Raw genomic sequence first — 144,179 nt, 5'->3', positions numbered from 1 at the left:
GAATAACTAATCTAGGGGGAAGCCCTAGATTCTAATGGAATCCAGGTGATTCTGACTAATGTGGTCAGTAGACTAAACTTGAGGAACACTGAACTAAAGTGTTATGAGCTGAATTATGCCCCTTTCAAAACTCATATGTTAAAAGTCTTACTTAACCCTCAATACCTCAAACCCTGAGTATTTGGAAATAGCCATGATAGATTTCCTTAAGATGTGATCACACTGGATTACTCTAGGCCGCTAATCCAAGATGACTGGCATTCTTATATAAAGGGAAATTCTGGACACAGGCACACAGGGAGAATCCCATGTAAAGATTGGAACTAGCAAAAGTCAAGAGAAAAAACAAGTCTTCTCCAGGGCCTACAAAGAGTGCAAGATATCTTGATCTTCTACTTCTACCCTCCAGAGTGTCAGACAATCATTTTTTTGTTGTTTAAGCTACTCAATTTGTGGTACTTTGTTAAAGTAGTGCTACTATACTAACAGGTAAAGAATAAAACACAGGTCAGTTTAGAACTGGGACAACATTAGAAGCAAAATTGGAAAGCAAAATGAAATGATGGCAGATTGGCACCAACCCCTACTTTATCTTTCTCAGTGCCTGACATTAAATAGGGACCCAATATATCTTGTCCAAATTAAATATTAAGAGCAAAATCTTACAATTTGTTACTTTATAAGATTGAAATTGCCCACCACTGCACTTTCAAGTTTTCATCTGGATTATATAACAATTTGATAGATTTACAGCTGGAGTTATGAAAATGAATGGAATGCATGAGTTATGCCATTATTCATAGAGAATATGTAGATATGAAATTCCATACCAGGCAAAAACATTGACTGATCACACTGTAGCTTTAAGAAAAGCGTTGACTGTTTCAGGTCACAAAGACACTATTTAGAGCACAGCAAGTAGGACTATGTTCACCCACAGTCACGTGCCAGTCTGAAGTGGACAGTTTCTACCCTTTCCCTGGAAGGATGAAGTCCATGGTATTAAAAGAACTTAAGAGATAATGTGCTCTAATAGTTTCATGAAATATTTGCTGTTATTAACAGAAGACAAAAACAAAAGTCCAGTGGCAAATGTCACTTCTTTGAGAGACAATTTTTCCCTTAGGAAAGATAAAAGGATGATATTGATATCTTAGCTCCTGTTCCTACCACAATTGAATTTAACAAAAAAGGGGAAACAAGTCCCCTTGCCTCAAGATTTTAGGATAAAAATGTGTAAAGTTTGTATTGTAGATGAAGGTCCTCTAAACTTAACTTTCCTTCTCTATAAGCATAAAGTAGTCAATGACAAAGAATGGTAGGAAGCATGGAAAAAAAGCCTTTTAGAAATGTCTACAAACTCAGCTGAGTGATTAAATACAAACAAGGTTAGGCCCAGACAACCTAAGTGCCCTTTCCAAATCAGGATAAGCTAACAGGACATTAACGTAACCTGGAAGCCTGGTGCCAGCTTGGGAACGCATTGACCTCACTAACTCCCTCTCCTCAAACGTAGGAAACGTTCCAGCATGCCCCTGAGTCACATGAAGTTGCTGTAAGCCAGCACACACCACGTTGCACCTGACAGGTGTGCCTCCCAGGACTGGGGGCTGGGTGGGTAATGAAGTCAAAGGCCCTAGAAGGCTGCGTAGGGACTACCAATTCTCAAAGCCGTTTTCTTTTTTGAAAGAGGGCAAGGTCGCTAAGAACTGAGAGGAACACTGCATTCACATAAAATCTGGGGAGAAACAGTCTAAGTTAACAGGTTTCCGTGAACACTGATAGACGAAGCCTTTTCTGACCTCTCCTTTGCGTTTTTGAATTCTGGAACCCTCTCTCTCCTCTCCAATCTCCCAAGCCTCCCCCACATAAGCTAAGGTGGTCGCCGACCAAGGACTCAAGGTCCACAGGGTCAGCCACCCCGGTCTGGGGCGGCTGCCAGGCTGCCAGTCGACGCCCAGTACCTAATCTCCCACATCTGATCTCGCCAGCCCTAAGCCGCCTAGGGAGGCGGCTGGAGGGAACCAGTTCCTGAACGGTGTGAACGGGGAGGGTGCGGGGCGAGGGGAGGCGGGACAACCGCCTCACGGTGAGGAGCCCCGGGCCGCGCGGAGCCGGGCGCCCGGGATCACCTTGCGCTGACCTAGTTGAGCCGGGCGGAGAGGAACCGAGGGACGCGGGAGGGAAGTGGGCGGGGCGGGGCCGCGGGCGGGGCGAGGCGGGGCGGGGCCGCGGCCGCGCGCGTCTCTTTCCTGCGCTCGCCTGTGATTCGCCGACGCAGCCGAGTCGGAAGCGTCCGGGAGGCGTGGGCGGCGGCGGCGACGGCGCACGTGGTGACGTGCAGGGGGTGCGGCGGCGCGGGAGGCGGCGGCGGCAGTGTGTCCCGGGTGCGCGTGGAGGTCGGTTGTTGGCTCGCTCGCGCGCGCGGAGCTGCGGGGTTCGCTCTCTCGGCTGCTGCTCCGGCGCGGCTGCGCAACGAGGAGTCACCGCGAACTCGGCGGCGCTCGCCTTCCCCGCAGCCTCCGCGAGTGACCGCTCGGGTCGCCACCCCCTCCGCGGCCTCGAGACGCTTTCAGTTGGGCCGGTCCCCGCCCGCTTCCTCCTGCTCCCCGTCGAAGCTCCGGAGATGAGTTTTTCCGTCTCTTCAGAGATGAACCAGGTAGGACACGCCGGTCTCGCGGGCCGCGAAGGGGGATGAGGCAGCGGCCGGACTCCGAGGCGAGGGGGCGGCGCGGAGCGGGTCGGGACACGGCGCGGAGTCCCGGCCCGGAATAGGGCGCCCCGGCGACACCGCTCGCGGGAGATCGGGGCCGCCGCCGCTTTGGGGGAGTCCGAGCCGCCGCCGCTTTGGGAGGGCCGGAAGCGGGCCCTGCGTTCCCGCGCTGCCATGGTTGCCAGGTCGCGTTGGCAGCCGAGCGCGGTTGCCGGCTCCCTCCTCTCCCTGGCGGCGGGGACGCGGGGGGTGAGGAACGGGAAGTTTGCTGGAGAAGACCCCGGGGGCCCGGGGTGCGGAGGCCCCGCGGGAAGGAGGTGCGGGCGTCGGTTCCCGCTGTCAGGGGCCGCGCCCGGAGTGCAGCCCGCCCAGGGTCGGGACTGGACTCTGACTACCCGCTTTTGACTACCCAGAGCTGGCGCTGCGGGCTGGGCGCCGGTCTCCGGCCTCGCCGCGCCCGGGCCGGCGTGGGCGCACCGTGTCCCTCAGCCCTGGGGGCCCCGGGTCCTTTGTTCCTGCTCCACGTTGCGCGCTCTTCTTGCCAAGCGCGGGGAGTGGAGGCGGGAGGAGGGCGCGGCGGTCCTGCTGTGACGGCGCTGAGTGACTGCGGGCCCGGCCAATCCCGAGCGGGAGATGTGCGGGCGCCTCGACCCTCGCGGGCTGCGGTAGGGCGCCGGCGGGGCGGCGGTGGAGGGAGCCCGGGGGGAGGGGTTGGGGGAGAGGGCTGGGGGCTGCCCTGACGCTGTCTCTGGGGCGCAGGCAACTTTCTTGTTCACAAAAGAAATGGCTAGACCATTGCCCTTTTCCAGCCCTGCGCAAGCAAAGGGCCTCTGATGATAAACCTTTAGTGGTAGGGCGACGTTAGGCATTATTAGATGAGGGTTGAATGGAAGGAAACTTGAACCCCCAAGTCCTTTAGGTTTAGATTGAATGTGTATTTTTCCAATACGTGGTAGACAGACCCATTGTTTGAGACAGCTGACATTTCAAAAGATAGCAGATGTCTAAAGGGCGCGTTTGGTTTTCAGTGATGGGGGATTAGAACACCCTAGCTTCAAACTGTTCTTTGAGGATTTGTGTGTGATAATCGTCCGGTAGTAATAAATGGCGTGCTACTAAACGTCTTGTAGTAAATGACAATTCGGAAAACCTACCTCTACTTTAAACAGTTGAACAAGTACACCATAATTCATTTTAATAATCCTAGCGCCCGCTTGATTTAAGGATAACTAAATGCTGATGAATAGCTTTTGGCATAATCCTGTTAAAACTTCTGTCTTGAAAATGCTGGAGGAGCAGTAGTAATAGTATATCTGGAAATGAGGCAAACACTGACTTTTTAGAATTGGATAGAGAATAGTATCATTTAATGCCAGCTGGCGGGCTACTGCTTATCAGATGTCTATAATTTGGTAGGTGGAAATAAAACCACTGACCAGAGAGAGACCGGGAAAGGATTTCCTCTGGATTTCCTCTGAATTTTCCTAATAGATGAAGTCTCTATAGTTAATTAATAGATATTAATTTCTTGATTTATCTTAATTTGTAGTTGTTTTTGTAAATTTTGCCCCCAAAATACAGGAGTTCAGGTTTTGGTTTTAGTTTTAGTGTCTTTTGGGCTACATTGGAGTGGGATTTTGTTTTTCCTGCATGTGGTTTTTGCAAATAAGTGTTTTTTAATAGAAAATGTTTTCTCGTTCTGGGATTGTCTCAATCATTGATATTAAGGTAAAATACCCCTAAAAGTCATTTCGTTGACCTGTCAGCAGTATGTGTATCAAATCTTAAAAGGAGTTCTTAAAGTTTGGTCTCCGACTAGGTTGTGCCAGGGTGTAAGTAAAGTAATTATGAAGGGGTGATTTTAGATTTTTGTTAAAAAAAAAAAAACAAAACAACACGAAAAATCATGCTCACTTTATTTGTAAACTTAAATTGCCACCTTGAAAATGATTCCTAAACCAGTATGTTAATCAGTGTCCTTACACTTTTGCTATCAACCTGGATGCCCAACTGGTATCTCAACATTATAATGTCCCAAAGCAAATTCCTTTTATCCTTCCCTAACTTTCAACATGCAACAAAACTGTTGCAGAAAACTGTGTTTTCTTAGCATTCTAATTTGATGTTGATTTTCACATAGCTAAGTGAAAATATCCTTACTGCCTTAGTTAGGATAGGCATAGGTATATAGTTGTTTAATTTACTTTCTTACATGTTTTACCCATTATCCCAAATAATTATGCTACAATGTCTTGATTCTGCTTGCTAAAATCCTTACTGTTTTATATCATTGTTTAAACCTTAGCATTGTTCTCTCATTATTTCCTTTCCCATTATTAAGTATATGCATCCTGCAAACTACAACCTGTTGAAATAAATAGCTGCAGTTTCTGGAATATGTGTTCTATCTTTTTCCTCCTTTTGTTTGATTAATTAAACCTTGTTTCCCTGGTTGTCTTTCTGGTTGATCTCTGCTTAGTGTTGAAGACAGGAGTGGCCTTAACTTTTGTGTTATGAGCATCCCATTCCAGATTGTTTCTGTCATATATTTGGTGCCATAAATGTTTGTGGAATTACAGAACAATGAGATTAAAAGTTTAGAGCAAGTGAGTGAGTTTGAGTTTTGATATAGATAGATTGTAGTGGTAGTTTTGCAGGTGAAGCCGGGAATCTTAACTTCTGGTTCTAAAAAGATTCATTGTTTTACTTTATATTATTATAAGGTCTACTTCAAAATGGATTTAATATTTTGGAGTTAACTACCCTCAGAAGATTACCTTGATGTTTAAATATTACCTATAATTTGCCTTGAGGTTTTAAGCATACTTTAAAATTTTGATAAGGTTTTTATCTTGCTCTTTCTGAAGTCCCCAGAGGAGAATTTGGGAAGCGGTCATGTTGTGCCTACCTTTTTTGCAATTCTTTGATAATACCTGTTGAATTGCATGTTAGTTAAACTAATCTTTTTGGGTCCTGTGGTAACCTAAAATCTTCTGGGTGTTGCTAAAGAAGTTAAATTTCTCAGGAATCTTGTCTCCCTCTTCTTGCACTGGCCATATTAAGAAGCTGTGACACTCATTTACCAGAGCATATTGTTTTTCACCCAAGTTTTAATTTTAAAAATTGACCAATGTATATTTTGAATAATATTCAAAAAATTTTACTCACTGGACTAAAACTGTGGAATGTTGGGGATTTTGTTCTTTTCAGAGAAAAAAGTTCTCCCCACTTTTTTACTCAGTTGTTGAGCTTCAGCTTAATAGATCAAACAGATCTATGCCTTTTTGGAATAGTTCAAAGGATTTGCCCAACCTTTCTTTAGTGGAAGTGAATGAACTTTTCAAAGACATGGTTTTGCAAGCAGGAGTTTATAAAATCTCTTAAGTTGAGGGTGGGTGAGAATAAGGAATAGTAGTATATTAGATAAAATAAATTTGCTGCATTACCTCACATGTCACCTGGCCTTTGACTAGCTTTTAAAATCAAGTCAGAATATAGTCATCAGTAGACATTAGGAGATGAAGTTCATATTATTAAAACCCTAATGTAGTAAATGTAGAACTCAACTTTATTACAAAATGAATGTTATTGTACAAATTGGTATGCCAAGAGTTACTCTAGAAATTCTCCGATAATTTCTCTCAGAGAAATGAATTGATTTTAACCAATTTTTCCCCTCACAATAAGGGTAGAAATTTCAGTTTGTCAAATGTAAGTAAGATGCTATTTTCATTCTTGGTTAGATGAAGACTAATTTTTAAATAAGTACTGAATAAAACTGATCACAGTTTAAAATAGTTCTAAATACCATACAGTGTTTTTAGTTTTTCAGAGGTCACTCTAATCGTATCAAAATAATTTGAGGATTCCCCTCTCCACCCCTTAACCTTGCTTTAAGAGGTACTGATAAATCTGAAGTGAGGAGTTAACCAATTGTGTCAGTGAATTGGTCACCACAGTATATACCACAGTATATATAAATACAAAGTTGTTTAATTTGAGCTAGGTTTTGGCTGAACATCTTTATAGGTTTCTTTAGGGTGGTGTGTTTTTTTGTCTCTTTCTCGGAAAACATCTGTTAAAACTGATTTTTTAAAAGCTGAATTGACTAATCTAGATGAAAGTACATAAAGCAGAGGAAATCGGTGTTACATAATGGTAAAATATAATTTTATTTCAGGGGTAGCCATGGACAGCAGTACTAGCCTAGTCAGAATGCTCTGGTTTCTTTGAAACAAGTCCTAAATTGTGGAAACCAATGAGGGACTATGGGATACAGCTTTCACAACATGTGCAGGTGTTGAACTTGACACAGTAGGTTTCTTGAATTAGAACAGGACTTGCGGATTCTGGGCTGAGTGGATTATTATCCTTGACAATTGTTAGCTTTAGAATTGTGGGTTTGATAGGTAAAACCAAGTGATGTTAAGATGTCCATTTTTAAAAGTATGCATTATCTTTTAAATAATTTCCTATTTAATTTTGGTTTCCTGAATTAGACAGTGGTGTAATAGCAATACAGATGATAAAAAAATACCTTCTGAGGTGATGACAAAAAATACCATCTGAGTGAATTGAGTGGGGGAAAGAGTAGGTAGGAGAGCTACCTTGAACCATAATTATTTATTGCATGGGTATTTTTATTACTGTGTATGAGAAAAGTGACTCTACAAAGCATAGGCATCAATATTTTGCCTTTTGTTGATTTAGTTCATTTCAACAAATTACTCGTCTTTGTATTTCAAGCTTCTTGGTTAGTGGTATTGGTAGGGAAGACATGGAATGGATTCAAAAAGGGAATAAGACAGAGGCTTTGACTTTAGGGTACTTTGAATAAAGGAAGATAAAGCAGGTACACAGAAACACAGCCCAGAACACACCAGCTGGAAGTTCATACATAACTTGTAGAGGGGGTTCAGTATGTGGAGATGACAGGGGAAACTACTTCTCAATTGGGGGGATTTGGTAGGGACGCTGAAGGTAAAATTCGTCTGGCAGAGATTAGGTTAAGGGTATTCCAAGAAGAGAGAACAACTTGAACAGAGGGACGGAACTGGGAAGTGCTGAGCACTTTTGGGAACAGTTTATCTGGTTTAACTGTAACACTGTATATATTTCTGGGCATAATGCCCAAAGTAACCCAAAGGTTGCTGGCTGGTGAAAACAGATCATATGTTTGCATATTTGTTGCAGTCTGATAGTAAGGACTTATAGGTAACCAGTGTTTATACTTGTTCTCTAATGTTGGTTAGTGTATCTCACTTAAAGGATGACAGTTGTTAGCTACAGTCCGTGGGAGGATTTTATTGGGGGGGGGGAATCATCTGAATAGTTGCAGGTTAAATGAAAAATGGTCATGTGTAATTGCATTTGTGTTAGTATTTTCTCTATTTTTACTAAAGATCAGGGCTTTGCTTGATCTGGTTGATTATTCTGGATATCTAATAAAATTTGTCATTTTTACAGATTATGGTGCATGATTATCACAGAAGAAATTCATGTCTATAGCTTTTAAGGACTTGATTACATCATTTTCAAGCCTGATAGTTTTGGAATCACCATTAGAGCTTAAGACACCTCTGCCTTCACTTCAGCCACCTTTCTTCATACCTCAACGAAGTGCTGATTTTTAACACTCCTTTGTCTTTGGATTATTTAAGACGTCCCAGAGATATATTTCTTAACCAGTAAAGTAAGTAAATATTCAGTGCCCGGTGCAACATTAAGAAACATTGTTTTTTCTAAAGTCTATGCTGATGAGTACAGTGACATCCTTTCATAATTTTTTAAAAGGCAGAGAGTCAGTAGTCATTTGTAGGGGAAAAAAAACATTTTCCCAATTTTCTCCTTTCCATAAACTATTTGAGTTTAAATAAGTCATTTCAGGCTGAAATTTATTACTGCTTTTAATGATACATTTTGTATAGCTTTTAGTTCACAAGTAAAGGTGAAATAAAAATTATAGGAAAATAAGTTTCCTGTAATTTTATGAGATAAATTATTCAGAATATATGCAACTCACAAAACAATTTAATCCACCTTAGGTATTGATTTTTCTTGCTTATGGGTAAAGGAATGACAGTCATCCAACTTCTATGATCACATTGTTCTAGGCTTTTAGGTTGTTACTTGTATGGGTTTGGGCAGGGCTGACAGGTGTGTAGACCCGGCCAGACTTTTGAGTTACTGCTACTGTATGAATCCTTACAAAGACTTAAGGTCAAAGAAAGACTTTGTACATTTGGAACCAGTGTTGTTTCCGTAGTGTTCTTATGTGGTGGTAGGTTGGAATTTGAAAATAAAGATACTCTATTACTCTTTAAGGTATTATCACCATTCACAAGTAAAATAACTCATTTTCTTTCTTTCTGACCGTTAGCTAAATTTGTAAGGAAAAATGATTCCCAACGGATATTTAATGTTTGAAGATGAAAATTTCATTGAATCTTCTGTTGCCAAATTAAATGCTCTGAGGAAAAGTGGCCAGTTTTGCGATGTTCGGCTTCAGGTATTTAAACTTCAGTTGGAAATTTACAGAATCGGTATTTTATTACTAAAACCCATAAGTTCTTGGATTTGCTTATTTTTTTTTCATAGATTTAATAAAATTTTTTTGAAAAATGATTTACCTATAAATGTAAAATAAAGGGCCTGATGTAGTAATTAGCTAGAGAAATACATAGTCATAGTCCACAATATTTCTAATTTTAATTATTCATCATTTCAGGTCTGTGGCCATGAGATGTTAGCACACAGAGCAGTCCTGGCTTGCTGTAGTCCCTATTTATTTGAAATCTTTAATAGTGATAGCGATCCCCATGGAGTTTCTCATGTTAAGTTCGATGATCTCAACCCAGAAGCTGTTGAAGTCTTGTTGAATTATGCCTACACTGCTCAGTAAGTGCTTTGAAGTTAATCGTATAACCAGGGAATGTTACCGGGGAATTCTAAGTCTCTAAATTTTTTAAAATTAAGTATGTGTTTAAGACCTTGGTATCATAAATGATAAATAACTTTTTTTTAATAGGTTGAAAGCTGATAAGGAATTGGTAAAAGATGTTTACTCTGCAGCAAAAAAACTGAAGATGGATCGAGTAAAACAGGTAAAGTACCAGTTGTAGTCTATAAGGAATGCTGTTAGTGGGAAGTCTTTCTTTATTTCAGAATGTATAACCTACCATAGGACATTGCTAAGTCTCAAAAATTTGAAAATAGCCCTTTTCCCCTAGAGAAGTGAATATTAACTGTTTAACTGTAGTTTTGTAGCAAAATCATACTTCTGGTAACTTGGATTAGTCTTTCTTTTCCACTGGTCTTCGCTGGCAGGGTGGTTGTCCTGATAGCATGAACTAAAATATTCCTGTTTTCTCAAGAGTCAGTTATATAACTTATATTATCAATTCTTTCATTCTGTACTTTTGGTTCCTCTTGGTACCACCACTGAGAAGTGCTTAATAAGCAAAGCATTTAATCTTCTAATGCCAGGGTCAGTAAATTTCAAGCCTCAGGCAGCTGCCTGTTTATATAAAGTTTTCTTAAGGAACACAGATTTCATTTCCATTTGATTAATAGCTGCTTTCCAACTATAGTGACAGTTGGCTGGTGACACCAATGGTAGGGCTCACAAGCCTGAAATCCTATCTGGCCTTCTATGAAAATGTTTGCTGGCATCTCCTCTACCTAATCCTTGGATGGCTTATAGCACATATCTCTCAAGTTAGCTTCTCCCTAATGTAGTTGCTATTTTTCAGAAATTATTTCGTAATTATCTTCTTTTCAAATGCTCTAGCCAAAATAAATTGTTTGCTGTTATCTTTCCTGCTTCCCCTCTGCTTTCAACATCATTCTTTCTCTAATAGAGATCTATTCTGACATTGTCTTTACGAACCTTTATCTAATTTTTCTAGTTGAAAATACTTGTCTGAACACATCACATGCACTATCAAAGCATTTCAGTTTATTGCATCTTTCCTGAAATAGCTTACGCATTTGTATGGCATCTTTAGGTGGTTTTCGTTTGCATACATATGTTATTCCCACTGTAAAACTTGTTCTACTAAGCAGTGGTTTTTTGATTTGTTATTTTATTTTCTCACAGTACTTTCCCATTTTGCATCAAGTTTTTGTTAAATAAAATTTATGTAAATTCTGGCACTTGTGTATTTCTTTTCCAAGGTTTGTGGCGATTATTTACTATCTAGAATGGATGTTACCAGCTGCATCTCTTACCGGAATTTTGCAAGTTGTATGGGAGACTTCCGTTTGTTGAATAAGGTTGATGCTTATATTCAGGAGCATTTGTTACAAATTTCAGAAGAGGAAGAGTTTCTTAAGCTTCCACGGCTAAAGGTAAGGAGTAAAATCTAAACGAAATAGTTACTACTTAGTTCCAGGCATGGAATCTTTGTCCGTATTTCAAGAGACTGAGTAATGGTAATGAAAAGTAGTACTGGAATGCAGTGAAACTGTTTTTTGTAGAAGTGTGAGTGATCTGCCCAGGAGTTATATGTTCTTTGTTTTATGGCTACTGGTTCCCTTACAAATAAAAATAAGTGCATAGACTGCAATTGGACATCTGACAGCTTTATTGAAAAGTTGAGAATTAAGTGAAAATTAGAGACTCAACACTGACCCCCGTGTCACTGTTTTTCTGCAACTAGTTGGAGGTCCTGCTTGAAGATAATGTCTGCTTGCCCAGCAATGGCAAAGTGTACACAAAGGTAATCGACTGGGTGCAGCGGAGCATCTGGGAGAATGGAGGCAGTCTGGAGGAGCTGATGGAAGAGGTGAGTTCTAAAGTAAATGGGATTCAACAATTCTTAAAAATTATTTTGCTGTAACATGAAGGATTCCCTTTCACTTTTATTTTATAACCATGACCCTAAAGAATTTAAATTTTGCTATAGGTACCCCTAAGCTGAGAAACAGGGGGGGTGTCCAGGTGAGCTGAATGAACTGTTCAGTTTGGTCTTCTGCTTTTCTTTTTTTTTTCTTTTTTTTAATTTCCTTGCTTATTATGTGCTGTTAACTTTCTTTAAAGTAGCATGTAATTTGCTTTAGAAATGGGAGGTGGTACTGAAATTTTCTGTAGATTCTTAATTTTTCTTCACAGGTTTTTGCTTTAAATGTGACAAGTAGGTAAAAGCTTCTAATGGTTGTTCCTCCCCATTGATTTATCTCCCCATAGGTTTATTAACAAAACTAGGATACCCAAGACTGAAGAAACAAGAAGAAACCTCAAGTGTATTGACACGTAAAGAAGCAGCAGTCCTGCCCCAGTTCTCCTAAGAAAAATCCGCTGTGGGCAGAGAACGATGATGATTTAATGGTGTTTACTCCTTTACAGGATTCTTATCTTTAAAGCTTTGTGTTTTTCAATGGTGTTGTTCATACATATAGTCACTTGGGCTACTTTTTAAAACTACACAAGAGAAAATCAATGGAGAAATAGTGGGACCCAAACGTGCAGATGCAGCGGTTAGAATGACCTTGAGTTCATCACTCCACTTACGCCGTTTATATTCACTAACAGTTGGCCACATTGATTAGGCCTTTAAAAATATTGTTACCATGTTTTGGAAAGGCTAACAGTTGATCTTTAAGTTTTCTGTAGTTTCCCACTTGAAAATCAGATGCATTTGGCCATGTACTGCATCTGGTAAGGGAGGTCTCACTACAGTGTGTTTGCATTTTTGCGTTTGTTTCTTATCTGCTTATCTTGACATTGCATACAGGATAGAAATATGTTTATGCAAATCAGATTCCTTCACTGGTGTAAACCTTGTTCAGTATTTTATTGTAAATATGTATATTCTCTCAGAGCCTATCTATTGTACTAGTGCCTTTTTTCTTAATGCTATTATAATTGAAACGATGAAAAAAATGAAGATCTCTTTCAAGCCTTTCAAGCCAAGGACTGACTCTTCAGCCAGTATTAGAAGATTTTGTATTTTATTTTTGTTTTTTAAATTTTTACAACCATGACATGTATTTTTCTTTACTTCGGGATCCTGCCAGAGTAAGAGGTTCAAGAAGCTCAAGCAGCACACTGGAGGTTACCTTGAGGCGTTTGTGTGATCTGCATAATAGTGGAGTAGCCATGGAGACAGTAGCCACATGGGTGTTCTGTTGCTGTTTTTCAGGTTCAAACCTTGTACTACTCAGCTGATCACAAGCTGCTTGATGGGAACCTACTAGATGGACAGGCTGAGGTGTTTGGCAGTGATGATGACCACATTCAGTTTGTGCAGGTACACATTGCACATCTGAGGTAACCTCAGGTTAAAATTTGATTAGAGCATTTTATAGTATATTGAAATTTTCCTTTAATAAAGGAAAGTAGAAGAATATTGGTATAACTGGACATAAACATTTTGGGGAGGAAACAAACATTACTCAACAAATTAGGAAACACTTGTTTAGATTTTTTTCCCTCAGTAAAATAAGATTTACAAGTAATATGCAAAAGGGTGAATAAACTGAAGCAATGTGGAAACTATTTGTTAATTTGGTTAGATTAGAAAAAATTGTTTGCAACAGGAATGACTGTTAGACCCAATTTTTAAATATCTCAAGTATAAATGTTTTTAGTTCATGGACAAATAACAGAGAAACATGAACACACCATGAGTATCACAGTGAACCCACCAGTTTCAATACTACCTGGGTCAAGAAGATCAGATTTTTAGTATCTGAGCAGCTTTCTTGCCTCTTTATCAGTCACTGCCCTCCACAGTCCCAAATAAAACCATTTTCCTAATTTCTGAAATAATAGATTAATTTGCCTGTTTTGGAAATTTATATAAAAGTTCATATGGTATATTCTTTTTTGTTTGGCCATAGCTCAATGTAACATTTGTGAGAGATAAAATCACATGAACTGACCCAGATTAATGTGTTTTTGCCTCTAATAATTAGGTGGTAGATAGTGACTTGGTAGTAAAGAGTACAGTGAAGTTATCAGGTGGTCTGTGAATATATTTTCACAAAAAGTCTTTGGGTTTGAATAGTTGATGTTTGCTCACGTTTGTTTATTTTGGATGATTCTACAAAAGGCATAAAGGGGAGGGCATAGTGGAGACAAGAGGAGAGAAACTAGGGAAATTTCCCACGGGAAGCAACACTGGAGCAGTCTGAGGATTTAGGAGTTTGCATAGCAGATGAAGCAAAGGATATCTGCACAGGGATGATAACTCTTGGAATTGCAGGCCACTGAAAAGTAGGCACATAAACACCTGTTTGGAACTTACATTTTATCCTGCAAGTAGTAAGGAATTTTAAAATAATTTTAGAGGGCCTCTCCTGGTGGCGCAGTGGTTGAGCGCTGGGCTACGAGGCTGCCCACAGCCTCTGCAGCGCCGGTTCATTCCCCGGCTGCCGGCAAGGGTTCCACAAAAAAAAAATAATAATTTTAGATGAGGGAGTAGAGTTATATGAGTAGAGGTGTTTCATAACTTTTAACAGTAGTGGAAATTGGAGCACTAATGAAACAATAGGGGAATTGGTTAAATATGGCATTCGCACACAGCAAAGATGTTCATTAATCATAGTTTAGACAAATGTTTAACAATCAGATGGCGCTCTGGGATTCCAGCTGATTCGAGCTTTTATACTTAACAAAGTGATAACGAAATGATTAAACCCTTATATTTAATAACCAGGGACAGAAAATTAAAGCTGTGAGACCATTTGCAGACTATTAAAAGCTGTAGATAAGTGGGGGAAATAATGAGGGCTTGATTCAGGGCAAGCAGGAGAAAAGGTAAAGTTAACATTTATAGTTACAAAAGTTGTGAATGTTTAACTTAGGGAAAAGGAAGAATTTGAGCATGTGCAGGCCTCTTGACATGGTAGGACTAGGTGCTGGTGTCAGGAGTAGAGATAATGAAGTACGAAGGATGAGGGGACCCACTAGGTTTCAGGGATAGGAAAAGAAATGGAGAAGAAGCCATTAGAATGGTAGGAGGACAGCTAAGAGTCACATAGCATTGTAAAAACCAGCTAACAGAAGAAAATTGGAAGAACTAAATTGTCAGCGTGTCAAATCATTGTCTGGGAGAACATGTCGAAAAGGATAGAAATAGCCCTTTGGAATTAGTTTTAGGAAATAACTAATATTTAAGAAGCCCTTACTTTGAAAAGTGATAGTAAAAAAACCTGCGGAACCAGAAGGAAAATGTGGTGGGAAGAGATGATATGAGAAAATTTGAAGCATTATACTTGATAATGTTCCAGAAGGAATATGAAAGTGTTAATCTGCATTTATACATAAAGCTTATTGGCTATATACTACTAGTAGTCTTTATTGTCATCATACTTCTCTCTTTCACACCTGTTTTCTCTCAGTCCATACATTAGAAGAGTTTTTCTTTACTGCAATAAAACCTTTTAATGTAAGCATCAATTTGTCTTACTTGGGATCCCTTCTTCCCACAGAATGGAATGGGGTTTTATGTACTTTGTAATTCCTAGTATCAGAGGGCATGGTCTGTCATAGTATAAAGACTTTTTATTTTCATCTTTCAGTTGTATTTCCTTAGCCAATGCAAATCTTGTGTTTCACTATTTTTATCTATAAAATGGGTAGGTGATATTGTCCTCACTGGAGTAAAAGAAATTTGAATCAGGTACCTAATTATCATTAGGTACATAATAAATGCCCAAATAGAATTTAATGATAATCATAAACATGATTCCTTCTCGCCCTTTTCTCAATAGCATGCATACACTATAACTACTACCTGAATGGCCCAGACCAAACTTTCAATAGTTCTGTCATGGCTTCCAAATTCTTTTTCTCTGTGGTTACATGGATTTTTGCTGCTACTAGAGGCAAATTTCCATCAGATCTCTTGGCACCATGTGGCTTTGGCCATGGAGACCAAAAGAAGTGAATAAACAGACACCAAGTGCTGAAAGTATATCTGTCCATTTGGCAGTTGCTCTCGAGGCAATCTTGACTCTTCCAGTTCCTTCCATGTGAGCTTTTTCCTTTGGATGTGTAAGAACTAAAGAAATTGGGACAAAACCACCAAAAGGAAACTCCTACACAATAGTGTAATTTTCTCACAGTCATTGAAAATTTGCAGCTTTATCCATTTCTTCTCCTTTTAACTTTCCAGTGTATGCTACTTTTGTGAATGTTTGGTTCTTTTAAGCATTATTTCATTTCTGGTTACTATTTCTTTTATATTTGTGTTTTGATGTAGTCCTGTTTTTCTAGAAAGCCAGCCTATATAATACCTATAAGGTAGTCCTAATGAAACACACTTAAAGTGTTTCTTGCAGTTGCCAAGTTTTTCTTTAAAATACTTTCAGGAACTGGATGGATCAGTTTGTTCATTGCTGGCACTGTATGAAGGATACTAGTACCTATGACTTAGGTTTGAATTTCATGAGAAAGGGGATTAAATGTATCCTCTCAGTTATTTCAGGACATTTTAAATTTTTATCTTTTGAAGATTCAGAACTTGATTTAAAGAGTATATGAGCTTATATGGATTATTGGGGGAGTGTCGCCCCCCCCCCCCACCTTTGGGGTACTCCAATACACGATCTACAATATGTACTTTTGTTTAAATTGAGCTTTTTCTAACCAGGATATTTGTATAGGTCTAGTTGTTTCATCATTAAGTGGAGATGGAAGTATGCCAGTAATTTCTATCAACTGGAAAGTGTTGTGTTAAAATTAGGTGTGCTATATATGTCATTCATGGATGAAGGACACTGAGTATTTTTCCTGTGTGTGAACTAGTTCAGGAACAAAGGTACACCAGCTATGGCCTTTGGCTAGGTTTCTGTAGCTACCTTTTGATTTTGCAGAAAAAGCCACCACGTGAGAATGGCCATAAGCAGTTAAGTAGCGGTTCCATTGGATGTATCTCTTCTCCAAATGCTACCACACAAAGCCCTAAGCATGAGTGGAAAATCGTTGCTTCGGAAAAAACTTCAAGTAAGTGTATTTTACTTGTCTGATTGTCTTCACTTATTTAAGAAAGAATGTTTAGTGGAACCATTTAATACTTTAAATTGACTACTTGAGGAAAAAGGCTAAAATTTGGAAAAAAGCAGATAGTTCCAATTTGCAATCTGGATAAAGTGGAGTCCAGTTCAGGATCACACAATAACCAAAAGTTACATTAATTTGCATCTTAAACATAGAACTCTTTTGCTTACAGATAACACTTACTTGTGCCTGGCTGTGCTGGATGGTATATTCTGTGTAATTTTCCTTCATGGGCGAAACAGCCCACAGAGCTCACCGACAAGTACTCCAAAACTAATTAAAAGTTTAAGCTTTGAGATGCAGCCAGATGACCTAATAGAAAAGCCCATGTCTCCTATGCAGTATGCACGATCTGGTCTGGGGACAGCAGAGATGAATGGCAAACTCATTGCTGCAGGTAAGAACTAACAGATGAGTGTTTTCGTACTGGAAATCTTCAGGTGGCTAGGCCAGTTGCTTGTAACATGCAAACTTTGGAAGAGGAGGGGCTTGATGTCTTCTCCTTTGAAACTCTAACCATATTCTAAGATAGCAGGATAACGAGTAAATACATTTTTATTACCTAAACTTCAAATCAGTGACTACTTCTAATTTAAAAAAAAATATAAAGTGGTTTATAGTTCTCTCCTAATTAATTTTTGAGCCAAAGCAAGTAGTTTACTCGTACTGGTAATGTTATTTAGCTATTATAAGTTCTTAGTTGAATTACCAACTAAGGGGGCCTTCATAAGTTTGTGGGTGAAAATATTTTTTCTCATGCATCTTAAGTCTGCATAAACATAATGCCTGGTGATTCTTTTCCAGGTGGCTATAACAGAGAAGAATGTCTTCGAACAGTTGAATGTTACGATCCGCATACAGATCACTGGTCCTTTCTTGCTCCCATGAGAACACCAAGAGCCCGATTTCAAATGGCTGTACTCATGGTGAGTGCATTGTGTTGCCAGAAGGAGCAACCCATATTGAACTTTTTCTCATTACTTCAGAATGGCAGACATTCTAATCTCTCGCCTTTGGCATAGGGCCAGCTCTATGTGGTAGGTGGGTCGAATGGCCACTCAGATGACCTGAGTTGTGGAGAAATGTATGATCCAAACATAGATGACTGGATTCCTGTTCCAGAACTGAGAACTAACCGTTGCAATGCAGGTAGTAATACTTTCCTTCTGAGATAACTAGTATGTAAATGTGATAACTGTCATATAATCTTACTTAATTCTTATCATAGGAGTGTGTGCTCTGAATGGAAAATTGTACATTGTTGGTGGCTCTGATCCATATGGTCAGAAAGGATTGAAAAATTGTGACGTATTTGATCCTGTAACAAAGTCATGGACAAGCTGTGCTCCTCTTAACATACGTAAGTTGATATTATCTCTCTCAAAGTTGCTGTTTTTGTTTTTCTTCTTTTTTTTTTTTTTAAAGATTTATTTATACATAGGAGAGCTGGAGTACAGGCCAGAGGCACGTTGTGGGGGGTGAGAGGATTCACCAGAGACAGAGTGGGGAACAGAACAGGCAGATTGACTAAAGTACACTTCTGAGGCGAGCAGTGGGCGAGTCAGGAGAGTTCTGCTGCTGGAGAGTTCTGCTGTGCCTTGTGAGTTGCTCCCTGGCTGACTGAGAATGGATAGCTTCATAGGTTGCGTCTTAACCCTTGCACCACCAGGGAGACCCCAAAGTTGCTGTTTTTCAAGATCTTTACACCAGTAGTATGTGATGTCCACATTTAGTTATGGGAGAGACAGTACCAATTTTGCTTTGACTTGATTTTACAGGTAGACACCAGTCTGCAGTCTGTGAACTTGGTGGTTATCTGTACATAATCGGGGGTGCAGAGTCATGGAATTGTCTGAACACAGTAGAACGTTACAATCCTGAAAATAACACCTGGACTTTAATTGCTCCCATGAATGTGGCAAGGCGAGGAGCTGGGGTAGCTGTTCTTGATGGTGAGTGTTGGGATTTGGTGAGTGAGGACTAGGTTCTGGCAATGATTTGCTCTAGAACTCTTAAGAATTCGGAAAATGGGGATCAGTGGTTTGTCTTTTAGAAATGTCTTTCATAATAAGACTCAGTACTTGCTATCTAACTTAAATATATTAATTCACTAGTGTTTTGGTAGATGTTCATTTTCTCCCATAAACCACATCCACAAAGCATCCTCTTGGCAGTTGAGCTTGTTTCTTTAAATTGTAAGGAATTTAAAGAATTTGATTTGCAAAACAAAAACATGCAAATCATAGATCTAGTCTTTTCTAATGTTTATTCCATACTTAGAAAAAAAAATTTGACTGTTTAAACAAGTCTTTCCAGACAATTAAGTGTAGACACAACTTTTTCACATTCATTTTATTCATTTATGTATACTTATGTAATTATAGTAATGAATTTAGCGGTTTTTTTTTTGGGACAAAGCAGAATCTTGGTAAGTTATGGCTGAACTGGTGAAAGCTTAAGTGTATAGACGCTGCCAGCAAGTAGCATACTGACCAGCAGCCTTCAGCCTACTATTTAAAACACTGGAACCATTAACTGCATGAATATTCTAAAATAGTCGTAATTCTCAGTCTCTTTCCAAGAAGAAATATTTGTAACAATCATTTTCTGTTGTTGGAAAGTTCTAGAAAAGAGTTATTTGAAATCTGCTTTCCTATAACTTTTTGAATCTTAGTTCCCATGGAAGGAAATAATGGAAAATGTCCAGTGCACAGAACTGTTCTGTGCTACTTACTAGCTGTGTCTTTGTTGTCTACTTGGGGGAAATGGTAACTGCAGCAACCCTATCCTGTAACACAACTACCTTAGAATTGTTATGAGAAACACTTTAGATGCTGCCCCCCCCCCTTAAGTTGCCTAAGTTCCATGTGCAAAGGGTTTTTTTTATCACTTTTATTCCATTTTGTGTCTCCAGCTTCCAGAGAATGCCTGCCATGTTAGTAGACTCTTCACATTTTTTTTTTTTTGACAGAATGAACAGGCATCTCTACTAAGAATTACTTTCTTTAGCAAAGGGCAGATTTAGGGTTTTTTCTTGTACTTCAGCCTCCTTAGATTTACTTTGTCTATTTCTCTTTTAGGAAAACTGTTTGTAGGTGGTGGCTTTGATGGTTCTCATGCCATCAGCTGTGTGGAGATGTATGATCCATCTAGAAATGAATGGAAGATAATGGGAAACATGACTTCACCAAGGAGCAATGCTGGGATTACAACTGTAGGGAGCACCATTTATGCAGTGGGAGGATTTGATGGCAATGAATTTCTGAATACGGTGGAAGTCTATAACCTTGAGTCAAATGAGTGGAGTCCCTATACAAAAATTTTCCAGTTTTAGCAAATTCAAGACCCTTTGAAACTAACAGGCTTAGTGATGTAATTGTGTTTAGTAGAGGTACACTTGTGAATAAGGAGGGTGGGTGGGTATAGATGTTGCTAACTGCAACACAGAGCTTTTGCATATTGCATATTATTAAACAATGCTGTACATACTTTTTGTTTTATTTGAAAAGGAATGCAAAGATGATGAAAGTCTGTTTTGTGTATTTTTAGGAGTACTTTGTTACTTTACATTTTGGAAGTTGATATTGTAAAAGAATAAACCAAGAATTGATTGGACATGTCATTTCAAGAAGTTCCCTCTCCCCTACATTTGTTTTCCCAATTTGCACATTAATAAACGACACTTCCCTCAAATGTGTATTGTGGGGCAAAAAATGTTAGAACTAAAATATAGGCAGTTGGGTTTTTTAAGGGCCCTTTTTCAATAACTGGAACATTATAACAGATTTATTTAACTAGATGATAATGATTATTTTTGTTTCTATTAAAAGAAAGCTGACATGCCTACCAATATTTAATCTTATGACTGCCTTTTTATGACTTTTTATATTCTCAGTAAAGTCCTTTTTAACCTGGTAAAGTAAGATATGATAGATTCAAATGACTGAAGGAGTGATGGTCTTAAAAGTGTGCACTGAGGCGTTTTCCTTTATACACTCACCCACGTCGCATTTTTTAAAATTTCAGACTGCAATACCAATGTTACTTGAATGGATTTGCTGAACAGTAACAGCTTTGAATTTTTATTTAAAATCCTGATTTTAAATATTTTGATGGCATATTTTATATATCAAGGCACAATAGCAAAGAACAATGAAGTATTTCATTTTCTAAATCTGGTTTTTATCATTAACAAAATGATGGTAGCCTTTGTAAAAAAAAAAAAAACCTGCTTTCAACTGTATTTGGTTTATGAATACATCCTTTAGCAGAACTATGTTTCTGTTCAGTTTTTCTATTCTTATAACTATTGTTGAGAGTGAGGTAATACCTAATGTGTAGTGCTACACTTAAAACCTACGGTGCCAAAATTAATCCACCTTAATGCAGATGCAAACATACTAAAGGTACTTTACAAGAAGTCTTTGCACCATGGCATTGACATCCAATGCTGTATGTGTACCTATTTGTTACTGAAAGCTTGGGGAAAAATTTTTCAGTAATGATGAGCTTATGGGAAAAAATACTCACCTGGCTTCTTCCATCTGAAATAAGGGCTAATATAAGATCGTTCTTCTCACGTAAGACAAAAAAGCACACTGGAATCTTCATGAGCCAAGTGGGATAGGGTGACTATCCAGTAGCTGATTTGGGTCAGGAAGATTGTTTGAACTGTTCTGGTACTTCAACTCCTCCTTTCCTTAATTTAGTCATAAAGAACCACCACAAAATGAAATGGCTATGTAGTTCCTGACTATATTTACTGCCACTTTGGTTTTGGACTAAAACTTAGGCTGGTTAATTTGAATTTGCCTAATGGGACTTTTTTAAATGGATCTGTAATGTGTTCTGTTTAGCAAAAGAAAACAAAATTTCAGTTGGGGATTTAGTAAAATCCTTGAAATCAATCTTAGTTTCTACGTGACTTGCTTAATGCAAATAATGTGGTGGGACTACCTTGGTTCAAAGTTCTCCTTAATCACAATTGTTGCCAAACGGGTACTTTGGTAGCTGAATAAAGTATGTTTTTAAAGTGGATTTTGACAATAAAGTTTCCATAAAGGAAACAGACTACTCAATGACCACTTACGAACATTTAAAGGTACCAAAAACCTTTTTTTTTTTTTTAAACCACTATGGGTTTGGGAGTAGTTTCAAGTAATACTGGCAATAACCACTCGCAATCAATTGTACCAAGACTTAAAACAAAATACTTGTTAATGAAACAATTGGTTATGTTCAGGTGAGTATTTTCATTTGACTTAAAGATAGGGTTTTGGTTTCTTGTATGCTAGACATACTTTGCATTACTCGACACGTTGTAGAATTCCTTCCATATAATCATTCTGGGAGGGGGTGGCTCTAGATTTGGGAGTGTGATATAATGCTGAAATTCTTGCTTACTAATAACACTGTGGGTATGCACTATATAGAATCCCCAACTATATAATCTCTCCAGCCTCAGAATTCTTAATTTCTTAAAGTAGGCTAAGGAGCAAAAGCCCCTTAACAGGACATTCCTGCAGCTCCAGAGTTGCCTTCAGTAGAGTGCAAGTCACAGGTAATTCAGTCTATAATATCAGCCATTTATTTGTCTACTCTTTGTTTCAAAAAAGGATTTGAAGAGTGTTTAGTTGAGAGAGACATAAGATACAAGGTAACTGGGTGGAAAGATAAAAATACGGATACACCAATACAAGTCTTAAGGCAAACCACAAATTTAATCTTGTAAACAGGAGACCTGCTAATACATTAAATTGCCTGTAGGTAAAAAAGGAATTATTTTGAAGCACTGATTTCTTTTATAATAAAACCCAGAAGTTCTTCCAGAGTCATAAAATAAACTGAGCAGCAAAAGTTAAATTTATAAAGTGGAGAAGTACTCGTATATGTCATGGGTTCGTCAACCTACTAGCATAATGGCCAACAAAATATTCAAGCTTCACTATTAACAGTTACATGCTTTGTTAGGGACTGAAGAAAGGTAAGAAGCAAAATCTAAAGTATTAAGCTGAGTATAGAGTTGACAACCTGTGAAAATATATGACCTAAAAAGGGCATATCTGAAGATTAGACTACCCATTTCTCAGTAAGCAAAAGGTGCCATGCTATTTCAGCCTATAAAATAGGTGCAATATCAAACATGAATGAGAATTAAATTTTGAAATGATATATCCAGAAAAGAGTAGGGGTTGCTAAATTAAAAGCTGGCATCTACCACATAAAATTGTAACAATAATTCATAGGGCTACGTATCCATTAAGGCTACTCCCAAATCACAAGATGTATCTCTTGTACTTTGAAAGCCTCAGGCTTAAAACTACCCATTAAAGGCAGTTCTGTATATAGAACTCTCAAGACACAACAGGACAATTTTTAAATGGGCAAAAGATATGAACAATACGCTTCACCAAAAAAGAACAAATGGATTCCAATGAGAATATGAAAAGACATTCACAATCTTGAATCATTAGGAAAAGGACGTAAAATGATATCCACATTGATTAAACAAAGTAACACCGAGTCCTGGTTTAGAACACATTAAATTGCTGAAGGACAAAATTGTAAGGTCACTTTGGAAAACAGGCAGTTTCTTAGTTAAATTCCTGATGCAGGAATCCCATTCCCGGGCATTTATCCACTTACAATGGAATACCACTGAGGAATGAAAAAGAATGAGCTGATAGAACATGGCTGGATCTCAGAGCATCATGGTGAGAAGCCAGCCTCAAATGCCTCCATTTATGTTGCATTCTGGAAAAAGAAAACTACAGACTCTTCAATGGCTTCTTGAGGCGGAGATGGGAGTTGGCTAGAGGGGCATATGAATTTTGGGGAGCAATGGAACTCTCCTGATTGTGCAGGTGTAATGTGATTGATTGTTGGACAAAATTTACATATACACACACTCAAAAGCTCAAAGGAAAAGAAGGAGAGGCTAAGGACAGGTATATTTTCCATCACTTTTGGAAATCACATTAGGGAAACGTTTGATCCCACAAGGGCTGTGTACTGAACTGGTGTAGTTTAGCCCATAATCAATAGACAACATACAATAGAGCTCCAAAGACTGAGAAAAGATTAGGAGAGAATAGGATGTTAAAACTGGTTTGTACTTAGAAACATTGAGCAAGGTCATAGCTGAGATTTGGGTGTCTCACCTACCAGGTTCATAACTGTTAATTCTGCTCAAGCTCATGGAGTTTATTTTCGGTGGAGTTTTATTGGCAAAATTGCCAGAGCGCCACCGACTGGGTAGGGAACTAGGCCTATCAGTCCAAGTCCCAAGTCTCTGAATCAGAAAAGAGCTATGAGGGGCATCACGAAGACAGCATTTGATCATTCAGTAGTGAGATTCTCTCAAAGACGGAATTGGTAAATCAATCCAACTCCTCATAGAAGGCTACTGAAAAGGTCTCTGGTAGATGGTTGGGCTTGGGAAGGTGTCAGGAGTAGGACCAATATGATGCAGGCTCTAAAGGTTGCCCAAGACAATAAATAGCCTGGATCAACCTTAAAAGGAGTTCTGTTCCCCCTTAAGAGGATGGTCAAAAAATTCAGGAAATGGACCTTCAGGTTTGTCTTGTTTCCTATATTTCACGTGACAATTACCACAATAGGGAAGCTGACAACTAACTCATCTGTGAAGTTTTAATTTTCAGTCTCAATTGCTCACTGCAGGTCCAGCAAGAGGACCCAGTGGGGCACAAGAAACCCCAATTCTTTAGCCAGCTTTGCTTTTTGGCCAGTAGGCTGGGACATCTGGGGGCTGCTCCAAATCAGAGAATCCTCCCTGGTCCTCTAAAGAGGGAAATGACTATCTCTGGTTAAAAAAAAAAAGGGGGGGGGGCCACCCTTTTTAGTAGAAAATGCCTGCAGCTACCCCACTGTGGCACTTTGCTGTATTAATTTTCATGGATGCTTCTCAGGAACTTCCTCACAAGGGCAAGGCCAAGAGTAAATACACAGAGAGCCGTTCTCCTGGCATGACTTTCCTCACTATTCCCTTCTGGTGCGTGGCATGCTCCATGATGGCTTCTGCCCAAAATATACTAGCTATACATACTAAAGAATGGACATTTTGAAACCTTAAGTTCTTCTTCTAAGTATGTGGTAATTCTTCCATCAAAACAAATGAATGTTCTGCAAGGTGGGGCTTATGTTCCTTACATGATTTGAGATGCACCCATCCAGAGCGGGGAACAGGAAAGAAAAGAGTAGGGGGTAGCAGGAAAGGGAACCCTCAACACCTATAGGGAAGTATTATGAAAAATATGAAATCAATAAAGTTTAAGATCAAAAAAGTTTACAAGGAAAAGAGAAATAGAAAAAAAAACACATTTCATTAAATTTTAGAAAACATTTCAAAGGAAGGCTGAAGCAAAATTTTTATATGAATTTTAAAAGACTAGAAAGTAGGACACATCTTACGTAGCAATATAACAAAATGAAAAAAGGGTTGAAATAAAATAATGTACAAGGTAAAAGACAAACTAAAATAAAATTAAAAACTACATGTATAAGGTGAAATGTGTGGAAGAATGGAGGTAGCAGCAATGAAATTTCCTACAAGGTATAACATATATTAAAGATAAAAAGGAAAGAGGAAGTAATAAATTAGAGCAAAACCACCAATTGGATATACCAATTGGATATACCAATTGGAAGCAGTTGAGAAAGACTAGGGGAGCAGATGCTTTATTAGCTCCACAGGGAAGAAGGAAAAAAAAAAAAAGGACGTGGCGAGCAGAGATGCTCTGGAAGATTCTCCTACCCAGCTCACATCCCTGACACGGCACAAGCGGGGTGTTGTCTGCAGTGAGCAGCTTTAGTAAGTTCTCTCATGGAGAAGGTCACGTCTATAATTAAACTTGTACACAGTTCTGAAACAAATGGAAGTAAAATGAAAAGCAGTATCTTACTAAAAATAAGTTATTTATTGCTTTTTAAAAATAAATTAACATTTATAATAGACTACCAAGTTGGATTTTAGCTAATGTAGTAATAAAAGCATAATATACTCTGGTAAATAAAGATTCCAACTTACAGTATAACTAAAAAATGACTCAGTGGAACACTTGGACACTTAGCTTAGCTGGGGGCAAACATCAGTCACTGCCACCTAATCCACGCTGCTTCACATTTAAGGGAAAACTGCATAAGGGTCACCCTGCTCTTCCCATTAGAAATGCAAGAAGAGGGAGATCCCTGGGGAAGAAGCAAAGAGGCCGTGTAACAAGTTGGAGCTGAAGTCAAAATCAATTTCATTGCCTTGGGGGAAAGGAGGTGTTTTATGTTCATCTACATGGAAGACAGTATGCTCATAAATCAGCCCTGGGTAAGATTTCATTTACAGAATGTGGCGAGCATGGTCACATCCTAACTTGGGTTTGGAAGTATCTCTGGTGACAAAGCCATACCAGAGTGGAGAGCAATGCTAATCTTTATGCCCTAGGCCTTCCTCATATGCTACAGTGACTCCTGCCCTAAAATGACTAAAAAGCTGGCTCTCCTTGCCTCGGACATTCTGGCTCAATATCAGGAGTAGAGGTAGGGCGGTATCATCAACTCAAAATGAGTTAAGTCCACAGCTTATCATACAATGGATGCATCAGGCCTTTTAGAGCCTGTCAGCAATAGGCAATCACCTTTTTGTACCAATGAGACATTTCTTAAACAGTTCTTGGGTTTGGCTCCAAAGAGAGAAAGCTACTTTGTAGACCAGGGCAACTCCTTGGAAGTGACAACTCAACACTTAAGTACTATGGTTGAGCATGTCGTCACACCAGCCCCTGTTTTTGGCCTCCATGTACACAGACGCATTGCACTGCTGCATGGTGCATTCCATCTCCACCAGCTGCCGACATCCGATGATTAACTTCTCCCTAGGGGATAAAGAAGTGTGAAGTCACTACAAACCAGCTGATCAGATAAATGAAAAAAATCTTAATACAGCAGGTTTAACAGCATGATTTGAAAGACACTAAAGACACTAAAGATACTTGGGAAAATACCAACAGTTATGGTTTCCTGGCACAGACAAAACTACACGAGATGAGAACTTGGTTGCACAGAAGCGCAGATAGTCATATGAAGCTCTCGGCGCAAGTCCTAGAATTCAGGAATAAGGGCCAACCTGCTGCCAAGAAGCGAAGTTGGATTTTTTTTTTAATTTTAACATTTATCATTTTAAAATTTTTTTAGACAATATTTGCTTCCCCCACCCCCTCAGATTGAGTCCCCATAGAATTTCCTCCCCAAGGCACCTGTGCACCATCACCTCAGTCCCCTGTGCTCCTCCCTCCCTCCCTCAGTTTCCTCTCCCTCCTCCTCCCCGCAGGATGTCTCTGATTTATAATTGTCTGTTTTTGCTTTGTTGTGTTTTGTACTGTCATTGTTTTTTTTTTTTTTTTTTTACACTGATGTCTTACTGGGTTCCCCTATATTCCTGTTATAAGTGAAACCATCCGATATTTTTCTTTGTCCTTCTGGCTTATTTCACTGAGCATAATTCCTTCTAGCTCCATCTACGTTGCTGCAAATGGCATGAGTTTATCTTTTTTGATTGCCGAATACTATTCCATGGTGTATATATACCACATCTTCTTAATCCTGTCATCTCTGTTTGGTCTCTGGAGGATGTTCCCCAGAAAGAGACAGGCTGATATCAGGAAGTTCTAATCCAAGGGGTAAGCAAACACTATAGAATAGATCACATTTTTATCTTAACTGGTTTGACTTAAACGAGGACTATTAAGAGTATGCACCTCAGGGCCTCCCTGGTAGCACAGGGGTTAAAAACAGCGCTATCAAGCTATTGCCAGCCACTGCAGCACTAGTTGGATCCCCACATGGCACAGCAGACCTCTCCTGACTCACCTGCTGCTCTTGTCAGCAGTGTATTTCGGTCAGTTGGCTGTTCTGCTCCCCACTCTCTCTGGTGAATCTTCTCACCCCCCGCCCTCTGGCCTGGACTCTAGTTTTTGTTTTGTTTTTTTAAGATTTATTTATTTTTATACAAGAACCGGGGTACAGACCAAATGCGCGGGAGGTTGAGAGGATTCACCAGAGACAGAGCAGGGAACAGAACAGGTAGATGGACTGAAATACACTGCTGAGGGGAGCAGCGGCAAGACAGGAGAGGTCTGCTTCGCCATATAAACCCACATTGCAGAGGCTGCAGACAGCTTCACAGTGTGGCGCTCAACCAACTGCACCACCAGGGAGGCCCTGTACCCCAGTTCTGGTATGCATAAATAAATCTTTTTTTCAAAAAAAAAAAAGAGGATGCATTTCCTAGGAGTAACGGGTATCAGGGAGGGGACAGACATTGATAGCATTATAATTCTTAAAAAGAACTGCTGTGAAACGGCCCAGCAAAATGTGGGCAGTGTGAAGATATGGGGCCCACCTCCAGACACCCACAACAAAAATGATGTAAAACAAAGCCAGAACCCTGAGGGAAAAACTGGTTTTCAGTGTATACAAGAGGAGCATCAGCCAAAGTAAAAAGGGTAAGAAAAACTCTAGTTGAACTTTGTTGAAAGTAAAATCCAGGAAATACAACCCTGTGTACTGAGGAGGGGATGTGCTGTTGTGCCGAGCCCCCTACAGCTACTGACTTGGGTGCACACCAAATTGGGGCCCCTGAGATCTGGCACTGCACTGGGCAAGGCTCAAGAACCCAGGATGGAGGGTGCATTCTGGGAGAGCTACAGAGATGAAGGCACAGAGCAAGGAAGACTGGCTTGAAAATGAGGCTCTAACACAGTACCTCTAGCAGAGGGTCTCAAACTCTCAAATGCCTTGGAAGGATTCTAGAAATGGATTGCCAGGCTCTATCCTCAGAATTTCTGATTCAGAAGGTCTAGGGTAGGGCTTAGCACGTCTTCCAATTTCCCAGGTGATGCTGACACTTAGGCCCTGAAGCACAGTTCTAATATAATCTAGAAGATGCTAACATGGACCTGATTCCCAGAGTTGGGAGGCAATCAGTCCTAAAGGCACCTGCCACAAGAAATGAAAGCAGCTGCCGCTACAAGGGCCAAACTGGGGCACTTGTGATTTGGCCTTCAGGTACTTTATGAAGGTGATGTTGCAAACTAGTCTGCATGTCATATAGGGAAAAAATGACTTGAGAGACTTGCCAGAACATCCTCTCAAGAATACTGCTTGTGGGCCTCCCTGGGTGGCACAGCGGTTGAGCGCTGGGCTGCGAGGCCGCCCGCAGCCTCTGCAGCACCGGTTCAATCACCAGCTGCCGGCGAGGGTCCCACATGTCTCGCAGACCTCTCCAGCCACACCCGCTGCTCCCCTCAGCAGTGTATTTCAGTCAGTCTGCCTGTTCTGCTCCCCGCTCTGGCTCTGGTGAATTCTCTCACCCTCCTGCCGCTTCTGACTGTACCCAGTGCTTGTATAAATAAATAAATAAATCTTTAAAAAAAGAATAAAAAAAAAAGAATACTGCTCGTGACGTATTTCTCATACATATAAAAAATATCATGTAAGATATTTAGTATTCTGTCTGATAATTTGCCCTCCAGAGTAAATACTCAATTGCTCAGGATAAGCAGAGTTCACACTCCATTGGCAAGGGCAAAAGTTGTTATCAAAGAGTCTACAAATTACAGAAGACAGAAACACTAAATGAACTGTAGATACAAATATCATGCAAATTCCCTATCTTATAGGAATTCAACTTGGATCAAAATTACTTTCACGTAAAATCTTAATTCCTTGCTTTATCAGAAGCCACAAAATAGTTTTGTGCTTTTGAGCTATTTAATTATCTCCATACAGCAATCAATATGGTGTCAACTTTGTAATATGGAGACATCAACAGTCTCTCTCACAACACTTAAAAAGGTTTAAAAACAAAGATCGGAAAACTCAGACAACATAAGAAATTGTTTTTCTAACCTAGCCAAAGGTGGTCAGGTATATGCCAAGTTAAATCATTCTGTTTTCACCTCTAGGTAACAGGAAAACTCTACCACTTGATCTGTTGCACCTCGCCCTGTGTCTCGTATGAAACCTTGCCCTGTGTCTCGTACCACTTGATCTGTTGCACCTCGCCCTGTGTCTCGTAAAAATCAAAGAAATCTTTCGTTTTTGGAAATGTATTTGTACATTGTGAGCTGTGGAGTACCCTAGAGACTAACAATAGAAATATCATTCAGTCTAAATATGGCAAACAATTTAAAACTAACAACAGAATTAACAAATCTAAAAGTGGGGCCAGCCTGGTGACCCAGTAGTTAAGTCTCAGCGCTATTCCCTCTATGTCTGAGTGTGATCCCCAGGCAGGGAACTAACACACACATGGCACAGCAGACTTCTCCTGTGTCGCCCACTGCTCCCCTCAGCAGTGTACTTCAGTAGATCTTCCTGTTCTGCTCCCCACTCTGTCTCTAGCAAATCCTCTCATCCCCTGCACCTCTGGCCTACACCCCAGTTCTTCCATACAAAGGTAAATAAAAATTAAAAAAAAAAAATTTTAAAGTCAAAAAAAAATAAAAAATCTAAAGGCTATTAGCAGAAAGTCTGCCAAACAGCAATCATTTTTCAGTTTATTCAAGATATATAGATATTTGGTTTCTCTTCAAAACTCTTAAATCCCTCACATAGTGGGAAGAAAATGAAGAGGAAAACAGGTATAGCTAAGTTTAACTTTGAACATTCAACTTCAATGTTTCACACATTCCCTGCAAGAAACTCTCCCAACCATTCCAAAAGTAACTGAAGTCAAAATAATTTTAGAGATCTAACTAGAATCATAGACTCTGCCCTTTAAGTTTCTATGGTGAGTTTTCTACACCTTCAGAAACAAGGCTAAGATTGGAAGACATTAACATTTTTGACACAAATCTAATCTATACAAACCTTTAATTATGGATTATCTGTAAAGATCTATAAAGCATACAATTGTTAATTGATAATCAGAAGATGAGGATAAAAAATCATTTTCGCCCCCTGCTATATCAAATTACGCATGTCCATTGGCTTCACATCTTCTTGAAAAAGTTGTTTTAGTCTAATGAGTGAACTTTCAGAGCTGTGCTGCTCAGTAACATTTACATATGATTATAAATCCTCAAATCTTGGTATCAAATACTAGAGATTAATAGAAGCATCTTTATACTTAACTATGTTACTTCACTTACTCCTAAAATTTTATAGTCACAAGGACATAACTGCAAGTTGTAAATAACAAACTATGAATTAGTGATACCATGGCAAATTATATAACAGCAAATATACAGACAATTCTGCTCATTCTTAAAAGGGTACCAATGCCACTGATGAATTAAGGAACAAATGGAGTAAACACAAATTTTCAATTTGCTTACACACAATCTCAATCATGAGAAACACTAGCTAACGGAGAAAACTGCACCCAACTGGATCCAGTTACTCAGGAATACACCACACGTGTGCATGCATACACTCAGGCACACGCACACAGACACACACCAAACACCTATCAGCTACATGTTTTCTTTTTGTATGTTTTGAGCCATGTCCACCTGCATTTGACACAGTAATTTCACATCCAATTTCACATCCCTCCTCTATCACATCACATTAACCCAAACAGGCTCTAACCCTTCCACATGGCCACTTTCACAGCAAACTTAAGCTCTGCTTTCAAGATAAAGTGTCATATTTATTAGAGCAATGGTATTTCTTAATCATTTTTACAATTACAAAACTATGATATCATTCTGATTACATTCCTATCTCATTTTTTAATGGGGTCTTTATTGAGCTTCTGAGTAAAGTGCTTCAACACCTTTTCCCCCATGAGTCATTGGCCATTATTCTGCACAGTGCAATGGTGGTATTTAGGACTGCAGCTCTCATGATATAGTAGAACTGAATATAAACCAACTACTGTCCATGCATCAGCATGGATGAATTTGTTTTTTTTTTAGGAGGAAGGTGAGTACCGCGTACTTTATTGATGGTACATGACAAGGCAGCCCCTCCCCTCCTCTAGGAGGTCTGGGATGGCACAGTTGACAGATCAGGAATTTCTCAGTATGTTTGGATGGGTGGGGAAAGGACTCTCTAGCAGCTGAGGGTACCTCTTTTCCTCGTGTGCACTCTCTGAAGCTGGTGGTTCAGTGGGCTCTTAACTTCTTAGAGGCTATGAGGACCAGCACAACATGGATAAATTTCAATGCTGAGTTAGAAAATAATTTGAGGTTGGGCCTCCCCGGTGGCACAGGGTAAAGTCTCAGCACTGTCAAGCTATCATCAGCCACTGCAGTATGAGTTCAATCCCCAGCCAGGGAGGTGACCCACATGGCGCAGCAGACCTCTCCTGTCTCGTCCGCTGCTCCCCTCAGCAGTGTTTTTCAGTCAGTCTGCCTGTTCTATTCCCCACTCTGTCTCTGGTGAATCCTCTCAGCCCCACACTTCTGACCCGTACCCCAGATCTTGTATGCATAAATAAATCAATCTTTTAAAAAAAAAACGTAAAATAAAAAAAAAAAAGAATTTGAGGTAAAAGTGGGGACTGGAAGGGAACAATGAAAGGATTTTCCACATGGATTTGCTGGCTGGCGCCCAGGAATGGAGGACTTCGCCTGTTCCTTGTGTATACAAGAATCAGACTTATACTACTTTTTCATTTTTGTTATATATGAATGCTAGAAACCAAATGAATTTCATGCACACACACACACACCCCAAACACAGAACACACATATAGAACAGTGTGTTAACTTTTAAAAATCAGGAAAAACCAAAAACATTTTTATTGCTATATAGATATACAAAAAAAAAAAAAAAACAACACACCTTAAAAAGATGAGAATTATAAATACAAAAAATTCCCAGGGAAAACATGGAAGGAAGGATATGATACAAACAGTGATGCATAAAGGTCCATTTTGTCAGAATGGTAGGCACATGAGTATTTTTTATAGCAGTTTCTCTTAAAAACATAATCGGAGGACCATGGTGGGATGTGACTCCTTTAAAGGAGTGTGAAGTCAAAGAGGTGACACCATTTTTACAATGTGGATGCCTTTTGTATTCGAGTCTAAGAGGAGTGTACAGTAGCTTTCTAATGATTATCACAACCAACTCACTGCAAAAGCTGTTAAGACAATATAGCTGTCATCTATTAAGCCAGACATTGGGAATCTTGCAAAAATGTATAATATTTTTGTACGTCGGTAATATTTTTTTGTTTGGGATTATTTATTATATAAAATTATTTATTATTATTATTTATTATATAAAATTATTTTCATAATTATATTATCTTAATATATAATTAGTGAGTTATTATTTTTATATGTACACATTTTTAAATTTATCAATTTTAATTTCTAGCACAGAAAATATAGACACACATAAATAAAAGCTCTTTGGGGTCTCTAATAATTCTTTTTTTTAAAAGATTTATTTATTTATTTATACAAGCACTGGGTACAGTCAGAAGCGCGGGAGGGTGAGAGAATTCACCAGAGCCAGAGCGGGGAGCAGAGCAGGCAGAAGGACCGAAGTACACTGCTGAGGGGAGCACCGGGCAGCAGAAGAGGTCTGCGTGCCACGTGGGACCCTTTTCTGGTGGCCGGGGAGCAGCCGGGGATCGATCCGGCGCTGCAGAGGCTGCAGGCAGCTTCCCAACCCAGCACTCAACCGCTGCGCCACCGGGGAGGTCCCTCTAATAATTTTTAAAAATATACAGGCATCTAGAGGCCAAAAAATTTGAAAACTACTTTAAGCCTTATACCAGCTGCACGCGTGTGCACGAATGTGCACACACACACATACACACACACAGTTCTTTTCCATGTATGAAATATTTATCAATGAAGGTAAAAAAAAATCACAGGGTAATGAAGACATACTTTACTGTTACACCACACGGTGCTATATACAGTAAAAGCTTGTTACACGGGACACCTATAAGTGGATGTGACTTACCGATATTCAGTCTGTGAAACACAATCATAAAGTTCCTGGGCAGTAAATTTGACATTTTTATTTAACTGAAAAAAACAAAAATAGTTATTAAAAATGCATATTAAATCAAAAGAATGTTGAGAGCACAGAATGGCCCATATCCTGAGGGAGCAGAATCTCAAGTTTCTAGTTACTGCATGAAAAGGACTAAACCATAGCAGCAGAACTGCAGTGACCATAAGGCTAACTATGTGTCCACTAAAAATATTATTCATAAAATAGCGGAGCTGAGATGGGCCAGGGGTTAGGGGAAATCTCAATAAAACCAATAACCAGTTTGTAGATTAAATGGAAAGAAAAAAGTATACTCCATGAAGTATTAAATTCTACTAGTTGCTTTTATTAAGTCGTAGTTCAACTAGCCTATCCTATTAAAAGACTGGTAATGCACATATTCAATATTTATTTTCTAGGAAAAGTAAATACATTGTAAGTAAAAGTAAAATCACTCAATACTTAAAGATCTGGAGTAGATTTAGTTTAATGGGGGAGTAGATTTAGTTTAATGGGGGCAAACTACTTTAAGTGGAAACAGCCATAATTTGTTTATATCCTGAACACAAGCAATAATTCAAGCTGAAAGAAAAATTAAACATTGAACTCCAACATTTTAATACGATGGCTGAGAGTTCAGGAAGTTATTAATGAATAACCTTAATTTTCATTTAAATACTAAGATTATAAACTGTGTGGCAAGATCTATCGTCCACACACACACACACACACACACACACACACACACACACATATATTCAGGGAAGGATCTAGAAGTCTGTAGAGGAAAATTATTTTTATCAGATAATATAATAAAAAGCATAGGACTAAATTTGCAGAAGTTTTGAATTAGTGAAGGAAAACTAAATTAGACTATTATATATATATTTTAAAATGCATAAAGTATTAGCCATTATGTACTTTTTTGGTGGGGGAGAATCCTATCCTGATTTAATTTGAACTATTCTGAAGACTCATATCATGAAAATCATCAATGGAGTCTAGAGGGTATTGTGAATCTGCAAAACTTCCAACACTGCCTTTAATATTTTCAATCGAAATTCACTTTATTTGTATAGAAAATTTTCATTCACTGAAGGTGAAAAACATAGTTTTAAAATATAACATTTTCAATGTATATAATTCTAAATTCTTGCTTAAATTTAGGATTTCATATTTACATACATTTTATGTACAATATTATATATATAATACATTTAATGATACATGCTCAGCTATTGACCAGTCCAGTTCCTACATCTTTATATTTTCTGCCCATATTTTCACACAGCCTCAACATGCCAGTGTTGATATCCAAAACTGGACTTTGTAGAAAATTCTGATTAGAAAAATGATTTTAAAAATCTAAGAATCAGATCCACATATTTTTATAAATGGCAAGTTAGGCATTTTCTCCTACTGTGCTCAGCAACAGGAAGCACTAAACCCAAAAAAGACTATGCTTCAGCATTTTCCAGGATGTGTGATTTTTAACTTGTTTCCACAAATGTTTTTATTATTGGAATTAATGACTCAATTTGAAATCAGAAAGTATTATGAGTAATTAAACAAATCACCTAAAAGAGGAAATCCTTTTAACAATCCTGTAATATAGTTACACAATAGCAAGGCTGATTTTTAAAAAGTGCACATAAATGCCATTCTTTCCTTTAACATAGGCAACACTTATTAAGCACATACTCTGTGTCTGGTACTGTTAGGAACATTTTATATATTTATTTAGTCTTCAAGAATACCTATAATTTATCAACTGACGTTATTCCAATTGTACAGATGAAGAAACTGAGACAAAGAGAATTAAATAACTCTTGTAAAAGCTACAGTTAATCAGTGGCAGATACAACATTTGAACACAGGCACTTTGACCTCACACTGTTGTGTTCTTAGTCACTAGGTTTTGTTTCTTGTTTCTTGTTTTTTTTCTGCCAAACGTTAGTTTGTTTTATTGCATGACGTATGCATTAGAAATCAAAAACTGTCAGGCATCATGCAATCATCAATTAAGATAATTATTAACTGTACCCTTAAGACAGGTGGACATATAATCGAAAATTTAAAAGCTAATTCCAAAGAAGTCCATAAAAAACTTAACATGATGAGCATTTAAAGATGGCTGATTCTTGTAGTTTCAGGTTGTTAAAAAAGTACATCAGGTATAATTCTGGAAAGCAGCTTTTTATAATTGGCAATGGGGGTAATATCAAATTATAAACTACAAACAGGAATTATTTCTATGGAATTAGAAAGTTAACACTGTCATATTCAAACTTCTTTAAATTAATTTTCAAGTCTCATTCAAATTAGGTTGATGTAATATTAGTAATATAAATAAACACACCTTTCTGGGCTTTCCTGGTTACACAAGGGTTCTGAAGTCTCAGCACTATGAAACTATCAGCAGCCACTGCAGCATGAGTTCTATCCCCAGGCAGGGAGGTGACCCACATAGTGCAGCAGACCTCTCCTGCCTCGCTCGCTGCTCCCCTCAGCATTGAATTTTAGTAGATCTGCCTGCTCTGCTACCCAGTCTGTCTCTGGGGAACCCTCTCACCCACACACCTCTTTAGCCTATACCCCAGCTCTTGTATGCACAAATAAATAAAACTTTAAAAAAATAAAAATATACCCTTCTAACCAACAAAAATCTACTGAATTTAAGTATGCATGGTGAGTCATCAAATGTCTGAGTGGGCCTGAATATTGAGACCCAAAACTGACGTGTGTTGGTGTGAATGTATTGCACCAGTCTGCCAAGACTTCTCTGTCACTTTGTCTTTTGAGAACAGTACACATGGAAACTTCTACGGGTCAGGATTTTGCTCTTTCAGAGAGAAACTGTTGTCTGACCATATAAGTCAAACATCTCTAGTAGTCGCTCTACTGATGGCCGTAGGTCTGTAGATCTTATTCCCAGCAACCAGTATAGCCACTTTAGCAATGGTGAATCTGTCATGAGTGAATCAAGTTCTTTTTTTGATTCTAACAGCCTTTCATGGTCTGCACGAGCCACCAGACAGGCAATGTCACTGATGGCAGGAAGGTGGCTTTTCACACTTTGAGCTTGAGCATGTCCAACCAAGTCAAAAGTTAAGTCATTATGGCAATGGTTAAAGTATAGTGTAACATTGGGACATGTAGTCCAAATCTGTTTTACCAGTTCTCTTAAATAACTCAAAAAACTGCAGCACACTACTGAAACCACTGCAAATCCAGTCAAATATGGACATACCCCAATAACTATGGGGTCTGTGACTAGAGATAACATAATTCCTTACTGGCATCAGTCCTACAACCTTCTGAGATTGATCTGCAAAGTATGATGGCTAGGTTCTTAAGATGTGGCATACAAAACACTGAATGATGGGCTAACCAGGAATGAAAGTGAAGGAACACATTTACACAAGTTTTATCTCCATAAGAAATGTGAAACCTGGACATAAGCCACATTCCTTCGGCTGGAGCATTTCAAAAATGAAACATGTATGTGTACAACTGAAAAGAACTATACAGGAGCATAGGAAAACAACTTTAGGCAAACAAAAGTGAAGCCCAAAAGAATACTTTCTTGGATCAGCAATGAGGAGGAGCCTGTACACACAGGTTAATTTACAAAATATACAGGAGCTTCACCACAGCTCTAACTCCAGGATCTAAGCTGCTGCTATAGAGGAAACTAAATTACAGCTTTCCTTTTCAGTAATCAGTGGTTCTCAACCAGAGGTGGTCCTCCCTTCCTACAGGCCATGTGGATATGTAATTTGGGTGGAGTGGTGGGATATTTCAGTTGTCACAATGACTCCCTAGTTACTATTACTAGAAGCAGTAACAGGGCTATAACAGGGACATTACCAGAGGCAGGAATGTTAAATATCTGAGATACTCCACACAATAAAGAAATGACCTAGCCAATGGCACCCAGATGAGAAACAATTCTGTATTGGATAAAATGCTTATTTATAGGATTCAAATGTATGTTTTTGCTTAGTGAAAGAAAGAAAAAAACTGAATATTGTCATTGGCAAACTTTGAATTAAATAGCATTCCATTCCATCTTAGAAAGCTTCCTACCATATTTGTTTATATTAAAACTTGTTTATAGGGACATATGATACATATTTTAAAGTATTTCTCATACCTCATACTTGATAAGGAAGTTATAGAGGGTCTCAACATCTTGGTATTTACTGTTTGGGGCCAGAATCCTAAAAAAAAAAAAAAAAAAAACAAAAAAAAAGGGAAAATAAATGATTTAAAAAAAAAAAAAAAACAAAACCTTAAAACTTTCCTCCAAAATATACCCATACTGTGAGTTATAGTATAAAAGCTTATTAAAATGATTACAACCATTTTGGTTTTTACTTATCAATTAAAAATTATCAAACCATGAGCTTTAATTCAACAAAGAATAATTTGTAAAAACATTTTGCTTATTTATGTTTCTTATATTATCATTCATCAACAATCACAAAAAACCTATGTTAAATTATAGTTCACATTTTCAATTACAGTGATACAGAGTGTTCAAAAGTAAGATAGAAATGTGAAGTGCACTCACATCCTGTACCATTTAAGCTACAGATAAGATTGAAGATTTCCCCCCGAAATGTTCAGTTAGTCCAGACAATGATTAACTAACTACCAGACACAAGAAATCCTAACAAAAGATTTTGTGACTGAACTCAAATAACACTGTTTGAACTAGCAGCCTGCTTGTTTAATGGCCTAGTTGAAAAAGCATTAGAAAACACTACTGGAAATGACACACATTGGAAATGACACTGATTCATAAATACTGGAAAAAAACTACAAAATAACAAAAACAACAAATGGAAACAAGAAGGAAAGGGGAAGACATATTTCCCTTAGCAGTAAAGTATTCTCATTTTTTATACTAAGTACTTTTTAATACCTTTGGTATAAAGGATTTTTTTGAAAAAAGAAAAAGGAAAGCAATTCCATCATTATGGTATAATAGTTATGAGCAATGTCTGCCTGGGTCTGTCTAGCTGTGTAAACTTGGGTGTGTCAACTTCTTTTTCTTATCTGCTAAATGAAGATGACATTAATCCTTACAGCACAGGAGTACTTTGAAAATTAAATGAGTTACTATAAGCAAAATCTTTCTGACAGTGCTTGCTATGCAGAAAGCACTGTATGTGTACATATATGCAAAGTACAGAGTAACAATAACACTATTATCATCATCTATAGCTCAAGCCACAGAGCTAACTATGAGAAATCAATCCACATCAATTCTTAAATTCCAAGTGCCTTTAGTTACAAAACTAATGTTTGCCAATGTTTGATATTGTTAGACTTTAGTCATTAACATTTAGATATTTAAAGTAGCTGGCTTAATTTATTAGAATTGTGGGAGACCTTTTATAAAAAATAATTTTTCAGGGTATACTTTAATTTCTAAAGGTGTTATACTATCTTGGAAGAGACACATACATTGTATCTTTGAAATACATGAAATTCTGCACAAGAATGCTAATTTCATGGAAAATGTTTTCCCCCGACAAGTAAATTTAAAGTACATTCTGCTAACCACCCCCCTCACCCTGCCAAAAGATGGAGAATAATATACTAAGGAAATAATTTGATTAATAATTTGAGAACTAAAGAAAGCTATCTAAAATAAATTAACCAATTCTTCAGAAAGGCAATGAATAAAAAATAATATTCTAACTGTGACCTAGTGCAAACAAGCTATCAGCAATGTGGAATAATTTACACCTATTCCTTTGAATAGCTTCTGAAATAATTCAAACTGCTCATATAAGAGGGTAAGAAAATTAGATGAAACAAGATGTTTTATATTACAGTCTTATAAACTTCAACCTGATAATCACCAAAGAGTGACTTTCACTGGAGAACAAAATTAACTTTTTCTGTTCTGAAATACTTGGCAAAAAAATTGGTTTTAGCTAAACCAGTCACCTATAGCATCAAGTCATATTTAAAGTAATAAAGAAAGAAGTGATTAACATCTTCCAAGGTTTCCAATGGGGGGGGGGAGGGAAGCACTGAAAATTTAAGACTTCCAACCTGGTTTTACTGAGGTACTGTTAATTAATCCAGTAGATGAGGCAAATTAGTGGGTAGTAGTTGTATTTTCTTAGTAAGATGTATACTAAAGACATGCAGATCAGAACAAGAGATTTTTTTATCTCTCATTCGAGGAATATTTGAGATGTACTATAGGTCAAGCACTATTCCAGACCCTTGGATACATCAGCAGGCAAAAAGACAAAGATCCACTGCAGACCAAAGTATCACAGTTCCAAAGAGCAAATGAATGACAAAAATCTTGACCAAGCACAGGAAATAATGAAGAAAAATGAGTCCATTTGATAGTCTCTTCTTACCACTTTTCTTTTTCTTTTTTTTTTTAAAGAGGCATGTATTTTATTCATTCATTCGTTTGTTTATACAAGCACTGGGTACAGTCAGAAGCGCGGGAGGGTGAGAGAATTCACCAGAGCCAGAGCGGGGAGCAGAGCAGGCAGAAGGACAGAAGTACACTGCTGAGGGGAGCAGTGGGCGGCAGGAGAGGTCTGCGCGCTATGTGGGACCCTCCTCTGGTGGCCGGGGAGCAGCCGGGAGCAGCCGGGGAGCAGCCGGGGAGCAGCCGGGGAGCAGCCGGGGAGCAGCCGGGGAGCAGCCGGGGAGCAGCCGGGGATCAAACTGGCGCCGCAGAGGCCGCGGGCAGCTTTGCAACCCAGCGCTCAACCGCTGCGCCACCAGGGAGGCCCTCTTCTTACCACTTTTCAATTGCTACTTGTAAACAAACATGTTTACCAGTCCTTCCTGTGATGAAGCACAGGAATTTTAAGTTTCTAGGGAAAGTCATTTGCTCCAAATATGATACCTGATTGACTGGCACAAATATCACAGAATTATGATCTAATGAAGAAAGATTTATCAGCATCTCGGCATCATTCACAGATCAACTACTGCTATAACCAGAATAGAAAAGTTATTTTTTTAAAGAGCAAGATACATACATCATGGGATGTCATAAAATGTTATTTTTAATTAATGTTTTTTAGGAAAACTGAGCACCAAATACACTAGACAGTGTTAAAATACGCTGGATTTAGAGTTGAATTTAGATTTTACTATTTTCTAATAACCCTGAGTTTGTAAGAATGGAATTTGGCCTGGTATAGGAAAAAAAAAAAAAACTGCAAACTTTTACTAACTGGAAGTACAGCTTGTTGAAAATAATACACAAAAAATAAAATGCAGAAAAATGATTTATGGACTTTCATGCCTTAGTAATTGCTCCCACAAAAAATTCTTGAGAGGTCAGCCTTCTCCATAGCTTTCTCTCTTTTTTTCTTCCACCAGAATGAAGACAAAAGACTCTTAGAATGAAAGTACTAAAATTACCCTTCAATGGGAACTTTTTAAAAGAATAGAATAAAAGAATTAGCCTTTACAGGAAATAAAATACTTTTCAGAAAATGGCCATTCTTTACTATAAATCTATCTACATCTGTGCTTCCAAGAGAACTTCATAACGCTAAGTATTTATTAAATGCACACTATTTGCTCAGAGGTATATTATGCTAACAAATATGGAATATAAAAGAAAATTATAAGATACGTTTGCCTATATTCAAATGATCTCATGATCCTGAATTTTCACTCTAGAATTGTAGAATCAAATTGGGGAATAGAAGTCTGAAATAGGAGTTAATCTGTTGCTTAGGTTAGTTATAAAACCAAGTCTAATCTGAATGCACTTTTCTTTCTTTCCTTGCACATCAATGATACATGATGTCTTATTGAACACTTAAAGTCTGACATTGCTTTATAAATATAATCTCCAATCTTTTTCAACATTCTTAAGTTATGTGACCTTGAACAAGGTCCTTACTTTTCTGTATCCCCAAGTTCCTTAACTGTGAAATGAGAATAACCTTACCATCTAATGTTATTATACAAAGCAAATAAAATAATGTATTTAACATGTCTAATATAACACATCGCTCAAAGTCAATAAATATGAGCTATTGTAATCACCAGTTTTCAGATGTAGAAACCAAGGGTCCAGTTCTAAAAACCTGCCAAAGATTACAGAGTGGTGGTAGATGTTTCATCTCTTGCTACTGACCCCAGAGTCCATGCTTTTTCCAGTAATAAAAATAACCACCACCATCTTCATGCCATTATATATGAAATCAAATCAAATAAAGTTCTTTTAAAATAGTTTACAGAATTTTATATGTAAGGAAAAAAACTCTCCTTAATTTGCCTTTTATCAAATGCTTCTGGAGCAACCTATTTTCTGTATGTCTGAAAACAAAATCTTTGTACTTGTATCTTTCTCAAAGTGACAAAGGAAATCAGTAACAGAATACAGAATACAGTTTACTACTGTAATGAAACCTTTTGTTTCCTACTTACTTGAAGTCCTGGCTAAATCACATAAGCACTTCAGTTTTTTATTAGGAGCAATTAGAATTAACCTAAGCAATATGTTAATCTGAATTAAACTTCATCTAATTCAATATTAGAAATATTAATGCATCTCTTTAGGAAAAAAACCATGCCACCCAAATTTTTAAAAAGGAGGCACAACTTAATAAAATAATGACTAAAATATAAAAATCTAATGATGCATTAAAATTGACTAATTTTTAAGCTATGACTATAAAAATTTAAATGAAACTTTTCCTCTATTTAGAAAAAAAAAAAAGCAACAGACACAGGAAAAAAGAAAATAGCCTAGAATATTCAAATTTATTATCTAATTCTAGAAATTCAATGGAGAGAGCATGTTCTTCAATATTTATAAATCATAATTTACATCCCACAAAACTGAATAACTTATGTTCTCTGCTGGCAAAATGACAAACTTTTATATTAATACAACGTTTAAAAGTCTTTGGGAATATGAAATTAAGCAAAGTTTAAATGTAATCACATAGCTTATTCATTGAGCAAAAAGTCTTCAGATTCTTCCATGTCTCAGAATTTCCCTCTTTTTAAAGGCTGGGAAATATTCCACTCTGTGTATATACTATATTTTGCTTATCCATGTATTGATGGACACTGGATCGCTTCCACACTTTACCTATGTGAATAATACCATGAACATATGTATGTAAGTATCTCTGAGAAACTGTTTTCAATTCTTTTGTATATAAACTTAAGAGTAGTTCAAATCATAGAGACATAAAACAGCTGCCTGGGACTAGGAACAGGGAAAATGGGAAGTTACTGTATAACAGGATTAGAGTTTCAGTTAGACAGATAAAAAAGTTATAGAGATGGATGGTCAAGATGGTTACACAACACCCTGTATAGCAAGTCCTCAAATAGTGTCATTTCGTTATAATGTTGATGAAAAATAATCCATTCCCAGTCGAGGTCATCGTCTATGTGGTTTTGTACATTCTCCCAATGTCTCATGTCCCTGAGTATATCAAAGTTCCTAAGTAACAATCAAAATTATCTTAGGTCATAAGTACTATTCAAATACTTACTATTAACAACTAAGGCAGGAAAACAAAGTTTAAAGATGAAAACAACATTACTTGTAAAACCTTTTGTTGAGACCTCAGAGAGACCTGGAGAATCTTTCAGACAGTCAGAAGGACCTTTAAGGATATGTCTCACACATTCTATTAAACAACAGGACTTTTCAAAATCTTACGGGCACTTCGGACAGCAGCTTCATAGGGAACTCAAAGCAGAGAGGGGTATACTTTAATGAAATAAATGGTTGTGATTTTTTTTGTCCATGTAAGACTCGTAAAAAATAAACTTTTTTTTTAGAGACAACTGAACATGATTTAAATGAAGCGATCCTGGACTTTAAGCTAATGCAGAAAGAGATGAGATTTAGGGGTTTGGGAAGAGTATATCAGTACGTTTTGTTAGTGGAAGGGATATACAGTATGGCCAGAGAGCACACTGTGTCACACCGTGTTTTCCAAGGCAGTCACACAACAAAATCACCCCTACAACAAAATTCTTCCTACAATGTTACACTGACATTCCTCCTATAAATAGGTAGAGTCTACGTTCCTTCTCCATGAACAGGTAGGAGTTGGAGTCTAGGCAGGATGTCCAATGGGGAGGGGGAGTGGTTGAAGTCTGATTAGCCTCAAAAAATGTAGGATGGACCTACACACCAATAAACCTTTTTCCAGTCTAGATAAGGAAAAATTTTATCTAGGGCTGAACATCTGGCATACTGCAATGAGTTGAAATGATGAAAAGTCACTTAAGATCTGTTTACTACCGCAATAAAACCTTTTGTTTCAAGCATTAGCTTAATCAACAAAACAGCCTATAGATGTTATTTTTGTGTCAACTGAAGGATGACTGTTTCCAAAACCGTTTCTAAAACCTCAAAGGTTAGCCATCCAAGTACACAGTACTCCATTATTAAGACAGGCTCTCAAATGCAAACTCCAGTCTTCGAAGCAGCAGAATCATTCATGGATCTAAAAAGCTGTGACTGCAGAATTCCTTTTTCCAGGAGTCATGTAAGATCTTAGCAGTATATATTTTGCTCTTATATTTAAATGGAGTAAAAGACTAATAAGAAATTTCATTTTTTAGAGCTTAATAAAAGTACATGTAAACAACATACAAAAAAATCTCAAGCTGACTATAATTGTGTTGTAGAACAGCAGCTCTATAATGTGTTTCAAACCAAAGCCATACCAATGTAACAGAGGTTACTAGTCCTGAGCATTATTGAAGTACTTTCCTAAATCCAAGCAGAAGTCTCATTTTCCAAAATCATATCTGATGATTGGGCACAATGCTACGTAGAATATGGTCATGTCCAACTGTTCCAGTTAGCACTCATTTATTGCTGCATTTAAATACAGCCAAGCCAATGTGACAGCAAGGAAAAAGCAGGTTATCTATACATAAGAAATATCTTGTCATATAAAAGCATTCCCCCTCCCATTAAGGAAATGTGTTATTTGTAAGGTTTAGCAATTCCTTCTCCCAACCCCCACATGATTCAAATTATGACACTGAGAAAGCATTCATGATTTCAAATACTTTATCCAAAGCTCGAGGTCATGGAATTGACACAGATGCATGCTAAACCAAGTGATAAAATGACTATATATACTTAGGCATGATTCAGTTATATAATTTGGATTAAAAAATGTTTTAAATATTATTTCAACTTTATTCCGCAAAGATGAAACACATAACTATGATTATAGAATCTAGGCAGACTGTAATTTCCCACCCTGTGCCCTCCTCCGCTGCTAAACCAGGCAGCCATCATCCACTTCAAAGACACAAAAACATACTTAAAGTGCTTTGTTTTCAGCATTAGCTTTCAAGTTAAAGTTTCACACATTTACAGCATGCCTGAGTTAGATCACATTGACCTCTGCAGAGATGCCAGCTAAGTCCAGAACACAAGTAGACATCTGTGGTTTTTGATTAACATACAAATAGAGCTTTCCTTACTTTAGTTTTCAACTCGACTCATCATCTTTATATACTAAGAGAAAGGTTTTTGTGATCCTGAGAGTAATCAGATCAAGCTAAATAAAAGTTACCAAAGTATAAAATTAGACTAAACAGCATTGACCTGAAAAAAAAAAAAAAGCCTTAACATATGTTGTGTCTACTGTGGAGTATTGTCTCTGGTTCTCCAGTGTTAAGATAAGGAAACCATCAACAAAAGTGTTCAATTTAATCCTATAATAAAAGGAGAGATGAGATGGAGAGAGGTAATTCCTAAACCAAAAACAAATAAGCCAATTAAATTCCCTCTCTCAGGGCACAAGGGGTTAAGACACAACCTGTGAAGCTGTCCTCAGCCTCTGCAGCACGAGTTTGATCCCCCAACCGGCCAAAGAACAATCCACATGGCGCAGCAGACCTCTCCTGTCTCGTCCGCTCAGTCTGCCTGTTCTGTTCCCCACTCTGTCTCTGGTGAATCCTCTCACCCCCACACCTCTGGCCTGTGCCCCAGCTCTTGTATGCATAAATAAATAAATCTTAAAAAAAAAAAAAATTCCCTCTCTCACCCAAAAAGGAAGTGGACAGAGCATATGAACATAGTGATATTCCTAACCTTTTTTTAAACTTTTGCAAAGTTAGAAATTTTGCTCCAATTAATAACTATATGGACAACAGACAACAGTACCAATATTTTTCATCTGAACTAACCACAATGACGTTTAATCTTAATAGAGTTCACATTTTTAAACACTTCAAATTTAATGTATCAGCTTGAAGGAGAAAAAAAGACCAACACACAAATATGTCAAAAGCTTAAAAGGTATTTTCACAAACACCATCTGACTTATTCCTCTGAAAAAAGCATCATGTTTCTCATTTAATAAGGAAAGAAACTGTGGCTTAGACAGCACTTACACAACCATAGCTTAGACAACTGCAAAGTTGAGTGCATTTTTCAAAGTATTTAAAATCCCACCCACCCAGTCAAAAATAATTTAATTCAACTTACTTCAATTTAATAAGATTCTCTTAAAGGATTTTAAGACCACATGTACACCTGACAACACAGTGTAATTATTAACTTTGATTACATTTTGACTTAAATGCCTATTGTGTGAAGGACAAACAAATCATGTTGCAATTTTAGTAGTTTCCTGTTGGTTAGAGAATGTGGAAATGAACAAACTTTTTATTCACATTGCCCTCTACTGGTAGTTCAAGTTCTTGAACTAGCAAGGAGGTTAGATTTGCTCAAATATGTCCCTCAACGCCTGCATCCAAATCCTCTGGAAAGTTTGTTAAAAATATAACTTCCCTGTTGTATAAAATATCTACAGATATTGTGATTTTGGTTAAGTCTGAGATCACATTCCCCAACATATTCCCCAACAACTTAGTAGAACTTATTTGAGAATGACCAATTTGGTTAGCAATACTAACAGCTGACTTTGAAAGCACATTAACTTTGGGAATTGCTCTGGGAAGGTATTGTTTGTTTTACAGATAAAGACTGAGGCTCAAAGACAATTCGTCCCAGTTCACACGCTAAAAAGTGGCAGAGTGCTTAATATCTTCTGGAGTTATATGTCCTCACAGACAAAAATAAGAAAATTGGATCAGCCTTAAAATTCAAGTACTTATTTCTAGATTCAGCTTATGTGAGCAGAGTGTGCTAAACCTTCTCAACCCTGGTTCACATGAGAATCACGGGGGGAGTTTGTAAAGATGGGTATGTCCAGGACCCGCTCTCAGAAATTGAGATTTCATAGGTTTGGGATAAGGCCCAGGTCAGCGACTGTTCTCTAGTTAAAGCTCCCAGATGATGGTTATAATTGGCCACCAGAGCTGAGAACCACTTAAGTCAGTGATGCTCACCTTTACCGCTCACAGTTCACCTGGCGAGCACAGACTGCCGGCCCATAACGGCAGAATTTTGGATTCAGTGGGATTAATAATCTGCATTTTTAACAAGGTCTAAGTGGTGATGACGATGCTGGTTCTGTGACCATACTTTGAGAAGCACTGGCTCAGCATATTGGCTGGTGGTTCTCCTCCTTGCCTCTACATTATAATTTTCTGAGAAAGTTTCAAAATCCTGATATTAGGCATTCTTTCACACCAATTACATCAGAATCTCGGGGGCAGAGGACACTGATATCAGTAAGTTTAAAGCTCCTAAATTTAATTTAAAAAGGTTTCTCTATAGCAAAAACTTATATGAAGTCCATTAATATGCTAATGATATACAGTGATCTTCTAAAAGGGCGGTATAATATGCAGTACTGGACCAGAAATGCTCGTATCAGAGCTCATAATTAATGGTTCTGAATATGTGAGATACTAGCCTATTGAATAAAGTGGAAATTGCTTTGTGTAGTTTATATTTCCTTTCAACCTGAATCCAGCCTCATTTTGTGTCAAATACCCCCTGCCTATACTGTATATGTCCCTCTTAAGATATTAGTACCTTTATCATAGTTGTCTGCTTAACATGACCGTTTACACTCTTTCTAGAGCTCTTTGGAGTCAGGGGCTGCATCTTATTTACCTTTGATTTCCCAGAGCCTAGTATGATGCTCAGTGTTTGCTGAGTGACTGAATACAGATCGATATCCTTACTTTCTGTCAAAGGGGTATTGTCAAACATGGCTTTAAAGCAACCTAGAGTGCAACACTTTTTACATAGTTAAAATTCAGAATTGAGTATTTCTCCTTCTTAGAGCTATTCTTATTTAATAATGCCATAAATAAAAAATAAGGGGAGAGGGTTTGGACTTTTGCATTTAGAGATAACATTTAACTTGCCCTAGAATCAGTCACCTCTTCAATTCATTATAACTTAAGGGTGGCTTAACAGTTTGGTAATTTTTGGCTCTAGGAATCATTTAGCTGATGATGATCCAACAAGAGGTACAAAAGCTTTGTGCATTAACAATAAGGTTATTTCCAAAACCCTTAAAGAAAAAAAGGATAAAAAACTATACTGTTGTTTTGAAAATCCAAGTTCCGCAAACTTGGACATACTAACATCAAATCAATTTTGTTGTAGTGTTTTGATTGATAAAGAACAGTATTCTTCTATTATCAAGGTACTTGACTAGCAATTCTGGTTTAAAGACAAAAGAAGGTAAGATTAAGTTTAGAATTAGCCCCTTTCACATGCCACAAGAAGAAACATGTGACTTCATGCAATAAGCATGTTATACAGTACATTCTATAGCATTCTGGGGCATGTTTGTTCTGTGTTTTACAAATACTTAAAATAATCAAGTATGTGTAAGTCTCCAAGCATTAACACTATAGCTTCTTAAACTTTTATGTTTGCAGTGCTGGAAAACTGTATTGGAACAACTCAATGACATTAACAATATTAACATTACTTTGTTTTAAAAAGATAGTGACAGCTTAACATATTCAACAGTAATCCCTGAATGTCGACTATGTGTCAGGCAGACACTGTTCAAGGTAATACAGTGACACTATAAAGAAAATAAAGTTCCTCATAAAGCTTACAATCTGGTATACTGTCTTCTAAAAACTGGAAATATTTTGTGGACCAAAACTAGAAAAGGATTTTTTTTTTTGTAAGAGAGGGGGAAGAATTCAATCTAAGGGCCTCCCCTGGTGCGCAGCAGTTGAGCGCTGGGCTGCGAAGCTGCCCACAGCCTTTGCAGCACTGGTTCGATCCCTGGCCGCTGGCGAGGGTCCCACATGGCGTGCAGACCTCTCCTGCCGCCCGCTGCTCCCCTCAGCAGTGTACTTCTTCGTCAATCTGCCTGTTCTGTTCCCCACTCTGGCTCTGGTGAATTCTCTCACCCTTCCACGCTTCTGACTGTACCCAGTGCTTGTATAAATAAATAAATAAATCTTTAAAAAAAAAAAAAGAATTCAATCTAAAACCCATTAGTTTATAACACTTGCTGGAAGCCTCCCAGCAACTCTGAAAAACCTCGATAACCCCAGAAGAGAAAATAAATGAGACCTTAAAAATTAATTTGTGCTTACCTCTGAATTCCTTCAAGAATATCCTTCACAGCTGCCATTAGTTTTTGAAGATATATAAATGCTTCTTCAAATGAGGCTATTTTTGAAAAAGTAAGAGCTGAATTTGAGCCCAATCTTTGAAAGACATCCGTGCTAAACAGAGAAAAAGGAAAGATACACTCATAAATTACAATTTGTACTTATTGTAATTCAAGTATTTCCATTTCTGGTGGATAAAATAAAGCAGCAATTTTAATTCATACCTCATAAGCTAGAAATAAAGGACAGTGAGTTGTGAACATCAAGGTTGCCATTCACACAAAGGATCTACATAAAAAACTACACAGGTCTACTCTAAAATAACACTGCAAGTGGTGTGAATGATATTTCATTCTGAGAGACCATGAAGGAAGAGAAGTAATACTATCAATCTGCATTCAAATATAGGTATAGACAGTACTCCGTACATAAATATAAAGAATTAGACATCAGATTGTTTACTGAAAATGGAAGCTGTAATACTCACATACTTTATTAATTCTAATTTTAGAAATCTGCGTCAAATTAATAATTATTCACAATATAGAAATAATCAGTAGCCACCAAAATATTCAACAATATAAAAAGCATTAACTGTGAATTAAGTCACTTGATGAAATACCAAACAACTATTCAAATGATGCTTATGCCATCTATGAAATAAAAAATGGTATGCAAAATTTACTTACATAACATAAAACCAAGTATTTTTAGTCATCTTCTAAAATTCAAGTTCACCCAGAACTTCAGAATGAGACCTATTTGAAAAAGTGGTCTTTGGCTACTATAATTAACCCAGTTAAAATGAGGCCATACGTACTAGGTGGGCATCACCCTAAGTGAGGACAGAGGCAGAGATTGGAGCGACACATCTTGGGATTTGCTGGCAACTATTAGAAGCTTAGAGAGAGTACCAGAATAGACTCTCAGAATTTCCAAAAGGAAGCAAACTTGCAGACACCATTCAGATTTCCAGCCTCCAGAACTAGGAGTGAATAAATTTCCCTTATTTTAAAACACCTAATTTGTTGTAATTTGTTATGGCAATCTTAAGAAACTAAGGTATCTGCCCAAATACAAAGATGAATATAAATATGTTAACTATGTTAGTTTTGGTTATGTATGGTTAGCTTCAGAAAACAGCATTCAAGTGAATTCTCTCCCCTATTTTATAATACTTTCCAAAGCATTTTGTAATTGTGGTAAAATATATCGAACATGAAATTCACTATTTTAACCATCTTAAAATGTAGGATTTAGTCTATTTACAAGTTTGTGCAACTGTTACCACTATCTAGTTTCAGAACATTTTCATCCCTCCAAAAGGAAATCCTGCCTCCGTTAAGGAGTCACTCACCAATCCTTCATTACCTCAGTTTCTGGTAATCACTGATCTTTCAGTCTTTATAGATTTGCCTATTGTGGACATTCAAATAAATGGAATCATAACATGTAACCTTTGTGTCTAGATTCTCTGATTTAGTATGTTTTCAAAATTCATCCATACTGTAGCATTTTGATACTTCAGTCCTTCTTATAATTGAAAAATTCCAGTTTATGAATGGAATATTCCATTTTGTGAACTTTTTTTTGTGGTTATATATTTCATTTATACAGTTATCTGTTGATGGTCATTGGATTGCTTCTACTTACAGTATTGTAAATACTGTAATATTAACATAATATAACTGTATTACTAACTGTAATAATAACATTCATTTGCAAGTTTTTCTTTTAGCACATGTATATCTAAGAGTGGAATTGTTGAGTCACATAGTGATTACATGTTTAATGTTTAGCTTACTGAGGAACAATGACACTATTTTCCATTGTGGCATCTCAATTTTACATTCTTAGAAGGAATATATGAAAGTTCCAGTTTCTCCACATTGTCACCAACATCTGTGATTTTCTCTATTTTTTTTTTTTTATGACCATCAATAGTGAATATGAAGAGGCATCTGATTATGGTTTTGATCTTCATTTCCCTAATAACAAATGGCATGGAACAATTTTTCCTGTGCCTGTTGGCCACATGTAATCTTCTTTGGAGAGATGATTTTCCAAAGGACTATTCAAGTCCTTTGCTTATTTCTTTCTTTCTTTTAAATCAGGTTGACCTTTTGTTGCTAAGTTCTGAGTTGACAGTAGATTCTGGATACTAGACTACTGTAGATGCACGATTTGCCACAGCAGCTCAGATACCAGGCATACACATCCATGCCTCAGCAAGAGAAATCAGAAGTCATGCCCACCAGCACCAATGGTAATGGGGCACTACGAATAGAGCAAAGCCAAAGGCAAACAATAGAAACAAAGAAAAATACAGTGATCAAAAGGTCCTTTTGGGAAAAATACACCACAGAAAGTAAGTCAACCTCCAGAATCCAAAAATATGACCATAGAAGAATATCTCTGCCTGGCAAAAAGATGCTTGCAGGCAGAATGGGGTGTACTTCTCTGTTGAGCTGCTTTTAGTACAAACTTCCCAAAAATACTTTCCTTTGACCTTTAAGAAGAAAGACTTAGGGGACCTCCCTGGTGGCACAAGGGGTTAGTTAAGACACAACCTATGAAGCTATCAACAGCCACTGTAGCACAAGTTCGATCCCTGGCCAGGGAGCTGACCCACATGGTGCAGCAACCTCTCCTGACTACCTCGCTGCTCCCCTTGTTAGTGTATTTCAGTCAATCTACCGGTTCTGTTCCCCAGTCTGTCTCTGGTGAATCCTCTCACCCCCCCACACCTCTGCCTTGTACCCCAGTTCTTATATGCATAAATAAATAAATCTTTAAAAAAAATCTTTTTAAAAAAATATATTTATTTATACAAGAACCAGGCTACAGGCCAGATGCGCGGGATGGTGAGAGAATTTACCAGAGACAGAGTGGGGAACAGAACAGGCAGACTGACAAAATACACTGCTGGGGGAACAGTGGGAGAGACAGGAGAGATCTGCCGCGCCATGTGGGTACTCCACAGCTGGTTGGGATCCAACCTGCACTGCAGAGACTGTGGACAGCTTCACAGCGCGGCGCTCAACCGCCTGCGCCACCAGGGGAGGCCCTATAAATAAATAAATCTTTAAAACAAAAAAATGCTCAACAAAATCCTAGCCAACAGAATCCAACAATGCATCAAAAAGATAATACACCATGAACATGCAGGATTTATTCCAGGGACACAAGGATGGTTTAACATCTGAAAATCAATTAATGTAATCCAACATATCAACAAAAAGTAAAATAAAAACCATATGATCATGTCAATAGATGCTGAGAAAGCATTCAAAAAAGTTCAACATCTTTTTAGGATGAAGGCCCTTGAAATTCTTGGGATAGAAGGAAAACACCTTAACCTGATAAAAGCCATGTATGACAAACCTACAGCCAATATTATCCTCAACAGTGAAAAGCTGAAAGTCTTTCCCTTAAGATCTGGAACAAGGCAAGGATGTCCACTCTCACCACTTCTTTTCAATATAATACTTGAAGTCCTAGCAAGAGCAAAATAAGAGAAAGATACAAGTAATCCAAAAAGGGAAAGAAGAAGTAAAACTATCACTATTTGCAGATGATATAATAATATAGAGGATCCTAAAAACTCTACAGAAAAACTAATCAAACTTATGGGCCAGTTTTGTAAAGCAGTAGGATACAAAACCAACACATGAAAATCAGTAGTAGCCCTTCTATATGTAATCAATCAATCTGAAGAAGAAATTAAGAAAACCATCCCTTTTATAATTGAAAAAAAAATCAAATATGTGAGATCAAACCTAAGAAAAGAGGTGAAGGACCTATACAAAGAAAACTATAACACATTGTTCAAAGAAGAAGACACAAAGAAATGGAAGGATATCTCTTGCTCATGGAAAGAAAGAATTAACATTATCAAAAAGGCCATCCTACCAAAAGCAATTTACAGATTCAATGCTATTCCGATAAAAATTTCAATGACATTCTTCAATGAAATAGAATATTGACATTCATATGGAGCCACAAAAAAACCTCAAATAGCCAAAGTTCTCCTGACTAAAAAGGAGAATGGAGGTATCACACACCCTGATTTCAAACTATACTGCATAGTATACTGATAGTAATAATTAAAACAATCTATACTGATAGTAATAATTAAAACAATATGGTACTGGAACAAAAACAGAAATAAATGCACATAATTATAGACAACTAATCTTTGGCAAAGGAGCAAAGAATATGCAATGGAGCAAGGACAGTTTGTTCAATAAATGGTGCTGGGAAAACTATATTGATACATGCAAAAGAATGCAGCTAAACTACTATCTCACATCATGCACAAAAACCAACTAAAATGGATAAAAGAATTGAAAATAAGATCTAAAAGCACAAAATATATAGAAGAAAATATAAGCAAAATACTACACGCATACTTCTCAGTAACATCTTTAAAGACACATCTCCCAAAGCAGAGACCATGACGGATAAACATACAACTGGGATTACATCAACCTAAAAAGTTTCTGTACAGCAAAAGAGACACTAACCAAAACAAAGAGATACCCTACTGATTGGGAGAAAATTTCTGCACACAATACAACTTAAAAGGAACTGATCATAATGATCTACAAAGAGGTCACACTAAACAAACAAAATGAAGTAAACAATCCACTTAAAAAATGGGCAGAAGACACTGAAAAGATACTTCGCCAAAGAGGAAACGCAAATGGCTACGAGGTTATGAAAAAATGTTTAACATCACTTATAATCAGGGAAATGTAAATCAAAACCAAAATGAGATACCACCTTACACCAGTGAGAATGGCACACATTAAAAAAACAGGCAACAACAAATGATGGCAAGGATGTGGAGGAAAAGGAACTCTCCTACACTGCTGGGGGGAGAGCAAACTGGTCCAACCACTATGGAAAGCTGTGTGGAGGTTCCTTAAAATACTAAAAATGGAGCTACCACATAACCCAGCAATTCCACTCCTAGGAATCTATACAAAGGATACAAAAACATTAATTCAAAAGGATATCTGCATCTCTATGTTTATTGCAGCACTGTTTCCAATAGGTAAGATATGGAAACAACCCAAAAACATATGACTGGATCAAGAAGATGTGGTATACATACACCATCGAGTACTACTGAGCAATCAAAAAAGATAAACTCATGCCATTCACAACAACATGGATGGAGCTAGAAGGGAGAATGCTCAGTGAAATAAGCCAGAAGGAAATAGAAAAATATTGGATGGTTTCACTTAGAGGAGGAATATAGGGGAACCAAATAAGGGATCAGGATAAAAAAATAACAATTATAATAAATTTTAAAAAATGGCAGGCAACTATAAATCAGAGACATTCTGCAAGGGATGGGGAGGCAGAGGGATCAAAACAGAAGGGAAAAGCACAAGGGACTATGGTGATGGTTCACAGGTGAATGGGTGGTGGGAATTTTATTGGGAATACACCTAAAAGAAGAAAGCATACATTGTAGAAAAATAAACAATGATGTAAAATATATAAATACATACATACATAAATGCATAAATAAAATATTAAAAAAAGATTCACATCTGAATCAACAAGAGATATATATTTTAAACCATTATCTCTGCTTTATCTCAGCCAAAGTAAATCAGAATTGCTGGGGATAGAGCCTAAGCATAAATATTTGTAGAATACTCCAGTAATTCTGATGTGCTCCCCCATGTAAGCATCATTGTTTCTTAGGCAGCAATTTCACAAAGGTCTTCAATAAGAAAATCTAATATGTTAAACTCACAACCCAAACATTAACTATTCAATGAATGATAGTAATAATGAGAAACCCTAAAATTAAAAAATTCTGGGAAACTGAGTACCTGTTCTGATATATTGTATTCCAAACATTCTCTAGGATAGACCAGATTTCTTGATGCCTCTTGGGCTGCGGGAGATGAGAAGCTGAGAAAATGGTGATTTCTTGGTTATTAGACTTCATTGAAGAAGTATCTTCCTGCTTTTTACCAGCTATATTTCCTGAAGGATTTTGCTTAAGTTTTGCCTTGACCTGGTGAGATAAAAAATTACATAAAATGCAACCAGTAGAAGTGAGAGAAACAAAGTCAATTGCACTTACAAACATTCTACCTCTCTGGGAAGTGCTGACTATTCTTGATTATGTACGGAATAGTCCCAGAAAAAAAGTTAGAGCTAGAAAAAATATTTTTCTTTTCTATTTATATCAAACATTTCCAATCTGTTTACTATAATGACCTTTCTTAGCTGACATGTTACTGTCCATTAAGACTACTATTTGAACACTTCTACACATATGGTTTTGAACTATGCAGGAGTTACCTAACATACAATGATAAATTGGTACAGGTGAGTCTCCCAGCACTTTAGATTTCAGTAAAAAGAAAAAAATATGCAAAGGTTTGCCAAGAAAAAAAGATCAGGATAGAATTTAAATTTTATGCTGTGGGCACCATGACACAACAAAGGTATCTAACTTATGTGCTGACATGCTTAAAGACAAACTGTACAGAAGACTGGTTAGAAAACTACTGACATAATCCAGGAGAGGAATCCTCAGAACTTGAATTAGGTTATTAAAGGCAGCTGAATAAAAACAAAAATTAAAATGAACGCAAGAAATATTTTAAAAGACTTGACCAAAGACTAGATCCAGAGAGTGAGGGAGACCCCAAGATTTTTTTAACCTAGATGTCTCTGAAAATAATATAGTACAAACAACAGAAATTTAGGGTACTCATAAAATCTAGAAAAATGTGTTTTAAGTATCCTTCCTGTTTTTGCCAGTTTATATTGATTATAAACATAATAAATACACAAGGATAGAAAGACATTCTATTCTGAGAAAGCTTTTAAAGCATCATATGCATTTGAAATGAAGACTAGAATTTACCTTAATACCTCTTTTCCTCAACTATGTAAATGGAATTCTTTATCAAATATTTATATAGTACTTACCATGTGCTAAGGACTAAGTGCTTTACAACTATTATTTAAAATTTTATTTTTTTTATTTTATAAAACCAAAAATTAAAAATAAAAACTCAAAAGGTTAAATAACTAGAGGAAAAAAACACTAGTCAGGATGGAGATCCTGAGGGTCATACATCTAAAATTTATTAACAAAACTGATTTTAATTATGCTACAGTCTTGGCAGGGAGGGATAAGTTTTATATTTTTGGTGACTGGAAGGCTTGTAAAAGGAAAACATAAATTATAGTTTTCCTATCCCTACCACATTTATATGAAAATCTGGAAAATGATAATTCTAGTTATCTTTCCAATTTGATTTCTCAAAAGCCTTTTTGGAAGCAAAGGAAAAATGATTCTCTCTCTTTTTCAGATTCTCTGTACTTGGTAAATTAAGATTAAGGGGCTTTTTTTTTTTTTTTTTAATAGTTAGCGTGTTTAGATACCCAACCCCTGGAGATAAAATCTATTTCTTTTTGTTGTTTAAGTTACTGAGATATGACCTATATATTCAGGTCTCACATCAAATCTAATGCAATCTAGATAACAACTCCTACTGAAAGTGTATTTAAAAGCCCAAGCTAACTCTCAACATTCTTGGTTGATTCAGACAATGAATTATTTCTACATGAAAATAAAGGAGCAACATCTCAAAGTTATAATTGTGGAAATATCATAGATTGTTTCAAGAAATCACAATAATGGCAAGTGTTGAGAGAAAAGCACTAACGAGGATACTAAATTCTTTCCTAGTCTTCATGAATCTCTTTCATGTATCAACAAGAATACTACGATCCAGGAGTCAATAATTTACTACATAACAATTTAATATTTTTTAATATTCAGTGAGCAACATATAGCGGGTAGACCATTATCCAACAAAGAACATTATATTTAAATGTTTCCAACTAATGAAATATCCGAACCCTCCACATTCATTATTACTCTTATCTCAACCCCTCCCACATATTTTTTTACGTCAATCTTTATTGAAAGACTGCTAAACCTGTGAGAATGCTAAACTTTTCATTTTGTTCAGTGTGTTATTTCACTAAAGATTTGTTTAGGACTCAGTTCTGTGATGGAAAGGATAATACATTTTTCCTCACGAGATTCAAGTACAATATCCATTATGCAATCGCCTAAATTCCTAAGCCCATTCTCTCCTGCCAACAGATCTAAAAGTCACACTTGCCATAGGAAAAAACAACTACCAATATTAAGACAAAAGATAATTTCACCCCTTATAACATTTCACCCCTTATAATCATTTCACCCCTTATAATCCTTTTTCAAGAATTATCAAATATTTTCTATAAGTTGTATTAAAAGATACTTTTACTCCACAAGATACTCCCTTATGCAAGTAATTCTTTCCTCATCAACTACAACTAAGTTTAATATAATTTTATCCTTTCATTCAAGTATTAACCACAGATAAAACTTCCATCGTTAATATAAAAGGCACAATGAGGCATTAGTACTGCAGTACTGGAATGACTGCATAAAAATCACATGAGGAGACCTGATAGGTCAATTGGTAAAGTATAAACAATGTCTGCAAGGTTAAATAATTGTATTATATCAATTTTAATTTCCACATTAATTATAATAGTTATATAATATATCCTATATTTTAGGAAATATATATGGAATCATTTCAGGGTAGTGGGCAACATATCTGTAATATAGTCTTACATAGTTCAGAAAAAAAATGTGGATGTTACAGGCAGATGGACAGGTAGACAGGGAAAAAAATAAAGCAAATATGATTAAATGTGAACTTTGGGTATTTCCCAGATACAAATTGGAATTCCTTGTACTACTCTTGTACCTTTTTTGAAAGTTTTAAAATAACTTTCAATTGAAATTATTTCAAAATATAAAGTGAAACAATAACATTACTGGGCACCACTGCCATAAATCTGATATAATAAGGTTTGAAAGGGATTTGTCATCTGCATGTTTGAAAATATTTCCTAAGTATTTTGATTCATGGTGTGACATTGGAAAATGACATGTCAAACAACAAAGCTAAGTTTTTTTCTATACCTTTATTTTATAAATGAATAATATAAAATCCCAGTTACTGCTATGACACTGCTTCCATAAAGGAATGTGTGTTTTGTCAGTTGTAATAAGAACCACTTACTCTCCATTTAATTCATTTAATATTTACTTAATGCCTTTGGTAAGTTAGAATAAGTTAGAATTAAAATATATTTTACCTTATGTCTGCTAAATACACATTTAGAATGTATATGATTTGCTACTCTAAATGGCATTCCAAAGGTATCTTACCTCTGTAAATGTTTGAAGTAGTTTGTTTACTTGAACAAAGGCCTGTGGAAGAATACCATCATAATTTGACCTAGTACTGAAAGCATGTAACAAACTTTTAGAATCTTGAAGTAGGAATTTCACTGTTGTAAAATCCACTGCATTGTTAGCTGTTAACAGAAAATTAAGCAGGAAAAAATATGAAAGAATGAGTATACAATTCAAAAAATGTCCTCAGAAAACCAATCTAATAATAATTATAAAATTTTAGAAGACTACATATTTACACCTACATGTCACTCCTAATTTATTTCTCTGTTGTAAAAGGCAACAATGAAATGAGCATGAATTATCAGCAATATTTTTATTGCTGATTCCAGTATTCTGTATTCAGATTCCAGGACTTCTCCACATAGTCAACTTCAAGGTACAAAATAAAGTGAAAGAATATAATAATCTTCAGAAGGGAGATAATCACCAAGCCACTTAGTTAAAACTACAGACTTTAAAAAATGAAGGTGTTTCACATACAGGTTAAGGAGGCATCAGAAGAGTCACCTATAGTGCTTCTTATAATCAACTCAGTTATCGGGTTGTGATTTAATTTCAAATTCCATGATAAGAAATGTAAAACTAGATTTACTAGAAATTAAATTTATTAGTTTTTCTGTGCACACCATGTCAGCAAAAATTATGCAATTTGGATAATAGTTAACTATGGACTAGTGAAGTTAGAACATTCCTACTGCCCCATCCATAAATTAGTTAAGTGAAAGAATAATTTGAAGGTATAACAACTTTTTCAAAGAACTAAAATTACATTAATATTTCAATCCAAAACTTATAACAATAATTTCTGAGATTTTAAAAGCTATGAACAATGAAACAACTCTGTAATGTCACCAAAAATCAGAACAGAAAAAAACTGTTTTCCACTATTAGGATAAAATACTCCACAACTGGGGCCTCCCTGATGGCCCAAGGGGTTGTTATTATAAATAACGACAATATAAATTGATATAAATAACAACAATAGACACAACCTATGAAGCTGTCCGCAACCTCTGCAGCACGAGTTTGATCTCCCGGCTGGTCAGGGAGCTACCCACATGGCACAGCAGCCCTCTCCTGACTCACCCACTGCTCCCCTCAGCAGTATATTTCAGTCAGTCTGCCTGTTCTGTTCCCCACTCTGTCTCTGGTGAATCCTCTCACCCACCCACACCCCCACACCTCTCAGCTGTACCCAAGCTCTTATATGCATAAATAAATAAATCTTTAAAAAAAAAATTCTCCACAACTGTTTTCAAGGGGATTTGAAAGAGCCATGCTACAGTGTGTTTGTTTTCTTTTCTTTTAATGTTCACAATTTCAGAGACTCTGTGAAAAAAGTCCCTTTCTCCACTAGCAAAAAATTATGAGTTACTCTGTCTCACTTATACAGTATTTGCTTATGAAATACTGCAAGGTCACATGAAAATAAAAGGATTTTAATAATCAAATACACAATATTCAGTAACTCAAATTTAATATGATAGTAAGAGCCAACCTCCCAGCTTTCCCTTTATCAACTAAAAACAACAACAAAAACCTAGAGTATTTCCTTACAAGAACACATTGTTATTTTTAAAGTTAATGACTAATTTAAATTCATGTAGGAAAACAGAGTTGAAAGGTACTGTGCACATAATGTGGATTCAATGAACCTAGGAAATCTCCTGAGAACACAATTGTTCATAACTTCTGCTAAGGCTGTTACTCCAATGTGGTCTATGTCCAGGACTTGTGTCCTTGAACATTTGATTTCTGACTTTAAACATTCTTTACTAAGATTATGGCCAAAAAGGGGAGTAACAATGACAAATTCAGTATCTAGACACAACATAAAAAGAAGTCTCCATGGTTGAAATAGTTCAATGTTTATATAAGAAGTAATTATTTAGACTAAAGTTAATATAAATAACAAAGTCAGTAAAAGATATGAGTCATTTTCACATGATTTCCTATGAACTGATCTAAGGATACACGTTACTAAAGTTAAGGCACATGTGTAATTCAACAGCTGAGGATACCATTAAAAGTTAGTAAACAAAATCATAAACCTTGATTTTTCTAATTCAAAATTATTTTAGGGCAAAAGATACTATTACAATCTATAATATATTCTTGACAAGTAAATAGTAGGCATGAGAGACTTATTGGCCTCATTGGACCAAGGACCAATATACTATGCAAACAATGATTCCAGAATAAGATTTTTGAGCAGAAGGTACTGTCACCATCTCTTTATTGCCAGTCAGAGATTCTCCCTACTACCTGTCAGCTGCATGTAAGAGCAAAACACTACCTCCATCTGGAAAAACAGAAATATGGAAGATGGCCCTCTTTTAAAATGAATCTCTTAACCATCATATATGGTTCATGGGCTTTCTCTTTTGGTAGAACCAACTAAAATCATGCTCCAGTAAAAGGTACAAGAAGTATTTCTGCACATTTTGTAAATCTGCTTTGAAGATGTGTCCAATATGTTGTTCCATGTTTCTTACATAATGATAAACACTTAATAAATTACTTCTACAGGTAAAGACAATGCCAGGAAACTATCTTTCTTTTAAAAATGGGTAACTTTTGGAAAAAAGTTCAACAATCTAGAGGAGATGGACAAATTCCTACAACTCTACAATCACCCAAAGCTAGATAAAGAAGAAATAGAACACCTAAACAGACCAATTACAAGCAGCAAAATTGAAATGGTAATCAAAAACCTCCCCAAAAACAAAAGCCCAGGACCTGATGGATTTACAAATGAATTCTACCAAACATTCAGAGAGGAATTAGTGCCTATCCTTCACAAACTCTTCCAAAAAATTGAGAAGGAAGGGACAATACCAAACACGTTCTATGAAGCCAACATTACACTAATACCAAAACCGAACAAGGACAACACAAAAAAGGAAAACTACAGGCCAATCTCCCTAATGAACACTGATGCAAAAATCCTCAATAAAATTTTAGCTATCAGAATCCAACAATGTATCCATAAGATAATTCACCACGATCAAGTAGGATTCATTCCAGGGACACAAGGATGGTTCAACATCCGAAAATCAATCGTTATCCAACACATCAACAAAAAGAAATATAAAAACCATATGATAATATCAATAGATGCTGAGAAAGCTTTCGACAAAGTGCAACACCCATTCATGATAAAAGCCCTTGAACTTCTTGGGATACAAGGAACATACCTCAACATCATAAAGGCCATCTATGACAAGCCAACAGCCAGTATCATTCTCAATGGTGAAAAGCTGAAAGCAATTCCATTAAGATCTGGAAGAAGACAAGGATGTCCACTCTCACCACTGCTTTTCAATATAATACTGGAAGTCCTAGCCAGAGCAATAAGACAAGAGAAAGACATCCAAGGAATCCAAATAGGAAAAGAAGAAGTCAAACTATCACTATTTGCAGATGATATGATAATATACGTAGAGAGCCCCAAAAACTCCACAGAAAAGCTAATTCAACTCATCAATCAGTTCAGTAAAGTGGCAGGATACAAAATCAACACGCAAAAGTCAGTAGCCTTCCTATACACAAACAATAAATCTGAAGAAGAGGAAATCAAAAAAACCATCCCTTTTATTATTGAAACAAAAAAAATCAAATATTTGGGAATAAATCTAACAAAAGAGGTAAAGGACCTATACAAAGAAAACTATAAAACACTGTTAAAAGAAATAGAAGAAGACACAAAGAAATGGAAAGACATCCCCTGCTCATGGATTGGAAGAATAAACATTATTAAAATGGCCATCCTACCAAAAGCAATATACAGATTCAATGCTATTCCAATCAAAATTTCAATGTCATTCTTCAAAGAAATAGAACAAGTATTGATGAAATTCATATGGAATCACCAAAAACCCCAAATAGCCAAAGCTCTCCTGAAAAAAAAAGAAGGGAATGGAGTCATCACTCTCCCAGACTTCAAACTCTACTACAAAGCCATAATCATCAAAACTGCATGGTATTGGAACAAGAACAGACATACAGACCAGTGGAATCAAATAGAAAATCCAGAAATAAACCCACAGATTTATGGTCAACTAATCTTTGACAAAGGAGCAAAGACTATGCATTGGAGCAAAGAAAGTTTGTTCAATAAATGGTGCTGGGAAAACTGGGTCGCTACATGCAAAAAATGAAGCTTGACCACTACCTCACACCATACACAAAAATCAACTCAAAATGGATTAAAGAACTAGACATAAGACCTGAAACCATAATATATATAGAAGGAAATATAGGCAAAACACTATGTGATTTGCACATCAAAGACATCTTTACAGACACATCACCCAAAGCAGTGATAGTGAAGGCAAAGATAAACAGCTGGGACTACATCAAATTAAAGAGCTTCTGCACAGCAAAAGAGACAATAACAAAAACAAAGAGAAACCCCACCAACTGGGAGAACATTTTTGCACCCAACACTAATGATAAAGGACTGATCACAAAAATCTGCAAAGAGCTGATGAGAATCAACAACAACAAAGAAAATAATCCAGTCAAAAAATGGGCAGAAGAGCTAAAAAGAAACTTCTCTGAAGAGGAAATGCAAATGGCCAACAGGCATATGAAAAAATGTTCAACATCACTTGGCATCAGGGAAATGCAAATCAAAACTACCATGAGATACCATCTTACACCAGTGAGAATGGCACATATTAAAAAAACTAGCAACAACAAATGTTGGCGAGGGTGTGGAGAAAAAGGAACGCTTCTGCACTGTTGGTGGGAGTGCAAACTGGTCCAACCACTATGGAGAGCTGTGTGGAGATTTCTGGACCTACTAAACATAGAGCTTCCATATGATCCAGCAATTCCACTCCTAGGTATTTACCCAAAGGACACAGAAACATCCATTCCAAAGAACACCTGCACCCCTATGTTTATAGCAGCACTGTTTACAATAGCTAAGCTTTGGAAACAACCCAAATGCCCAAAAATAGATGACTGGATCAAGAAGATGTGGTACATATACACCATGGAATATTACTCAGCATTCAAAAAAGACAAACACATGCAATTTGCAGCAACATAGATGGCGCTGGAAGGGATCATGCTCAGCAAAATAAGCCAGAAAGAAAAAGAAAAATACCGGATGGTCTCACTCATAGCAGGAATCTAGAAAACTTACATAAGGGACCAGGAAAATGAATAACTATAAGAAAGTGAAAATCAGAATCAACAAAAAACTATGAAACAGAGACACTTTTGAGGGGGTGGGGGGCGGGAGGGGAGGGATTGGGATCAGAATGGGGGGGTTGCAATTGTATGGGGAATATAAAAATAAAATTTATTATTTTAAAAAAAATTAAAAAATAAAAACAAGATGTTCAATACCTCAAAAAAAAAAAAAAGGGTAACTTTTAAAAATAAACATTCACACAACACCTACCACTTCATTAGATACCAAGTAAGATTATTTTTAAAAAAGATTTATTTATTTATACAGAGCTGGGGTACAGGTCAGAGGCGCGGGAGGGTGAGAGGATTCACCAGAGACAGAGTGGGAAGCAGAACAGGCAGACTGGAATACACTGCTGAGGGGAGAAGCGGGTGAGACATGAGAGGTCTGCCATGCCATGTGGGTATCTCCCTGGCCGGCCAGAAATAGAACCCGCACTGCAGAGGCTGCAGACAGCTTCATAGTACTGCGTTCACCCCACTGCACCACAGGGGAGGCCCCCAAGTAAGATTTTTAAATCCCTTAAAGGAAACTTTTTAAGCTAGAAAACATTTTTCAAACTGCTTGTAATTTCAGGGAAAGAGATTATGGTTTTGTTTTGTCTTTAGCTTCCAGGAATCTTGGTGTTAAAAATCTGTGCTCAAGTGCTACACATTTTGTGATAAAATTATCTCTTATTTTTCATTATCTGACTCTTGGACCTTTAAAATTTAATTCAAACATTCAAGTACTCAAGTTGTTAGTGGCCCGCTTGTATTCACAATTTTTAATTATTTTTTAGATATTTACTTATTAATTTATTTTTGCATAGAATTGGGGTATAGACCAGAGGTGTGGGGGTGAGAGGATTCACCAGAAGAGAATGGGGAGCAGAGCAAGCAGATCTACTGAAATACACTGCTAAGGGGAGCAGGGGGTGAAACGGGCTGTTGCGGTAGGTCTTTAAGGTGGGAGCACTGAGACTTAACCCCTAGGCCACCAGGGCGGCTCCCCACAGTTATTTTTTAAAAAGATTGGATATAACTAACACATAAAGAAAGTAAGTAAGACAGATTCACTCCATGTTCAAAGTTAGAAAAAAATCACTAACCAACTGATATCCAGTAATGGTTCCAGTTGTCATTCTTAAAGGTGTAACTTGGGACAAATCACTTACTCTATCAGTGCTAGTTTCCTTAATTGAAAACATGGGCTTTAATAACCTTAGATCAGTTTTTTTCACATTTTTTCTTTCAGAGTCTTTCATATTCAAATCTTACATGGACTCTCCACACATACACAATAAAATAAAAGTGCTTGGTTAAAACTGGAGTTAAGGGCTAAAGGCCCATCACCTACAAGATATTCCATCAGCCTTTCCACCCTTGTCAACCTGTGGTAGCTCGGAAACACAAGAAGCCTAAGGATCTGTGTGGCATATTTAAACTCCAGCAACTGAATGATGATGATTTCTTCCAGTTCTAAAATTCACTATGCAACAAGGCAAATATTACTTATCCAAATATTTAAACAGAAACCTAAGACACTATTTTTTAAATTAGCACATGAAATGTCATAAAGTATTTGTGCTAAACATAGTGAGAAATGAAAAAAATCTGAGTAATTCTATTTGCATACTCAAATATTAAAATATGGCTTAAAAGTTTTCAAATATTACTAAAAATTATATATTCACAATATCCAGGAATAACAACAGTATCACCATTACAGTCACAAATTTTATAAACTACATCCAGTCATCCAGCTAACACAAATTCCCTTTTGAAATTAGAAATATAAATAGTTAAAAACTAATTAACCAATTTTGAATTAATTCATCCTCATATTCCATGGGCAATATCTGCTAGTCTAACTTAACATTTTAACATAACACTGATAAAGACAAAATAAAAAAGATTCATACCTTTACAGAGATTTTCATATAGGCTCTCAATGGTTAAAAGCAAATTCTTTTCCATAATTAATCCAAATACAGCCACCCAATGCTTTCTAAAGCACTGTAATAAATGTATTAGAGTCCATGGTGGTTTCAAGTATAGCATCTAAAAATAATTTAGAAAAAAATTAATATCTACTTATTTATTATTCCTGTGATTAAAGTACTTATTTAGGAATTCTTATGTATATTTTAGGGTAAAGTAGTTAGTTGAATTCTTTTTAAAGAAAAGGCATTTTATTAAAAGCCAATGAAATACTAATTCTACTGAAAAATGCTTTTGTAAAATTCTTATTAGTACAGTTTCTAAATCTATGTACAAAAAAGAAGGAATAGTTCTAGTTAGCAAAGATCTTCAATCTATTTTTCAACACAGCATTTCTATGAGGAGGTAAATCTAATTACTTTGTACATAACTAATAATTGACACTATACTCTTGCAAAAACATGTTCATAAAGAAGATTGATCATTTAGTATTACAAACTGTCTGCATGTCCTTCTTCTAAATCACTCATATGCAATTACTTAAAGTCAACTCTCCTAGCATCTTCTGATCACTCTTCATCATCTTGGTTCAACATTTGATAAGATAATTAACCAGCACACACAGTATGTTGGCAAATATTAACCTCTCAGTCAATATCTGGAATAGACACAATCTACAATTGATGGGAAATAAAACAAATGGCAAGCAAACCGACTTCAGAAAAGATGTGAATCTAAACAAAATCAAAAGATCTTGCTAATGTAAATATCTTGCTAATGTAAATAAATTTATACTATGATTCTCATATTAAAAGACATAAGTCAAAATATACAGTTCGCTCTCTGAATACATATTGCTAGGGAAAATTCCTACACTAAACATTTTGACTCAAATAAACTAAATATGAAAGAAATTTTTATGAAGTTAATTGAAGCTCCATGGGTGCAGTGTATCTGACACAATATTCGTATAAAAAAAGTGCTGAAAAAAACAAAAGATAAAACATGCCTATCACTTCATTTGCAAAATGTTGTTTCAAAACTCAAGAGGAAATACAGCATGATATAGATTATTACAATAAAGCTTATGCATTTTATGTATTTATCACAATAAAAGGAACAAATATATAAAAATACAAAAGAAATTTTCTGGTAATTGAACTGAAATAATCACCTCCATCCAAAGGTCTCCAAAAGCAATTTTCATTTCTGTTTCTAATATTGAAGATAAAGCTGTTCCAAGGGATTTTTCAAGATCAGATATAATGCTTTCAAGTAAAATGGATAGTCCAGAATTTTTTGATTCTTCTTCATAGCTCTCTTGCAGAGATGTTGCTTCTTTAAAACAAATAATTACAAGCTTCATTTAGGACACTAATTAAAACCATCAATATTACATTTACATAATATTTAAGTATATATAATTAATATTTGGCTATAAAAAAATTAGTATTTAAATATTTAAATAACCTAGAAAATAAATTAGCACTTTCATTTTTAAAAACAATATTTAGAAACAGGTATCTCCAGTCTATTTGTTTTAGATGCAACACAAATATATTACTTTAACAAATGCTTTTTGTTTTTTTAAAGATTTATTTATTTAGGGCCTCCCCTGGTGACGCAGCGGTTGAGCGCGGGGCTATGAAGTTTCGTGAGGCCTCTGCAGCGCCCATTCGATCCCCGGCCGCAGGCAAGGGGCGCAGACCTCTCCTGTCGCGCCCGCTGCTCCCCTCAGCAGTGTATTTTCGTCAGTCTGCCTGTTCTATTCCTCACTCTGGCTCTGGTGAATTTTCTCACCCTCCTGCGCTTCTGACTGTACCCAGTGCTTGTATAAATAAATAAATAAATCTTAAAAAAAAATCTTTATTTATTTATGCATACAAGAACTGGGGTACAGGCCAGAGATGGGGGGGGCGGTGAGAGGATTCACCAGAGACACTGGGGAACAGAACACGCACATTGACTGAAATACACTGCTGAGGGGAGCAGCAGGCGAGTCAGGAGAGGTCTGTTGTGCCATGTGGGTAGCTCCCTGGCCAGGGATGGAACTCGTGCTGCAGTGGCTGCAGATAGCTTCATAGGTTGCGTCTTAACCCCTTGCGCCACCAGGGAGGCCCAGCAAATGCTCTGTCTTTTTGACAATAGGCAAGGAAATATTTTTACAGGTAGGAATTGAAGAAATGTTATGGTGCTTTGCAACTTTAATTATATTATTATCAAATGGGGGGGGGGGAGAATACTTTGCACCTAAAGAAAACCAAGGATCAAAATGTGTTTTATTTTTCAAAAACTGTATTCTTCTAATCATAGCCCACATCAATAAACTGTTTTAAAAAGACCAAAGTCTCAGCCTTAACCACTGCTTATGCTTTCCCTTTCAAAAAGAGCTTTTATTTTTTCAACTGATATTATAACATTAACATTACTATCTTGATAATTGCAATTGCAAGTGCAATTTCTTTATGGCCAAATTAAAAGTATTAAGTGACTTATCTCTATAAATACAAACTAAGAATTTAAAATGATAGTAACACACCAAACTAAAGGCATGTTACTCCTGAAAAACAACAAACTAAAATATCTCTTACTCCTTCTAAATACCATTGAATATTATGATAAAAGAAAGATTTTTTTTTTGGTAATCAAAAAGATCAAATAAATGGTATATGAATATATGATTTGTATGTAAGTATATATAAAAAGTACTTGCAATATTAGACATTTTAATAATTATCTTCCCCACAGAGGGAAAAGGTAGAATGTATTTTTAAATAATGTCAGATTTAACAATAATATTCCATCAAATATCAAACTATAAAACAAATTATTCTGGTTGAAAAGAGACAAGCAACAGTAAGGTCTTTAGTTTTTTTAAGTAATAGAAAGTTATGAAAATAAGGCTGATTTTAAAAAGAAAGCAGTTAAATTTTCTGCACCTTAAGTGAACATTTCCTACAGCTAGTATTTAGTTAAAAGGTATAGTCTGCAATGTATAAACAGCATGCACACAGTAATCATAAATACGTAAAAATGAATAAGTGTATAAAATCTCAAATTAATTCATAAAAGTATATGCAGAAGGCAATAATGTTAACTATGCTAGCTTTTGGATTACCATTATAGTTTTCACTTATTTCTAACATTTACATTCCAGCATATATTCCCAATCATGTTATTTTAAATGTACATGATGAAAACTTAGTATTAATTACAACTGTTACCAAAAATCTTAATGCAAAAATACGTATATTTCTAGTTATTCACAGTAAGAATACTACCTTCTTTCAATTGTTGCTTAGATATACAAGGTTGATGACATACATCTGTGTTCAGAGATAAGTTTAATAACTCTGCACTCAATTCTTCTTTACTGAGTGACTTCACACCACTTATAAGGCCTTTGTTTCTTAAATTTCTATCATCCCTGAGGTTGGGGTTAAGAGGAAAAAATATTTTTATAAGATAAGTAACACAGTAACTGAAAACACACGGGATCTAATCAGAGGTTGGTGATTCTCCACATAAATATTAACAAAGAAGAAATGAGCATACAACAGAGTAAAATTACATGAGCTTTTGAGGAAAATAATTATGATTCACTAACTTTTCCTAATACCAGGCACTTTCTAAGCAACACAACACTCTCTCTCTCTCTCTCTCTCTCTCTCTCTCTCTCTCTCTCAATCAATCAATCCATTTAATTATCACAATAAACATCTTAGGTAGGAGTGGCACTATTTATCTCCATTTCAAAGATGACAAACTGAAATGTAAAGAGGTAAAATGACTTATCCAAACATACCTCCAGACACAAAAATTATATTGATGAGAGCTACAAGTGTCTATCTTTTTGCGTGGGGGCAATCCCCAAATCTTCAATGATTTAGTGACAATGGAAATTCACAAAGCTTTAGAGCTTTAAATGTCCTAAGACAATGTTCAAGACTGGCTAACAGATAGAAAGTTAAGAGAGAAACTGAAGAAGGAAAGAAACCACAGAGCAGGTGAGCCCTAAAATCTGCATATAAATTTTGTCCAGAAAAAAACAACACACTGCCAAGATAGAAAGTAATCAACAGACTCATATTCAAATATGACACAGATGTTGAAGGTATCTGACAGGGGACTTAAAACAATTTGATTAATTCATTCCCTGGTTTCAGGACCAAAATAATGTGATTAATGTGCTAAAGGTTTTAACAGAAAAAGTTAATAGCATGCAAAATCAGACAGACAAATTTAGCATAGGTTAAAAGTAAATGGATGGAACGTGATATACCAAGATAATAGGTATATTAATACTAAATAAAGACTTCAAAACCAGGAATATTATCAGAGACAAAGAGATGCATTATCTAATGAGAAAGGGGCCAATTCTCCTAAAGTGCTCTATAATACATGAAGCAAAACAAATAGAACTGAAAGAAGAAATGGATAAATGCACGTTTATAGTTGAAAATTCTAATAGTCCTGTGTCAGTAATCACAGAACAAGTGGGTGAATAATTAGCAAAGCTATAGAAGTCCCAAACAATACTATCAACCAATATAACCTAATTGAAATGTGCAGAATTACTCCAATCACAAGAGCAAAATACATATTCTTTCCAAGTGTACATAAAGCATTCACTAAGGTAGATCATATTCTTGGCCATAAAATAAACTTTAGCAAATGTAAAAGAATAGAAATGATATAAATTGTGCTCTTAAGTCAACATAATTAAATTAGAAATAAGAAACAAAAAGATAACTGGAAAATTTGCAAATATCTGGAATCAAGAAAAAGCATCTAAATAACCTATGGGTCAAAGAGGAAGTCACAAGGGAAATTATAAAATGTATTGAACAAAAATAAATGTGCAACATATTGAAATCTGTGGAATGCAATTAAAGCTGTGCTTAAAAATTTATAGGAGTTTCAAATACACGATCTAATTTTATACCTTAAGAAAGTAGGAAAAGAGCACAAAGCGGCACAGAAATACTTTCTGGGATAATGCAAGTATTCTATATATTCAAAAGGATGTGGACTACACTAGTGTATGCATTATCAACACTGTCTAGTTAAGATTTGTTCATTCCAATAAATGTATATTTTTCCTCAAAATACAAAGAACTGCTTAAACATAACCATGTAGGGGGACAGGGAGTGGATGAAGGTATGAATAACACCATAGCAGAATTTTGATAACGGTTGTATCTAGTACATAATTCATTAATGCTTCTTTACTTTCAATATTGTTGAAGTTCTCCATAATAAAAGTTTCAAAACTTGACTCGTAACCACTAAATTGTCAGATATTTTTCTTTGAGAACTATTCATTGGGGTGTTAAATTGACTTTCCTCTGATTTTTCAAGAGTTCTCTGAATATTACATAATTTAAATTGAGTGAAACTTTGCTACATAAGATTCAAATCTCATTTTTCTATAGATTACACACTTTAGAAATGTGAGCTATAACTGAGTATTTTTACTTGGCAGATTTAGAAAGTTATGTTTCGATCCTTGGTATGTTGTATACAATATGATTTTTAAAAGTTCTTTGTTATGTCTCTATTGTTAAAAAAAAAATAAAATTACTATGAGACTCACGTGCACAGTATAACAACAGAACAAGGGAATAATTCCTGGTATTGAAGACAGCATTTTAATACTCGATCATCATTATTTTCATCACTTAATCCATCTGCAAATTTAGCAAAAGAAATGGTCAGTAAACAATGGGTACTACAAATCTGGGTACTATATAAACAATCTAGGCTGTGACTATAAATCAACATCTAAAAAGAAAATAAACTTTTTAAATGAAAAGACGATGACAATGCACAGCAAAGTAACGCCTTGAAAATTTTGGATGTAAAATTCAGGTAGCATATAGTAGTGGGTTTAGTAAAGTGTTAGTTTATTACTAAAATGGAATAGGATATACCTATGAATAAACACAACAAAATGTGATCCACAGGTTAAATGACTAGAAACCCAAAGTTATGAATTCAAGTTCAATTCAGTAAGGGATTATAAGTAAACTATATGATTATGTCAGCTTAAAATGATCTCAAAACTTAAAAAGAATTTTATACACTAATAAGCAACTTCTCTACCAACAGCATAACCATTTTCATGTGTCTCTTTTCCTTACTCTCTTAAGCAGTAACATTAAGAGATTTATAGGAGGAAGCAATACATAAACACATAAAGTAATTTCTGACAGATGTTACTCTGTGACCGACAGGGTGTCCTCTAGAATTCTCCAAGTCTTAAAGCATCTAGGAAATGTTTGGGTTTTTTGTGAAAATAATACAATGTGTAGAAATAGAACCAAAGATGGTATTTCTCACAGGTCCTTACACTACCTGCCTCAGAACTCTCTTAAGTAAATTGTCAATAATACAGAGCGCAGTACCACACTCCAAATTCACATCCCAGTAACAATCTTTGCAGCCTGGATCCAAAGATTAAATTTAAGCCCTCAAATTTAAGCCCTCATGGAGCCTTATGGTATTAAAGTTCAAGACATACTAATCAATGAGCCTCAATTTTGTTCCCAGATTATAACCTTTCCCCCCCAACTTTTATCCTATATTGTTTAGTCCTCTAAACATTCAAATTAGAAAACTCATTCATTCACACAATGAAATTTATATAGGGCCTATTTTGTGCCAAGTCCCTGTACTAAGTAACTGGACATGCAAAGATGAATAAACTCTTCAGTAGCTCACAGTATCATAATGAAGGTAGAAAGGGCTCAATCCAACTCTGAATGAAATTGAAGGAGACGTAGCTCAGTTGTTTAATCAAACAACAGAAGCAGACAGACAGACATGTATTACATCATCATTCCTCTTCCTTTTAGTCTGCAGTATAAATACTACAATAATGAAAATGGGTGGCTCAAAATTTAAAGCAACTCAATTTAGCAGACAAGCTTGAAACCCTGCTTTCCCATGGACTACATGTGTAATCTTGGGTAAACTGCTTGACTATAAGAATTAAATGAAAAAATTTATATGAAGCACTTCGCCCAGTATATGGTAATAGCAAATGCTGTCTAAGTAATATATACATATTAATTTAGACTCAGCTTAGCTGGCACCTGAGCAGCAATGACTTTTACTCATATATAACACCAAAATTAATTCCATATAATTATAGCTAATATTTTTAATATTTAATAGAATTGAAGATCTTTGATAACAGGTTTTGTCTGTTGCACCAACACTCAGAACAGCCCCAATGCTGTAGGTATAAATATTTGGTAATGAATCAACAAAGACTTAAGATAAATAATGGAACACATGTCTGGTGGGACATATATGGTCACCTATATATAACAAAGGAACAAAGAATATAAACTGGAACAGGGAGTCTCTTCTCTAAATGATGCTAAGAAAACTGGATGTCACATGCAAAAGAATGAAACTAGGCCACTACACTATCTCACACCATATGCAGAAATCAGCTCAAAATGGATAAAAGACTTGGATGTAAGGCCTGACACCTAAAAATATATAGAAGGAAACATAGGCAAAACACTTCATTACATAACTTCAGAAACACCTTTGAGAACTCATCTCCACAAGTAACTAAAATATAAACAGCTGGGACTACATCAAACTAAAAAGCTTCTAGACAGACAAAACAGCAACCAAAACAAAGAGACACCTTAATGAAATACTCCCACACCATACACCTGATACCAAACTGATAAGGTACTGATACCAAAGATCTACAAAGAGCTCACACAACTCAAAAAAAAATTAAATAAATAAATAAAATTAAAAAATGGGGAGAAGTGTTTAAAAGACACTTCTCCACAGAAGAAATGCAAATGGCTAACAGGCAAATGAAAAAGGTTTACCATCACTTATTATCAGTAAAAACAAATCAAAACCACTATAAGATACCACTTCACTCCAGTGAGAATGGCCCACATTAAAAAAACAAACAGGGGCCTCCGGTTGCAAAGCTGCCAGTAGCTGCCCATCAGCCTCTGAAGCGCCGGTTAGATCCCTGGCTGCTCCCCGACCACTGGAGGAGGGTCCCACATGGTGCGCAGACCTCTCCTGCCGCCTGCTGCTCACCTCAGCAGTGTACTTCAGTCCTTCTGCCTGCTCTGCTCCCTGCTCTGGCTCTGGTGAATTCTCTCACCCTCCTGCACTTCTGACCCAGTGCTTATGTGAAAAAACAAACAAACAAACAAACAAACAAACAAACAAAAACAAGTGCTGGTGAGGATGTGGAGAAAAATGAACCCTCTTATACTGTTGGTGGGGATGTAAACTGTAGCAGTCACTATGGAAAGCTGTGTGGAGAATCCTCAAAACACTACAAATGGATCTGCCATACAACCCAGGTATTCCACTCCTAGGAACCTATTCAAAGGACACAAAACACTAATTCTAAAGGAAACCTGCACTCCTATGTTTACTGCAGCACTCTTTACAATAACCAAGATACGGAAACAATCTAAACGCTCCGAATCAGATGACTGATGTGATATATGTACAAAATGGAATGTTACTCAGCAATCAAAAGAGATAAACTAATGCCATTTGAGGCAACATGGATGGAGCTGAAAAGGATTATGCTGAGCAAAATAAGCAGATGGGGAAAGATAAGTATCAAATGGTTTCATTTAAATGTGGAATGTAGAGAAATCAAACAAAGTGTCAAAGAAAAACCTTGAAAGCTGACCACAGATATGAAGCATCCAAGAGGGAAGTGGGAAGGGATGGTGGGTTGGAGGGAGAGCACAAGAGACTATGATGATGGACTAGGATACTCTGGTGGGAACTGTGGTGACTACATCTGAGGGGAGAAATCATATACTGTACAAAAATTAACAATGTAAGAAAAAAGTACTTAAAAACAAAAAATAATGAATTAATTTTATTCTAAAGCATAAAAACGGTGAAAAAAATGTCAGTGGGGAGATGGCAGGTATCTTTATTTTTGTCCTTAAATTTAACTTATTATAATAAAATGATTACAGGGCCTCCCCGGTGGTACAAGGGGTTAAGCGCTGCACTATGAAGCAATCCACAGCCTCTACAGCACAAGTTTGATCCCTGGCCATCCAGAGAGAAAACCACATGACGCAGTAGACCTCTCCTGTTGCACCCGCTGCTCCCCTCAGCAGTGTACTTCAGTCTGCTTGTTGTGTTCCCCACTCTGTCTCTGGTGAATTCTCTCACCACCATCCCCAGCTCTGGCCTGTACCCCAGCTCTTGTATGCATAAATAAATCTTTTTAAAAAATGATTATAAAAAAATCTGAAAAATTTCAAAAACATAAAGAAAATTAACATAAGACATAATTGCACCAGTTAAATATAACTAATGTTCACCATCTATAAGGATACAAATTTGGGATTGTACTTTCTATTCTTTTAAATCTTGTTTTGTTTAATATAAACATTTTTCAAAATGCAGTATTCTCTCATATGACCAAAGCATTGCATGTTAGCTTCCCCAATTGTCAGTCAGGTTGGTTTCCATTTTTTTTTGCTATATAAATAATTCCGTGATGAAAACTTTCACATAAATCACTGTGGGCATTTCTGATTATCACTTTAGGATACATTTCTGGAAAATGTTTTTTTTTTAAAGATTTATTTTATTTTTATGCAAGAACCGGGGTACAGGCCAGATGTGCAGGAGGGTGAGAGGATTCACCAGAGACAGAGCAGGGAACAAAACAGGCAGACTGACTGAAATACACTGCTGAGGGGAGCAGCGGGGGAGACAGGAGAGGTCTGCCGCGCCATGTGGGTATCTCCGCAGCTGGTTGGGATCGAATCCGCACTGCAGAGGTTGTGGACAGCTTCACAGTGCTGCACTCAACAGCCTGCGCCACCCGGGAGGCCCTGGAGAATGTATCTTTAGACATCTTGATACACACTGCTAAAGTGCTCTTCTGAAAAGTTACAAATTCATATTCCCAAAGCAAGTAAGCACTGTTAAGTGCTCCTAGGTGGGTCTTCAAAAGGAGTAACATTCTACATTCAGAAGAAAAATGAAATATCAAAGGAAGAAGTGACAATAAAAACTAAATTTTTATACATAAAAATTAAAAACATTGGAAAAGGAAAACTGAAGTTATTTGCAATGAACAAAGGGCAAAATAGTTGTACTTGTTTCTTTATGAATGATCTATTTTATTAGTAGTCTTTGTCCATTTTGGGGGAACGGGATTTTCAGTTTTTCTTATCAATCTGTGTTTTTCATGTAATAGGGGTCATTAAGTGCCTTAATAGAGTAACTTAACCAACCTTCACAAACAATTTTTGACCTATAGGTTATTCACCCCCATTTCATTTCTTCCCTTTTCACTTTCCCCAACTCAGGTTTATAAACTCAGCCTAATCAGATTTCAAATCCTATGCTCCCCTCACAATAATAAATACTACATCAATTAAATGCAATTTTGAAAAGAGTTAAGGACAAGGCTGAAATTACAGTCAAGGTGGACTATCTTCATTCAGTTTGTGGCATTTTTCTTTTAATGAAAAAAAGCTTGTATAAAAGACACACTGTTATAAAACTCAAGTAAAAGAAAGTAATGCATGCAAAATAAGCAAGTAGAATTGTCTGCAAATATGCATGACAGATGTGAGATATAATAAAAATTCATTTTGTTCTTGCCTTTGTCCAAACAAGTTACTTTAATTTGACTCAACAATCCAGAATTGAGTTTCTCATAAGAATTTCAGCTTACCATTACAAAATAAGATCTAATTTTATTTTTTTATTTGTTTATGCAGATAAGAGCTGCAGCGTGTAGACCAAAGATTGGGGGGGGGGGGCGGGGGGTGAGTGGATTCACCAGAAACAGTGTGGGGAACAGAACAGACAGATCTACTGAAATACTGCGGAGGGGAGCAGTGGGTGAGTCAGGAGAGGTCTGCTGTACCATGTGGATTAGCAACCTGGCGGGAAACCGAACTCATGCTGCAGTGGCTGCCGACAGCTTCACAGTGTTGACACTTAACCCCTTGCATCACCAGGGCAGCCCAAGATGAAATTTTATTATGATAAAAATGACAGAAGTTATTATAAAATCATTATTAGGAGAATAAATGTACTAAGTACGCTGTCTTAAATGATCAGTTTGATAGAAAACAATGATAGCACATAAAAGATTAGTTACACAATCTATATTACATCTACAACCCTGTAACTAAAAGTAACTTCAGCAACTTAAGAAAACTAAGCTCAAATAATTCCATATCAACATTAAAATGAAATTTGAATTTCAGGGAAGACCCTCAGAAATTGAAACAGCACAGGAGCTTGGAACCATTGCTTTGATGATCTCTCTTAATTATGAAAAAAGGACAGACTGAAGAGGAAGTCAAAGCATAAAAATAAAAAAGTACTTTCTAAAAATGGAAAAGGTCAAAAGTAATATAACAAGCATCTATAAATAATAAATGTGGCCAAAATTTCTATTCTAAATGAGCTGTTTTAAAATAATTTTCCAAGTAACTTATTGAAGAAATAGATAATCCATCTAGGACAAGTTCTTTAGCCTCCCTGTGCCTGTTTCCTCATCAGTAAAATGAGGCTAGTCTTCCATAAGTACTAGCCTATAAAACACTTGAAAGAGGATCTGACAAAAAATGGCCATAAAAGTGTTGTCTATTATTATCACTATTATCTATACTCATATAATAAAATATAATTTGTATCAGCAAACTAAAAAGAATAAATGATTAAGGAAATAAAATAAAAAGAATAGAAGAGTAAGCAAAATTCCCATCTCTTCTTAAGGATTGGTGCTTTATTAGATTGATGCTCTAGATCAGGGATTAGTTTTGTTAACTGTGGGACTGTTTAAAAAGTGTCTTATCTGTTAGCAATGTATACCAAAGTAGTCATGGGTAAAAATGATATAATTGGAATTTGTTTCAAACTAACGAAATTTCAGGAGTTTGGAGAGTATGAGAAAAGGAAATGAGAATAAACAAGAATGACAAAAGTTTGCTAATTACTGAAAATGAGGATAAGTACATAGAAGTTCATTATATTATACTCTCTACTTGCGCATTTGAAATTTTTTGTAATCAACAGTAAAATGAAAAAGGTAAGCTACGACTAATTTAATACATGTTCAAACATTTCAATTTTTTTAAAATCTAATAAGTGGTATGTATTTTCCTTTTTTTTTTTTTTAAGAAGGAACAAAAACAGATGCTTAGAGCAAAACTTAGAACTTTACTAATTACCTTCTACCGTAGCAAAGAAACCCTGTCTAATACTGGACTTCAGAGTATCACCATAATGGTTTTCCTTTAAAAGCTCTTAAATATATCACACTAAGTTTCCACTCAAACTGCATAAGCAGGGGTCTCCCTGGTGGCACAAGGGGTTAAGAGTCAGCACTATGAAGCAATCTGCAGCTACTGCAGTGCAAGTTCGACCCCTGGCTAGGGAGGTAACCAACATGGCATAGCAGATCTTTCCCGTCCAGCCCGCTGCTCCCCTCAGCAGTGCACTGCAGTCAATTGGCCTGTTCTGCTCCCCACTTGTCTCTGATGAATCCTTTCACCCCCCCGCATCTCTGGCCTGTACCCCAGCTCTTGTATGCATAAATAAATCTTTAAAAAAAAAAAAAAGAATCCAAAGTACTATAATGCAAATAACCATGCAGACAGAACTATATACCGTTACTAGATGTCTAAGTAATACAGATACAATATAAGAAGCCAAAAAATAAAAATCAAAGGCCACCACACCAATACTAAAGAATACCCCAAACCATCACTATGTCCTGTCATTTCATACTCCAAGAGTTATTTTTTTTTTAAGTTTTTCACCATTTTCCCTCTAATAATGAGTCAGTACCCACAGAAACCTTAATCAGGAAGCACCTAGAAAAAACAATACTTACAAAGTTTTTGAGATGCAAGTTGCATTGACTGACCCCATAGTCTCCTATCTTGATCTTTAAGACTGTCGTTGATGAAATGAACTGCAGGAATAGCTTTGTGCTGGGCATGTTTTAGCAGTTTTCCTGCCTTCATACGATCTAGCTCTTGCACCACAACCCAGGGAATTATTAACACAAGTTTGTCAAAGCCTAAAAAATAAAAAGATTTCTAAGAAGTCAACAAATATTTATTGAGCTACGAAATTGAGCTGCTGTAAAAGAATTGAATATTTCAAAGTAAGGAATTCACAATCTAGATTGAGACAATACATCAAAAAATGCAAATTAAAAACAGACATATCAAAAGAATGATGAACAAATAAATACTACTGGAGATCAAAGAAATGAGTTTAGATTGGTAGGTTAAACTGTGAAGAATCATTTCTTTTTACATAACTTGATTATACCATATATATGTTTCTATATATAATGCATATACTTAATAGCATACATATATGTATATACTTAATAGCATACCCATATGAAAATTCATTTGTGGGAAAAAAATCTACATCATGGTTAAAATATTAATTCAGGTTAAAAAAAAAAATCAGTAAATATGCTTTATACATACCCGGGATTTCTGTTGTCTTCAGAATTCTAACAAATTTGAGATGATTCATCAGAATATTTGTGTCAATAATAATCAGAAGCTTTTTGTCTGAAGCAGTATTTGCTGGAAAAAAGCAATGTTAGTATTTCATGACATTTGATAACAGACTTGCATAATTACTAAAATGTTGATATCACAGAACTTTGATAGCATTCTTCAAACAACAAAAACAAAGTACTCCAGGGCCTCCCCTAGTGGCGCAGGCAGTTGAGCGCAGCGCTGTGAAGCTGTCTGCAGAGCTGGTTCGAACCTGGCTGGTTGGCAAGGGTCCCACATGGCGCGACAGACCTCTTCTGTCTCACCCGCCGCTCCCCTCAGCAGTGTATTTTGCCAGTCTGCCTGTTCTGTTCCCCGCTCTATCTCTGGTGAATCCTCTTACCCTCCTGCACAACTGGCCTATACCCTGGTTCTTGTATAAATAAATAAATAAATCTTTAAAAAACAAAACAAAACAAAGTACTCCAATCCTTAAGAGACAGTGCAGCAATCAATGTTTAATTATCCACCAGTAGAATATTATGAATTGTTTATAGATGGATTTTAAATAAAAAACCATTTGCCCTGGAGCTTAACTACATTGTCAGGTCCTATTCTTAACCACTGGTAGTTGTACATTTAAGAATCATTAGCTAATTTTAATATATTCTGAGAGAAAAAGAATTGAAAAGATAAACATGTGTAAAAGAAAGAAAATAGATAATAATACTAGCATTGTTACTTCAAAGAAGCAATGCCAGGTAAGTTAATGCACAGAAAAACACTTAATAAATTGAAAAATGCAATGTAAATGTAAGATAACATTATTATTTTGATAAACACAATCAGAAACAGATTTTGGATAATCTCTATCATTCCCTTTTCCCAGAGTAGTAAGAATGATAAAAATTTTACTATACAAATCAGAAATCCATAAGCAATTTTCATTTTTTATCAATACATAGTAGAAATTGTTAAAAGTCATGATTAAAAGCAAGAATAAAAAGACAACTTATAAATCTGATTACTCCCCCATGGCAAAAAAGAGAAAGAGAAAATATGTCGAATACTATGAGATACATAAAACAAATAAGTAGTACACCTGATTCCTGTAGCTAAAAGAAATATACCATACTTTATAATTTTAAACAAGTACATTTTAACATTTTTCATCTAAGTTATTATAAAAATTGAATGTTAGTGTGTTAACTTTTTTCTTTTTTAAAGATTTATTTATTTATTTATTTATACAAGCACTGGGTACAGTCAGAAGCGCAGGAGGGTGAGAGGATTCAGAATATTTGTGTCAGTAACACAAATATTGACAGCTCACAGCCCAGCGCTCAACCGCTGTGCCACCAGGGGAGGCCCTAGTGTGTTAACTCTTAAGGAGGATAGGAGATCATAGACATTATGATATACATATAGCATATACCAGCAGAGGAATGTCCATCATCTTCCACTAAGTCAATCTCCATACTCATTAACTCTCCAGAAGGTGGAACTACAGGCAAATCCACACATTTTCCCACACGTGCAGCATGAAGCTCTTCTACTATCTGCATCTAAATTGTAAAAGACACACAAGAAGAATTTTGAATTATTTACTCTGTAGATTAACAAGAAAGGCAATGACTTCTTAATTTAATCCATGTAAGTTAAAATAGTTTGTGAAAGACAACAGGTGGTAAGAATATAGAGGCAACATGATTTAAAAAACACAGATTTATAAGCATACCGAAGATTTTAAAAACAGCTTCTCTTATTCTGTAACTTTAGGCAAGCAAACAATTTAACTATCTTGAATCTCACTTTGTTCATCTATAAATAGGAAAGCTAAATCTCTATTTCCTTTTAGTATTTTGGGGAGGATTGAATGAAATAATGTGGAGTTCCTTGCACAGAGCCCAGTAGATAGTAGATCTTCAAAATAAGTAAATTCTCATTTCAAAGTACATCAGGAGCCAAATATGCTCTTATCTGTGCACGGCACTCTTAAGATTTCCACAATTTCAAAAACTGAAATCTAGATCTTAAGACTTTCATGCCTGACATCATGAAAATAGTTCCCTGATACATTTTGATGGAAAGTAAAGAAAATATAATAATATTTTAGAGCACAGGCTAGAACTCTTTCTCTTATCAAGGGGCACTGACCCACAAGACGGAGAAATACAACTGACTGTCACAAATGAAAAACAACCAATATGGTTTTAAAGTCTTCTTTAAATAGAGAAATACAAAGTGTCCCATAAATCTAATTTTAATTTAGGAGCAGAGAACATAAAATTTTATGCAGTAATTCTATCAGGGTCAATCAGGAGATTCTAGCTGAGACATGAAACAAAAGGTAAAAAAACTATCATGCACTCTCATTTTCACTGAATGGCATGTCTTACTGCTGATTAGAAAAATGAGGCAAAAAAAACACGTTACTATCACACTATATTTTGGCAAGCTCCTCATCGAAAAACAGATTAGAGCTTATTAGAAACAAAGGAGAAAAAGTGAACAAGTAAATATGCTTTTGCAAACAGTTTTTCATGACTTCATAAAAACATAAGATTTAAGTAGAGACATCAATGTTATTTTCATACTACCAAGGTTTTTATAATCTTTATTGTTATTAAAAGTAGGAACTGTTTGACTTAATTTCATTAAAAATATTCAAAGTAAATAAGTATATCAATAACCTCTTGATCTGTATCTTGAACATTTTCAAGTGACACTGAAGAACATGGAGCATCAATATTCTGAAATGAGAAATATATTATTAGTTAGGAATGAAGTATATACCTAAAGCAGGGTTTTTCAACTTTGGGACTACTTACACATGGGATTGAATAATTCTGTGTTTTGAGGGCTGTTCTGTGCATTGTAGGATATTAAGAAGCGTCCCTGGCATCTTCCAATTAGATGCCATTAACACCACCCCACCCAAATTGGCAATCAAAAATGTCTCCATCAAGCCAATTGCCAGATGTCTCCTAAGGGTTGAAATTACTCCCTGATGAGAAACTGCCACTAGAAAAGGCTCAAAGTATTCAGTCACAGTAGAAATTCTTTAGGGTTTACTTATTCATATACACAATCCTAGGAATACTAATATTTAAAGAATAAAACTAGATACCACCCTAAGAAATAGAAGAAACTATGGCAGAGGCAAACAAGTTGGCCTTCAGTGGTGGTAACTTTTCTTCCAGGAGGAACTGAGCCATTTCTAAAGTGACATGACAAAACAATAAAAGGAACTTGAAGATTAATATATGACTGTGGGGCAAAAGCTGAAAAACGCACAGATTGCATTTTAATTTTTTGTCTTCTAGCAGAGATTGAAAACCTCTCTATTAATCCCACTTTTTCACTGACACTTTTGACCTTAAGTACAAGTAATAGGGAACTTAGCAAAAACCACTACTAAACAAAATCATCTAAAAAGTCTCCAAAATAAGACCAAACACATCTATTTTACAGAAAATACTCTTTAAACAAAGCCTTTTAGCCTATTTATGGTATAAAATACTATTTAGACAAGTGTATCATATGTAGAAATGTTTTACTAACAACATACTGGGCAAATTCAAGTTCCTGTTTTATATTCTACTGTAGAGAACTGGTTATAACACAGTTATGTTATAACACAGGTAAGTCCTCAAACTAGTCCACAAATACCAATTTATTAACATAATTTAGAAGCAAAATAGATATGCCAAGCTTCCTAGATTGGATCTCTGTATAGGTAGTTTACTTTGCTTGGAACACCACTGCTTCTTGCATCCCACCCATCTGGCCTTCACCAGCTCATTCTTTAGTCCTCGGTGTAAATGTTACCCCTTCCAGTAAACCTTTCTTAACTAATCCTTCAAGAGTATAGCAAGGCCATGTTAATCCCCTGATGTGTATTTATAGTCAGTGATAAGTACTAATCATATTTAAAATGACTGCTATGTGTCTCCTCAAATGAAAAAGGGACTGCTGTCTCCTGTAGGTTATTTTATTGCAGTGCCTAGCACACGGTAACACCAAAAAATGTGTAAAGGAACAAATTATTCAAAATACTAATTTCTGGGTGTCCTACAGTACCTGGGCTTAGAAGTACCAGTACCAGGCTAGAAAAAATCTACAGTACCAGGCTAGAAAAAATCCAAACCTGACTACATCAAAACTCTTTGCTGAAGCCAATAGTCTTCATCTTGCACTACCTTACCTGGATTAGGTTTTCAAGAGAACTTGAGTCACTACTTTCTCGATGTTCACAATATTTTCCTTCCCCCTCATGAACAGTTGGATTATATGTGGAACCTGAAAATAAATGTTCACTTCTCTGCTTCCTCAAATTTAATGAAACATTGGAGTTTTCCGGGCATTCTTTTTTCTCCTCCTTTGTCTTTGATTTGTTGGAAACTAAATTGAAGACATTTTCTTCTACAAGCTTCTGGAAGGTATCACGGGACTTTACTGGAATTTTGAAACTGATCTTCCTTCTTCTAGATTCAAGGGATTCCTTAATTATCTTGTGGGAAGCACAATCCTGAGAAAATTGGATCCTCTTGCATTTCTCTGAAGCACATTTTTCAGAACTATCTCTCAATTTATTGTATCTTTCTTTCTTGAGTTCTTTCATCATCTCCTTCCGAACATGTAAGTGAGGACACTTTCTTTCACCTGTCTGGCCTTCAGTTTTAGGTTTTACATCTTTGGCAATCTTAGGACTGCTGAGGTTTTTAATTCCATAGTCAGGCTTACTCTTAACATTTGTCAATTTAGTATCTTTAAGTTTAAAATCTACACATTTATTTATATCTTTTTTAATTCCATTTGAAGAAGGACTCTGTGAAATAATTTGATTATCATCTGAATATGATGTTTCTTGGAGTTTAACAGATCCTTGTGATGAAAAACTGGTTTTTGGTCTCTTTCTTGGAATGTCAGTTTCTACATTCAGTCTGTAAAACAGCACAGAAACAAGGTTAAATTACAATTATACATGTTTGTACATAACATTGCACTGTATCATTTTGGTTAAAACATGAGAACCAGCCTAATACGAACTTCTTAAAAAATATGAAATGGTTTATTAAGCATGAAGTGGGAAGGATTGGTCCACAGGTGGTGTTGGAATAATGGATTACTATACAAAAAATTTTATAGCATTATATAAATACCTTTTGACAATACATTGACAGCTTTATGTAATATCAGACAATATAACTTCCAAATAGTGTACACACGTAAAAGCAAATAATACAATTACAATACTTTACATTAAACCCTTAAAAACTACAGGGGAAAAGGGAATATTGGTCTGATTTCTCAACAGAGAATTTCTTAAACTGACAGCAGTATGAGAAATCACAAAGTAAAATAGTAAATGTAAATGACTATTTACTTTAGAACTTTGGAATATTAAAAAAAATAGTAAAAGACCTGGGAAATGGTATTTGATATATATATATATATATATGTGTATGTGTATATATAGAGAGAGCTTAGTACATAAAATGCTCACCCAAGAGGCATACCAATAGTCTAGAATAAGAGACAACCAGACATAAAAGAAAGAGAAAAAGGTAATGGCTAATAAACATTTGGGAGCAAAAGTTTGATTTCCCTAGTAATTGCAGACATGGTAACTATAACAACATACCATTTTTTCCCCTATCAAATTAGCACAGGTTTTCAAATAACATTAAATACTGGCCAGGAGTTACAATGCAGACCCTCTCATATGCAGCTGGTAAAAAGGCAAAAATGATATATGACCACAAAGGAATTTGACAAGATAATTAAAAATTCTAAAAAAGTGTTGATATTTTTTGATTTCCCAGTAATTCCCATTTTAGAAAACTTTAGAAAAGTGAAAAAAATCATTAGGGCACTAAGAAAATATATTAAAAGATATTCAGTTTGCAAACCCCCCCCCCAAAAAAAAAAAAAAACAGGAGGAACAAGATAAATGGTAAAATTTTGGCTAAGACTAAGAAACATCATTCTATCAAATATAATCAAATATAGTCATCTTAAATGATGTTCATGGTGGCCTAGAGAGGTGCTATCACCACCAGGGCCCGAGTTCAATATCTGGCCAGGGAACGAAACCACATACAGTGCAAGAGACCACTCTTGTCTCACTAGCTGCTCCCCTTAGCAATGTATTTCAGTAAATCGGCCTATTCTGATCCCCACTCTGTCTGGTGAATCCTCTCACTCCCCACACCTCTGGCCTACAACCCAGTTCTTCTACACAACGATAAATAAATTTTTAAAATAAATAAATGAGCACAGGAAAAGGAGTAGGAAAAAATGTGCTAAAATGTTAGAAGTGGCAGTAGCTGGAGGTGATAGTATTTTCCTGCTTCATAAAAGTAGATACTACTTTGTAGTCAAAAAGAAAGGGGGGAAATTTCAATGAAACTCAACCCAATAATTTATCAATAAATCCTCAAGTGTCTGGATAGTTTACAGTCCAGCGAGAAAGAGATGATAAATAAGTAACTTCTCAAATAATTATGCAAGCACAAACTAAAAACAAAGCACTATGGTCCAAACAGTCATAATTAGCAAAAATCCATCATTGGATGGATTTTTTTCCTAAAAAATAAAATCTTGTTGGGCCTCCCCAGTGGCGCAGTGGTTGAGCGCTGGGTTGCGAAGCTGCCCGCAGCCTCTGCAGCACCGGTTCGGTCCCCGGCTGCTCCCCGGCCACCGGAGGAGGGTCCCACATGGCGCGCAGACCTCTCCTGCCGCCCGCTGCTCCCCTCAGCAGTGTACTTCGGTCCTTCTGCCTGCTCTGCTCCCCGCTCTGGCTCTGGTGAATTCTCTCACCCTCCCGTGCTTCTGACTGTACCCAGTGCTTGTATAAATAAATAAATAAATAAATAAATAAATAAATAAATAAATAAATAAATAAAATAAAATCTTGTTGGTGTACCACTTTACTATGTGAACTTCACAAGTACAGCCACACACCTCAATATGTGTACTGCCTCCCCGCAGTCCCCACTAAAGTACTAGTGCCATTCCCACTATCAGATTGACCCCTATCCGTTTCTCCCACCCATTCTACTTCCTCTCTAAATATATATATATTTAAGATTTATTATTTATGCACACAAGAGCTGGGGTACAGGCCAGAGTGGGGGGGGGGGGTGAGAGGATTCACCAGAGACAGAGTGGAGAAGAGAACAGGCAGACTGACCGAAGTACACTGTTGAGGAGAGGAGCAGCACAAGTCAGGAAAGGACTGCTGCGCCACGTGGGTTGCTGCCTGACTGGCCGGGAATTGAACTCGTGCTGCAGTGGCTGCAGATAGCTTCATAGGTTGCGTCTTAGCCCTTTGCACCACCAGGTTGCGTCTTAGCCCTTTGCACCACCAGGGAGGCACCCCCCCAATATATTTTTGAAGCCAACTGTAAACTAATACCAAGGACCCCCCGTTGTGGCACAGGGTTTGTTAAGGTCTCAGCACTACCAAGCTATCGCCAGCCACTGTGACATGAATTCCATCCCCGGCTAGGGAGCTAACCCACAAGGCACAGCAGACCTCTCCTGTCTCACCCGCTGCTCCCCTCAGCAGTGTATTTCAGTACATCTGGCTGTTTTGCTCCCTACTCCATTCTGTGGTGAATCCTCTCACCCCCCCTACCCAGCACCTCTGTCCTACACCCCAGTTCTTGTATGCATATATAAATAAAAATAAATCTTAAAAAAAAAAAACTAATACCAAAATCAAAGAAAGACAAGATAAAAAAAGAAAATTACAGACCAAACTCCCTTATGAACATACATGCTAAAATCCTCATTAAAATCTTAGCAAATCGAATCAACAAATGCATCAAAAGGATTAGATAACATTACCAAGTGGGATTTATTCCAGGGACACAAGGATGGTTTAACATGTGAAAATCAATTAATGTAATTTACCACATCAACAAAAGAAAGATAAAACCATGTGATCATAGCATTAGATGCTGAGAAAGCATTTGATAAAGTTCAACATACATTTATGATGAAGGCGCTTGAGAAACTTGGGATAAAAGGAATACATCTTAACATAATAAAAGCCATATACTACAAACCCGCAGCTAATCATTGCTAGTAGTGAAAAAATGAAAGCTTTCCCTTAAGATCTGGAACAAGAAAGGATGTCCATTCTCACCACTGTTTTTTTCAATATAATATTGGAAGTCCTAGGTAGAGCAACTAGGTAAGAGAAAAACATAAAAGGAATCCAAATAGGGAAGGAAGAAATAAAATTATCATTATTTGCAGGCAATAGATAAATATATAAAGAGAATCCTAATAAAACTGCAGAAAAATGAATTAAAACAATTAACCAGTTTAGTAAAGTAGCAGGATATAAAATCAACACACAAAATCAGTAGCCTTCCTATGAGCACACAATCAGTCTAAAGGGAAAGAAATTAAGAAAACAACCCCAGTTATGACTGCACAAAAAAAAAATTAAATACCTGGGAATAAACCTAACAAAGGAGGTGAAAGACCTATACAAGGAAAATTACAAAACACTGTTAAAATAAATAGAAGACACAAAAAAATAGAAAGATATTCCTGGCCATGGATCAGAAGAATTAACATTACCAAAATGGCCACACTATCAAAATCAATTTACAGATTCAATGCAATTCCTATAAAAATCTCAATGGCATTCTTCAAAGAAATGGAACAGATATTGCTGAAATTCACGTGGAATCATAAAAAATAAACAGAGCTCTCCTGACTAAAAAGGGTGAAAAAATGGAGGTATTATGCTCTCAGACTTCAAACTATACTACAAAGCCATAATAATAAAAACAACATGGTCTTAGAACAAAACCAGACACACAGACCAATGGAATCAAACTGAAAGCTCAGAAATAAAATCATGCATATATGGTCAACTAATCTATGACAAAGAATATACTGGAACAAGGATAGTCTCTTCAATAAATGGTGCTGGGAAAATTGGACCAGCACATGCAAAAGAAACTAGACTACTATCTCACACTATACACAAAAATCAACTCTAAATGGATAATAGGCTTAAATATAAAACCTAATACCATAAAAATATATAGAAGAGAACTTAGGTAAAATATTCCATGACATCAGCTTCAGAAACATCTCTGAGGACTCATGCCCAGAAGCAAGGAAAATGAAGGAGATAAATAGCTGGGACTACATCAAACTAAAAAACTTCTGTACAGTAAGAGACAGTAACCTAAACAAAGAGATATCCTACTGAATAATGGAAAATATTTGCACACCATAAAACTGATAAGAGACTGCCATCAAAGCAGTTACAAACTACAAAGCAGTTACACAACACAACAAAAACAAAGTAAACAACCCAGTCAAAAAATGGGCACAAGAGGGGCCTCCCTGGTGGCGCAAAGCACAGCACTGTGAAGCTGTCCGCAGCCTCTACAGCACAGAGTTCAATGCCTGGCTGGCCGAGAAGGTGACCCACATGGCTTGGCAGACCTCTCCTATCTTGCTTACTGCTTCCCTCAGCAGTGTATTTCAGTCAGTCTGCCTGCTCTGTTTTCCACTCTGTCTCTGTGAATCCTCTCACACCCACCCCCACACCTCTGGCCTGTACCCCAGCTCTTGTATGCATAAATAAATATATCTTTAAGAAGCAAAAACAAACAAACAAATGGACAGAAGAGCTAAAAAGACACATCTCCAAAGAAAAACACAAATGGTCAAACATAAATGGCCAATACGAAAAAAATGTTCAACATCGCTATCAGGGAAATCAAAACCAAAATTAGGTTATCACCTCACAATAGTGAGAATGGCACATATTAAGAAAACTGGAAACAACAAATGCTGGCGAGGATGCAGAGAAAAAAGAACCCTCTTACACTGCTGCTGAGAATGTAAACCAGTCCAGCCACCTTGGAAAGCTGTGTGGAAGTTCCTTAAAATATTAACCATGGATCTACCATATGATCCAGCAATTCTATTTCTAGTAACCTACCCAAAGAACACAAAAACACTAATTCGAAAGTAACCCTGAACTCCTAAGTCTATTGCAGCACTATTTTCAACAGCTAAGATATGGAAACAACCTAAATGTCCCAAAAGAGGTGACTGGATGAGAACATTGTAGTATATATACACAATGGAAAGCTATTCAGCAATCAAAACAGATAAACTCATGCATCTGGGCAGCATGGATGAAGGTGGAAGGGATTATGCTAAGCAAAACAAGTCAAAAGGAAAAAGTGGTTTCACTTAAATGTGGAATATAGAGAAACTGAACAAAAGGTCAAGAAAAAGACTAAACTTGCAAGCAGACCATGGATCTGAAGCATACAGCAAGGGAGGGGGAAGAAGAGGAGTCAAACAGGGAAGGGAAGAGCACAAGGGACTATGGTGATGGCTTGCATGTGCTATGGTGATGGGAGAACTATACCTGAGGGGAAAAAATCAAATACCGTACAAAAATAAACAACAATATAAGAAAAACAAATTTTTTAAGTAGTCATTGAATTATCAGCACTTCAAGAGTTGAAGCCGGATAGCAGATTTTTAATGAACACTGAGACCAACTTGAACTTTGACTGCATTCTTAGAATACTCTCAAAAGAATTCAACATTACTTCTTCCTCCTCCCAAAGACTCTATGGACAACTGTAAAGGTTAGTATATAGGTCATAAGTCTATTTACACTCTTACACATGGAAATAAAATCAAGGGTTAGGCTACAGAAATGTGCCTTTAAGCAAAAGATAATTTGTGAAATAGCAAACAGAACTCTGCTTGAACTTAAACCATTGAACTTAAAAAATATTCAGAACTTAAATATTTGAACTTAAAAATATTTAGAACTTAAAACAATTTTTTTTAAAAAGGACACTAGTTGAAAAGGCATTAAAAATCTGAATTGAAAAATTTAGAAAGTGATAGTCAACATAACATGAAATTTGTAATAGAATACTCTTTAGCAGATGTTATAGAAGCAAAGTTTCATTAAATAAAAGGAGACAATTCAAAATAAAAACCGAAGAAAAGTCAGAGGCAAGTTGGATTTTTGTTTTTAGCAAACATTAATAGAGTTATTTGTTTGGTGGAATTTACCTTTTTGGTTCCTGTCTTCTTTTTATATTACTATACAAAATGTCCGTATGATCAGATTTCTGGGGAAAAAAAATGTCAGTCATTTAGGAAATATCAATTAGGTACCAGTACTATACTTACAAGGGAAGGAGACCAGGAGAAAATATTTTTTTCCCATACCTATGTATTAATAAATAGATTGACATCACAATTTACTTAATTGTTCCATAATCTTGAGATGTGAAACGGAACATCCCCATTTTAAAGATAAAGTACCCAAGGTTCAAACAGAGCTTAAGTATCTTCCTCAGCATTACAGAGCAAATCAGCAACAGAGGCATCATTTAAAACTAGATCTCTCTACTCTCTACTCAATCACTCTTTCTCTCTATAAATACCAGGGATCTAGGGTTAAGCCCAAGAAAAAGAAAAACAGGAAATATTCTCTGTCTTAAAGGGCTCAAGGTAAAGGAAAAGGATAAAGCATAGAATTAGTCATATATGTACAAATAACCTAATACAAGTCCATATCTAAGTATCAAGGCAGAAAAAATGGACAAGTTATAGAAAAGCACAAAACATCAAACACCAAAAGCTGGAAAATACCCAGGAACAAACAGTGAATAAAATATTTGCTAATGATTGAACAGAGAGAAAGATGGAGGATCTGCACAAGTCTGGAGTCATCTCTTCTATGCACCTTGCAAACCAGCATCAGCCAGGGGATTACACTTGGGAGAGAACTAAGGACCTTATGATACAGGTCTCCACAAGAAGGTGAGCAAAGCCCATGATAAAGTGGGGAAAACCGAGAAACACTATCACCAGGAAATTACATGGTACTGGGAGAGGCATCCAACTCTCCAACACCTGACTCTCGGGGTTTCCCCTTGGCTCCTAGCCCACTGTAGACTTGCAAGTGCTACCTCACTGAAAGAACATTAACTACAGAAGGTCTATGGAGATGGGGCAGTGGGTATCTAGTCTGGCAGTCCCAAAGGCACTTGCTCCTACCCCACATGGACTTCTGGGGCGTTCCCTCAGTTCCTAGCCTACTGTGAACATCATCTCCTCGCTCCCCTACAGAACAATAGCTGCAGCGTGGGTGCGGAGCTGACACATCTGTGACTGCTGGCAGCTATAGCGTCTGGCAAGCTCAAGAAGTATCTGTCCCTATCCCATCAGGGCAGGCATCTGTGCAGCCTAACTACTAAGTAATCTGCAAGTTACAACTTAAAACATGGGCCTGCAGCCCAAGCCCACAGCATTCTGGCCACTCTGTTCATGCCTGAGCCTCATGAGAAAGGCACAGCGAGCAAAACATGCTTAGATCATAATTAGGCTATAGCTGAAGAGTCAGTTACAATTTGGGACTTCTGAGAGAGCACCACTGATAGTCTGGCTTGACCTACCTTGACTAAATGATGATTGGAAATCCTTCCCTCAGTTCAAGCGGCTACAGGACCAAGGAAGGCTTACGCTCCTGGGAATCTACTGCAGCAGCCTTTATATCATCTAATCTCCAGCCCTCACCATGTAGCCTGGGTTCCTGGATCACCACCCCATACGGGCTCTTGAACTTGAGGCATCCTGATTGGTGATGAAGCTTCAACCAATACAACAACAAAGCACAGTATCCAAGGCCAACACCCTACGCCAGTACCCTATGGCCTGCCATTCTAACCAAAGGCCATCACTGCAGGACTAGGAAGGAAAGCAATCTAGCTGAATCCATAAAAATAATCAAATAGCATCAAACAGAAAATGAGGAGGCAGAGTAATTCACCCCAATCAATGATCAAAACGAAATCCTGGGAAAAATTCCTAGTACAGCAGAGTTAACCAAACTACCAGAATAATACTTCAGAACAACAGTCTTAATGATTACTGAAATTTTGAGAACAATGGACGAAAAAAATGAGAAATACAGCAAGGGCAGAGAAACTATAAAAAGCTCCCAATAGCAGTCACAGACATAAATAATGCAAACGGTGAACTTAAAAAATACAGGAGAGTGGCTCATACAATGGGAAAAGGAAAGTCTATTCAACAAATGATGATGGGAAAAGTGGTCAGCCATCTGTAAAAGAATGACAATAGACCACTATCTCACACCATACACAAAAATTAATTCAAAATGGATTAAAGACTAGTATGTAAGACATGAAACCAGAAAAAACACAGAAGAAAACATAGGCAAAAAACACTGTGCCATGGCATCAATTATGTCTTTAGGGATTCAACTTTAAGAACAAGGTAAACAAAAGCAAAAATATATAAATGGGGCTGCATCAAAACAGTATGGCGGTTTTTCAAAACATTAATAACATATCTATCATATGATCCAGCAATCTCTCTCCTAGGTATCTATTTGTAGCATACAGAAACACTAATTCAATGAGATATATATAGTTCTATGTTAACTGTGGCACTATTCAAAATAGCCAACCTGTGGAACTAACTTAAGTGCCCAAGGGTAGATGAATAAAGAAGATGTGACATATATGTACAATGGAATACTACTAAGGTATAGAAAGGATGAAATCTTGCTACTCCCGACAACATGATTAGAACTGGTAGTTGATTATGCTATGTTAAGTAAGTCAGAAGGAAAAAGACAAACACCGGATGATTTTATTACTATGTGAAATGTAAAAAATGAAAGGAACAGACAAAAACTCTCTGAAATCTGACTGCAGAATTGTGGCTACCAGGTGTGAATCTATACTTCTAAAACATACACATTATTGTAAATCAATATTACCACAATAAACATAATTTTATTTATTTTTTTTCTAATGTGAAATGTTTTATTTCATTCTTACAATCATTTTTTTTGAGGTTCAAAATGATATTTTATTTTTTTATTTTTTTATTTTTAAAAATATTTTATTTTATATAACTCTTACATCATTTTTCATTTTTGTACAATGTATGCATTTTCATTATAGTTATATTCCCCATACAATTGTACCCCCACTTTATTTTGACTCTAGTCCTTCCTTTCCCCGCCTCTCCCTCCTCCAGTCAAGTGTGTCTCTGGTTTATAGTTGCTTTGTCTCTGGTTTATAGTTGCTTGTTGATTTTGATTTTTACTTTATATTGATTAGTCTTTTTCCTGGTCTCTTATTTAGGTTTTCTAAATTCCTGCTATGAGTAAGACCATCCAGTATTTTTCTTTTTCTTTCTAACTTATTTCGCTGAGCATGATCCCTTCTAGCTCCATCCATGTTGCTGCAAACTGCATGTGTTTATCTTTTCTGATTGCTGAGTAATATTCCATTGTGTATATGTACCACATCTTCTTGATCCAGTCATCTATTTTTGGGCATTTGGGTTGTTTCCATAGCTTAGCTATTGTAAACATAATTTTAAAAAAGAAGAATGAATATTGAATGAAGATTATTAGGTGATGGGTAAGAGAAAAAGGGATCTCAGCTAAGAAAGTCTGGCATTCTAAGAAGCTAGAATACTCTGGCATAAACTCAGCAGAGAGAAAATAAACTAGCAGAGCTGAAAGCACAGGGACTCTTTCAAGGAAGAAAAAAAAAAAGCAACTGGATAGTTAAGGTTGATCAATTTAAGAACATCCTACATGATAAAATAAAAAATGAGTGAAGATTTTTCAACAGAGCAGAGATATGATGTAATCATTGTTTTAAAAAGGTTAGCATAGCAATAATAAATTGAAACAGCTATCTCACTATATGAAAACAAATTTCTAAAAACACGATTCCGCATTCATGCAACTTTCACAACTACTTTCCTTTATTACCCACAACTATGGAGGTATTCGGATATATACCTAATTTCCACTTGAATGTGGAAAGTACCACACCAACCAAGCAATCACAAGTTTAGTGTGTTTAGTCTACTGTCATTATTTCCAGTTATTTGTGAGAATGGAAAGAATTCTGAACTTAGCTCTGTTCCTACACCTAAATTTGTATCCATGTACAAACCACTTAATCTTTTGGATCTCAGTTTCTGAATTCGAAAATGCAAACACTGTTTCTGCCTCGGGAATCTCAACAAAAATATATTATAAATATAACTATACATGGGAGAAGACATAAAAGCTATCTAACTTCATATGCATGTTATTTAATCCCATGTGATAGGGTCTATCAACACACAATAAATAATGTGTTAAATGTTATTTCGTAAGGAGTAGGAAGGAAAAAAAAACATAAGCACTGATTTCATTCTAGTGGATATCGAAAAGTAAGTATAAGATATAGAAAAATTTAATAGAAGAATAGTGGGGAGAATTTATAACACAGACCCTCTAATTGGAAAGATTAATACCATATTATTTTACCTATATTTGGAATCAAAAACAAAACTACAACAAATCAAGTTCACAGATATGGAGAACAGAATAGTGGTTGACAGAGGTAGGAGTGGGAGGGTAGGAGAAATTGGTAAAGAGGTGAAAAGATACAAATATCCAGTTATAAAATAACTAAGTTCTAGGGATATAATATACGTCAGGGTGACTACAGCTCACACACTGGACTAATAATACTGTATTGCATAGTTTAAAATTGCTAAGAAAGCAAACGAACATTCTCATCATAAGAATAAATTCTTTTAACTATGTGTGATGATAAGTGTTAACTGGACTACTGTGGTGCTCACTTCGCAATATATAAGCAATATATACAAGTCCAGAATCACTGTGCTGTATACTTGAAACTGATAAAATGTTATATGGCAATTATATCTCAATTTTAAAAACCCTCTAATTGTACATTAAGACTTTAATATAATTTTTAGATTTAGGTGCAGTATCTAAACACTCACCAGTTTTCTCTTCTGTGATGAAACAGATCTTGTAGAGCAAGGTGAACTAATAGAACTTGCTGAGGGTTTTTTCTCTTTCTTATCCTAAGAATGCCAATTGGAAAAAAGAAGAAACAAGAAAAGCACAAAATAAAGCACACTACAAGACTGCATCATTTCATCATTATTACTATAAATAACATTCTTTCCATATTAATAATAAACCTCAGAGAGGAACAATGTTTAAAGGCACACAAACTTTAGTAACAGGAAGGGAAACTAAAATAGAAGGTAGACTCAACTGGAAGTCAGAAAATCTAGGTGCTCTTGAATTAGAGTTGAGATGGGATATAGGTATTGGAACAGAAGGTCAATGACAGCTCAGATAAGGCCATTAGGAAATGGCATTGACGTGATGGGATTCAGTCTTCTGAAACCATATATTCAATTATTTTTCAGTGGATCCTGAATTCAACAGACCCAGGACATACCTACCATTTACCAAAGACATTCTAGATAAGGGTACAGATTAATGAAAAAGCAATAAAAGCCCCTTGGCACATGGATATAAAATCTAGTGCAGGAATACACAAATAACTTATATATTTGGAAGAAAATAAAGCAGAGAAAGGAATCAGCAAGGCCTGATAGGTAGAGATGGAGGCAACTGCAAATTTAAACAGAGCAGATGGATGAGGTCTCACATATGGGTTGACTTCTGAACAGAGACCTCAAAGAGGAACAAAGCAGGGGGCCTCCCTGGTGGCACAGGGGTTATCAAGCTATTGCCAGACACTATGGCATGAGTTCGATCCCCAGTCAGGGAGCTAACTTATATGGCACAGCAGACCTCTCCTGTCTCGCCTGCTGCTCCCCTTAACAGTGAATTTCAGTCAATCCACCTGTTCTGCTCCCCTCTCTGCCTCTGGTGAATCCTCTCACCCCCACGCCCCACCCCCTGGCTCCTCTAACCTAGACCCCAGTCCTTATATTCATAAATATTTTTTTTTTTTTTTTAAAAAGGAAGGAACAAAGCATATGAGCATCTGGGCAAAAAGTTTTCAATTCAAAAAGAATAACAGCAAGTACAAATCCTGAGGCAGGAATGTGACCAACTTGTTGGAACAGTGGCAAGGAAGGCAAGTAGTAGAGAGAGCAATGAGAGTAAGAGGGAGGTGAAATGGGGAGAGTAGTCACTTGTCAGGCCAGCAAGAACTTCAGCTTTTACCCTCAATGAAATTGAAGGCACTAGAAGATACAGAGCAGAGGAGTGACATGATCTGACTTACACTTCAATAGCAGTACCTTGGCTGCTGTGTTGAGAACACAAGGAGGTAAAGGCAGAAGCAGAGAGATCAATTTATTAACTAATGTAATGATGGGAAAGCAAGTCGACAGTCTAGGTCTCAGAGATAGCCAGTGGAGGAGGTAGTCAGATTTTGAGTATTTTATTTAGAGCTAGTCTGGGAGGGTCTCCCTGGTGGCACAGGCGGTTGAGCGCAGTGCTGTGAAGCTGTTCGCAGCCTCTGCAGTGCCAGTTCAATCCCCGCCGGCCTCAGAGCAACCCACATGGCGAGCAGACCTCTCCTGTCTTGCCTGCTGCTCCGCTCAGCAGTGCATTTCATCAGTCTGCCTGTTCCGTCTCCGCTCTGCCTCTGGTGAAACCTCTCGCCTTCCCATGCATCTGGCCTGTACCCTGGTTCTTGTATAAATAAAATAAATCTTTAAAAAAAAAAAAAAAAAAAGGTAGTCTGGGGGTCAAGAATGTGCCAGCACGTCCTGGGGACATGCTGAGGGACGAGTCATGAAACAGGTTTGCAAGGCAAGACTCTGGTGCTCAGTGAGCAGCCCTCTTGCTATTAATAACAAACAAGCATGACTGATTATGTGACAATGGCAGGAGAAGTAGGGTCCGGGGGAAACAAAGGGTATTTATCTTTATGGGAGACAGGACTTCAATTTTACAGGGAGCAGGAGGGGACATGTCAGCCACATATACAGGGAATACTTCCCATGCAGGTGCTTGGTGTAATTTCCAAACTACTCCTAGACCGTCTTGGACCCTGACCACACAATCAGTCAACGGTTACCTAGGAGTCCCTGGCCACCTCCTGATGTGGGCTATTGTCTCAAGGCAGTCATGCAGGAGCGCCTTATCCAATTCTTTCACACACACATAGGTGCATAGAAAGGCCATGTGCACACAGGTGCAGAGGCCATAGGTGGAAAAGAGGCTACAACATAGCTGACAAGAATCTGCTGTTAGACAGGATGCTGGCAGATGATGACAAAAATTTTAGCTGAAGTGAACGAAAGAATGAAACTGTATTTTACTAAAGTGGGAAACCATGACTGGGCACTTGAAAAGTTTAAGAAGATGAGGAGATACCAGCAAAGGATGCTGTGTGAGGCATGCACCAGTGAGAAAGTGGTAAAATACAAATCAGGAAAGTATGGTGTCTTAAAAGCTAGGTGAAGAAGGTGTTTCAAAGAGAAGGTATGAACAGTTATGTCCACTATTGCTGATGGGTCAAATCAGATGAGCTCTGAAAACTGACCTAGCAACATGGAAACCATTGTTGACTTTGATGAGCACCTATTTGGAGACTTCTGACTACACTAGGTTGAGCGAATGGGAGAATTTCAAACAGCATCCCAAATATTAATGTCAGAACGGGAATTTGCAAGTCAAGGACACCAGGGTACTTTCTGGTCACACTTCAGGGTTTTATCACAATATCTGGGAGACTAAATGAATACTCAAGAAAGTTAGTAAGCATCAAACACTGAGAAGTGTATGAACTCTGGAACACTTCATCCAGGTGATGAAAAAGCCTTGTAAACTAACCATGATCATAAAAAACTACTTCTTTAGTGAATGTTCACCTTTGCCAGATTAGACACCATCTTGGACAATAATCTCACATAAACATGGTATAATTCTGATAATGTACTATGCAGACTAATCAGAGTTTACAGTAAATCTGACTACAAAGTTTTCTATTTTGGTAACTAATCTCATTGAAATCTTCAAGACGCTTCCTGGAGACCTACTCAGCTCAATTTATTAGATATTTTAAATTTAACCTACCAAAATGCTCAAGGCAGTGTACTGACTAAAAGAAAAGGGAACATGGGGAGCATGGTCGTTCCTGCCATTAGCCTCCCCTACACAGGGTGGCTCACTCCGACTGATGAGCATGTGATCCCAGAGAGCATGCTGAGCAAGGGGAGAGGAGACCATGTGGAAATGGTCTAATGATGAATTATTATTATAAACAAAATAATGCACTTAAAGAATGAGAAAAACATCTTCTAGACCAGAAGGGTAAATATTCATACATTTTTTTTTACATACTTACATAATTCATTTTAAAACTGAGGGTTTTTTTTTTTTCATTACACAAAATTAAACTGTAAAAAAAAATATCCTTAGGTCAATAAACCAAAATTCTTACTTCGTCAACAAAGCTGGGTGATGAGATAGTTCCTTTTCTCCAAGAATTCTCTTTTTTCCCACAAGATTCTTTGTTGGACATTTCGAAAACCTAAAAAAAAAATTAAAACTATATTATGTATCTTTTATAACAAACAAAAAAACCTCAGATATTTTTCTTCAAATATATAAAGATTGGAGTTTTAGAAAATTATTTCTATTTTCTAACCATGCCTAAAACAGCAGTATGTTTTCACTGTGTCACTTTATTTCACATATATTCTCCCTTATGATATATTTCATTTCATAATGATAAAACCCTGTGTTTTTATCTATCACCTCTAGAAATAACTCATAATTCTGCCTCTAGCCCTGATTTTCTCTCAAGTATCATAGCAGACTTTTCTGCTTACAGGACTATAGTATTTTGCCCCACCTACACCTCACAACAAATGCCAGAGACCTCACCAGGTCCACTGAGATAACAAAATATGTCTAGAAACAAAGTCCAGAGGAGAGTTTACTACTAATAGTGAGGTTTACTGCTGCACGATGGGGTTCCACGTGGGATGAAAATGATTACTCAAGAGTCCAAACGAGTTGGAGTAATGAGAAGCCTAGAGGTCTTACATCAAAAGACTCCCTAAAGAAGGGAGAATTAAGATGAAGCCTTGCTGTGAAGCTGCCCGCAGCCTCTGCAGTGCCGGTTTGATTCCTGGCCACCGGCAAGGGTCCCACATGGCGTGACAGACCTCTCCTGCCATGTCCGCTGCTCCCCTCAGCAGTGTATTTCTTCGTCAGTCTGCCTATTCTGTCCCCCGCTCCGGCTCTGGTGATTTCTCTCGTCCTCCCCCAATTCTCACTGTACCCAGTGCTTGTATAAATAAATAAATAAATCAATCTTGAAAAAAAAAAAAAAAGATGCAGCCCTGCTTTAGGTCAGTCTAGCTTTTATTTACATTTTATTTAGAATCAGGCGGAAGATAAAAACAAGAAGCAAGCAAGCATGGGGTGGGGGAGAGGAATGCTTAACCACTGGTGCAGGTCATAGCTGAGTTATCTCAATATCCTTTCTAATCTAAGCATACCATCTTTTGAGCTCAGGGTGGTCCTGGTATTCCCGATAATCTAAGCAGTACAGCCCTTCCTCATACCAGGGCTTCTGCCCTTTGTAGTTCATTATTTACAGCTTCCCTAATTGTACTATGGGTTCAGCTACAGAGCAATCCCAGAGTATACTGATACTTTGAAAATAACAAAGATTAGAAACCAAGCAATTCCAATCACTCATAGTTAACATGATCAAATAAGTGATGTTCTATAAAAGAATGATCAATTCTACAAATTCAAACTTTTAGAATGCTTTGATATGAAAAGATAAACAGTGATAGCTAACAAAAAAAACTAAAAGTAGTTAAGTTTTATTAAGGAATGTTTATCATAGTCTTCTAAGAATAGATTCCAAATTACCCAGAAATTTTGCCATGTAAGATAGTTTATCGTGATAATTGAATTCACAATTGAGTTTCAAATCAGAGTAATAATCTTCTCTCTTCCTTGCTCAAAGGATTCCATTCCATGGGCGGACACGTACAATAAAAAACAGTAACTTCCATGAGATGCTTTGAGGCAATGGACAGGATATGATGTCATCTTTTCTAATTCAAACTGGTCATGGTGCCTTTGCTATGGGGCAAATAGGGTGTGAGAATTGGGAGATGGTATGATCTGGTTTGTGAGTCCTCACCCATGCACCTAGTAATACAGAAGACCCCAAAGCAGATTTACATAAGTGGGAAAAGGAAGAGCTTAGGGAAAGAAGAAAAGCTACTAGCAGGTATGTAGGAGGAAGCTGGCTGATCTACCTACAGATAGTATCAGTTAAGCAGAGACAAGAATCCAAGTGGAAGCCAAAAAAACAGACACCAGCCTGACCGTGTTCAGTCTTTTTAGGTCAACCTGGCAGCTCTGCTCTGCCCCCAGTTCCCATTGGCACCCTCTACCAACATTCAGGGGTGCTAGGGCTAAAGAGTCCCCAAAACTCCACCTTTTACCACGGAGTGGGCAACGAGTGCCACCATTGGCTTAGAGGTTGCTCCTCATTGTTCTTTTTACACTTTGAATACAAAATAATGCTTACCCACAAAACAAATTGAGAAAAAAAAAAAGGCATTGCTGATAGACTATTAAAGGAAAAACACCTGTATTTTGAACATGACAAATGTTTTATATTAGTATGAAATTCATACTGATTTTGTGAAAATCAAAACATAAACTGAATGGACCTGTACTGGCCCATTCTCCAAAATGGCTTCTGATAATCTCCGTTACTTTACGTAGTTCTCTCTCACAAAAAAAAAAAAAAAAAAAAAAAGGGCTGACTTATGTAACTAGTTGGGTATTGCTATGTGGCAGTATGTGGGTCACATAAGACACTGTGGCTTTGGCCTTTCTGTCTTGAATTGCTCACTCTAGGGAAAGCTTGCTGCCATGTTAACAATACATTCCAACAGATGTGAGGGAGGAGAGGCCCACCAAGGAATAACCTAGGACTCCTGCCAAGAAGCCCCAAATACCAGGCATGTGAGTGAAACAACTTTGCCACTGATTCTGCAGCCTTAATCAAGTCGTCACAAGACAGCATCCCTATATCAGGTATCTTTTCTGCAACCTCATGAGAGACCTAGAACAAGATACACTCAGAAAGTCATTTTGGAATTCCTGGCCCAAAGAAATTGTGGGGATAATAAATGTTTATTGATGTTTTAAGTCATCAAGTTTGGGATACCTCACACAGCAAATAATATATTCACTTTGCACAATTCTTAGATCTTTGAAGATCCCTTCTATTTAGGATATCTCAAGAACAGGGAACACTCTTAGAAATGCTTACTAAAATTTCCTTGCCTACACTGACTACAATCTAACCCTATTCATTTCCTGGTTTCCAGCTGGCATTAAATGGTGAGACTGATACACTAATTAAGCTTTTCATTAACCATCTAGTCTTTTAAAAGTAAAAAAGAAAAAGCAATGATTATCAGAGGATACACAAATACAGCTGGCCACATTATAACATTTTTGATTGTTAAGCAGCAACACTAGTTAAAACTTGAGAGTGAGAACACTAAGGCGGCTTTAGAACAGTAACTCATCAAAGGTTCATCTGAGACTGCATCCCAACCTCCATATATTCCATCTTCATCACCATGGAAATGGTGGCAAAAAGTGAAAGGGGGGAATTGTTAGGGGGAAAAAGATGTCCCAAAGCTATTTCCATATAGGCTTTGTGGACTCCACCCCCACCCCAGGTCAAAGCCAATGTCACTGGGAACTCCAAATCCCATCACCACCAAAGGGAAGGTGGCTGGGACCTGAGGGTGGGGTTAAGCAGCCAGGTGGATAGAAAAGGCAGACACGTGGGCTTTGGGGGACCCCATTTTGGGCTCTCCACCAGCTCGCAGCGTCCGGCCAGCTGTGAGAGTGACTTTGGGTTTCCAGGTCGTCGGATCGGGGTTGCTCTATAACATTTCCATTAAACTGGGGAAGAGAGAAGGAAAAACTTCCAGATACACTTCCTAACTCCTGGGAGGTGTGGGGAGAGAAGGGACTAGGAGTGGGAAGGGCTAACGTCGTGTTAGAGTTTCAAAGTGCCAAACATTCACACTCTCTCCCAGGGATTCTTAAACAAGTAGGAAATAAACAGACCAAAGAGACAGGCATTAGCTCTCAGCTTTATTAACTAGGAGAACCAAACTGAAAGTGTGAGTTTTGTACCTGAGACTAAAAGGGGGGGGGGGGGTCCTCCCTCTCCTTTCCTGCTGCCTATAACGTTCAGACCAGTCAGAAAATTCAAATTTTCCCAGCTTGCCCCAGTAGCGCTACGGGGGGGCCAGGGAATTCAACCCCATATGCCCTGGGGCAGAGGATCAATCAAGTGCCCTGAAGCTCAACACACTTGGCGCTCAGGTTAGCCAAAGCTTTAATACAAGCCTCGAACATCTCCTTCCCCCGAGAATCCCCATACACAGAGGCTTACGTGACGATACTGCGAACACGATGGGAGAAGCGAGGGGCGTCCCAGAGGCAGGGTCCGCCAGAAGTACACAGAGCGTTTAGACCCCATACCCGCCCCCAGAGCTGCCCCGCCCCGGCCCCAGCGGCGCCCAGCCCCGTCAGCCCCGCCGACTGGGCACCGGCAGATGCGAGGCGCCGGCCCATCAATATGCGAACGAGCCCCAGTCCCTACCTTACCAGCGCCGGCGGCGGTTGCGGATCCAGACACCCAGGCGGAGGGAAAGGGAGCCAAAAACCCGACGCCCGCTGGGAAATGTAGTTCCACCCTCGGATCTAGGCGACCGCACCGCCGCGGGGAGCGTTTGTTTAGCTTTACCTTTACTTCCTCTTAGAAAGTGGGACTCCGGCCTCGCCCCCTCAGCGCGGTGCTCTCTGGGTAGTGTAGTCTTGGTTCGGTCGGAGCGGGGGCGAAGGGAGCAGGGAGGGGTGGTGCACGCTGGGTAGTGTAGTCTCGGTTCGGTCGGAGCGGGGGCGAAGGGAGCAGGACGGGGTTGTGCATGCTGGGTAGTGTAGTCTCGGTTCAGTCGGAGCGGGGGAGAGGGGAGCAGGGCGGGTGGTGCATGCTGGGTAGTGTAGTCTCGGTTCCTCCTAGCGGCGGACGGCTGGAACGGAGACGCACGGTGGAGACGGAACTCTCTCACCTCATTGGACGCGTCCCGATACGCTTCTGCGCAGCCTGTGGTGGCGTCGTAACGCCCCGGGGAAAGGGAAGCGGCCGGGACCGGAATCGCTGCCTCTGGGTTTTTATTTTTCTGCTGATAGGATTTGGTCACTGGTTCTTTATCTTTTGTCTGTTGCACGCAACCCGCCCTCCCCACTTGCTGTCCCACCCCTTGGATCCAGCCCTCTGGGCGCTCAGGCCCGTTCTCTCACCCCGCCGTGAACCCCTCCTCGTCCCCGGGCGGGCCCGGCACGGAGGCGGTCACTATGGAGAATATGGCGGAGGAGGAGCTGCTGCCCCAGGAGAAGGAGGAGGTGACCCTGGTCCAGGTCCCGACCCCGGCCCAGGACACCGCTCGGGTCCCCGCTCCGGCCCCGGATTCGGCTCCGACTCCGGCCTCGGCTCCAGCCCCAGTCCCTGCCCTGGCCCAGGCTCCGGCCCTGTCCCCGTCCCTAGCCTCTGCCCCTGACGAGGCTGAAAGCAGTAAGTGCAGGATGCCCAGATCTTTCTGCTGTAGGAGAAGCGAGAAAAGCGCCTTGCTTGGGACGAGGGGAGGCCCTTCCTCACTGGGATGGCCTTTGTGGAAAAGGCAGGTTTAGGAAAATGGGAGTGGGGATGGGAGGAGGGACGTGGAGCGGAGAAAACGGGACTAGAACGGGGGAAGGCAGCGCCGCGGACCTCGAGGACGTCACACTGAGGATGTGTTGCCAGGGGTGCTGCGGGGGGGAATGGGAGGCGGAGGGCCTTTTTCCTTCACGGGGGAGGGGGACGCTTTCTGCTACAAAAATAGAAAGTCACACTAAATTTGGTAGTTTCCCCTCTCAGTGCCTTTAAAACGTGGCATAGTAGCCGAGGCAGCCTTTTTACTGTTGTGAATCCTAGCTGCCAAGTAGCTTTTATGCCTCGACGTACACAAAGAGATGAATTTTTCTCACTTTATTTCCTTTGGCAGCTTGCTTTCAAAAAGACTGTGTGGCCGATGAGTACTAGATGAGTCGACTGAGTATGAATGTCTTCCTTCAGACATAAATACCAATTGAGTTTCATCAGAAGTTTACTGTCGAAAATCAGTAGTTGATAGTATTTGTTTCCGAATGTTTTTCTATGTTTTCTAAATGGTGGTGTGGTGAACCATCAAGACATTGAAAAGATTAGTAACACTTTAAGAAGCTAATGAACGTTTTAAAATAAAGGTCGAAGAAAGACTGAAGTTTTTTTGAAAAAATTATTTTGTGATCCATAAATGGATTCTTAACGCTCTTTCTGAATTGTAACAAAATATCATTAATTCGTTGGCTTCACTACTTCTAGGCCAGTTGTGAGTTTATTGTTTATAAAACACTTGGGTAGTAGTCTAACAGAATTATTTTGCAATTTTAAAACGACATAAATTGTTCGATTTTAGAGTAGGACTGATCACAGAAAAGACAGCGTGCTTGTCTTAGGCCCCACCCCTCTCATGTAAGATCCGAACTAGTAGGTGCAAAGTTCTGTGTTTCTTTACCTGCAGCTACAGTTCGGGAAGAAGGGTGTACACGCTCCTGGGTAAATTAGCCTCCACCTCTCCCCTAGATTGAGTCTGTTTATATTAATCAGAAGTGGTTCAGCAGCTGTAGGGAATGCATGCTTTCTCCACTGTCAAAATTATGTGAGCATTATTTGGAAAAATTTGTTCATGTATTCCAAAATGTACAAATGTGTAATTGAAGAATATTTGCTGTTTGAAAAACCTGGAAATGTATTATTAGGACAAGGATGTAATGATTGAGAAATCTTAAAATGCATCAGAAGTATACATTGCTCGCTTTTCAAAAATTATTTTTAAATGGTCTAGTTAGTCCTTTCAAATCAGTCATAATTAGTCAAGATGAAGATGGCATATCTAAAATAGAATTCAAAATTGAGGACGAAGTTGTAAAAGAGTCTCCTAGCATCTTGGCTTCCTCAGCTTTAACAAGAGGTGTGACTCTTGATTTCCTGTTCATTAGTGTTACAAAAAACAGGTGGTGTGATTTAAGTATAGATTGTCAAATGTCTACTATTTTGAAGCAGAATGTGATGTCAGACAGGACCATAACCTTATGGAGAACTTTCAGAAAGATTTGTGGGCATTTTCTTCAATAGTGGATAATGTTCTTCAGTTTTCTAATTTAGAGGGCCCCTTTCTCTTATTTCATACTTCTCAGTAGTAAGAATGATTTCAATAAGCATATCTTTATATAGTATCTTTGTATATTTCACATGCACAGGTTTTTGAACTATGAAAAAACCAAATTTTGCCTTTATGATTACAAGTTAAATAGTTTGGTTTTTATACATGGATTCATTGCCTGAATCTTACTGTCTGACCTAGCAATTAAGTTTTTGGTCAAATGGGAAAAAATTTTGCCTGTTTATAGAAATTATATTTCATAAAGTTTTATAAATTCCATGAACAATACCTAGTGTAAGAGGTTGACCAATAACCAGTAAGAACTTTGTTGTTCATGTTTTTCTCATTTAAAAATAAGGTAAAACTTTGTCTTAATAAACTTGAACAGGAAATGTCTGATAGTAACGAATTGAAATTACTGACTCAGGTGTGCTACTGCATCCAGAAAGATCAGTGATCTTTTAAAATCGTTACTTAACAAAAATACATTCTGAATTATATAACCTACTGACATATGAATATTTGAACCTTATGCTTTACCTCCAAATCCATCTCATCCAGGGTATTTTTCTGTCAAGTTATCTAAACTTGATATTCAGGTTCCCACTTTGTAAATGTCACCTATCAAGTCTATCCTTTGAAAGAAAAAGCAAGTTACAATCCTCTCAATTTTTATGCTTGGGGAAAAAACTATGTTTTTTTTTTAATTTTTTAAATTTTTTACATAATTTTTCATTTTTTAACCGTATTTGCTTCTCCCCATCCCCTCAGCTGTAGTCCCCATAGTTTCCTTCACCCATGCACCATGCACCATCACCTCAGTCCCCTGTGCTCCTCCCTCTCTCCCTCTCACCCCTCTCTCTCCTCCTCCCCTGCAGGATGTCTCTGATTTGTAATTGCCTGGTTTTAATTTGTTGTGTTTTGTACTAATTTTTTTACACTGATGTCTTATTTGGTTCCCCTGTATTCCTATTATAAGTGAAACCATCCGATATTTTTCTTTTTCCTTCTGGTTTATTTCTCTGATTTTACTTCATTTCTCCTTGCAGTCCATTTGTACTCTCAAATAGCTTAAATGTCACCAGAGACCTGCGAAAAACTAAATCCAGAATTCTTTTCTTCATCACTGCAGCTATTTGTGTGTTGAACACTTCTCCTTTATAGTCTTGTCTTCCTTAGTTCTGCTTTATATCATTTCTCCCTACCACTTAATCTTTTTGAATCTACCCTCCTGATATTTCATCTCCACACCTTGTTTCCAGATTGTATCCATTTATATAAATCAGTAGTGGGTTCAGCACCTGAATGCAGTTACCCCTTGCCCAGAATCAAGAGTATGTTTTGTATGTTTTGGAAAGATACGTTCATATATTACAACATTTACAAGTATATAATTTGAAGAATGTGTGATTTTTGAGAAACCTAAAACTATTACTAGGACTGGGTTTTGGCTTTTTTCTTTTTCACCTTTTTTCCTTATGCTTAATATTTTTCGAGTTTCACCTAATGTGTATTTGTGATTTATATCTCTTCATATATCTTTAGATCTTCTCAACTGGCTCCAAAACACAGTTCAACTGCTTATTTGACTTTGTACATGAATACCACTAGAACATCAAACACGCTATGTTGAAAATTAAATTCCCTTTTATCCTTTCTGCCAAATTTGTTCTCTTCCTTCATTAGATAATAGTGCTCTCCATCCTTTTTGCAACCCATGTGCTTTGCATCTTTTTTTTTTTAACCACCTATACCTTTTCCTTGCAAGTTTTTCACATCTATTATTTATGCTGGTTATTACTGCCAGAGATATCCTTCAGAAACATTCAAATCATATCATTCACTTGCTGTAATATCTGCAAAGGCGTACCATTGTCCCACAAATAAAGTCTAAACTAATTAGCATGGAATTTATGCTTTCTATGATCTGTACAACATTTTCGGCTGCTTATTTTTCTATCCATTCCCCCTCAGTAATTGCAGCCAGAGCTGGGATAGAGGTAGCTGTGTTTTTTTAAACTGTCATCAGATTACTTCAGTTTGTAAGGCCAGCCACCAAATCTCTACTTATCTACTTAATTATTGAAATTCTACTCATACCTTCAGTCTCAATCAAATGCCACTTCCATGAAGATACTCTCAGAGTCACTTATTAGAATTAATTCCTGTACATGTCCTTATCTTATTACCTTTAACCCCTAACATTACAGTTAGTAATTACCTATAACGGTGTTATAGTAGTACTTAACATGTTAATCTCTCTGACCTGATTGAAAGTTCTTTGAAAACAGGAAATGTGGTATGTTTCTTCAGTTTTTTGTACAGAATAAGTACTTTTTTGTAGAATTATATTAAATAACAATTTGAAGCTACAAATGTACACAATGGGGTTTTTTCCTCAACCTTTTTACATTCTGAAGCGCTCTTGTCACTTTATAAACTGAGCTCCACAGTATTCGCCATTTGAAGTACTAGGCCACTGTTGCAGAAAATGAAAGTATAAAGTTCTGTGAATGATCAAATAAAAATGAAACAAATGCAGATTGATAAAGCATTATCTAACTCTAAAAATTTCTTTTCAGAGAGACACATCTCAATTCAAAGGCAACTTGCTGATCTAGAGAAGTTAGCTTTTGTAACTGAAGGAGATTTTGACTCTGCCAGTTCTTTGAATTCAGATAATCTTGATGCAGGTATTTTCACATTTGCTTGTTTGTTTTTTAATTTTGAATAACTTATCTTTCAATTCATGAACTTGAGGTCTTAATTCTTTTGCATATTAATAATATGCAAAATTTGTAGATACATTGCACTTCTAATGAAATAAGACTTCTATTTTCATAATTCATAATCTTAAGAATATGTGAATAAAGACGGAGGAATTTACAAATTTAGTAATTATTTAGTAATTATACTTAATTATTCCCATTGAACTAATACAATAGTAAAAAAAATATTACCCAGGAAATTGGTAGCTGTGTCTTCAAAAGTGCTGTGAGAATAAGTTATTTCAAGGAAACTACAATAACAGAATGCCCCCCCCAAAAAAAAAAAAAAAAACAATGTCTTAAATAATACGGAGCTTATATTTTTTCGTGCAAAAGAATTCCCAAAGTGGGTGGTTTAGGGCTGTTATAAGAGTTCCAGAAAGTAATTAATACCCAAGCTCCTCTCCGCTCTGCCATCCTCAGTGCTTGGTTTCCATCCTCATGATCACCTCTTTTTTTTTTTTTAACTCAACAGCAATTGTTAAAAAGTGCCTGTATTTGCATTCTATATGAAAGGTATTTGTTGCATTAAAAGTTATAGTTTGTTATTTCTGTATATTTATTTTACCTTAAGCCTGAACTTGATGTCTTAATTCTTTTGCATATTAATAATACGCAAAATTTGTAGATACATTGCACTTCTAATGAAATAAGACTTCTATTTTCATGATTCATAATCTTAAGAATATGTGAATAAAGACGAGGGAGGAATTTACAAATTTAGTAATAGAATACAGTGGTTGTAACCATGCCCGCAATCTCAGAATAGCCATCTACTCCTTTACTTCCTTCCTCCATTTTTTCTAATTCTGCATGTTAACTTTTTGTTGTGACATAGAAGGTTACCACAACAAATACCTATCTCTCCACCCAGCTCCTACCCTTCTGGGAGTGTAGTATCTGCTGCCCTTTGCCCTATCCAAAGTATGCCCTTTGCCCTATCCAGAGTGTAGTATCTGCTCTGGCCCTTAGGGTGAATGGATAGACTATAGTTTATCATTTCCTCATCCTCTTAGTTTCCAGAGGTCACAAGGACTCAATAGCCCAAAGAGAAGAGAGTTTTAGGGTTAAGAAAGCAATCACTGGCCTTGTGCTAAAAAAATGATTGTGAACTACTCCCTGAGGTAGGAATGACTTCTCCCTAGGAATACATTATCTAAAAGTGTGTGTATTTGTGTGTTGGGGGGTGGCCAGAGTCCCTTATTGGTAGTATATTCTTTGCTTTCTTGGTTCTTTTTTCTTTTTCAGGAAACAAACAGGCTTGTCCATTATGCCCTAAGGAAAAATTTAGAGCTTGTAATAGCCATAAGCTTCGGCGGCATCTCCAAAATTTACACTGGAAAGTCTCAGTTGAATTTGAAGGTTAGTATTTTTGTGCTTGCTAAAAAAGTGATGTAAATACAATTCAAGATGTGAATACCATTTTTGAAATTTTGTGAACATAATAAAAGATTTTCAATTTAAAATTGTTTATACCTGCCCCCTTTAACTTATTTAATAAGACCACATAGTCCTCTAGGGAATAGCATACATGACATCAGTAATTCAGCAAACATTTACTAAGTATTTCTTGTGTACCAGGTACTCTGCTTGGCCCTGGAGTTCTATATTATTGAACAATGTTTTAATAAAGAATAGTTTTTATGTTAGGACAACTACCACTTTCCACATATTTTTGAGGATCTAAAAGTTTAGTAAAACAAAAAAAGTAAAATTATTAGTATGAATATTAGAAATGAGAAGATTTTTTTTCGCTGATCGCTTAAAAAATTCTAGAGTTAATAAAAATATTCACAACAGTGTTGGGATTTAAAATACTCAAAAACTTTCTCAGCTCTAGATAACTGGAAATTAGAAAACAACATGCCAATTAGAAACTAAGACAATTCCATTCACATAAATTATGACAGAACAAAAGTAGAAATAATCCTAGTTATTCTTACAAAACTTGCTAATAATTTTTATTGATAATTGAATACTTAATGAACAGTGATAAGACAATCAGCCATTCTTCATTCTAGGTTACAGAATGTGCATCTGTCACTTACCTTGTCGACCAGTGAAACCAAACATTATTGGAGAACAGGTAATCAGCTGTTAGATTTGTCATTTTTAAATTCAAAAAGAGTTGCTGTATTGAACTTTTTGTTTGATAGTTTTTAATTTGAGCTAGATAAGATAAATTGTCTTCTTGTTAAAAAGGAAAATTAGGGGCCCTCTTGGCTCAGTGGGCAGCCCATCAGTCTCATAATCTGAAAGAAAAATTAACCCATTTACTAATCTTGTAATGTAGAATTTAAATAGTAATTTTTTTCTTTCAAAATAAATTTTAATCATGAATAAATGCTTTCAGTTTCTGTGGCACTGAGATCTTAGTCTGTATGAGTCCATACTCCTCTTCCTTGTAATTTGTCAACGGACAGAATCAAGAAACTATCTGAAATTTTAATAACTTTTTTAAAAATACGTATATTTATTTTTTAGGATAGATTTGATCTTTGGGGTACAAAAATTATTAAATATTTTTAGGGACACTATCCTGAATACATACTAGCTTAAGAAGTCCTCATTGTTAATTTGTGTTTAGCATCATTAAGAAGAATTAAATGCTGGGTGGAAAAAGCCCAAACATTCCTTAAGAAGTAGTCCAGGACAAATGTGTGGTCAGTCAACCCTATCCAGTATGTCTTGAATATGATATTCACAGTGCCATAACTGTGCGATGTTTTTTTACTATACTTGCTATGTGATCCAAATAAAAAAGGTAGAGGCATTCAGAGTAAAAGGCATTAAAACTAAGAAAGAGCCAATTGAGTTGTCTTTTTGTCCTCTGCTAAAATGAAAATTTTAAAGGGAGAATTTGTTGCTTAGAAAATATCAACTTACTATGTTGCTAACATTCAGTGATATACTTGGATATTGTCAGATTTCCAGGAATCCTGAGAGTTGGTTGGTAAACATATGGTCATCATTAAAAATTTCCATGTTATATTAAAATAAAAGTACTAAATACAACTCAATACTTTGTGATAATTTTACTACATTTTACAATTACCTATGTTTCTTTACAGTTATTTATATTACAATCTGCATGGTGGCAATACTCTCTAGTATAATATCACACATCTCTTTGCAAATTCATATTCATTGATCTCTTGGTAGCTTGACACCTGTCACAATTGTGACTTGGAATTGTGCCATGAAATGTACTTCAACCACAGAAAGCTACAGGCACTACAAATCAGGATTTTATTTTCCTGGTGAGCTAGTAGTTAAAACCCTAACAGCCACCTCTGCTAGTATTATGCAATTTGTAAATGTCACTTATAAAAATAGGTACAGTTATTTTCTGATTAGGGTAAATAGTAAAAACTAGGAAATTAAACTTTGAGGCCTCTGGTAAAGTACAATTGAAAAGCATATATAAATGTGGGTAAGGAAATAAAGAGCCTTTCAAAGTCACATGGCAGAATTAATACTAGCTTTTATACTGTTAAACTCAGGACACACTAACATACTTAAATTTGCAATCCTAAATAAACTTCTATCTCATTGTCTTAGTAAGTTATTTATGTATTTAAATTAAATACTCTGTTTAATAGATTTCCAGTAAAATGGGCGCCCATTATCATTGTATCATTTGTTCAGCAACAATCACCAGAAGGACCGATATGCTAGGACATGTTAGGCGCCATGTGAATAAAGGAGAGACTAAATCCAAGTTTATTGCTGGTAAGTCGAGTAATCTCATTAACATGTTAATGAGTAAATCCTTAAACAGTGGTCCAATTATTCTTTTCAAACATAAGCAGCTAAAATATAATGACTTGACTAAATGATTTACTTACCTACTAATCTTTTACGTCAGGTTTTGATTTCTTTCTGTGAGGCCCCCCATCAACATCCACCTGTCCTTAATTTAACAGATGTACTTAATAAGTGAATAGAAGAAAGCAATAAATATAGGTGTCTCAGTGAAAGATTACTAATAATGACTCCTGCATCAATAACTGTGTGTAGAAAAACACTAGGAAAGGAAGGTAGAGTGATATGAAGACCATTTATTATCCTGAGTGATACCAACTTATTAATAGCTTATTACTGAGGGAATCCTTTTTTATTTTATTTATTTATTTATTTTAAAGATTTATTTGCCTATTTGTACAAGCACTGGGTACAGTCAGAAGCGCAGGAGGGTGAGAGAATTCACCAGAGCCAGAGCAGAGAACAAAACAGGCAGACTGACAAAGTACACTGCTGAGGGGAGCAGCGGGCGGCAGGAGAGGTCTGCGCTCCATGTGGGACCCTCATCCGGCAGCCTAGGATAGAACCGGCTCTGCAGAGGCTGCTGGCAGCTTCGCAACCCAGCACTCAACTGCTGCGCCACCGGGGAGGCCCAGGAATCCTTTTTTAGAAATTAAAAATTAAGCCCTCCTATTCAAAGGCACCCATTGTAGGGAATCAACTGACTACTTACAAAATGGGACTATGTGCCTGTCTTTTAAAAATTGAATAAAATAATGACTGAAATAATTTTCTCTAGAACATAACTTTCTCACAGAACTTGGTTTCAAGAAGGCTGATCTTGTGAGATATGTTGCTTTGGTGGATATAGAAGGAATGCTCAGAGATTATTACTATTATGTATCATTGTAAAATGAGAAATATGGTTGCCATTTAGTTAACATTCTGCTTATAATAGTACCAGGAAATTCAAAGAATCTCAGTTATTTTTACCTGCACATATAAATCTCTCAGATATTTAAAATATATACACAAAAACATAAACATTAGTGTTTTATCTAGGTTTATAGTTAAATGATTCTAATGTGTAGTAAATGTAGAGCAATATTTTCCCACTTATAGCCATTTGAATGTAGCTTGTGATTGAAAATCATAATTATGAGAGTGTTCTGAAGTCTACCATGCTCAAGAAATCTACTGGCTTTCTGTCAGACATGAGCACTGTGGTATGTAATCACATAGAGGTAGTAATTTTTTAATGGTTATATCAATAAAATATACATAGCAGCTCACCACTATAAATACAATAGTGTGTAGTATTTGATGAGAAATAAAGTTATTTTGAGATTTTGTGTTATCTTGGGTTGATTGTTCTTAACCACATATTATGATAAGGATGACTTGATGTGCTAGATAATTAAGATTTTAAGTTAAAAAAATTAATTTACCAAATATTTAACTAAATGCTACTCTTTCTTTTCCAAAGACAGTGCTGAATATATCAGTGTTGGGTTTTTTTTTTAAATATCTACCTAATTAGTTAAATTAACACAAAATATTATAAAAGAAAGTTGTCTTTTAAATGTATATTGTTTTAAATGTTTAGAAGTATTTTATATTTCACTAGAAATCTTTCTTTTTTTTTTTTATCTTAGCATCTGCTGCTAAACCACCTAATGAAATTTTGAAAGAGGCAGACACAGATGTACAAATTTGTCCTAACCATTCTATACCTCAGAAAACAGATTCCTATTTTAATCCTAAAATGAAACTAAATCGGTAAGATACACTGAAAAGGGGGATTATAGGATGTTTCAGATCATTGCAAATGTATCTTTTAATCTTTGCATTCCAATATCTTGAAATTTAAAAATTAGGTACAGAAAGAAAATCATATATTTTAGCATTTTTTCAGAATGATTGTTCTCTCTTTTTCTACCAAACCAGTTTCCCAGAGAATGAAATAGGCCTGACTTTGTAGAATTAACTAACAAGCTGGTGCTTTTGTGAGCAAGTTTTATTTATTTATGAAATCATTTATAGTGAAAGCGTCTTAGTTGAATCCTTTTGGAGTTATAGTTTAATTTAATTTTTTTAGTTCTTATAATGTTAAATAGGGAATGTTATTAGATCTCTGAATTAGGGGGGAGACCTGGTCTTTTTTCTTGTATATAGAGAAAAACCTTGTTCTCTAAATGTGTGTATCTTCCCTGCATTTATTTATCTTCACGCAGTATACTTTACCCTGATGCTTTCTGGTCACAAATGTGTAGAGGTTTTCTTACCCACACCAAGCATTTCTCTGTGATACCAGCTAGGTTTCCTACCTGAAGATAGGATCAGATCTCAGAGTAAATGGCTCGGTCCCATAAGACTTTCATACTCCAAGACCCCATACACACTTCAGGTGCCAGTTTCAAGCCCAGGCTATCACTTGTGATTCTGCCCCAATGACTAGAGATCAGAGGTTCCAAGAATCCTCCTTGGGTTCAAAAATTTGCTAGAGCAATTCACAGAACTCAGGAAAACACTTACTTATATTTACCAATGATTAAAGGATATGATAAAAGATACAGATGAACAGATGAAGTGATACAGAGGGCCAGGGCTGTACCAGGTACAGGAGTTTACATCCCTGTGGAATTAGAGTGCATCACCCCACAGTGTGGATGTGTTGTTTGTACTATAAATAGGTACCCCAGTTCAAACTACTTTTAAGTATTGTCATTTTCTTTAAAAAAAAAAAAATATTTGTGCATACAAGAGCTACAGGCCGAAGATGCAGGGGGGGGGGGGTGAGAGAATTCACCAGAGACGAAGTGGGGAATAGAACAGGCAGAGTGACTGAAATACACTGCTGAGGGGAGCAGCAGGCGGGGCAGGAGAGGTCTGCTTCACCATGTGGGTTGCTCCCTGGCTGGCCAGGGATCTAACTTGTGCTGCAAAGACTGCGGATTGCTTCATAGTGTGGTGTTGAAGCCCTTGCGCCACCAGGGAGGCCCTTATTCTCATTTTCTTAAATAAAATGAAATGTACAATGCTGAAGCCATGGTACAATTAAATTATTTCAGATTATTATACTTTTTTCTAGGCAGCTAATATTTTGTACATTGGCAGCTTTGACTGAGGAGCGAAAACCTTTGGAATGTCTAGATGCCTTTGGAGCAACTGGTAAGTAATGAAGCTTTTTTGGGACCCCATTTTGTCAGATATGCACAGTATCATTTCTTAGAAAATATGATATATCCTGCAAAACATTTTATATAAAAATTAAAGATCTAGTATAAATTTTTTATTGTGGAAATATTTCAAATATATGCAAAAATATAGTATAGTAAATGAATCCCTGTGTATCCAATAGTCTCTTCAGAAACAATCAACTCACGATCAGTCTTTCTGTACCTGTATCCACAGGCACCTTTCCTCATACTTCACTCCCCCGTCTCTATCACATTATTTTTATTTTTTTTATTTTTTAAAAGATTTATTTATTTATACAAGCACTGGGTACAGTCAGAAGTGCCGGAGGGTGAGAGAATTCACCGGAGCCAAAGCGGGGAGCAGAACAGGCAGACAGACAAAATACACTGCTGAGGGGAGCAATGGGCGCGGCAGGAGAGGTCTGTCACACCATGTGGGACCCTCGCCGGCGGCAGGGCTGCCTTGCAGCCCAGCGCTCAACCACTGCGCCACCAGGGAAGGCCCTATCCCATTATTTTTAAATAAATTACAGATACATCATTTTATTTATAAATATTTCAGTTGAATCCCTATAAGATGAGGTCTTTAAAAAAAATTCTATTAACATATCTAAAAAAATTAAGACTAATTCTTTAAAATTATATGTTTAGGTATACCCAATTATATCATAATTTTTTAACTCAAGTCAAAATCCAGGCAAAGATTATATGTTTCAATTTCAATTGTATGATATGTTTCAAAAATCTCTTTTAATCTGTATTCCCTTCCATATTTTGTGTGGTTATCTGGTAATTATTTGTTGAACATAACAGTCATTTGTTTTAAAGAGTGTCCCAAAGTCCAGATTTTGCTAGTTGTATAATGATTCATGTGGTATATTCTCCTTTTCCTATATATCTGTAAATTGTCAGTTGAATCGTCAAGCTTGGTCAAATTCAGATAGGTTTTTTTTGGCTTGTGGTAAAAAGAATACTTTTTTATACTGCAATTAAAGATTGGGAACATTTTTCCCAAAATATTCTAATACCAGAGAAAAGATAATGGAAAAAACAGGAAATTTCTAGAAAGCCACTTATAACCAATCCTAAGTCTGTCTTCTTTTTTTTTAAAGATTTATTTATTTAAAAAAAAATCTATTATCTGGGGTATAGGCCAGAGGTGTGGGGGGTGAGAGGATTCACCAGAGACAGAGTGGGGAGCAGAACAGGCAGATTGACTGAAGTACACTCCTGAAGGGAGCAGCGGGTGAATCAGGAGAAGTCTACTCCACCATGTGAGTATCTCCCTGGCTGGGGATCGAACTCATGCTGCAGTGGCTGCGGATAGCTTCATAGGTTGCATCTTAACCCCTTGTGCCACCAGGGAGGTCCCCTAAGTCTTTCTTCTTAAAGGTTGTAGGAGAGTGTTCTTGGGAAGTTTGTAATAAAAGAATGAATTCATAAGTTAGTTCTCCTTAAGTTCTTCTCAGCCAAAAATAGCAATTAAAAGCATGGACTATGAAGCCAGACTACCTAGATTCAAATTCTAGCTTATTCACATTCCAGTTATGGGATCACAGGAAATTGTGCTTCAGTTTCCTCATCTGTCAAAAGGGAGCTTTAGTGCCTATCTTAAAATAATGTGAAGTTAAGTAAATTAATATATGTAAAGAAATTAGAACAGTACCTTGCATATAGCAAATGCTGTAGAAGTATTACATATCATTATTGTAATATCATTACTTTTGTCATCATCATTAGTAATGTTTTAGTGTAAATATAGTAAAAATGATGATTATAAGTTAATCATATTGTCTGAGCCACTCAAATTTGACTTTTTTTTTTCACTCCTTTTCCCTCCAGTGTCCCCACATTCACTCAGCCACCAGATCTGTTCTCATTTTCCTATTGTAATGTGACTGATACTCTTTTCATTCCATATCCACCACTTCAGTGATTTTATGGTAATTATTTCTCTCCCCTCCAGTCTGTCTTACATGCTGTTGTCAAACAACACTACATTGATAATATTGTTTCTCAGTTGAAAAAATCATATACCTTTATTGCTTAGAGTCAAAATTTTTCAGTCTGCAGTTTACCATATTCTGAGCCCAACATGCTTTTCCAAATTTATTTTTTTAAGGTAACTTTATTTAAGATTTCTTTTTATTTATTTTTGCATAGAAGTCCTGGGGTGTAGGCCAGAGTTGTGGGTGGTGAGAGGATTCACCAGAGACAGAATGAATCCAGCGGCAGATCAGATAGATCAGCTGAAATACACTGCTAAGGGGAGCAGTGGGCAAGACAGGAGAGGTCTGCTGCACCATGTGGGTTCACTCCCTGGCTAGGGATCAAACTCAGGCCATTCTGGTGATAGTGCTGAGACTTATCACCTGGGCCACCAGGAAGACCCACTGTTCAAATTTATTTTCTGGTTCACACAACACCTTTTTCCTATTCTCTTTTTCTTTTATTTTACATTCAATAATTTTATTAAATGTCTATCCTAAACTAAACACTATATTTTTCTTAATAGTACAGTCATTTTTTCCCTCCAGTTTTATTAAAATATAAATGACATGTAACATTATATAAGTTCATGGTCCACAACATAATGATTACCATAATGATTATAAAATGATTACCATAAAAATTTTAGTTACTATCCATGATCTCACATAGTTAGAGTTTTGTTTCCTTTTGATGAGAACTTTTAAGTTGCTCTTTCAGCAACTTTCAAGTAAAGAGTTCATTGTTGTTAACTATATATTACATCTAAGAACTTAGTTATTTTATAGCTGGAAGTTTGTGCCTTCATTCAGTTCCTTTACCTTTCACTCTCCCATTTCTGGCTACCACTTTTGTTCCTAAAAGTGTGGATTTTTTCATATATAAATGAAATCATACTGTTTATCTTCTCTGTCTTGCTTATTTCACTTAGCATGGTACCGCAAGATCCATCCATGTTGTTGCCTATAGCAGGATTTCCTTTTTTATGACTGAGTAATGTTCCATTGTCATTATCTGTCATTGGATGCTTACACTGTTTCCATGTCTTGATTATCATAAATAATATTGCAATGAACTGTTCATTTTTTCATCCGAAATCATTAAAGCTAATAGTCTAAGATCTTTTCAGCCTTTTCTTTCTATTGCATCTTTGTGAACCTGTATTAGACTCATAGCATTTATTTTGCATGTTTCCCCATCTCTAAAACATACACATTAGAACTTATTTCATAAATATGTTATGAAAATATGAAAGTATATATAAAATCCCTGGCACATAGTAGATATTTATATTTTTTACTTTTTTTTTTACACTTATGAAGGCATGTGTTTGAAGAAAGTAGTCAATGCTTCTAGTACATAGAGGTTTTTCTAATCTACATTAGCAAGGCTTGCATCATCATCTCTCATTTTGTAATAAATTTCCCTACACTTCTAATATAGTAGGTATGAAAAACCTTGAGAAAAGATTTTCTTTTTCTGAATTTTTGACCATTTGCTTACATATGCAAAATTACCTTCTTTATCTTCACAATGATGCTGTTGTTTGGAAAGAGTTGGTTGAAGACAGTGGTTTTCATGTTTTGGTGCATGAGGGTAAACTTCAGCATAAAGAATTCAGGTACCCCTCCTCCCATCAAACAGAGAAGCTCCACTCTCATGTAAGAAAAATCTACTGTTCCACAAATAAAGAACATACATGGAAATTATTTAAAGAGGGTTCATAAAAAAAGTTTTATAAGAAGTGTTTATGAAAATTAGTTAGACACTTTTTTGTGGTAACTTTTCTTTCTGGACTTTGTAATGAGAAAGGAGAATAAGAATTATTTATGCAAATATTAGGATTTTGAAATTGTTTTTGTTACATATAAAATTATATTCTTTATTATTAAACTTTAATTATTACAATTTAAAAACTCATTTCCCTCCTGTTTTCTCCTAAGGGATAATGGGATTACAATGGGCAAAACATCTTGGAAATGCAGTGAAGGTTACAATTAATGACTTGAACGAAAACTCTGTGACATTGATTCAGGAAAACTGCCATTTAAACAAATTGAAAGTGGTGATAGACAATAAAGAGAAGGAAGAAAGCGATGATATTCTTGACAGAGGAGAGGAAAACTTTGGTAATATTAAGGTGACCAAAATGGATGCCAATGTACTGATGCATTTGAGATCTTTTGATTTTATGTAAGTGCAAAAAAAAAAGTTCTATGTTGCTTTCTAAACTGACCTGAAAGTGGGTGGGGGCCGTAAGTGGGTGGGGGTGTGGGTGGGAGGTTAAAAATTAAGTTTTTAATTGCATACAAGAACTGGGGTGTAGGCCAGAGGTGCAGCGGGGTGAAAGGATTCACCAGAGACAGAGTGAGGAGCAGAACAGGTGGATTGACTGACATACGCTGCTGAGGGGAGCAGAGGGCAAGACAAGAGAGGGCTGCTGTACCATGAGGGTTAGCTCCATGGCTGGGGATCAAACTCATGCCACAGCAGCTGCTTCATAGTGCTGAGACTTAAGCCCTTGTGCCACCAGGAAGGCCTTGTTGTTGGTTTAAATTAATACAATTGGTGTTTTTTGGCATTAGCCTAAGAAAAGCAGTAAGAATTTTTTCTAGCAATTATAATAAAATGCCTGGGCTTGACAGTTTTCCTCTAAATCTAGTTAATGTTTACATGCCTGAGATTATATGACATTTTAGTACTTACTTTGAAAACCAAATTATCCATTTAAAATCGATTTAGAAAGTGCTTTAAATACATGGAAGCTTATCATTAGAAATAATATAATTATGCTAGTATAGTATAATTTTGGTTATTAGTGTGATTTTGATGTCTATATTCTTTCTGATTTTAGACACCTAGACCCTTTTGGAACATCAGTGAACTATCTAGATTCTGCGTTCAGAAATATAAGAAACCTTGGCATAGTGTCAGTGACTTCTACGGATATCAGTTCTTTATATGCCAAGGCACAACATGTTGCCCGGCGCCACTATGGCTGTAATATTGTCCGAACTGAATATTACAAGGAGCTGGCAGCCAGAATTGTTGTAGCTGCAGTGGCAAGGTACCAAATCACCTACAGTTTACCTAATATGTTTGATATATGATTTAAAAAAAAAGATATTATAACAAGTGCTTATTTCATTTTTCAAAATATGAATGAAATACAAATTCTACATTATATTTCTATAATTTTGTTTGTCAGTCTTAATGTTGTATCTTATAATTTGATGCAAAAATTTATGTTTGAACTAGTTTGCAATTTAAAATGTTACTGAAATAATGTAAGAAAGAAAAAATAAAAATGAAAGTAATTTCAAATTAGTTTTTTTCAGCAGTATAGGGTACACATGGACTAGCACCATGAAAAGGGAGTCAAAATTTGTTTTTAGATTTAGAAACAGTTATTTGCTTTATGTCTACTTCATCTTCTTTGTTTACAGTTTGAATAAAATGATAGCTTATGAACTTGGTTCTGTGAAATGATCTTACCTACAAACAAAATATTCTCTTACCAGGATTTCTAAACAAAGAAAGGAGAACTTATTAAGTACCATTTTATATAAAATGATATACTAGAAGAATATATAAGTGGACACTCAGAATATATGTATGTAATGGATGGTCAAACAGCTTATTCACAAAACTCAATGCTAGTTTCATGGCATTAGATTCAAATTCCTACCTTATCTTCCTACCATAAATACAGATTATTAGACTTTATAGGCCTCTGAGGGTGTATTCCTAATTAAATGAAAACTCTGGTGTTCGGTTTGTACTTGCTATAGTACCTACTATACACACATAAGAATCTTAATAATACAATATCAGCAATTTCAAATTCATATACATTTATATGCATGTATAACTGCAGAGGGAAAATGAAGCACCTAAATGCTGTATTGAGTAGAATTTAATCCAGAAGTCTAAAATTAATAATGGCAAAAACTTCACATATTCATCTTTCACTGAATACTCAGCAACTAACACACTATAATCGGCATGTAGTAAATGCTCAGTAAATTCATATTATTGGGAAGAATCTTTTATTTCAAAAAAAAAGATAAGAAAGGTAGTGGTGATGACAAGAAATAAGGTCTCATACTGAAAACTAAAGAATGTAGTGCTATTGAGAGGCTATCATCATAAATGGAGACCCATACAAACTTTATTTCCTGTGTTTCAGTTTGTGTAGAAGTTAGAGTAACGTTCTTTCAAAAGCAGTGCTGTAAGAATTGAATTTTCCTATCACCCACCCATACTTGACTATGCAGGTTAGTGTTATCAATATAATGCCACATAAAGGGAAATTATAAGCCTCCGAAATAACTTCAAAAATTTTGTTTTCAGAGCTGCTGCCCGATGTAACAAAGGCATCGAAGTGCTATTTGCAGTGGCTCTGGAGCATTTTGTGTTGGTAGTTGTGAGAGTTTTGAGGGGCCCCACTTCTGCAGATGAAACAGCCAAGAAGATTCAATACCTGATCCACTGTCAGTGGTGTGAAGAGCGAATTTTTCAGAAGGATGGTAATATGGTAGAAGGTAAATTCAAATTTCTTTTGACTGTACACTTTAATTATGTATAAGCCTCCAATGAATAAATCTTTATCACATCCCTAATTATACATATTGTCCTTTGATTTTAAAGATTACAGTGCTAACTTTATTTCCCATACTGGATTTCCTTTCATCAACAGACAAGACATTCCTGTGAGTTTGAGTTTATTAAAGTTATCTACTCATGCTGTACAATTTATGCTTTCTAGCCCTGCCCTCTATTGAAACATCTAGAAATAACTTAGTTTCCACTCTCACTAATTTTAGGAACAGAAGTCAGATTACCTCTTTGTCTAGGCTGTTTTAAATCATTAATTTTATAAAAATAATTTTCATATTTCTGGCTGAGTATAAAAGTCATCAATTAAGAAATTCATTCAGTAAACATTTATTGAGCCTCTACTATATGCCAGGCCTGGGATCAGGGAAAACAGTGACTTGTGCTGTCTGTTCGCATACCTTTACCATACTGTTTTAATTACAGAAGACTTTCGTGTTCGTTAATATCTGTTAAAGCAGGCCCTCCTCAAAGCTCTAATTTCAGAATGTTCTGATACTGGATTTTTTTTCCTTCATATAAAAATCAGATAAAGAAAGCAGAACATGTTAAATTTAGGAAGATAGATGTGATTTTGAAACCTAGTACACTTTTCATTTGTCCCAGTACTTCACTACAACGTTAATTGATGTAGAAAAGGAGGACATCTGTCGTATTCCTTACTTTGACTCAGGGATAAATCTGTGATAACCTATCATTTATCATGTTAAAATAGCCTTCATTTCCATTTTTATTATATCTATCAATATGTTGGATTTTGTCATGCTTTTTCATGTAAGGATGATTGTGTGGTTTTTTACCCTGAGATCTAATTTAATTATAAAATTTCCCACTATTGAATCTTTCTAAATTTCTGGAAGAAACTATTCACTCAAAAATATTTTCTTAATGTGGATTCCACTTGCTAAGTTTTAAAGGACTTTTGTTTCACTATTCATAAGTCAAACGGTATATAATTTTTTTTTTAACATAATTTGGTTGGGCTTTGAAATCAGTTTTAAAGTCTCTCCACAAAGAATTTGGAACTTTTCCCTTTTTTTCAATGCTGGGAATAGTTAGCTAGCATCAGATTTACTTGTTCATTAAAGGTTTAGCAGTATTCACTAGCTTTATAATTTATTTACAAAGAGTTAAACAAATGGTGTGTGATTTTTTTTACTTTTCCTGGTGTCTTCATTATCTTACATTTTAAATATTTTTATTACTGGTTCTTTCTGCCTTTTTACTTGACTGAGTTAGGTACTGGTTTATTCTGTTTTTAGTGTTTGTTTACTATCTTAATGTTTAGTAGTAGTAAATATGTATATACATTTTTAATTTAGATTTATCAGTTTTAAGCAATGTGCTTTGGCTTCATTTTAAACAGGGTCATTCATCCTCTTCCCATTTTCCCTTCATAATTTTTGTTAATTATACTATCTGTTACGAGAATATGTAACATTTCTATTTGATGTTGCCTGTGCAGATTCTCAGTGCTCATCATCAGCCTTTTTGCCGTAATTTCTCATCATCTCTTAGCTGACTCAATTTAACTTTCTGAGTTTAGTCAAGAGGCTTCATGGAAAAAATACTCCTTGCTAGATGTTTAGAGCTTAGTGTTCATATCCTTTATGCTTAAGAGTCTGAAGACTTTCTTTGAGTGCCTTGTGGAAATTCTTCTGTTGTCTTCTATTACTAAATACTATGGTAACTTTTCTTTCTTTCTTCTTTTATGTGATATGATCATTTTGTCTGGCTGCTCAAAGGGTTTACATTGGAAATGCAGTTACCTTTACTAGAGTATATCCTTTTATGATCAGTTTTCCTAGACTATAGTAAACCTTTTCATCGTGCAGTTTCTTTCATTTCAAGAGAGTCTTCTTAAATATTGTTTCAATTCTGATATTCTTACCTTTGGACTATTATGACCATAATAAATCTCACCTTTTCTTTATCATTTTATCTCTAAAAATATTTATATAGATATGTGATTGTTACATCTTCATTGATCTGTTCATTATTATTTTGTCTCTGTAATATTTCTTGTGTGAAAGCCTGATTATTCTAAACACTCCTGTAGTTGCTATTCACATAATATACTTTTCTCAGAATTTTATTTTCAATCTCTTAAGCATCTTATTACAGCTTGCTTTTTTTTATGTAGCCTTATCATTTCTGTCTTTGATGGCAGTGTTTAGACCATTTATATGTAAATGCAATTTTTTAAATGATTGGCTTTGTGTCCGCTCTTTCACTATATCTTATGTGTGTTTTGTGTCTTTGTTCCTTTTTCCTCCATTGTTACTTTGTTTGGTCTTAAATATGTTTAGTGTGTCATTTTAATTAATTCCAGTGTTGGTTTTTTAGTTATGTATTTTTCAGTTATATTCTTAATGGCTGCTCCAGAAATAACAGATTATACTTTTACTTATCTACCTCAGGTTAATAGACCTAAGATTGACAGAAATCTAACAACTTTCTTCTAATGTAATTGTATTTTCCTCTTTCCAACTAGTATTATCATATATTAATTATGCCTATATAGACTTAATCCAGCATATAAACAATATTATGTTTATTTTTGTAAACTTAAGATTTTCAAAGAAATTAAGGCAAAAAGAGAAAAGGCGTATCTCTGAATTCAAATTACAATATGTCATTTTCTATCAACTTTCCCAGTTTTTGTTTATCTGGGATAAACAAAGGATAAAATCATGTCATTTAACTACAGGTATACAATCTGAGACATATGTTATTAGGTGATTTTATCCTTGTGCAAACACTGTAGTGTGTACTTACACAAACCTAAATGGTATAGCCTACTGCACACCTCAGCTATATATAGGGACCACAGTCATAGATACTGTCCTATCACTGACCAAAACAACATTATGTGATGCATAACTAATTTTGCTGGTTATAGAATTGACTGGCAGGTTTTTCATTTAGTACTTGGGAGTATGGCATTCCAGTGCCTCCTGGACTCTTGTTTCTGATGAGAAATCATTGTATTGTTGTTTTTTTGTACTTGATATTTTTTATTGCTTTGAAGATTGTGTGTGTATGAGAGAGAAACTTTCAGCAGCTTAATTATGGTGTATCTTGGTGGGTGTCTTTGGTTTAATCCTGTTGAAATTAAGCTTCATGGGTATATAGAGGAATGTTAACCAAATTTGGGGCATTGTCTTGCTACTCCAACCTAAACCTATCTTCTTCACTTCAAACTGGAGGCAGATATGCTCTGTAATCTACCAATCCTGTGTTAAAGGGTAATATAGTCAAGTGTTTCTGGTAGTGTTTTCTAACCAATCTTTAACAATTGCCCTAAAGCTGCTACTAAATCATCTTTGCCTTTTATAATCAAGTAGCCCCAATGACTGTTTCTGCCTCTTGTAGCTATTTAATCTCCATGTGATTTTCTTTCAATATTATGATCTTTCAAGTTTTAGGCTTTCAGAAATTACTGAATTATTTGAGATGTATAATGGCTCTTCAGCACCATTTAGGAATTTTTCATGAGAATATCTTTTCTATCATTTCTAGAGATTTGGAACAGAAGCAGGTTTTAATGCTTAGCCCATCATCCTAATCTTGTTTTTAAAGCAACAAGGATAGAAGAATATAGAATCCACTTTGGCTTTTTAAAAAATAAATTTTCCTAAATATATATGTATGAAACTTTGGAAAGTTTTGGGCCTCCTGGATAAATAAGAAAGTGGTTTAGTGGCCTGTGGTTTTTGTTTTGTTTGCCCTAATTTAGCTTCCCTTTTTGAAAGAAGTAATAGACATATTCAGTGTTTATAAGGATGTCCATCATATAGATTTCTTCACAATTAAATTTAAAATAAAAATCTCAGAAATCTTAGCTTTACCCAGTGTTATTGATGATGGTCTTAAAATAATGAATCAGTTCTTTCTTATATTGAGTTTTTAATCCTTTCATTTTTTAGTATGTTGTGCTTTACAGTTTCAGCAGGCAACTAAACTCTCAAATACACTGCTCAAATTTCATCTTGAATCAATAAAAATCTATTATTTTTCCTTCTCAGTCAGTTCTTCATGGTGCTTTATAATTTTGGAGTCTGTTACCACAGTGATTTTTTTCTTTTTTCAAATATTTTTAATGATTTTTTAAAATTATTAATGATATATCATTTTATGAAGAAACACAGGATTTTTTCTCTCAGGTATGGTCACCGTAGTTTTCCCACCACCAAAACACCTATACTTTTCTACCATAGTCCATTGTGCTTTCTTCCCCTGTTTTCTTCCCTCATCCTCCCTACTTCCCCTCTACCCCAATACCTCAGATCTATGGTCAGCTCTCAAGTTTGATTTTAAAATTTGTTTCAATGATCCTTTGTTTAGCTTCTCTATATTACACATGTAGGTAAAACCATTTAGTACTTATCTTTCTCCTTCTGGCTTATTTCACCTAGGATAATTCCTTCCAATTCTAGCCATCCTCCCACATAGGACTCGAGTTTCTTTTTTGATCATTGAGTAGTATCCCATTGTATATCTATATATCTATATCTTCTTTTTTTTTTTATAGAGGCACGTTTTATTTATTTATTTGTTTGTTTGTTTGTTTTGTTTTGTTTATACATGCACTGGGTACAGTCAGAAGCGTTGGAGGGTGAGAGAATTCACCAGAGCCAAAGAGGGGAGCAGAGTAGGTAGAAGGACCGAAGTACACTGCAGAGGGGAGCAGCGGGCGCCAGGAGAGGTCTGCGCGCCATGTGGGACCCTCCTCCAGTGGCTGGGGAGGAGCCGGGGATTGAACCGGCACCGCAGAGGCTGCGGGCAGCTTTGCAACCCAGCGCTCAACCGCTGCGCCACCAGGGAGGCCCCGATATATCTTTATAGATATATATGTACACACATATATTTTGGGGCACTATCTTGCTACTCCAACCTGATCGCATTTTTAGTGTCTATCTGCATACACACACCACATTTTCTTTCCTTTTTTTTTACATATTTTTTACATCATTTTTCATTTTTGCACAATGTATGCATTTTCATCTTGGTTATAGTCCCCATACAATTCCCACCCCCCTTGTTTTGATCCTATTCCCTCCTCGCCCCACCCAGTAGTGTGTCTCTGGTTTATAGTTGCTTGTTGATTTTGATTTTTACTTTATTATAATTAGGTTTTTTTCCTGGTTTCTTACTAAGGTTTTCTAAATTCCTGCTATATGTGAGACCATCGGTATTTTTCTTTTTCTTTCTGGCTTATTTCACTGAGCATGATCCTTTCCAGCTCCATCCATGTTGCTGCAAATTGCATGAGTTTATCTTTCTTGATTGCTGAGTAATATTCCATTGTGTGTATGTACCACATCTTCTTGATCCAGTCATCTATTTTTGGACATTTGGGTTGTTTCCATAGCTTAGCTATTGTAAATAGTGCTGCTATAAACATAGGGGTGCAGGTGCCCTTTGGAATTAATGTTTCTGTGTCCTTTGGAGTGGAATTGCTGGATCATATGGAAGCTCCATCTTTAGCAGGTTGAGGAACCTCCACACAACTCTACATAGTGGTTGGACTAGTTTGCACTCCTGCCAGCAGTGTAGGAAAGTTCCTTTTTCTCTGCATCCTCACCAACCTTTGTTGTTGCTAGTTTTTTCACTATGTACCATTCTCGCTGGTATAAGATGGTATCTCATTGTAGTTTTGATTTGCATTTCCCTGATTACAAGTGATGTTGAACATTTTTTCATATGCCTGTTGGCCATTTGCATTTCCTCTTTGGAGAAGTTTCTTTTTAACTTTTCTGCACATTTTTTGACTGGGGTATTTGTTTTTTTTTGAGTCTCATCAGCTCTTTGTAGATTTTTGTCATCAGTCCTTTATCATAAGTGTTGTGTACAAAAATTTTCTCCCAATTGGTGGGGTATCTCTTTGTTTTGGTTACTGTCTCTTTTGCTGTACAGAAGCTCTTTAATTTGATGTAGTCCTAGCTGTTTATCTTTGCCTTCACTATCACCGCTTTGGGCGATGTGTCTTTAAAGATCTTACTGAGGTGTGTGTCATGTAGTATTTCGCCTATATTTCCTTCTATATATTTTATGGTTTCAGGTTTTATGTCTAGTTCTTTAATCCATTTTGAGTTGGTTTTTGTGCATGGTGTAAGGTAGTAGTCAAGCTTCATTCTTTTGCATGTAACGATCTAGTTTTTCCAGCACCATTTATTGAACAACTTTCTTTGCTCCGTTGCATATTCTTTGATCCTTTGTCAAAGATTAGTTGACTGCAAATTTGTGGGTTTATTTCTGGATTTTCTATTCGGTTCCATTGGTCTGTGTGTCTGTTCTTATTACAATACCATGCAGTTTTGATTTCTATGACTTTGTAGTATATTTTGAAGTCTGGGAGTGTGATACCTCCATTCCCTTCTGGTTTTTTTGTTTTTTGGATTTTTTTTTGTTTGTTTGTTTTTTGGGTGTTTTTTTTTTCAGGAGATCTTTGGCTATTCATGGTTTTTTGGTGGCTCCATGTGAATTTCGTCAATATTTGTTCTATTTCTTTGAAGCATGTCATTGAAATTTTTATTGGAATAGCATTGAATCCTATAAATTGCTTTTGGTAGGGTGGCCATTTTGATAATGTTAATTCTTCCAATCCATAAGCAGGGGATGTCTTTGCATTTCCTTGGGTCTTTTTCTATTTCTTTTAACAGTGTTTTATAGTTTTCTTTGTATAGGTCCTTTACCTCTTTTGTTAGGTTTATTCTCAAGTGTTTGATTTTTTTGTTTGTTTGTTTCAATAATAAAAGGGATGGCCTTCTTGATTTCTTCTTCAGATTTATTGTTTGTGTATAGGAAGGCTACTGATTTTTGTGTGTTGATTTTGTATCCTACTTTACTGAACTGATTGATTAGTTTGATTAGTTTTTCTGTGGAGTTTTTGGGTTCTCTGTTATTATCATATCATCTGCAAATAGTGATAGTTTAATTTCTTTCTTCCCGATTTGGATTCCTTGTATGTCTTTCTCATGTCTTATTGCTCTGGCAGGACTTCCAGTATTATTTTGAAAAGTAGTGGTGAGAGTGGACATCTTGTCTTGTTCCAGATCTTAATGGAAATGCTTTCAACTTTTCACCATTGAGAATGATATTGGCTGTGGGCTTGTCATATATTGCCTTTATGATGTTGAGATATGTTCCTGTATCCCAAGAATTTCAGGGGCCTTTATCATAAATGGATATACCACATTTTCTTGATCTACTCATCTGAATTTATGGCTATCAGGCAATAGGACTTGTTTTCTGTATTTTATTTGCAGTCATAAAGAACTTACAAGGTATAAATGAGAATGTCTTTCAAAGAAGTCTGCTCATTCAGAATTTTTTAATTTTGTCAATTACAAAGCCAAATAGTTCCATAAATCTTAGTAAAATAATGATCCCTGCCCCACTCCCTAAAGTAACCAGCTAAAATCTCACCGCTCTCCTCTTTATCTCCCTATTTCTAAATAGTATGCTTAAATTATACTACATGCTTTTAACTGCCTTTCATAAAAAAAGTTTCTTAAACCAAAGTTACAGACACATTCTTCCACTCTCCATTGTTAGCTTAATCATTATTCAGTATGTTATAGGTATAAAAATATTGCTAAATTCTTTAGCAATTATTATTGCTAAATAATAATTATTTATTGCTTTGTAACAAATTACTCCAGGAAACAGTGTTTTAAACAGCATTTATTATCTCATACTTACTGTGAGTGAAGAATCTGACATGACCTAGCTGGTTCCACTAGCTTGGAATCTCTCCCAAGGGCACAATTAAGATATTAGTCAGGGCTTTAATAACCTCAAGGCCTGCCTGAAAAAGCTCTATTTACAACTTAACTCACATGGTTGTTTCCTGAAGTTGGGTACTTGTAAGTTGTTAACTGAAGACATCAGTACCTTGCTGACTGCTGGTGCTCTCAGTTTCCTGCCACGCAGTTCACAATATGACAACTTTGCCTCATTAGAAAAAATAACCAGAGAGAGAGCAAGCAAGACAGAATTCATGTTCTTTTGTAACCCAGCTTTAGAAATAATACCTATCACTTTTGCCATATTCTAGTCATTAAAAGTGAATCTGTAGGTCTAGTGATCTTACACGCAGTAGGAAGCGATTATACAAGGGTATGCCAGGGGCCAGGCCTCACTGCCCATCTCAGAAAGCTGCTACAATACAAATGAACCATATAATATATTGATATTATAGTAATGTTTTTATATAACTGTAATAACTATGGAATTAATAACCAATTTTTTTTTAACATTTCATTCTGTCTAGTCTGCAGTGTTTGTTTTCTACATCTGCTGAAAGCTGTTGTTCAAGGGCTTCCTTTTAACTATCATCCTGGAAATTTCCTTTGAATTTCTCTTTGTGGCATTTCCTGTCTTGAATCTTTGTAGTTTTCTGCTTTTCTTATTTACATTCTTATTTTGAATGAACACTTGTTCTTTTAACTTCCTGAGAAGAATTGCATGGTTCCATATAGAATTCTAGAATTTAGAATACAGAATTTAGAATTGCATGGTTCCATATAGAGTTCTAGGTTGGAAATCATTTTTCTTCAGAATGTTAAAGGTATTACACCATTGTTTTCTAGTCTCCAGTATTAAAATATCTGCTGTTGTTTTTATGTTTAGACAGGTACACCTTTGTTCTTTCTGAATGCTTACAATATAATTTAATGCTCTTAGAATATAATTTAAAATATCTATATTATACTATGTATAAATTTGTCTTTTTTATTTCATTTGCTGGACAGACTGAATCTTTTTAAGTCAGAAATTTAAGTCTTCAGATATGAGAAATTTTTTTGTAATATTTCTTTGATAATTTTCTTCTCTCAAATTATCTGTTTTATCTTCCAGGAATTCATTTTAGTTCTATATTGGATCTCTTAGATTGAACCTCTATTTTTCACAAACACACACACACACATATATACACACACGAATGTATATATATGTATATTTTGTTATATCCACTAGTCATTTCTTTGGGATTTAGTTCTACCTGTAGATTTCCTTGATTTTTATTTTCCAACTCTCCTATTTAAATTTCTACTACATTTTGGGCCTCCCTGGTGGCACAAGGGGTTAAGACGCAACCTATGAAGCAATCCACAGCCACTGCAGCACAAGTTCGATCCCCGGTCAGGGAGCAACCCACATGGCGCAGCAGACCTCTCCTGACTCTCCCGCTGCTCCCCTCAGCAGTGTATTTCAGTCAGTCTGCCTGTTCTGTTCCCCACTCTGTCTCTGGTGGATCCTCCCACCCCCCACGCCTCTGGCCTGTACCTCAGTTCTTGTATGCATAAATAAGTAAATCTTTAAAAAAAAAAAAAAGTAAAATAAATTTGTATTACATTTTATTCATTTTTAACTTAATTCAATTTTTGTCATTGTTTCTTTTTTAATAGTATCCTATTTCAGATTTGCAAAATCTAATCTTACTATTGACTGTAGTTGGTTGTATTTAAATTTAGGGGAGATTTTGCTTATTTTTGTACTGGTATTACTGTTGTTTTGTTGTTTTAGTTCTTCTTTAGTTCCTGTTTCTCTTTCTACTTTATAATTTTTTTCACTGTCATAGAAGATCTTATATGTATCTTAGTCTTTGTTGTCCACACTGAAAGTTGTTTGGAAGCACTTGGGCCAGGGCTTATAAACTGATGGATTTTAAAGTAATTCAAAGGCAGCAATTAGCATTTTCACTGGGAAACCCCTAAAATGCAATAAGTATATATAGAACTTTTCAAGTGGTAAATTTTTCTAAGGCAGCATTTTCTAATCTTTTATCAACTTTGTGGGAACCATGTTGGAGAGGGAGACTGAAAAACCTTCTTACCATTTATAAATACTTAATAAGATACAGAAGCCTGAATGTGGGTATTAGAGAAAATCTAAGAGTCTTAATTGAACAATTTAAAAAATGTTAACCAGGTCTCTTTTCTGCAGTTCCACCCTATACCCATCCTCAGAAACAATTAGGACCTTCAATTCACAGGTTTTTCTGGGGCCCCACAATGCCAGAGGGTTTGCTGTTCTGATGGTAGCTCATCTACCCATTTCAGACGTGGCCTTCGGCTTTCTCTGACCTGAGTATCAGTTAACCCCTTGAGTTATGGGTAATTCATCCCACCTTCTAACATTTTAATTGAATCTCTCATTATCTTTTGTGACCTTCTTCCCATTTTATTTATCCTTGGGATTTGATTTTTATTACTCTGCTCTCATATTAATAATGCTTTAAGAGACAAAAAAGAGAAAGTGTAATCTTTTTGCACTCCAAAAGAAGTCTACAAATTTTTATAATTCCTCATCTGGAATTGCCTTCACAATTTATCTATATACCCTAGAAATACTTATTTTCTGTCTTTCTTTCTTTACCCCTTTATTTTTGCTGCTGGTAACTTGAAACAATAACCCTGACTCCTCAGAGAGGGAATTGCTGCTGATACTGACCCAGCACTAAGAAATCATAGGCAAGGGACTCAGGAAAGGACATAGGTTTGTATGATGGGAACATTTTACAAAGTGCATCAAGAAACAAACTAATTCAAACTCACGTGTGTGATGCCTGCCTGTGGTAAGTGGGTGTAATGGACAGAACCATAAGTGTAAATGCCCTACTTTGAATAACACTGCCTATGTATTTGTAATTTAGCTATTTAATGAGTCCAGAGAAGAGTTCTTGGATGCATTAACAATGTCTGAGGAATATAGTTCTCAAAAAGCTAGTTTTAATGATAATCATACTTTTCCTTTAAGGCTTGCAGTTATATAATATTGAGAGTAGACCCAGAAACAAACAGTGAAGGAGACCTTTAAGTAAATCTAAACTACGACCCCCACAGGTGTGTGCCATGCTATTTAATTGCTTTGAATAACAGTGTGATAGCTGGTAGCAAGAAGCTATAGCCCTAGGTCAGTTCCCTATCACCAGAATCCTGGATATATCTCACACCAGTTGGTTCCTAGAAAAATGAATCATCAACTCAGCAATAGTCTGGACTGGGGGAAGTTAATTAGAGTAAGTCTGATTTAAAATAACTGTTCTGTTATACCCACAAGGCAAAAAATTATTTCTACTGTTCTTGTTAAAAATAAATAAAATTACTATTCCAGGCCTAAGTTAACTGAAAAATCCATGATAGAATATTGCTCCATTTTGGAAACTTAAAATAATGCTAGCATCTCCCAGTTTCTTTCTAATTAATAAGGAATCTCAGTGCTCTTTGAATTGAATTAGATTCTTCTGACTTATATTTTGAGCGCTGATTATGAATCAAGCCCAGGGAATCAAGTATTTCATTTTCTTGCAAAAGTTAATTTATGAGAAACGCCTATATTTTGATGGGATGTTAGTTATATTTCTTAAAACCTATCAGCCTTTTCACATAAAATTTATATATAGTTATATATAAATTATACCCCAATCAGTTGATTTTAAAATTTTAATATCTTAGAGATTTTACAAGGCTTTCTCCTACTTAAAATTATTTCATGGGATATGGTGACTAAAAGCTATAAAAATTTTGCCTCTAATAAGTCATTTGACTTGGAGTTCTGTAACCTCTCTTAAGCTTTAATCCTCTGATATGTATAACTGAGCGTTTAACAATACTTCAGAGTATTGTGAGGATTAAAATGTGTAATATACATTTTAAAAAACAAAATGAAATAAAAACAAACAAAAATGAATTCATAGATACAAATAGTTAGCTCAAAATGCATCATAAACCCATATATAAAAGGTAAAACTACTGGGAAAAAAACAGGAGAAAATATTTGAACTCATGGGGTAAGCAAAGATTTTTTTAATATAAGACACAAAAAGCACAAAACCTAAAAGAAAATAAAAGATAATTTGTATTTCATCAGGAAAAAAAAAAGTTTTAGATGCATATGAAGTACTTAGCACAATACCTGGCACATAGTAGATCCTCAGTATATAGTAGCTTCAAATTATTATTAATATAACAATTTCTACCCTATACATTGTCATTTCTCCTTTGATTTCTTTTTTTTTTTTCATCCTTTCACAGAAAATCCATACAGACAACTGCCGTGTAACTGTCATGGAAGCATGCCTGGGAAGACAGCAATAGAACTTGGACCTTTATGGTAAGTGCCTTAGCATAATAATATATTCAAAATTGATTTGAATGCAAACAAGCAAATTTAGACTGGTGTAGGTCTAGACAGATAATTATGATTCCTCTCCTGTGAACCTGAGGTGTTTTCAGTGTTCAGATTTCCTATGCCATTATTCTACCAAGTTTATGACAGTGGTAAGAGGCAGTGAGATCAGAGAAGCCTGGCTGATCTGCAAACTAACCATTTCTTTTTTCAGTTGATAATTATAGAAGTAGGAAATAATTGTGATCACAATAACATTATAGAAGAATTAACTAATATAAGTTGTCTTCGAGGTATTAGTTTTCTTTGTGTGTGTGTATGTTGGGTTTTTTTTCCTTCAGATCAAGGAATTAGTTTTAAGTGAGAAGAGTAAGTGAAAGGAAATGTCTGCTTTTGTTTTAGGTAAAGCTGTTTGATGACACACAAATGCAAATATTTGATGGAGTTGAGCTTTTGCATTACTACCAGTTAGTCACTATGTTTTTAATGTTCCTGCTGATGCCCAAGGTGTGCTTTTCATCTCATCTGAATATGCTTAGATTAAGAATGACCTAATGAGTCTTTCCTGCTGGTGCTCTTACCTGTATCATTTGCTACACATTGATCCTACTCACTGCTCAGAACTAGAGAAATTACAAATATAACTTGTTGTTGGATCTAGAAGGAAAATCAAGCCCAACTCTCTTGTTTTACAGATGAGAAAACTGTGGCACAGTATTTTTAAGTGCTTGCTACAATTGAGCCCCCAAAATTAGCACAGGCAGGACTTGGCTCTCTTAAAACCATTGCTCATATACTTTACTCTTGTCGGGCACAAAATAAATAAGCCTATTCCCCTCTGGATTTTTCTTGGACTGGATAAGTAATCAAAACAGTAGCAAATGGGTTAGCAAAGGATAAATGATCAATTTAATAACATCTGCATGGAGAATTCACATGGTTATAAATTCTGAAGAATAATGGGGCAGACCAGGAATATTTATCCTGCATTTTAGAACCTGGGACATCAAGGACAGAGACAGGGAGACTTCTTCATATGACATCCTTACTCAGACAGTACAGATGAGATTCTTGGATAGAACATGTTTACTGGTTAACCTAGAAATAGATGAGCCCCCCAGACTATATTCTTCTAAGTCATTAGAGGGAGACCAAGGATTATTTCTTCGATTAGGAAAAGGACAGAGGCTTAGGACACACTGATCTCTTTGATTTAGGAATGGCAAACTTAGGCAAGAATATAAGCTTCTCTTATCCTTCAAGACCTTCACTGCTCTCAACCTAAATCAGTCTGCATTCTTTAAGTAGTAGTAATAAACAATTTGAGGCTCACAGAGCTTTAACTGACCCCTAGTTCTCATATCAAATGATAAGGTCTATTCTGGGCCTATATTTTTTTAAAGATTTATTTATGCATACAAGAACTTGAGTACAGGCCAGAGGTGTGGGGGTGTGGATGGGTGAGAGGATTCACCAGAGACAGTGGGGAACAGAACAGGCAGATCGACTGAAATACACTGCTGAGGGGAGCAGCAGGCGAGTCAGGAGAGAGGTCTGCTGCGCCACGTGGGTAGCTCCCTGGCCGGGGATCAAACTTGTGCTGCAGTGGCTGCAGATAGCTTCATAGGTTGCGTCTTAACCCCTTGTGCCAACAGGGAGGGCCCTGGGCCTTTTTTTTTATTATTATTATTTTTATGATTTATTTTATTCAGATATTTTATCTCTTCCAGACTTTTTTAAAGAAGTAATCTAAAATAGTCTTTATTTTTGTATAGTTTCATGTACTTGAAACTTGAGCTAATTTTTTTTTCTGACAGTGGAAAATGGTGAAATCATTGATCCTGAGTTATTTTTTTCGTTTTGTTTTACTTGCATTGATCACTTGCCTGCAAAACCCTCTACCTTGTCTTCCCTGAGATTTATAGCTGCCTCTACTATTGAGACAAGTCTATCTGACCCTTTGAAGTGATTCCACCCCACTCTCTCATCCAGATTCCTTTTCCCCATTCTCACCTCCAATTCAAATTCTACATCCTCTTTGAAATCACTCCTTAATGCTTCAATACAAAATAATCTCTAAATTCCCCTTGAGTAAATATTACATTGATCATTCAACACTTTATTTTTGCCATTTCTGCTTGTCCATTTGCATACCTTCTTTTATTTATTATTTATTTCCCACCACCATCCCTTATATACCCTTGTACCTTTCTCTCCCTTCTCCCTCTTAACCTGAGTATTCACGTGGTATTTATTGATGTCCACTGGTTTTTGTTACACATTATTAAATTATCTATGTAAATGCCCAGTATTGTTCTTATTGTTTGCTTTGCTTTACTAGACATAATTCTCTCAAACTCCCTTCATTTTACTGAAAATGGCTGCATTTCATCCGTTCTTATGGTGACTGCATAGTAGAGTATGAATATACCATACTAATCCAGTCATGTTGATGGGCATTTTAGGCTTCTTCCATGTCATACATCATGTAAATAATGCTGCTCTGAACATTGTGGAACAGGAATTTTGAGCTGATGATTTTATGTTCTTTGGATATATGCCCCAAGAGTGGGCCTTGCTGGGTATTTCCAATTTTGGTGTTTTGAGGTTAGTCCAGATTGCTGTCCATAATGGTTTTAACAGTTTATATTTGCCCCCAACAGTATATAATAGGATTGATTCCTTTTTCCCCACATCCTCTCCAATTCTTATTGGAGGACTTTTTGATTTATGCCATTCTCAGTTGTGAAATAGTGTATATTGTGGTTTTAACCTGCATCGCTCTTAGTGGAAGCGATGATGAACATTTTTTCATATGTCTATTAGTCTTCTGGATATCCTTTTTGGTGAATTGTCTCCATATCTGCTGCCCATTTACTAATTGGATGGGTTTTGTTGAATTGTGAGTTTTTTAATATATCTTAGATATTAACCCCTTATCAGTTATATAGTGGATCTTTTTAATTGTCTTGTATTTTCTATCCCTCTATATACAGACGTTCACTCAGTTTTTTATCTACATTATTCCATTTATGTGTTCTCCAGCATTGTCTTTGCGCTCATAATTCTCTCCATTTTTCTGTTGACGCCCTCAATTTTTTTTTTAATTTTTTTTAGTGCCATTAGTTTTCACTGCATCTGCCTCATGCTTTATCTTTATTGTTAGTTTTATCATTTTGTTGTTGTTTGAGTTCCGTACGCTTTGTTAGAGCTGTTACCTTCAACTCTTCAGTCATTTCTACAGATAAGCTAGATTGAGAGTCCTCTCTGGGTGTCTTTGTTTCAGGAGTTGTGTTATGTTCAGCATTTTTAACTTTTATGGATTGTAATAAGGATAGACTTCCAGGCTGTTGACTTCACACCTTTACAGTAGTAAGAGAACTGGCACCAGTGAGGAATAATAGGTATAAAAGAGGACTGGGGCTGTGGACTACCAAAGGATCCACCTCCAGTATCAGGAACGCAAGCTTCCTACTGTGGCGCAGATACCAGAGTTGTGTGGTAGCTGTCCACAGTGAACCCCTCTAGTCAGTTCCTCGATCTTAATGTCTTTTAGACTGTGTCCACTTTCACTCTAGGCTATTTTTGAGCCCTAGATGTAGCACTTGGCACAGACTATGGTTGATATGGAGTAAGTAGTTTGATAAGTGAGATTATAGTTTGTATGGAAGTTTTTCTTTTCCAACACAAAACCTTATCTGGAGTATTTGCCCTTGTTATTAACAGGCACTTGACCTCTAGTTTATTCAAGTGTTCCTTTGTTGTTTTGATTTTAGGCCTGGGGTGGAGGGTGGTGTTTTCTTGGCTTCAAGTATTAGCCTCTCTGAGAGGTAACACAGGTCATCCAGTCTGTTTCTCCCCACCAATTCAGGTTGAAACTGCTCTATTGAGAGCCTCAAGCTCAAGCCATTAATCCTTGCTCTGCACCCCAACCTCTGCAGTTCATCCTTATGTCCTGAGTGCAAACGCTGGGCATCTCTTACCCAGTGCAATATTAGGAGTCTCCAATATTGGTGGGTGCTTGAGTTAGTAACTGTAGGGTCTCTACACAGTAGCTGCCCCTCCAATCTTTGTGGGTTGTATTGTCCCAGATCACAATAGACACACGTGATTTAAAATTTTTCTTACCTCTTTCTGCTGGACCATTGCTTGTACTGTGTGCTGTGGTTGTCAGTTTTTCCCTCCGAGGTTTTTTTGACTTTGTTCTGCTGCAGTCTAGTTATGAGTATATGAAGGAAGCAAGTCCAGGGTCCTTATTCTGCCACCATCTTGCCAGAATCCTCATTCAGTGCTTCAAAGTACTATGCCCTTTTTCATATATACTTGCTGAGCCTAATAATAGAGGTCACTTACTGAGGATATACTTTATATACTAGGATATGCTTGCTATCTCATTTAATTCCTTAACAGAGGAATATGAGACTAAATGCAGTAATTACTCAGGATTACATCGCTTACATGCAGGGTGTCAGGATGGGATCCAGGCTTATCTGACTAGGAACTTCATATTCTGTTCATTATAGCTGTTTCTCTTAAGTGGGAAGCACACCATACTCATCCCAGCGCCCTTTTTTAAATCTATATCACCACCACTATATGTAATTGTCATGTGCCTCCCCCTGTAAAACCTGACCATATACACACTGAAGTTAAGATGTACTATTACTGACTGGAATGTGCATTGTGAAAGCCTCTGCATTTACACTATGTCCCTGTCTAAAACATTGTATTTTATATTTTGGTTTATCTGCCACACCTGTGTACAACAGAGCTGTACTGCTTATGAGGAGTACTCAATTAAATTGTTACTGATTTGCTGGGAATGAAGTTTCTTCGACTACCCACCAGCTCATAACTGAATTAAGAGTGGGTGGTAAATAGAAATAAGAAGAAATAAGCCATTTTAACTGAATTCACGTATTTTTAGCTTCAGTATTTATTGTATCCTATAATCTTGTTTACTTGTGCGTAAAAGTACCGAGACTTACTTGTTTTAACAAAGTATTTCTCAAACCCAGTTCTCTATACTTTCTTATTTTAGGTCAAGTTCCCTTTTCAATACTGGATTCCTCAAAAGAATGTTGTTTGAATCTCTTCATCATGGTTTAGATGACATTCAGACCCTAATAAAGACATTAATCTTTGAATCAGAGTGTAGTCCACAATCTTCGGTTCACGTATCTTCTAATCTCAACAAGCAAGGTGACTAATTGAATGCTGGTTTACTAACTTATTTATAAATTGGTTATCAAAATATTTTTTATTTGGTATTATAATCAGAAGCAGTATAAGTTAGAATATTAAGTAAATCTCTAATGAGTGTAATCATAATTCTGTTAACTGTTTTTTTAATTGCAAAAGTTTGTATTTAGGACCTGAAATAGTTATTTTATAAACATTATATATACACTTAATTTTAGTAGATTAAAAATTGAACTAAAAAGCCCATTGTGATACCCTAGATTTGACAGAAAGGGAAACCTTGTAATTCTAAGAGTGAGTAGTGTGGCCCAAAATTTTTGTAATACCCATAAGAAACAGAAGTTAGATTTATATTTTTACTCAGTTAAACTACATTTTTTTTCCTTTATCTGTTGTATGAAGATTTTTGTATTCTTAGCTATTGATATAACAACGGTCCTTGCATTCTCATACATCATTAGAAAAAGAAGGCATTTAGAGGTTAAAAACCTCAATTCTTACAACTTGTTCTGACTTATTTTTGTAAAATAAGTCAAATAAGAACTTATTTTTGTAAAAGCAGTCTCAAGAGAATTTAGTAAACTTTTATTTAAACTGAATTGTTGCCTAGTGACATTTTGTAAAATACTTTGATATTTCCATTTGTTTTAATTTCAGAAGAATATGGTGTATTTATTAAAACTACAGATGACACCATAACAGATTACATTGCACAAGGTATGTATGTATATATGTATTTATATTTACTTATGTATTTGTCAGGCTAAACAGACAGGTAACAGAAGGATAAGAAAAGGGATTGCTTTGGAGTCATATATCAAAATGCATTTCCATCACATTTTACTGAAAACTACAGTAAAACTTGTTTATCAGGTATGAGAAATCAGAAATTCTTTGAAGAACCATGTGAACCAAAATATGGTCAGATTATACTTTATAAAGTTATAGCTAAAATTCAGTTTTATTCTAATTCTTTTAAAAATTTTCACAATATGATTTATAAAAATTCCATTGATTAACCAAAAGACTCTATTCTCTAGCCATACTTTATTATTTGACCTTTTATAACTTGAGATGTGCACATACTTTAAAATATGTTTGAGGCATTGTAAATTCTTGTCAAAAGGATATTAAGTTTTAAAACATCAGTGCCTTAATGTATAAGGTTTTGTTTTTTCAAAGACAACTTTAGATAGCTCTTATTCTCTAAGACTGCCTGCCTGTATCTATGCAGTCATCTCTCTCCCTTTCCTTAATAAACTTGCCATATGCATAAAACAGCTTTAGATTCTAAATATGTTTTGAACATAGGTGAAAATATGATTGTAGGAGTGTTACAAGTTGAAAGAACAGAAGTTTATAATCGTAAGCTGTAGTTTTCTATTACTTGAACATTTTAGTGTTACTCTTCAAAGACAAGAAAACTTCAACTCCAGCTAATCATATGGTTTAATAAACTACTGAATGCATTTTCCCAACAACATCTTCATTTGGTATCTTCAACTAATTTGCTAACATTCAAATCATGGTATTTATTCTAAGGAAAAGGCATAATGGTATATACCATAAAGAGATTTAAGTGCCTCATTCTACTGTTGTTTCTGTGTAAGAGCCGGCCGGGCCCTCTCATTTGGCAGTCTCATCTTAAATCCTTTTTAGAATAAGGCGAAACAAATTTTGTAAATATTTAAAATCTAACAGGGGTCCTGAGTTATTTTTTATATAAAAAGGCAATAGTTCAGCAATAATTTACAGTTATCTGTGAATGCAGTTTATCATTTTCAGCATCAAAGGATGCTAGCTTTCACTTAAAATGGGGAGACTTGAGTACTTAAAAAGTAAGCAGTGACATTATAACAGTATATCTTTTAAATTTCTGTATCCAAACCCTTCAGCCCTTATTTTTTCTGTTTTTTGCTTTTTACTCATTGAAAACTTACAGTAGTGGAATTGCTGGGTCATATGGAAGCTCTATGTTTAGTAGGTCCAGAAATCTCCACACAGCTTTCCACAGTGGTTGGACCAGTTTGCACTCCCACCAACAGTGCAGAAGAGTTCCTTTTTCTCCACACCCTCGCCAACATTTGTTGTTGCTAGTTTTTTTAATATGTGCCATTCTCACTGGTGTAAGATGGTATCTCATGGTAGTTTTGATTTGCATTTCCCTGATGACAAGTGATGTTGAACATTTTTTCATATGCCTGTTGGCCATTTGCATTTCCTCTTCAGAGAAGTTTCTTTTAAGCTCTTCTGCCCATTTTTTGACTGGATTATTTTCTTTGTTGTTGTTGAGACTCATCAGCTCTTTGCAGATTTTTGTGATTAGTCCTTTATCATTAGTGTTGGGTGCAAAAATGTTCTCCCAGTTGGTGGGGTTTCAAAGGACACAGAAACATCAATTCCAAAGAACACCTGCACCCCTATGTTTATAGCAGCACTGTTTACAATAGCTAAGCTTTGGAAACAACCCAAATGCCCAAAAATAGATGACTGGATCAAGAAGATGTGGTACATATATACCATGGAATATTACTCAGCATTCAAAAAAGATAAACACATGCAATTTGCAGCAACATGGATGGCGCTGGAAGGGATCATGCTCAGCGAAATAAGCCAAAAAGAAAAAGAAAAATACCGGATGGTCTCACTCATAGCAGGAATCTAGAAAACTTAAATAAGGGACCAGGAAAATGAATAACTATAAGAAAGTGAAAATCAAAATCAACAAAAAACTATGAACCAGAGACACTTTTAGGGGGGCGGGGGCGGGAGGGGAGGGATTGGGGTCAGAATGGGGGGCTGCAATTGTATGGGGAATATAACAATAAAATTTATAAAAAAAAAAATAATAATAATAAAATGTAACTACTAGAAATGAAAAAAAAAAAAAAAAAAAGAAAACTTACAGTATATCAAATGTCGGTATTCTGGCGAGAAAAGTTCAAGCCTAAATGAAGAACATTATCCCCAGGGATTTAGAATACGATTTGCGAAGAAAGGAAACATAAAAAAATCTGTATACTTGAAACAAAAAAAACGTCAGGACACAATGAAATTTAGTATAGTATTGACAGCAACAAAATCTCTCAGAGGACTGGCCCAAAATTCATAAATGGCTTTCTACAAATGGAAATAGTTGAAGCTTGAAATTCAAGAAGGTAGAAGTTGTGGTTCTGTAAAGTTAAAATGAACCCTTTGCACTCCGAACCATTTTACGATATTTTGATTTAATTTCTTGTGCCATTTCAAGATAAAACTTCAGGGAAACATGCATGTCTCAAAAAGTTGCATTGAAATAACCTCAATTCCCCGTAATCACTAATAAATTGCAGTGTCCCCTGAGAGGGGACTTCCAAGTGATATGCTAGAATTCCAATGTCCCCTGAGAGGGGACAGCGGAGTGCAAAGGGTTAAATGGATGAAGGATGGTATAAATTTCAACAATAAAGTCTTACAAGAAGAATTGTAAGAATTAAGATTGGATAGGTAGATGTGTGTCCAGAATTATAAAATTAGTTTATACTTGAGAATGCTAATTATATATGTGTGTGTATGTATGTGTTTCAGGAAAGAGAAAAAGTAATGAAACAATCACAAACTTAACCAAGAGGCAAAAGAGTGATGTCAGTACTGAACACCCGCCCTTTTATTACAACATTCACAGACACAGCATTAAAGGAATGAATATGCCAAAGTAAGGCAGCCAGTGAATGGCACCAATGTTTTTATATTCTAATGAAATAATTTAAATATAAGTGCAGCACCTCACTGTTATCTCCTTTTCCTTCCTACAGGTTGAAAAAGTTTTTGTGCTATCTTTCTCAAGCAGGCTTTCGAGTAAGCCGAACTCATTTTGACCCAATGGGTGTTCGTACAGACGCACCTCTGATGCAGTTTAAATCTATTCTTTTAAAATATAGCACCCCCACCTACACTGGAGGACAGTCTGAGGGCCACGTCCAATCAGCATCTGAAGATACAGTAGCTGACAGGGTTGAAATGTCAGTGAATGACAAAGCAGAAGTAAGCAGTTGCAGAAGATGGTAAACAGGAGCGCATATGTGTATAGACAACCAAACAGTTCTCTATACCAACTGTAGTTTGTTTTTTATTCTTTCAAGTCAGTGATGTAAAAATAAAAAAAAGAAAACCAGTGCTGTTTTCTTTCAGAAAATTAGCAGTTTCTAACTTAGTTGGTTTGGGAGCTGTGCTTTCCAAGTTTTTCTTATTTTAAAGAAAACAAAATTTTAATGAAAACATTTCATAGGGAGTCAAGTTAATGACTGAGATCACCCTACTGTTTAATAACTCAGAGAATTTTCATATGTGAAGTGTTTGCAATTTTATATGGTATAGAAGCCATCCTTTATTATTCTTAATCACATCTCTACTTATATTGATTTCATGGTATTTTCTTGTTTGTAGCATACAAAATGAACCTAGAATATTGTACCATACTAAAATGACCCTGAATATAACAACAATTTGTCTTTTCAGGTCACTAATATATTTTGCAATTGCAAAGCTAAAATAATTGTTTTAAGAAACCACACCTCTCCATAAATTGACATTTTTAATTTATTACTAGCTTTTGAAAACTTAAATACTTGCCTGGGATAGAAATACATTTTAAGTGTAAGCTCTAGATGACTAAACTTCAGAGTAAGGTTTTTGTCAATGTAAATTGAGACCATTGTTCTCTTATAAAAATTGTTCACAAGCACTGAAGTTCTGAAAAGATTTTGTTAAACAAATCGGGTGATCTCAAGTGCCTCAGTTATTTAATGCACGAACAATATTCATTTGCTTGGTTGTGCTACCTCTCAGAAGTAAAACTTGTTACCTTATTAATTTATGAAGTGAAGATATTTTGGGCTTGGGGTTTTTTTGTTTTTTTTTTTGGGTTTTTTTTTTTTTTTTGGGGGGGGGGTGTGTGTGTGTGTGCTAATTTTTTGATTAAGTTACCCAGGCCAACGTGACTGAAAATGAGTTGGAAAAAAATCTTTTTTCCATTAATAAATACTGTTCTTGCCTCATTTGAATATAAGATTTTGGATAAAAGGATTTGCTATACAAAGCTTAGATTTTTGTCTCAAGGATTTTATCCAAATTTACTTTGAAGTATTTCTCAGGGGAAGTAACTTTTTAACAGCCATTAAGCTTGGGGGTTGGGGTATTTGTAG

The 144,179-nt window shown here is 36.4% G+C and overlaps 3 protein-coding genes across 5 annotated transcripts; 2 read left to right on the top strand and 1 right to left on the bottom strand.

Annotated features, from left to right (window-relative positions):
- Positions 1–9,110: 9,110 nt before the first annotated feature.
- On the top strand, positions 9,111–20,347 carry IVNS1ABP (influenza virus NS1A binding protein; the record flags this gene model as incomplete). The annotated part of the gene is given in 14 exon segments (XM_084248751.1): positions 9,111–9,221; positions 9,441–9,610; positions 9,741–9,816; positions 10,889–11,062; positions 11,374–11,499; positions 12,856–12,973; positions 12,976–12,983; positions 16,535–16,664; positions 16,891–17,115; positions 17,523–17,644; positions 17,741–17,867; positions 17,947–18,078; positions 18,497–18,670; positions 19,799–20,347. Coding segments are annotated over 14 exon segments (1,947 nt in total). The 3' UTR covers positions 20,053–20,347.
- A 6,125-nt stretch (positions 20,348–26,472) lies between these two features.
- Positions 26,473–98,551, bottom strand: SWT1 (SWT1 RNA endoribonuclease homolog; the record flags this gene model as incomplete). Its single annotated transcript, XM_084250348.1, has 18 exons — positions 26,473–26,602; positions 33,660–33,724; positions 37,849–37,915; positions 49,182–49,313; positions 55,052–55,239; positions 58,480–58,628; positions 65,619–65,757; positions 66,812–66,975; positions 68,919–69,064; positions 71,234–71,327; positions 78,533–78,721; positions 79,146–79,247; positions 80,596–80,725; positions 81,854–81,913; positions 83,368–84,106; positions 90,249–90,307; positions 95,034–95,117; positions 98,471–98,551. 18 exons carry the CDS (start codon positions 98,549–98,551, stop codon positions 26,473–26,475), a joined length of 2,718 nt encoding a protein of 905 aa, XP_084106474.1.
- A 4,901-nt stretch (positions 98,552–103,452) lies between these two features.
- On the top strand, positions 103,453–143,043 carry TRMT1L (tRNA methyltransferase 1L; the record flags this gene model as incomplete). 3 transcript variants are annotated; one of them, XM_084250850.1, is made up of 16 exons in its annotated part: positions 103,453–103,669; positions 105,021–105,146; positions 107,921–108,031; positions 109,355–109,468; positions 110,128–110,192; positions 111,709–111,838; positions 113,506–113,629; positions 114,942–115,021; positions 118,983–119,232; positions 119,894–120,106; positions 121,393–121,583; positions 133,701–133,779; positions 138,836–138,996; positions 139,654–139,713; positions 142,564–142,690; positions 142,791–143,043. In XM_084250850.1, 16 exons carry the CDS (start codon positions 103,453–103,455, stop codon positions 143,041–143,043), a joined length of 2,301 nt encoding a protein of 766 aa, XP_084106976.1. The 3 variants fall into 3 exon arrangements, with proteins under 3 accessions (XP_084106976.1, XP_084106977.1, XP_084106978.1); XM_084250851.1 differs by lacking the exon at positions 105,021–105,146; XM_084250852.1 differs by lacking the exons at positions 105,021–105,146; positions 139,654–139,713.
- Positions 143,044–144,179: the final 1,136 nt, after the last annotated feature.

Source organism: Talpa europaea (genome assembly GCF_964194135.1).
Source record: "Talpa europaea genome assembly, chromosome: 12".
NCBI lineage: Eukaryota > Metazoa > Chordata > Mammalia > Eulipotyphla > Talpidae > Talpa > Talpa europaea.
This window is presented reverse-complemented; position numbering and strand designations above follow the sequence as displayed.